Here is a 144,179-nt window from a genome sequence, read left to right as displayed (position 1 = left end):
GCCCCTTAGCTCTAATTTACAGCTAGTATAGAATAACTTTTCTTCATTTTAACATCTAAAATAATGTGCTCCATGCAACCTGCCAAAGACAGCGTTGCACTGATTATGGAGCCAGGTCTGGCTACCCAATCTCAGGAAACACATTTTTTTAAAAGAACAAGAATTCAGAACATTTCTGAACAGGAAAAGTATAAAACAATGTACCACATTCAGATTCTGGTGTAATTTAAAATTGAGGAGAACGTGGAGACAATTATTTCCACAGTAAATAGGCCTCAGTGGTTTGAAAGGAGAGAGCTCTGCAGAGACTAACTGTTTCCCCATGTGAGTGTGGGGTCATGGCTGACCTTGTAAAGTAAAGCCTTGAAACTCATGATCCTATGCTTACATTTCACCTGCACCTACTAGAACCATCCGGTTCGCCACACACAGTTCTGTTCAGTTCGGTTCAATTGCTTTGCCTGCTATTGAAATAAGGTATTCACAACTTTGTGCTTTGTCGAATATAAAGGTTATATTGGCTATTTCTATTTGATGTGATATAGCATTGCAATATGGGCGATTTTAGCACTTTTGAAGGGCTTCAGCCCCTTGTTTTTCATCTTAGCCCCCTTAAAAATATCTCAAGTTTGTGTGTGGTCTCTCCTGGAGGTTCACTGATGGACAACGGCAGTTAAGAATCAAGTAAACACTCCTGTTTACTCAGCAACACTGGTCCCTCTTTTGCTGGTTGGTAGTTAACGTTAGTGCCCAAGAAAGTAGGGCTGAAGCAACTTGGTACACAAGGTAATGTCTAGGTTGTACGCACTTTTAGAGAATGTTGGAATGTCGATTGATTACTTTGTACTTTTTTCTATGAAAGCAGTTGATTATTTCATAAAAACCATGATTAGCTAGCTTGGTCGTAACATTAATCTGAGGGTGAGGGAAAGGAATGCTAACGTCCTTATGTGTGCAGTAAATTTCAATGTAGGGATCCATGTAGTGTACACATTAATTATATTTAAAACATTATTAAACATTATTAACAATTAAGCTTTATCATTTTTAAGCACTGGACAAACAAATTAACTTGTAGGACAGGTTGCTCAAAACATCAATGTACAAAACACAAAAAGGGACGGATTAGATTTGTCATAGCTAGCTAGTTCGATGGCTAACAGTTAGCTGAGAAATTTACCTAGATAGGACCTACTCTTACTGAAATACACTGTTAACATAACTGTAATAGTTAGTGTAAGTTTGTCCAATATTTATTTTAAATAGCCAATGTTTGGATGCATAACTTTAACTTATGTTACTTTAAAAGAAATATATAGATGGATATAAAACGTTTTTTTTGCTAAGCTTTGTCATGGTGGGAGGTAATTCTCACTGGTGCCACTAGTTGGCCGAGGATAATTGTTGCCACCTGTTCCTCGTTTACGCCAGGGGAATTACCTCCCGGGAGAGTATTTAAGACCAGCATGGACTAGTTTCAGTGCTTTTGTGTTCAACCGTTCGTCCTTGGCACAAAGCCGGTAAAGCGCCCGGTAGACTCTAAACCTATACGAGTCAGGTACGGTGCTGGTGGATAATTCTCTCATTGCTAAAGAAAGAGAAATATCTAAAAGGTAAGGAAGGCGTACAGCTGGAAGTGTTGTGTGTGCTGGCGCCTTCCTCAAGGGTTTTGTTTTTTTCTTTTGGACTCGTGTGAGTCGATGGTAGAGGGACGTTGTCCCCGGTGTTGTATTTTGGTTTGCATTTTTGTCCCGAGCTGCGCCTCGAGGTTTTTATTTTCGTGCCTAGCTTTTCTCGCTAGGTTGTATTTTCTTTTGGTTTTCACTCAGTGCCCAGCTATTTGGCACGGTACCAAAGTTATTGGTTCGCCCTGGTTATTTAAGGGTTGTTTTACGTTCGCTAGCCGTTTTTGAGCTACTTTTCTGTTTACGATTTTCGAAATTTGGTTTGTTTAATTTCTATTCCTCCCATTGTTCCGGGAGAAGTCCTGTTCCTAGCTGGGTATCCCTATTTCGGTTCTCCCTGGGATTTAGTGACTAACACGTTCGCGTGTTGGTTAAAAAAGGTTCTACCTTTGGTCGCCCCTGGCTCTCCGCTTAGCTTCCCACGCTACAAGCTTACTGAAAAATCTGACCAGCACCAGTCAGGTGAGATTAGACACTTGCTTGCTTGCTCACTCACTCTTCTTCCAGCACCATTGAAGTACTTCTGGATAAAGTCATATTGAGAGAAATTCAGACAGGAGTGACATCCTTTCAGATATAAATATTTTATCCTCAAATAATACAGAGTTCCTTGTTTGCTTATGATTGTCAGAACAAAAGAGAAGAGGGAAAGTCAGGATGGAGAGGCCAGAGAGGAGGAAAAGGAAGGAGGAGGAAATTAACAGATAGATGATGAAATTAGATCAAATTGGTGTGCGTATAACCTGCGACAATCTTCACCATGTTTCTTGCTCTGCGTTGTGTTTTTTGATGATGATTTTAAGGAAGCAGACTCGGGTTTAACATTAAAAGAATGCAAAATGGATGCATTTTCACAATGGTCTCAGACTTTTGAACCCCACTGTATATGACATAAACTGAATAACTAAATTGTCAAGACGAGATATGCACACATGTCATATTTATCATATTTCTTACAGAAACAGTAGAAAAGCTCTGAAGAAGACAGAAAAGATGAGAAAAATAAGTATACAAACAGGAAACAGGAAATGTTGAGAGAGCACAGACGAGAGAGAGAGAAGGATGGGGAGGAGCCACTGAAAGACAGCACAGGAGAGCCAGGTGATCATCAGGTAGTCAATCCTTCTTGTATTTGCCCACCTCCCAGACAGATCTTTGCCTATAAATGACAAGTTAGACTACCGTAGACTGGTTACAACAAAGGGTGTTGAAACAAGTAAATTAATATTGTCCTTAAAAGCCTGATAAAAAGTAGTAAATTGCTTACAGTAATATGTTACTTTTAAAAATTAAATACAAAAATGTATCTGTAAAATTAAATCTTTTGGAAAAGGAATATTTCGAAATCTCAAATGTGTTATTTTATACTAACACACACAGAAAAATAAACATATATATAATAAATTCTAGGGTGCCTAAGATTCTGCACAGTACTGTATATCTAATATTTATTTTGCCGAATAAATGTTGAAGAGATGCAGGTACCAGCACAATACCACAAGATGTAAAGAGTAGCCTAGAAACAGTGAAGCAATGAGACTCACACACTTGTTGTAATGCTCCAAAATCAAAGTGGTCTTCTGCTGTTGTAGCCTATCTGCCTCAAGGTTTGATGTGCTGTGCATTCTTTTCTGCTCACCACAATTGTAGTGGTTATCTGAGTTACCCTAGCGTTTCTGTCAGCTCAAAACAATCTGGCATGCTCCGTTCATCAACAAGGCTTTTCCATCCACAGAACTGCTGCTCACAAGGATGTTTTTTGTTTTTTGCACCGTTCTGAGTAAAATCTCGAGACTGTTGTGCATGAAAATCCCCATTCTGATGGTTGATGTGAACATTCACTGAAGCCCCTGACCTGTATCTGCATGATTTCATGCATTACACTGCTGCCACAGATTGGCTGATTAGATAATCGCATGAATAATAAGGTGTATAGGGGTTCCTAATAAAGTGCACAGTGAGTGTACATCAAACCTTTTTATTCCATCGTGTTGAATAATCAACACAATCACATATAATCAAGCCATGTCTAAATATTTATGCAATCCTGATTAATAGATGGTTAAAAGCACCACAGTGGCCTTCCAGTAAAAGAGCAAAGATATGTGTCAGGTTTGGATCTGCTGGGTCCATCTTGGCCAGATTGTTCTATCAGGTCTGTAGAACAAGCAATCTCAGTCGCAGTAATCCAGACGGCCAAAGGTTCAACCATTTCAACCATCTGTTTCTCAAATGATCATGCCTCCTTTTTGGAAAGAAATATGCTAAATGATGTGGTATTTTTATTGTAAGTTCCTGTTGCTTGACTGGACATTTTGTAAAACTGATGAGTGATGGAACCATCTCTGGGCAGTATTTAAAGGCTGGTCACTCTAAAGCACAGTTGTTCAGATTGGAAGAAATATTCACTCTGTGATTGTCCCATTGATCCTGATCCAGTTCAGACCCATATATTCCATTCCATTCCATTATAGTAATTTAGCAGATGCTTATCAGGTCTGTGGAATAAGTGAACCCAGTCGCAGTAATCCAGCCGGCCAAAAGGATAAGGCAGTTTGTGGTCGAGTGTCCAAGCAACACAATAAAACACGGAAACACAATGCACTTAGACAAAATACAACACAGTGCAAAACATCCAGAGCGACAAACATAACCAGGGACAAGTGCACTGAAAACCCTAGAGGAAAGCACGGTTCCAAGTGCTAGAGTGATCACATAGATAAAAACTTGAGCCCTTTAATAATATTCAGATAACTGTCTAGTAGCAACACCACAGTTGGCGACTAGAACACTACGAATAGTAAAACAATTAAACACAAGTGTGACTACATATATCATACACGTAGTATATATGGCTAATTATCACAATGAGATCACAAGGTGTCACCTGAAAAGGTGAGTTTTCAGTCTGCGCTTCAAGATGGTCAAAGACTGCTGTTCTAAAGTCCACAGGAAGGTCATTCCACCTCCAACAGAAAAACAGAACAACAGAACAGACAGCAGTCATGGAAGTGCAGATGAGACAAGGGAGAGGTGCCAGGTGTCCAGAAGTAACAGAACGGAGAGGTCTGACAGGCGTATGTGCCTGGTCTCACACTAATTCACAACAGGTGACCGAATGTTCTGACCACTGAGTTCGGGCTCTTTGTTATGAAATCTGCACGTCTGCCCCAAGCAGTTGAAGTTAACAGTACATTAACCAAAACTGAGGCACTCCAACGCCCGCGTACAAAACGTTTTTGAGTCTCTATGCTCAATTAATATTGTTATGTATCGTGCTACAGTTCTTTTGCTGTTTGGCCACGGATTATGTGTAAATACACCTATTGTTTAACATATCTGTTCGTATTCATATCTATTTATATTTCTTACCATTGCTTTTTGCCATTTAGCCAGGGATTACATTACATTACATGTCATTTGGCTGATGCTTTTATCCAAAGCGACTTACAGTTGATTTGACTAAGCAGGAGACAGTCCTCCTCTGGAGCAATGCAGGGTTAAGGGCCTTGCTCAAGGGCCCAACGGCTGTGCAGATCTTACTGTGGCTACACCAGGGCTCAAACCACGGACCTTGCGGGTCCCAGTCACGTACCTTAACCACTACGCACAACCACTATTTCTTATCATCACTTTTTGCCATTTGGCCATGGATTATGTGTAAATACATCTATTATTTACTATATCTGTTCATATTTTATATCTATTATATTTCTCCTTGCATTTGCAGAATGTTGTTGTGAGGTGGCACTTATCCAAGATTCAGTATATGTGAACCGATTTTCAGGGCCTGAAAAATCAGTGCGAGATCATGTTGGGCGTGTAGGGTCTAATGAGCTTTTGGATGTATGCTGGGGCTGATCCCTGCCTGGTTGGCAATCACCAATGTTTTAAATTTGATGTGAGCCATAACAGGCAGCCAGTGGAGGTCAGTGAACAGAGGAGTGACTTGAGAATATCTGAGGATGTTGAACACCAAATGAACTGCAGCATACTGGATTAGTTGTAGGGGACTGACAGAAATTGCCGAAAGGCCAGCCAGCAGTGAGTTGCAATAGTCTAGGCGGGAGAGTACCATTGTTTGGACAAAGAGCTTGAGTAGTGAGGATGTGACAGATTCCCTGGATGGAGTACAAGAAGAACCTGCATGCCCGGCGCACCACCACGATGACAGCCTACTGTCCATCACCACTCCAAGGTTCCTTGCACTGGGGGATGAGGTCTCCTATGGGAATGTAGCCTGGATTGGCACTGTTGCCCAAACTATAAATCTATAAATCACGCCTTCATCTCTTTCTCTCTTCCACTCTCCTCTTACACCCATCCATCTCTCCCACCATCCACTGTCACCTGTCGACGGAACCTACGCCACCTGTCTTCCTCCACCCTCTCATCTACAATCTTCTCCTCCCTACCATCCGAGTCTTTCTCTCGACTGTCCGATGATGCGGCTACAACTCTCATGTCCTCCCTCTCATCTTCCTTTGACTCTCTGTGTCCCCTCACCACCAAACTAGCTTGGGCCTCCCCCCCCAGTCCTTGGCTTTCTGATGCTCTACGAGCTGTCCGAACCGAACTGTAGGCGGCGGAGAGAAAATGGAAAAGGTCCTGTCTCCCCCGTGATATAGCTTCCTTCCATGCCCTCTTATCATCTTTCCATTCCTCTGTCTCTCTAGCTAAATCTTCCTTCTTTCACTCGAAAATTAACGCGGCCGCCTCTAATCCCCGCAAACTGTTTTCAACTTTCTCCTCTCTTCTGGCCCCCCCCCCCCCCCCCACCCCCCTCATCACTCACACCTGATGACTTTGTCTCCTTCTTTGAAAAGAAGGTCGATGCTATTCGCAATTCCTTCTCCCAACCCTCCACCCTTGCTGACCCTCCTACCCTCCCCAACTCCCTAACCTCCTTTTCTCCCCTCTCTGATGCCGACACACTGAAACTCCTTACTTCCCACCGCCCAACCACCTGTCCTCTTCACCCCATCCCCTCTCCCATCCTACAATCTATATCTGATGACATTCTCCCTTTTCTCTCCTCTCTAATCAACACCTCCCTCTCTTCCGGCACCATGCCCTCTTCCCTGAAGAGGGCCAGAGTCACTCCCCTGCTCAAAAAACCTACTCTTGACCCCTCTGCCCTGAACAACTACCGGCCTGTCTCTCTTCTTCCCTTTCTTGCTAAAACTCTGGAACGGGTGGTCTGCTCCCAACTGTCCACTTATCTTCTCCAGAACAATCTCCATGACCCCAACCAGTCTGGCTTCAAGAGTGGCCACTCCACTGAAACCGCCCTGCTTGCGGTCACTGAGGCACTCCACTCTGCTAAAGCAAAATCCCTCTCCTCTGTCCTCATCTTCCTCGACCTGTCGGCCGCCTTCGATACAGTCAACCATGAGATTCTGCTCTCATCGCTGTCTGGGATGGGTGTCACAGGTTCTGCACTCGCTTGGTTTTCCTCCTACCTCTCTGGTCGCTCCTACCAGGTGACTTGGAGGGGCTCAGTCTCCGACCCTCACCCCCTACGAACTGGAGTCCCGCAGGGCTCGGTTCTTGGGCCTCTCCTCTTCTCGCTATATACCATGTCTCTTGGTCCTGTTATCTCTTCCCACGGCTTTTCTTATCATTCCTACGCTGATGACACCCAACTCTTCATTTCCTTCCCCCCCGACACCCAAATCACCACACTGATCTCTGCCTGCTTGGCTGATATCTCTGCGTGGATGACTTCCCATCACCTGAAGCTCAACCTTGCCAAAACTGAGCTTCTCTACATCCCTGCGAAGTCCTCTCCGTCAATCGACCTCTCATTGACTGTTGAGGACTTTGTAGTTTCCTCCTCCTGTACGGCAAAGAATCTAGGGGTGACTCTTGATAACTGCCTCACCCTGGCTCCGCAAGTATCCTCCACTGCCAGAACCTGCAGGTTCTATCTGTATAATATACGCCGTATCCGTCATCTCCTGACTGAGAAAGCCACCCAGCTCCTAGTCCAGGCGCTCGTCATTTCCCGCCTGGATTACTGCAACTCCCTCCTAGCCGGTCTCCCAGCGTGTGCCATCAAGCCCCTCCAGCTGGTCCAGAATGCTGCAGCCCGCCTGATCACCAGTCAGCCCAGGTCGGCTCATGTCACCCTGCTTCTCATTGGCCTCCACTGGCTTCCTATCGCCGCACGCATCCGTTTCAAGGCCCTAGTGTTGGCATTTCAGGCTGCTAAGGGGACTGCCCCACCTTACATACAATCCCTGATCACTCCCTACTCCCCAGCTAGACCACTCCAGTCTGCCAGCTCTGGTCGCCTTACGGTTCCCTCTCTACGTACACCTGGCGGTCGAGCTGCACGTTCACGCCTGTTTTGCGTTCTGGTTCCTCAGTGGTGGAATGACTTGCCTACCACTGTCAGAACAGCAGAATCCCTCCCCCTATTTCGACGCAGACTCAAAACCCACCTTTTCAAACTCTACCTTAGTCCTCCCTCCTGATTTCCCCTGCCCCTCCTTTCTGATATCCCTATAACCCCCCCAAAAAAAAAAAAAAAAAATGCACTTCCGATGACAACTATGTTTACAACAGCATTTCATGTGTATTTTGCTAGTTTCTGGATGTGATGCTTTGATTTATGGTAGAACCTATGCACTTGTAAGTCGCTTTGGATTAAAAGCGTCTGCCAAATGACTAAAATGTAAAATGTAAAATGTAAACATAAAATGCGACCACTGACCCTTTTTCTCAGATGCATTCCTCCTTATCCTTCTCTCTTCCGTATTCACGTTCCTTCCATCTCATGTTCACTCAGGACACTCCAAACCAAATATTCCTTCAGCCATCCGCACAGCTGTCTCCAGTTCCAATGTCAAGTTCGCCTGTACGTCTGGAAAGTACTTTCCCTCCATTAACCTTACAGTCTGTCAGAACCCTTGTTGTCGAAAACACTCACTGTACATGTGCAGTCAGGTGTGGTCAGTGCGTTGTAAAAAAGATCATTTTCTTTTTTTCTTGCAGTCACCCACCTGGCATTTTACTACGTGGCCTCATGGTGTTGGTCATGAGAGTGTTGAGCACGCCTTCCTTTGTAATCACATGCAGCTCTCCGTGCTTTATTTTACAACTAGTTTCACTTCATGGGAGATGTAGGCCAAATAGACATTTATTACCACTCCCCAACCCTGCCCCCCCCCCACACACACACACATACCATTGCCCAGGTAGCTTTTTTACAGTGTCATGGACGTGAAGTGAACAACGATCAAACTGGAACCACCTTTGTTTTTCGATTCAATGTTTATCACCAGTAAATAACAAACCTGTCCCTGCATGGTACGTGGGGGTTGGTGTTTTCTGGACTACAAAGCCTTCCTCTACAGCCAGGTTACTGAAATCATGGTCCTCGAGGCTTTTAAGGATTGATGGCCTTCATAAACACAATATTTTTATCATTTAGCAGTCAGTGAAGTCATGAATCTGAAACTGGTGATTCAGTCAGAAAATAATATTTTGTAAAGTGAGAAAGCTAGTGAAAACATGGTAATGCTCCCACTAATGCAACACGCATGTTTTTTGTCCTGGTATGAGATTGGAGGATTGACTGCTGCAGGGTCTGGTTATAGTATATGCACTTGGCCCGTGGTTCCAGGGTCTGTTTTATGTATCTCCGGGTCACTGACAATGGGATGATATGTGAGATCAGGCCGCAAAGGGTCTAAAGTTCAGCAGGTCTTGAAGTAGCGGATTTGCTGCTCCCGTTTGACTCCTGTTACATTGTGGACCCGTCTTTCTGGAAGTACTGGATTCGAATGTGTGCAGTCCCTAAAGCTGTGACTAAGGGTGATGTGATCATAACATTAGCTTAGTTGACGATTTATCCTTTAACAGAAATGGAAATATATTAAATAAAATCGTATTGTATGTATTGCAACACTTCACAATATACATGGTTAAAAATATGTTTTTAAAAAAACAGAAAATATTGAAATAGTTTCTTTCAGATATTCAAATTTTATTACACTGCAATTAAATACATTTATCATTATATCTTTAAAAAGGGCAGACATTTATGATGTAATGCAATATACTCAATTTCTGTATGTTTTTTTAAAATGGAATTATGAGACAATTTACTTTCTTATAGACATAACACTGTGTGTTCATAATACAGAGACTTAATAGTTTTCAGCCTGTGGTATTTATTTTATATGACTGAGAGGATAAGACTTAAAAGGGTTTGAACAGCTAACCAAAATCTGTACTCCACATACCATTCTTAAGGGGATAAGTGGCAATCTACCGAGCACTTTATTAGGTATTTATTTTTTAGACTTCTACTGCTGTAGCCTATCCACTTAGAGTTATGATGCGTTGTGTGTTCAGAGATGCTCTTCTGCATACCACTGTTTTAATGTGTGGTTATTTGTGTTACTGTCACCTTCCTGTCAGCTTTGACCAGTCTGGCCATTCTCCTCTGACCTCTCTCATTAACAAGGCGTTCTTGTCTGCAGAACCACAGCTCACTGGATTTTTTTTTGCTTTTTGCACCATTCTTTGCAAACTCTAGAGACTAGTGTATGTGAAAATCCCAGGAGATCAACATTTTTCCCCATTCTGATGGTTGATGTGAACATTAACTGTTCCTGACCCATATCTACATGATTGTATGCATTTCACTGCTGCCACACAATTGGTTGATTAGATAATCACATTAATAAGCAGGTGTAATAAAGTAAAAATGTTCTAATAAACTGCTCGGTGAGTGTATGGTTAACAATATTAATATAGACTAATATAGACTGGAACAGAACATGTCCCACACTTCTCAGACATTACAACTTGAAAGTGAAGTGATAGAGCAAAGCTACTCTGGTGGTGTGCTCCTTTTTAAGATGGCTGGTGGAGATACCAGCTGGAACCAGATGGTTGGGCTTTGTAAATGGTAAATGGTCTACATTTATATAGCGCCATAATCCTATAGCTCTGTACAATTGATGCCTCTCTTTCACCCATTCATACACACTCACACACCAACGGCAATAGGCTGCCATGCAAGGCACCAACCAACTCAGGAGTAATTGGGGGTTAGGTGTCTTGCTCAGGGACACTTCGACACACCCAGGGCGGGATCGGACCAGCAACCCTCAGCCTGCCATTTATGTCTTAAATTATTAAGGGCACAGCAACATAGAATACCACAGAATGGTGTTATCTTCTAAAGTTTGTGTACACTTAAGGGTACAGCAATATAGAACACCACAAAATGGTGTTACCCTCTAAACTTTGTGTATCCTTGTGCTGTCCAAAGAAAAATGCATTTGCCAAATAAATTTGTTCATATCGCGTTCCACTCCTCATAGCAACTGAGCAAATGCACCATCTGCTGCTTATACCTGGAACTGGATCCTGACCGTCTTCAGACTCTCAGTTATGTCTACGCTTGTCAAGCCAGATGATTCTAGTTAAACAGTTATGTACCGTGACATAATACATTACAGTATTATATAATGAAATAAATCCATTTCAAAAGCTATTACAGAATTTTGTTAAGGTTGACCTGAAAGAAGTGAGCGCACAACACCAAGGGCTCTTTCCTACTCTTATTTTTATCTCCTCGTTTCTATTCCTTGTGTCATTTCCTAGCTCCTAACCCATCCGAAGATGCAAAATGTAAATGACTGAACTTGGAGGATGTGGAGAGATGGATCCAAAGGTCGATCATTTATACATCACACATTATGAAAAGATACCACAAAGGATGTGCTCATGTTTCCTTGGTCAAGAATGCTTCAGGAGCCTCCTAGCTCCTCGTTCCTAGCTCCTTCAGGGAGCACTGAATGGGTTGGAAAGTCTAGATTGATTCCCAGGTCAGTCCCAACACTAGAATAATGAATCCTCTTTTCCTCCACTCATCTTACCCCATACAGTACTGTGCAGAAGTCTTAGGCACCCTAGACTTTATTATATATATGTTTATTTTGTTGTGTGTGTTAGCATAAAAGACCACATTTGAGATTTCAAAATATTCAATTTTACAGAGACATTTTTGTATTTAATTTTTTAAAGTAACATATTACTGTAAGCAGTTGACTACATTTTACATAAAAACTTGATCAAGGCTGTCTGAGATCAGAAGCAAGGAGCCAACCAAAGTCTGCAGAAGAACTGTGGCAAGTTCTCCAACATGCTTGGAACAACCTCCCAGCTGATTGTCTTATAGAACTGCAGGACAGCGTTGGCTATCTCAGAGAAGTTATACAGTGTTAACGCCAAAGGGTGGTCATAAAAAATATTGATTTGATTCAGTTTTTAACTATTCTGCCAAATTACTAAAATGTAATGTCAAATGTATAATGTCATTGTATTCTTTTTTTTAAAGAATCTTATCTGTACAGAATGTTATGCAGGTGTCTAAGACTTTTGCACAGTACTGTATCCGAAGGCGATGAGTGGAGAAAAGGAGGATACATTTTGTCTAGTATTAGGAAGCACACAAGGAAAGATAAAATGAGTGTTTGGAATGAGCCCCAAGTGGGGGCGCCATATTACTTTTCACTCCTCACCTCCTTTTCTCCGCTCCCCCAGTACCACTCATCACTTACCCGGGCAGATGCATGTGAAGGAAAGGAGAGAACAAGGATAAAATTAGGACAGCTTACCTGTCATCATAATCGACATTGAAAATGGAAAAAACCTTACACATCTTTTTGTTGATGTAGATAATGTCTGTACATAGAGCAGGAGCACTAAGCCACCTCATATAGGCCTAGTCACTATACTGTGGCAACAGTACATTGCTAGTTCATTGCATCTCAGATAGGCTAATTGAGAAACTTTTCCATAGGTTAGGGAAATGGATATGCTGCTTCATATTATATGGAGGTGTTTCCCACTGTTCAGTTTTCATGCTGAAAAACTATTATTTCCCACTGAAACATCTGAGATCGACTTTGTTGGTAATAAATACATCCTTTGGAAATAGTTGGTTGAATTAATCCATGTTGACATACAGAAACAATGGTAGCTGCTATGTTTATGTTTAGGTGGTTTAATGCACAAGCAAAAATAAATAAACTTGCTTCCTGTTTTAACCATTTCCACTTTGCCCTCCCTAGAGGGCAATTTCTACCTATTTTTTCTACTGTCAATGTACATACAGTTCACATGAAGGTTACACTAAAATAAAAACAAAATTACAAAAGGCCTTATGTTTTTTTAGTTTAGCACTGAATATCTCAGTTTCTTGGTAAATTACCAACCCTACTACTTTTCATTTGTGCACAAACTTGATGTCAACTTATGTCCAAAATATGGTAAAGATATCGACAGACATTGAAATTCCCAAAACTGCATATCATTTTGTCCAGACACATGAATGATCAGCAAAGCTTCTTTTTCTATTAAAACAGATTTTTTGATACTAAATATAACCACCTTCACATTATTTTATTCACATATATGAGAGTATGTTTTTCATCCAGCATGCCCAAAGTGTTCAAAAAGCTCTCCAAAAAGGATTACTCAACCTAACGCTTTCTAACAAATCTGCATCACATTTAAAATGGAACTTTATTTCAAAATTAGGTTAAACAGAACCCCATTATAGGTGGCACGGATGGTGCAGTGGGTAGCACTGCCGCCTCACAGCAAGGAGGTCCTGGATTCGAATCCCCATCAGCCGGGGCCTCTCTGTGCGGAGTTTGCGTGGGTTTCCTCCGGGTACTCCGGTTTCCTCCCACAGTTCAGAGACATGCAGGTTAGGCTGATTGGAGAGTCGAAATTGCCCATTGGTATGAGTGTGTGAGTGAATGGTGTGTGTGCCCTGCGATGGACTGGCGACCTGTCCAGGGTGTATTCCTGCCTTTTTCCCAATGAATGCTGGGATAGGCTCCAGCCCCCCTGCGACCCTGTTCATGATAAGCAGGTTAGGATAATGAATGAAGGAATGAATGAATGAGAACCCCATTATCCCTGTTAGCCAGTACAATTACAGGTTTACATCTATAGCAAGTCCAAATCCTGTAATTATGCACTTCTGTATATTAATTCTGCTATGCAAATGCAGCGATATTCTTAAACTGTCCGTCAAATTGAATATGACACATTTTACCTTGTTGGGTAGGGTAGGAAACCCTGAACAAGAAGATCGGCATGGTTGAAATTAGTTCCATATTGAAATGACCTAGCGATGCATTCATGCAACATTAAGTAGTTCAAGACTGCATTCAAAAATGCCCGAACCAAAATAAATCAAATCAACGTTCGTCAGAAAACTGTCGCAGCGTCATAACCAGGTGGGATATTTGGGTCCATAAATGGGTCTGCATCAAATAATTAGCAAAACATACTTATATTTCAACCAAACTGTAAATATGTTGGCTGGATGTGCAATAAAAGTTAGCTAAGAAAAATAAACAATGTGTTTATCCATGCAACATCTGAATTGTATATTTTTTTGACTTAGAGAAATGGTCTGAGGATTGTTAGAATATGCCTTTTAGTCTGTAATAGGGTCAGGGTTGTAAACCACAAGCATGGCATAGGAAAGCCTGCTGTTTTATTGCTTTGGCTTTTTACTTTTTGGTTTGAATTTGGTTTGAATAGCATCTGAGTCCTGCACCTAGGTCTAGCATTGTACTTTTCATCACTGGCCTTTTTGGAATGTTGGCCGTCTTCATGTTTCTTAAGCATTGTGGGAGGAAACAAGGTGGGGTTTGCTATTGCCTTCCATGAATTTCCTTTGTAACTGTTGTATGTGTCTGTAACCTTCATTGCATTAAGGTAGATGAACCACGTCTACAGATCAGATGTGCATATCTTTGGTAACTAAATACATTTCTTGATTTTCACCTGGTTGCAATTTGTGAATTTTGATAAACTGAATTTGGTGATTTATTGATCATCGATATCTTTTGATAAAAATTACCAAATAAAATAAAATAAACAAATGTTGGATAAGTGAGGCGTTTAACTATTGACACACTTGTGTTTGGTATTTAAACAAGGGTATTGCTGGATTCAGGATGCTGTTTAAACACATTTTACTTCATCCTTGCTGTCACGTTTCAGGTCTGTTTTGCCATGTTTTATGTTTATTCATTTTGTCTTAGTCTCGTATTGTCTTTTCATGTATTATGTTAGTCTATGTTTATTTCTTGTTATGATTTATTTTCTGGTCATGTCTAGTTATGTTTCGTTACGATTATATTACCTTGTTATGTTGAGTGGTTATCGTCTTAGTTTCGTTTTGTGTCATGTTTTGATTTATGTTTATTGTTACGTAGACTGGTTACTGTTTAAACATACACTTTTACATGTCTTTCTGCAAACCTTGCATTCCGCCTTTTCTCTCTCTCTCTTTCTGTCATTCACACCCTAATTGTTTCCATTTGTCTATTTACTAAAACTACTAACGCTAGATCAGGATTGGGTAGAACTAATAAACGAATCATGTGTTCATGTTACCTTATGTTTCTCGTGCATGTCATTTACTAATTTACTAATGCTAGGGCAGGATAGGTTTATTACTAACGATTACTAATTACCTTGTTAGAATTGTCATCCATCGCACCTGTTTTCTATTTCCTTGCTGCGCTCGAACTAATTGTCTACACCTGTCTACACCTGCATTTATATCCCAGTCGCGCTACTGTTTGTTGCAAAATTGCCTGCCTCTTGTTTTCAACGCAACTCTTGAGCATTATTACTGATTGATTCACGTTAAGATCCAAGCCTGTTTTACCGACCATTGTTGATTGATTTCTGTTTCGTTGACCATCGTTTGTTTTTTGACCACGTCTTCGCCTACCGTTTTTGTACCTTTGCCTTGCTGATTGTTTCATGGCTTCGACTTCCGCATCGCCCTCGAGTACGACTCTGCCTGCCGTCCGCCTGTACTTCTGCCCCGCTGACGGCTCTTGTGCTACCGGACCTTCCTGCACGTCTACCGACTACGAGTTTGCCTCTTCCCTCGGCACCGTGCTTTTTGTTTGTTTAGTGTTTGTTTGGCTGGATCTACGTGTATGGACTTTGCTTGTTTTGACTACGCTCCTGGGATTCGCCCCGAATAAAGCCCTGACGGGCCTTTATCTAACCATTGTTTCTGAGTCGTGCATTTTGGGTCCAACCCCCACGCACCCGTCTCACTTGCTTCCCTGACAGCATGCACCCCTTGAAATGACAGATACCTATCACAAGTTTTTCCTCCAGATTCTTATTTTGAAACTGGAGAATTGGCAAATGAAACATTGTTTTTGTTCTTTGTTTTCACTTTTCAAGGGATAATTTGATGGCGAATGGTAGTTTCAATGCTCGCAAACTAGATCTAGAGCTTATATCTGAAATATCTGATATTAGCTAAGCTGTTGAGCTATAGGTTGGTAGGTAGGTTACGTGAATGGTTTTGAGAGCCTGGGACACTCCATCACCCTGCATCCCTACAGCAGCAAGAAAACGTAATCCAAAGAAAAGCAAAACATTTTAGCCGCACAACAATAGAAACTTTAACAAGCTGTAACCCTCCTTGAGATATCACAGTATACAACAACAGTATACTGTGTAGGGGACAGACTTAATGCTTTAACAGCACTGAGCTGGCTGGATTCAGACATTAATATTCTCACTTCATTAGCTGGTATAGCATTAAAAAATGTTCAAATAACAGACCTGTTCATGTGGAGTGCATAAAAACAGGCCATGCACATTAACCTTTAAGCATCCAAAGCCATCTATTTTCCAGGCCAGCAACATGCAGCCCTTTCCCTGGCACTCATACGTTTCCGATGCTACGCTTCAACCCCCGGAACTAATCACAATTTCGCTGCCCTGGCTGATGGTTTGCAGATTGTTGGCGATTATTACGGACCTACCTGCATATTGCAAGGCATGCGGAAGCAATCACTTCCTTCTATTGGATTCTAAGTTAAAAACATTTCAAAATAATACATTTGTGAAATATGATGCAGGGGGAAAAGAAAGGAGACTGAATGAAGCAGAGCGTCAACCCCCACCCCCTCCTCCCCCTTCCACCTACCTCACACTGACTGCCGACCTCATCACTCCACTATTGCACTATTCATTGTACACATCTGCACTGTCATTTGAACTTTCTGCCTTTGCACATTTCATACTGTGCATTGCATACAATTTTTGCAATGTATTGCTATTTTTTTCCACTTCTATTATTAATATCATAATATTACTGTTATAATACAAATAGATGGTTATTGCACTGTACAGTAACTACTATTTGCACTACCAGGTCAGATGTGACTCCCATTTCCTTGTCCGAGTACTTTTGCAATGACAATAAAAATTGATTCTGATTCTGCATGGGAGAGACATTAATAATATTCATGATTAAAGGAGAGACATAAATAATAATTAATTATCAATAAATTACAAATAGTGAAAAAAGGAATGAAGTAATGAAGCTGATTGTATCATCTGGAGTAAACATATGAACAAAATAAAACAATAGAATATTCTATTTAAGTGATTTATAAGCCACAGGTTTAACATGGGTTACAACACCATATAATGTAATAAAGGAACACATATAACAAATCATATATGTTAGTATTAAGAAACTGGCCAGTAAGTGGCTAATGGGCAATTTGTTTTTCAAATGGGTGATATTGGTGTTTGAAATGAAATAATACTTTAATTTAACTTGCAATTAAATTCTATGCTGCAGGGGGAAAAAAAACATAATTAGAATTTTGATGCAAACAGGGGTGTTTGAGATGGGTGCGTGGGGGGTTGGACCCTAAATGCACGACTCAGAAACAGGGGTGTAATAAAGTCCCGTCAGGGCTTTATTCAGGGAATATCCACTGAGCGTAGTCAAAAAACAGGCAATGTTCATACACGTAAAATCCAGCCAAAACCAAAGTACAGTGCCGAGGGAGAAGGCAGTCTTGTAATCGGTACACCATGCAAAAAAGTCCAGTAGCCAGGAAAGCTGTCAGCGGGGCAGAAGTACAGGCGGACGGTAGGCAGGCTCAGGGTCGATGACGGCGCAAGAGTCAAGACCGAAGTCTGCTCCGCGGGGCAAAAGCACAAAGACAGCAGGCAAGTCGTGGTACAGGCAGGCAATGGTCAAAAAAACAGAAGTCAATAATCTTTGGTCAATAAACAGGCTTGGATCGTAAGAGGTAGACAATGGCTTCACAAAAACCGCACAAGAGTGCACTGAGGAACAGGGGGCAACAATTTTGCAAAGACATGACATGAAACTGAGCTTTATATGCAGGTGTAGACAGGTGTAGACAATTAGCTTGAGAGCAGCATGAGAATGGAAATCAGGTGTGGTGGATTGACAAGTTAATGAGGTAATTAGTAATCATTAGTAATAAACCTATCCTGCCCTAGAGTTAGTAAATTAGTAAATGACATGCACAAGAAACGTAAGGTAACATGAACACATGGTTAGAATGTTAGTATTACCCAATCCTGATCTAAAGTTAGTAGATTAGTAGGAAGACCAGGGAAACTGAAACAATTAGGGTGTGAGTGACAGAAAGGGAGAGAGAGAAAGCAGACCTGCAGAAAGCAGGTCTGCAGAAAGACATGAGAAAGTGTATTCTAAACAATGAACAGAACCACATAACATGAAACAAACATAAACAAGTTTGCAACTGTGACATGAATAAACTACATAACGTGACATGACAAGACTAACATAATACTTGACATGACAATAACGTAACTAAGACAATAACTAAACATAAAACATGATGTGACAAACATGAAACGTGACAGTGTTACTGACAACATGAAAGGGTTGGGAGACTTCTATCTCAAAGGGAAATGCAGTATGCAGTATGCTCAAACAGTAATACCTGTGATAGAGGATGATAATGGGGACCCTAGTCACAGATACTACTGATATTAACACTAGAAAAGGTCAATTTGACCATTGTTACTTCAATAACTCAGCTGTCATGAGATCCACATGCATTTCTTTGTGACTTTTCCTAAAAGTATGTATTGGACATTCTGTAAAGATATATGTCTCCGAATGTTTTATTAATTTATTATTATTTCTCAGCCACATAATGGCATCACCAACTGTCATTGGCACTCTGGGCCTCATGTTGACAAGCACCAATAACTCCAAAGCCAGTCAAAAGCCTAGAATCAAAACTAGATACTGAAAGCTTTCTTATACCTGCACTAAGGAAGAGATTAAATACACATGACTATTCAGAAGAAGCTGACAAGCCAACTGTCCAATTACTTTTCCCCCAAAATGGGGGACATTGTATAAAAGAAATGCGATTCATACACATACCACCCAATATAGATGTAAATAAAAGGGGACAGTCTGCACTTTAACCTCACATTTATTTTTTTCATTTCAAATGCAATGTGCTGCACTACAGACCCAAAAGAACAGAAAGCATAGCAACAGTCCAAATACATATGCAGTGCACTGTATATTTAGAGCCCTATGTACAGTATATTTAAACGCTACTCTTTGCCAAAAATGTCAGTTAGAACCTTACAATTCTCAGGTCTTGATTTGTTTTTTTCAAATTTTTAAAAGGTCCCATATTGTGGAAAATGACATTTCCCTTGCTATGCGGATTATAAAGGAGTTGTAGGTGCGATAAAAACACTATGAAAGTATAAAAACGCACAGTCCCCAAATAAATCCACACAATCCATATGTAGAAAATATAGATTTAACACTTGCGTTGTCTTAAGGGTTTAACAGAGGAGAAAACCTTACATTTGATGGCAGGTTGCTTCTTCATGCAAAATAGATTTGAAAAATAGAAATGTAATTAAGCTGCTTTATTTTAGGGGCCTGACGAAGGTATGTTGGTGCGGTGCTGTCTGCCTGAAACTAATGTCTTATTTACAAGGCTATTTTCATTACACGGTCAGCCTATGTGAGATGTGTTAAACTACTTAGAACATAGCACCTTTGGTATCAGACCACCAAATTAGGTGAGCAAAAGCATTGGAACAGATTGTATTCAAGTAAATAACACTTAATATTTGGTAGCATATCCCTTTCTTGCAATAACTACATCAAGCCTACATTGGCCAGTCTAAAACCTTCCACTTTTTCTCCCTAATGTTGTGTTGGCAGTGTGTTTTTGGTCATAGTATTGCTGCATGATGAGGTTCCTTCCAATTACTTTACGTGCATTTATCTGTAAGTTGGCAGACATCCATCATGAGTTACATCATCGATAAAGATTTGTGAGCCCACTCCAGAAACAGCCAGCAAGCCCAAGCCATGACACTTCATCCACCGTGCTTCACAGATGAGCTTGTATGTTCTGGATCATGAGCAGAGCCCTTCTTTCTCTACACTTTGGCCTTTCCATCACTTTGGTAGAGGTTAACCTTGGTCTCATCAGTCCAACTTTGTTCCAGAACTTTTGTGGCTCATCTCTGTACTTCTTACTACTGATGAGTAGCATCTTGTGGTATAGCCTCTATATTGCTGCTCTCTAAGTCTTCTTCGAATGGTTGATTGAGATACATTTACCCCTGCCCTGTGGAGATTGTTTCTGATGTCACTGATGTTTTGGGGTTTTTCTTCACAGATCTCACAATGTTTCTGTCATTAACTGCTGTTGTTTACCTCGGTCGACTTGTTCGATGTCTGTTGCTCAGTATGCCAGCATTTTTTGTTTTTTTTAGGACATTCCAAGTTGTTGTACAAGCTATGCCCAATGCTTGTGCAATGGATTTCTCCTCTTTTATAAGCTTCAAAATGGCTTTTTTCTTTTTTTTGCAGTCTTTACAGGCAAAACCAAAGGCTGAAACCAAGCCTTGACATTCAGAACAATTTATTGTTTAACCAATCAATCTAACAGGACAGATCTGGGCAACAAGAAACACCTGTAAGTCACATGTTTCAAATACTTTGCTCCCTAAAAACTGGGTGGTCGGATACAAACGGTGATATGTTCTAATTTGTTTAACAAATCTATATAAAAATACAAGGAAATAAAAGCTGAAATTCGGATCTGTGATCTCATGTAAAAAAATTTACCTGAAACTCTATTGTTTTCAGAGTATGGCAAAAACAAAGGCATTGACCTTGCTTTTCCAATACATTTGGAGGGGAGTCTATCTTAATATTATTAGACTGTAATGTTTCTGTATTTGTTATGTATGTTTTCATGTTTATTCTTGTTTATGATTAATTTCCCATTGTACCTGGTTTATGTTTTCCCATTACAGTTCTCTATTGTCTTCCCCTGTTATGTCTACGTCTGAATGTTTATCAGTCTAGTCACTCCCCTGTCTGCGTGCCCCACTATTCGGGTGGTTACGGTAGTTTTTCGGGGTTCAACATTTTTTCTAAAACTCGCGATTCTTACTTCCTGCTTTTTCTTGATAGTTAAATGTTGTAAAGCATGATTCTTACTAACTACTACTAATCTAGGTTTTGTACAGTACTAATCCGATTAATACACTTACTGTCTGTCTAACTAACTAACTAACAATCACTTTTATTGGGTAGTTTAGAAATATTCACGAAATTAACTCACTAACGCTATCTCTTAGTATTTCTGCACTGTTCTATAACTCCGCCTCCCTATGCTATCCCTGATTACTCGTTTAATTTCAGCGAAGTGTTCGCACCTGTCTCTAACTATCAAATGTCTACTCCCTAATCCGGAGCCGTATGTTTTGCATGTTTTGTTTCGTGCATCCAGTCCGCGTTTTCGTCTCCCTCCCGTTATTATGTTATTACCCTATTGTGTTTCCCCACCTGTTGTCAATTTGTTTAGCCCACCTTTTCCTCTGCCCCGCTTAGATTGTCACCTTCCCTCTTGTATTTAAACCTCAGTCTCAGTATGCTTCGTTGTCAGAACGTTGATCCTGATAAGTGCCGATTGCTTGTAAGCCTTGTTATAGAGATTCTTGAAAGACACCCCTTTGCCTTGACTTCGACTTTGCTTTTGCCCTACTGTACCTTCGCCCTGTGATTTTCTGGATTTTGACCTCTCGCTTGTTTTTTCGACTATTCTTTTGCTTTTCATTTTTGGCTGTGTTTGGATCTCTTGGCTTGTGACTACCGGACATTAAAACTACTCTTTTGGATTATCCTGTGGTCTGCGTCTGGGTTCCCTGGATCGTACATAACATAGACATGTTGCATATATTGGTCCAAAAGTCAGCACTGACATTGACATTTAGGTCTTTTTCCCAGTTATTTATAGGAAGAGAGATATTCTTGTCTGTGGAAGATAGGAGTTTATATGATTTGGAGATGAGTTTCTTGAACTTGCAATTTTATTCATTTTTTTAGTGGTTGAAGGGGATTATTGGAAATATAGATTTTTGCCTTGATTGCATTTTTCAATTGATATTGTTAGATATTGTTTTTCAATTCTGTATTTCTGGACCAGTTCTTGGAAGCTGAGTAATGTGTTATTTTCACATGAAAAGGTGGTGCAGGTGTGTGATGTCTCTTTCTTTCCACTTAGTGCATACTATTGGTGATTTGTTTATTAGAATGTCTGGATTGTGCAATATGGGTGTATGTGAACAAGATGTCATTGTGAAATTTCTGCTTTTATTGACTTTCCACCAAGCTGTTAAAGTTGTAGCGATTACTATGTTTTTGAAACAATTGTGATGTTTTATGGTACTGCTAAGGAAGGGTAGGTCTGTGATAGATAAATCTTTACATTCAGCTTGTTCTATGTCCAGCCATGTGTTATGGTAGTGGTTTGGATGGATCAGATACTGAAATTAGTTTGCTAAATAGTAATAGTAATTAATTGTACGTAGCTCTGGATCTGAGGGTCTGCTAAATACATTGTAATGTAATATTTTCCCAACTTTATTTAGACTTTTAATTCTCTTTAGAATCTTTTCATTCAGTTATGGAGTAACAGGTGAAATCACTGGAGTTTCAATAAGTCTAAATAATAAGTCTAATAAATACACATTAAAGTGCTCACCAAGAACGAAGTTGAAAATCTCTTAGCTTCTATAGAGAAACTGGTGATCAATAGTTGCGACCCCACCATTCAGAAAATATTTGCATCACCCAAACAAGAAAGGATTAGAACCACAAATTCAATCCGGAGTGGTTCCAGAGATCTCCCCTCAGGATGCGGTAGGCTTGATTAACTTGGTAAAATCTTTTGAAACAACCCATTTTTACATTTTAGCTAGATATGTGACATGCACTGCTTTTGTAAATTTCACCACAAAAAGTAAGATTAATTAAGAAAATTATCAGATAAAATGAAATTAAGATTGCAGTGCAAGTGCAATTTTCTGCTAATTTTCTTATGCTGGATTAAGTTTTGCTAATACCGAATGGGCAGCAAAAACTGTAAAGCTGAGAGCTGTGAAACTAGGTTCAATTACTCCACCATTACTTATCGTATCACAACAATGCCTATAGGCCCCATGGTGATGATGCAATGCATACATTTAACTCCTGAACAATTATAGATTTTGTTTCTGCAGATCCCTTGGCTGAGGCCAAACAAAAATATATTCTCGATTTCATTTGCGTCTGTCACAATCTTCTGGCATTTAGATTTTTACAAATTTTTTTCCTCTTCTTCTACAAATTCCATTTAATCTTCACCAGATTTGACATAGAGTATGTTTGGAGTAACCCCAATAAAAGTTATCACTTTTCTTTTTGTTGTTGCAAACAGTTTGTTTATGACATGTCAATTAATTGTTGTCGGTGTGGCCATTTTTTCTAAAACAGCCGTAGCTCAGGAATTAGTTTTTTTTCACCATTCTTTGCAAACTCCAGAGACTAGTCTGCCTGAAAATCAGACATCAACAGATCAACAGTTTTTGAGATACTCAGACCACCCTGTCTGCCATCAACAATCATTCCACCGTCAAAGTCGCTTAGATCACATTTTTTCCCCATTCTGATGGTTGATGTGAACATTAACTGAAGCTCCTGACCCGTATCTACATGATTGTATGCATTGCACTGCTCCCACACAATTGGCTGATTAGATAATCGTAGGTGTAATAAAGTAAAATGTTCTTAAGAAAGTGCTCGGTGAGTGTATGTAGTCTATGATTTTGTGGACACATGCCTCTTGGCCTGGTATTGGGTGGTGCTATAAGAAGCAAATACATTGAAATGCTTATAACATTTGGTATCTTCATACATCGAATGTATGGGAGGGAGACTATTACTCATGCACCCTGCTCCAAGAATGATGGCCCGAAGTTGTAACATGGATATGGTCCATTGGTTAATGGTGTCTCACCCGGTTTAAAACATACGAGCATGATGCTCACGATCAAACAAAATAAAAGACCAAAGGCTATTTTCAGTAGCATTTAACAGTTAGGGTGTACTGAAAGTACAAAATTGCTGCAGAACTAGAGATGGTGAGTAAAAAGAATAACTTGTTCTGAATATCTTAATTATTTCCAAAGGTTTAAGCATATAAAAGCTTATTAAAAACTCATATTACTTTGTTATGCATTATCAATGCGCAATATTCCATATTGTTCTTCTTCAACAGGGGTATCCAGTCTTATCTGAAACATGCTAATATGGCGCAGGTTTTTGTTTTAGCCCTGCACTAAGACACCATTGATTGAAGATAACAATTAGTTAATTATTTTGGCAAAAAAAAATCTCACACCCACATCAGCCCTTTTCATATTAGTTTGAACACCAATGTTCTAGACAAGAAGGTAACGTTCAAACCTTACTGACACCTAGTGGTCATACTTCCATAAATTCAGAAAGTGCTTGTGGTTTCAGTTGCTTTGGTCATAGTTTACTTATTCATTACCTTGATTTTACATACAGTATGAGCAATTACATTTATACTTAGGAAAACAATTGTTAGCAGACATATAGTATTGCCCATAAAGAAATATTTTTTCTTGATTTGCCTCTGTACTCGATGCAAATGTGCTTAAAGTGCAGACTTTCAGCTTTTATTAAACTCTTACAGTAAGTATAGCCCCTTTTCTTAACACAAGCTTGGAAATTACCTACCCAAAATGTTACTATTCTTCAACCATTTTGACTACAGGCATAACCCTGATCTCTTCAGAAAGGTAATCCTTTGGGGTCTGTTTTATAAGAGTCAGAACTTGACATATTGCTAAAACAATTTTTTTAATTGATGACAATATCACCAAAAATTGTATTTTCTCAGCTATATCTCGGAAGTTTTACAAAAAGGACATTTGGAGACTCTTGTATACTAATATATTTATTCAGGTCCATTGATTGAAGTTTTTGTCAAATACCCAACACCCATCAACAAGTCAAACACATTTGACCCTTGCCTTGAAAAGGACTCTGATATTACCTCGATTTGTTTAGTGTGTGGATTTCCAAAATCCAGAGAAGGTAAGGTCTCCACACACTTGTTTTGCCACCAACAAGTTACTGTTGTTGCTAAAGCAATGACATCTTAAAATAGGTTCCACAGACCCGTGAGTTATAACACTTTCAACCTGTATATGCTGTTACCATAGTGACTGAAAATTACACCAAGAAATAGGGACCTTTTTCAAGAACTCTGCAGATACTTCTTAGCAAGCTGTAACCTGGCCATTCTGTTTTTGCATCAAACTATTAGTTTGAATCTTGCAGTGTAGCCTCTGTAGTTCTGCTTGTAAAGTTTTCTGTGAACAGCAGTCATAAACACATACACGCCTGCCTCCAGAAGAGTGATCAGTCAGATAGATGTATTGGGTTTTTTCTTAATTATGGGGTCATGAACTGGTGATGTCTTCAGTAGCCTACAAGGCCTCTTGCAATTACTCACCAGTGCTCTCTTTCTTCTCAATGATGTTCCAAAAAGATGGTTTTGGTAAGCCAAAGGTAAGCCTGTGTCTCTGACTGCTTTTTATTTCTTATGTCTTGATACTTAGGCTAGATACTGAAGGCACTCTTATCCATGCACTAAAGAAGCAACTAAACACACCATGCTAATCAGAAACGGCTGTGAAGTCATTTTTCATAGCTGTTATGGTGCCCAGAAATGGGTTTGTTTTCACCAGTGACCTCTATTGTCACCTGCTTTCTGCCCATGTGTTGACCAATACTCTTGTTCACAACAATCTCACCTTCTTCATCTAAGATGTCCTGCTAACCTTTTCAGCATCCATGGCTCTAGTCACTGAGAATATTCACTGCTAACAGATAACAGCTCTTTCTCCAGAATAATATTTTTAGAGCAACAACAGTTGCAGCAGGGTTTTTTTTTCTTTGCAGAATGGTCAGTTGATGTTTATTCTGCAATGATGTGTATGTGTGTCTGTGTGTGTGTGCGTTCATGCGTGCATATGAGTGTGCAATGCATGCGTGCGCTAAAGGCCACAGCACCTTTTGGGTATACCATGGGGCAAAAACAAACCCTGCAAATTCTAAACTTCTTTCAGAATGAATCAGTTCTCAACAGCAACTGGTGAGGAAAGGAAAGTTGCATTAGGTAAGCTTGACATGACTGCAAACCTGTCAGTATGGATAATGGCTGGATGGAGAAACCAAAGTAGGCAGTGGGACAGGGGAAAGAGGACTGGGAAAACCACTGTAGCAATCTCAAATTGACACTTGGTGACTTGGCTAGTTTGTAGTCAAAAGCCCATGCCTCATAGAAAATCTGTTCATATCAAATATATTATTTTCACATATCATATCTTAACATTTTACAGGATTTTCTTTTTCTGAGTGTGTTTAATTTATTCTTAGCTCTTAGATCATATATGAGGTGATTACACAGGATAACGTATGCAGCTCACTGGAAAATATTATTTAGCGTTCAATCTTCCTGTAGGGATAAAAAAACTTAATTGTTTGCTTGAGATGTTTAGAGTCTAAGTGTCTAAGCCTCAACCACAGACAATTGCCAGAACCCAACAAGATGGCTGCATCTTGGTTTCAAGCCTTGCCTTGAATACCGCAAATTATTCAGACGTAGGCAGTCGGGCAGACTGTTCCACAGGCGTGGTGCAATAGAGCAAAAAGCTTGATCACCCACTGTACGAAGCTGAGTTCTGGGAACTGCCAAAAGGCTACGGCTGTTGGACCTCAGCAGGGTGATTCCAAGCCAGACAGTAGTTCAGAGAGGTAGGCGGGGCTATCACTATGCAATGATTTAAAAACCAGCAACAGTATTTTGAAGTCAATCCTAAAACTGACCAGAAGCCAGTGTATCTTTTTATGGGGAAGTGGTGTTGGTGGGCTAGTAGGAAGCAATCTTCTATCTGCTCAAATAAATCCCATTGCCCCAGTCCATTGATGGAGGTATTGTGCTGTAGGAGATGCTGTCTTCTGGATGAGATGTTAAACTGAGGTCCTGACTCACTGTGGTCATTAAGGATCCCATGACACTCATCGCAAAGAATAGGGTTCCCTGGTATCTTGGCTAAACTAACTCTTCAAATCTGCCTTCTAAACATCCCCTGATATAATTGGTTAAAAAACTGTTTTCTCCCTCTCCATCTTAGCTGATGTGTGGAGAGCATTCTGGAGCAAAATGGTTGCCGTTGCATCACCCAGCTGGGTGGTTGAGGCGAGTTTCCTTCTCATCACTGTAAAGTGCTTTGAGTATGAGAAAAGCGCACTATATCTGCAAACAAGTGATTTAAGAGAACTTGGTGCATTCACAAATATTCTTGTATTTAGAATTTTTTCTTAGGTAGGAGCAACATTTATGAGTGGTTCCCATATCCATGTCCTACGAATCATATAAACACGCATTCCATTAAATTCCTATGGAGAGCCTTGCAGTGCAGAACCTTGGATTAAACTTCCAAAGTAGGTGTTGCAGATCAAATATGAATAAATATTCAGAACTGCATTGTTTATTTCTCACCTCAAATGTTTTCATAAATGTATTTAGTTTTCTGAAGTTAGGTGTGTTTGTAGAGTCCAACAACTCGTACAAAAAACGTACAAGAAATTTATGATAAGAATACAAAATGTTCTTGCTTGAGGCCCAGTGATCAAAAACATATAGCCAAACCAGTGGAGTTTTATCGGGCCAAACAGTGGAATCTTCTTTAGCATTTCTCTTGCTGAAGACCAGACTTAAGGCGAATTGTCCCCTAAACAAGCCCCCTGCGTCCTAGACTACAGGCAGTCATCGATTGCAATGGATTTGAATATATTATATTGAATATGATGACTTAATTCAGTTTGTGCTGATTTGTCCAATTAATTTTGGTCCCCTAAAATTGGGGGGACTATGTACAAAAAAGGCTGTAATTCTTACATGCTCAAATTCATACCTAGCCCTTGTATATATCCCTTGTAGATACATTTTAATACCACCCACAGAGGGCACTATTGCTTATTTTTTTTCATGAGATATAATTAAATGAAATAGGATATTTGAAACAAAAAGCCAGAAAATGTACAGCACATGCAAGTGACAGTTTATGTAATCATAATCGGTGATAACTGTTCTTTAGAGTAGGGGAAACCGGGGAACAACAAAACACTATTAGGTTTTCGCTTAATAAAAAAATATATACACATATTAGAGGAAGTTGAAAGAGCATCCGAAATGTCGGAATACACACTTTTATATATACTTTACTACAAGCCAAAGGTTGATGAATCCAGTATTTCTTACCATTTACATTTTTCATCTGATAATTCCTGGAGAAATGGTCTATATATTGTCTGGACCAATGGTTCCCAAACTTTATTCCAAACATAATTGCAATCTCATACTTTTAACAAGCAGTTAATTTGGCTTAATTAGGTGCTTGATGTTATGTAAGCCACATTATGTCAGATAAAGCTATGCATGCCATGAAGAATAAAATAAAATGTGCTTATTCTGCTATATTGCAAAGAACTGCATAAAATAAGTAAATTGATCACAGCGTTCCAACATGCCCTGACTGTGCTAGTTACACTCCTGCATGGCTCACAATCTCTACTTGCTTGTGAAATGTGCCAAATGTATAGGCTACTGCTTTATAACCCACAAGACAGTGATTTAACTAACACATATTTGGAGTCTGTGGTGTTCACACAACATCAGTTAATCGAAAAAAACAGAGAGAAAGAGAGAAAACATTACTTCCAGGGTCCTAAAACACAGATTTGTTAATAACTCCTGATGAAATTTTCAAATTGCCCTGCTACTCACACACGAGAAGCAGGTTGCTATAATACATAAGTGAAAATAAATCCATCATACTTGTACAAATGCAACTATGCAAAAACCCCATGTTTCAAAATGCTCCGTGTTGGTTTGTGCCCTGGCCAAAGGTAAGGAAATAAATAATTAATGTTGTACCAGAAATCTGTTGACTTCATTTATTTCCTGATGCATTAAGCTTCCTGAAGACAGTTGACACATTTTCTAATTGTTAATTGCAAATATTTAATCAGCCAATCATGTGCAAAAAAGCATGCGGACATGATCAAGAGGTTCAGCTGTTTTTCAGACAAAATGTGATCTAAGTGACTTTGACTGTGAAATGATTGTTGGTGCCAGACAGGATGGTTTGAGTATCTCAGAAACAGCTGAATTCCTGGAATTGTCATGCACAACAGTCTCTAGAGTTCACAGAGAATAGTGTCAAAAACAAAAAACATCCAGTGAGCAGCAGCTCTGTGTGCAGAAACACGATGTTAATGAGAGAGGTCAGAGGAGAATGGGCCAGACTGGTCAAAGCTGACAGGAAGGTGACAGTAATGCAAATAACCACACATTGCAACAGTGGTATGCAGAAGAGCATCTCTGAAGACTTAATAAGTAAAAAAACAAAAAAAGGCTAATAAATACTTAATAAAGTGCTCACTGAGTGTATCTTTGAGATTGTATTGGTATTGGACTAAGATTATATTTAAATTAACTATGAATGTACTAAAATTATGGCCGATACCAAAGTATATTTTGTGCTATGAAATGGCTTGCATTTGTGTTTTTGTAACTTTATTATTTTTCATATTCATGCCTGGTTTTTCATTCATGGTTCATATCACTCGTCTTCCCCTGTGATGTCTGTGTCTTTATGTAGTTCTGAGCCCGAGTCACTACCGTCTGCGTGATCCATTATTCGGGTGTTTTCGGAATTTTCCGGTTTCCCACGATTCCTTCTCCGTCTCACTTTACTTGCTTCCCGCTTTCTCTCCATTCATGTTTGTAGATAGCACTAATCTACTAATCCCGACTAACATAGAATTTGTACAGTACTAATTATATGAACACACTAATATGTTTGTCTAACTAACAAACTAACATTCACTAGTTTTCGGTATTTATAGTATAATCATGTGACTAACATATTAACATTCGCCCTATTTCTGCACTGCTCTGTAGCTCCACATCCCTGTTCTATCTCTGCCTTAATTCCTGTTTTCTAACTATCACTACATTCCTTAAGTCTGTGCAATTGTCTACCCCCTAATCCAGAGCCGTTTGTATTACATGTGTGTCTATCTGAATCCAGTCCCGTGTCTTCGTTCCTCCCTTGTTATTGTATGGTTGCCCTTTCATGTGTCTCACCTAATGTCTATTTGTTAGACCGCCCTCACTCATTACATTACATTACATTAATGGCATTTGGCAGAGCTCTTATCCAGAGCGACGTACAACAAAGTGCATACCCATAACCAGGGATAAGTGTGCTGAAAGACCCTAGAGGGAAGTACAAATTCAACTGCTACCTGCACAACAAAGATAAGGAGCAGGGCCTATTTGATTTTTTTATTTTTTATTTTTTTTACAAACAAACAAACAAACAAACAATGCAAAATTACTCCTTAACTAGCCAAATACTGCTTACCTAGCCAAACTAAAACATCCTGATACAGAAGTAAATCACAGAAAGACAACAATTAAGGTTTACAGGGAGGTAGGGAGGGACAGGGAGAGGTACTGCTTGAAGAGGTGCATCTTCAGTTTGCGCTTGAAGATGGGAAGAGATTCTACAGTTCTGACCTCAACGGGGAGTTCGTTCCACCACCGTGGAGCCATAACAGACAGTAGTCGTGAGCATGAGGTGGAAGTTTGGAGAGGGGGAGGTGCCAAGCGGCCTGTGGAGGCTGAACGAAGAGGTCTGGCAGGGATGTAGGGTCTGATGATTTTTTGGAGGTAAGCTGCTTGGAAGGCTAGCACCAATGTTTTGATGCAAGCCATGACAGGCAGCCAATGGAGGGAAGTGAGCAGGGGGGTGATATGTGAGTATTTGGGAAGGTTGAAGACCAGACGAGCTGCTGCATTCTGGATAAGTTGGAGGCGTCTGATGGCGGACGCTGGGAGGCCAGCCAAGAGGGAATTGCAGTAGTCCAGGAGGGACAAAACCATCACTTGGACCAGGAACTGGGTCGAGTAGGGGGTGAGAAAGGGGCGGATTCTCTGTATGTTGTATAGGAAGAACCTGCATGACCGGGTCATCGCCGCAATGTTCTCGGAGTGGGACAGTCTGCTGTCCATCACCACGTCGAGGTTCCTTGCACTCCCATGCCCTGCCTAGGTTGTCTCATTCCCCTGTGTATTTAAACCTGTCCTTTTTCAGTTTGTCTAGTTCTAGTTTCTCTTTCAGTAATTCTGTTCCCTACCCTGGTTCTAGCTTCCCTGTTCCTGTGCCCTGTTAGTCTTCTGTCCTGCTCTGTCCTTGGATTTCTGTTTTTGTACCTTTGCCTGTCTGTCTCCTCGGTTTTTGAACTCTGCCCGTTTTTCCGACTACGCTCTGCCTGCCCTCCATGTACCTGTCTGTTTGGATTACAACCATTGGCTGTTTTTGGACTATGTTTTGGATCTGCCATTTGTTCAATAAAGCCTGCTGTTATCTTATCCCTGAGTCTGCGCTGGGTTCCTCTGCCCCACAATCCTGACAATTAGTTGCTGTAGAAGACATAATATTAACAGTATTTTCTATAATATAGCAGCCTCTTGGATAAGGGTTCATTAAGAAACATTTATTTAAATTGGATTCACTTGGGTAAATAAAGGACAAATAAAAATAGAAACATTTTCACTTTCTTAAATCCCAGAATATATGTTTTTTTAACTTCAGACATATCAGCTCACATTGCCTTTGAAAATCAAATTTTCTTACATTATGGCAGAACATGTTTTTTTACTTTTCAAAGTCACTGGTATTGTGCTAACAATGCTATTTGATTTCATAACATCATCTTTAGTGTCAAAGTACTGTTCTAATGGGCTGTACTTTTCTAAACTATTTGTTACCTTGGAATCTGACTTCAAATTGAATTGATTTGAAGTGCTTACTCTGGGCTCATTCCAATTGCTTATTTTGACTCTTTTTCTACTCCTAGCTCCACCCATCAGGAGAGGATAGGAGAAGTGTAAAGAAAAATAAATGAAGATGGGGAAATCAAGAAAATGTGAATTAGAATGGAATGTCCTAGCTCCTTCAAAAGTTATCAAACACCCATATCACCCATGTGAAAAATATACTTACCTTAGTTACTCAATCAACCAATTAACCATATTTAATTGATAATTAGAATCAGCTGATTATTCTAAACATAGCCAGGCTTAATTACTCTGTTGAGTCTAAACCTCATTCCTATTGAACCTTACAATCAGAGAGTAGTAACCACATAGGCATACATACAAGCACACAATGCCACAATCACCAGAAATTCCAGAGGGGATGAGAACAAAGTTATATGTATCAGTCTGGAAAGGATTACAAAGTCATTTCTAAGGCTTTGGGATTCCACTGGACAACCAAATGGAGAACACTTGGAACAATGGTGAATCATCTCAGGAGTAGCTGGCTGGCCTAAATGCAAGAACATTTTTGTATTCTTATCATACTTTTTTCTTACTTTTTTCAAACGTAACAGACAACTGTCCAAAATTTAAGATGTGAAACATAATACAGTATATACAATACTGTAGGTGGGCTCCATCAGATAGATGGCCAATGGGATTAACAAGAACAAGGGACGACTGATGCCTAATTGGGTAGACTGCCGTTCCTTTGTTTTTGACAAAAAAATAATATGGTCGACCGTTCATAAACTTGGTCTTTTTTCTCCTAAACCTTCCAATAAAATATGTTTCTGAAAACAGAAATAAGTAATGCAGTTGCTGAATCTTGATTCATATTTGATCTGCAATGGCAAGTTTGAATGTAATCGTAATCAGAAAGAATTGGTGAATGGGCCATGTTTTCTTAAACCACTCGTTTGAAGAGATTTAAGCGATTTAAGAACAAATCTGTTCATATGAGTGGTTTTTGTATGAGGCTCATTGATCCAAAAAACAAAGCCCACATCCAAATGACTGAAAAGAACTCAAATTAAAGTTTTGGAGTCAACTCCGGACTTGAATCCAATAGAGATGCTGTGGCAGGGCCGGTTCCAGACAGCAACAGATTCCCCCCCCCTCTGAGTCATGTTCTGCTCAAGGTTTCTTCCAAGTACCTGTCACTGTCTCCTTGCAACTGATCTCTGTAATGCTGCTTTTTGCCCTTTATAAAAAGCATAATACAATACAAATACAATTTTATACAAATACGATGCAATTTAATAGAATAGTATAATGAATGCTCTGATGCAAACATTTTTCACAGCTGCATTTCGTCTTCATGGATGTACTCATGTTAGGGGCTGTGTTTAATTACATCAGTTTGTATCCAATCAGAGACATCTCCTACAAAAATAAATTAAAGAAAGTATAGGCTTTATAATTATGAAGGTATTAGTTATGAAATTCAACAGACGGAATGTCAGCAAGAACAGATTTTCAACCCTTTCAGATTTTCGGCCAATCAAACTTTCAGTACGTGCCATTTTGCAGTTGTGTTTTCTGTGTATTCACTCCCTTTCTTTACATTTTTATGTTTCTTTTACATTTTGGGTCTTATGTCCCTGTTCTCTTTCCATCTCTTCTGTTCTGCCTGTTCATTGTTTTCACCTGTGTCTCCGCCTTCCACTCCTTATATGTATTTACTTCCTGTTGCTTGTTGTGTACTCACGAGTTTTGAATTTAAGCCTGTCCTTTTTCAGTTCTTCTTGCTATTTTGTCATTTCCTGTACCTGATTCTGTCCTTGTATATTCCTGGTCCCCGGTTCTAGCTGCCACTTCCCCGGTCCTTCACCTTGGTGGTCTCTGCTCTGCTTCTCTCTGCCTATCTATCATTACGCTACTGGATGTACCTGTCTCCCTGGATTTCAACCATTGCCTGTTTCTGGATTACGTTCTTGGTCTGGCCTCTGTTAATAAAGCCTGCCTTTTTTACATTATCCCTGAGTCTGCGATTGGTTCCTCTGTCCAGCACCCTGACTCCTATCCTACAACAAATGCCTGGGCAATTGTGAAATGCAATACAATTTTTTTTTTACTGTACCTGGTTATTACATTGATTGTTTGCGTGTGAGTCTCAAAGAATGGTCAGATTCAATACCAATGGTTGCTACTGAACAAGTAAAAAAAATTCATTTAAATTCAAAAGTAATCATATGCTAAAACTGTAATTGGACAGTTAAATACTTTCAAACTGGTGGCTCTTCCTGATGACCACTGCGATTGTACAAATAATGTTGGCAATCTTTAAGCAAATAAATATTACTTTTAAGGCTCACCAACAGATAGTTTCTCACCTAAATGCAATGCACCCTGCTACAGGCTTTGATAGGAGTGTCACACATTCCACTGTAAAATGTTCATGAGATCACATGTAGACGTACTATATCAGAATAAAATCTAATGGTTCAGAGTTGACTTAACACTCAATATTTTACAGTGAATGTTTTGTGAATCATTATCTTTCTACTCGCAACAGCATCCCACGTGAGGCTGGACATAAAAGTGATGGCTTGTCACTCCACATCTCATATTCATCATGGCTTCCTCTGCAGTGACAGTGACAGAAAGCCATTTGTCTCACCCTTGGTGACAGATTTATACTTTAGCAAGTCTCTGGATATGGGAAAATGAAATCCTTATCAAACCAGAGAGCAACTGCTCATGGGTGATTAGAAGAAGCAAGAGTCACCACAATCACCACAGTCACCAGTGTTAACACACTAATGCTCGCTTTGATGGGGGTACACTCACTGATGCTACACTCACTTTATTAGGTACACCTACATAATCATGGGGTTATCCAATCAACCATCATGTGGCAGCAGTGCAATGCATAAAATCATGTAGATACGGGCCATTAGTGTAAGTTAATGTCCACATCAACCATCAGAATGGGGGAAAATGTGATCAATGATTTTGACCGTGTCATGATTGTTGGTGCCAGCCGGGGTTTGAGTATTTCTGTAACTGCTGATCTCCTGGGATTTTTATGCGCAACAGTCTCTAGAATTTACTTAGAATTAAAAATAAATGAAATACAATAATGTTATCATTAACAACAATAGTTTTATTCTATTCCAACAATATTTACAGTTTTAGTGCTTTTTTAATGCAATTTCTTAATTCTGACTATAGGATTTCTCCTACTGCTTTTTATTTCTTTCGTCCCTTTGTCTTTTTTATTTTATTTTTTTCCCCCAATGTGGCCTAACACCATCCCTCAACCTGTCTGATTTTTTCCCACCTTGAACTATACGATCTATATTCATAATTTCCCTGAGATACCAAGTTCTCTACTCTGCTATAATGTTTTACAATTGATTTAAAAATGCTTAATTTCTAGATCCTGATCTGAGGTAGACTTTAAAATAAATACTTTGCCTAGAAGTATAATAATATTTTTAATCTTGGCATAATCTACATACTGGAGAATGTTCAATACCCCATCTATGTAACATTTCTTTGGTGGCTAAAATTCTATACAATAGTTTTATACAATAGGCTTGTATAAAGGAATCAATCGTAATTTTATATGTAGATTCATATATCATATTCCATGGGAGGGGTGCATCAAAAAGCTGTTCCCATTTGTACTGAATTTCATGATAAAAAGGTATATCAAATGCACCTTTATTTCTTAAATAAAAAACGATACATTTCTTTATTAATATTACTAGTTTTTGTCCATTTTTGCAGACCATTAATTTCCCAGACACCTTAACCAGTTCCCTTTTCCAGTTCAGTGGTCGGGATGAGAGTAATTGATTATAACTTTGCATGGAACCAACCTACACTTTATTCATTTTTTCATATGATGTAATTTATAATTATGGATTCACTGAGAAATTTCGACAAATCAAAATGCATTTGTTTTTAAACCATTTTAAGTGGACACAATTGAGCTGTAAAAATGCCAAAAAGCCACCCTTAAACAAGGGATGTCTGAGGCTTACCCTCCTTGTGGAGGGTGTCAATGAGTGTCTTCTGGACTGTCAATGAAAAAGTATGTTCATTTATGCACTTAATACGTTCATTTATGCACTTACAAGATTAAAACAAAAAAGGCTTGAAATATTTCACTTTATGTGTAATGAATATAGAATATATGAAAGTTTCACTTTTTGAATCAAATTATGGAAAAAAATGATCCACAATATTAAATTTTTTTGAGATGCACCTGCATTAGTATACAAGATGGTATTATTGTGATTATTGTACTTATCTTCTCGACCTGTTGCTGCGTTAGGATAGCTGCAAGGAGAGAGAGTCTGGGACAGAGAGGTAGGAGAGGGTAACAGGTGTGGGGAAGTGCAAACATTTTCTTTTTTTTTTTCTGGATAAAAGGTGTTTTATAGTTTAGGAAGCAAATGCAGTATTTTACACCTCATAATACCCATAATATAATTTAGTTTCCATGTGTCCTTTTGGAGTCTCCAAAAGTCCTTTTTGGAGAACTAGACATAGATTAGAAAAAACAATGCAGAATTCTAATGTTGTCTAATTGTATAACCTTGTCAAGCATTACTGAGTCAGATGCACCAAATATTAAACCAGGGGTGCCAATCATTATGGAACCTTGATTTTTGTGAAATCTATTTTTTTTAATTAAATAAAAGTTTTTTAGTTGGTTCCATTAAAACCTTTATAAAGCACAGTATTTTTCACGTTGGCATTTTTTAGTTTATCTCAATAACCATATTGGTTTTTTTTGTTTCATAGTCAGGGATGCCTATAATTCTGGAGCTCACTGTATGTGATGTATGTATGTACACTCACAGAGCACTTTATTAGGTAGATCTGTACACCAGCTTGTTAATGCAAGTATTTAATCAGCCAATCATGTGACAACAACGAAATGCATAAAAGCATGCAGATGTGTTGGTAATCTAAAATTATTATTTATTTTTTTACTGACACACCAATGCAGAAAACGAAAAAACAAATAAACATCTAAGACCAAATTTATATACAAGAAATTTAGGGTGCCTAAGACTTTTGCACAGTAGCCTACTGTATGTATTTATGAATAATCATTGTTAGCCAACGAGAAAGTGTCACTTGTGAACATCCCAAAGAGACATAAACTACACCGTCCAAAGCCATCTCCTAAATAGCTCTAAATGTAGCCTATAGTCATTTGGGGTTCATTCACTACCCACATGGCTGAAACATTTTTTATATAGGTTAGCATGGCTATTAAGATGCTAACATTACACGGACACTTTCAGGAGCAATACAATATATATTTCATATATACGTAGGCCTAACATTCAATCTTAACACTTCAGCTCCTTTGCATGTCTTCAACGTCAACAAGAAACCTAAATAAAAATGGGACGTTTCAGACAGCTTTGCTGAATAAACGTGCACTAGAACAAGTTAACTTTTAGATGCGACTTCTCCCACAAATAAACAATATACATTTCCCCACGAAATACAACACATTCTCGCAAACTCTCCGATTCCCTAAAAAGAAGACACAAACATTGCAATGGCATATGCATCCTAGTTTGCTGCTTTAAACCCCGCCTATGTCATCAACATTTAAGCGACAGGGAAAGCAGCCAACAAAGTATTCTTAAAGTGTACTTGCGTCACTATAATATAACCGCTAACACCAATCGGAACGAGCAGGAGGAGTGCGTAAAGTTGAGTGCGTTTTTTTCAGCCTCCATTTAAAAGTTTATATGAGAAACGAAGCTCCTGAGCAAGGAACCCCAAGACAAGAATATTCACGTGATAATAATCTATAGCGACCATTGGCTACAGGAGGAGGAGAGGGCGTTCCAACGACAGCGGCGTGGGTTTGCCTATGACACAATTACAACAACTTTGAGCTGGTGGTTGGGGGAAGTTTGTGATATTACCAAATAACACCCCGTTTTAAAAACCTGATTCTACAGCACGCTATGCATCACACGGAATTGGTTGCATATTACTATTTACTGTAAAACAATGTAAAGACCGTCCGGAGGGCTTGTTTTCCTGGAGGATTGAGCAACCATTCTTTCACATTTTTAATCCTGGGGGAAAGTTGCTTTTCCCAAAAATATTTTCGGTTGCTTTTTAAATTTGGTGGAGTTCCCCGTTTGCTCCTCCATTGCGTTTCCATGAAATCGTGCGGAGTGTCGCTCGCCGCTGCTGCCTGCGCCGCTGCTCGAAGTCTCGGCGCTGCTGGTGATGAGGAAAAGAAAATGGCGGCGGGAAAAGCGAGTGAAACCGAAGAGGACTTTCCGAGGCTGACAACGCAGGAGAGGAACAGCTTGGCCGGAATAGACAGGTTAGAAACGCACCATTACGCAAACTTGCAGGATTTCTTACGGGGACGTGCATGCGTTCGTGGTTTGAAATGTCTGTAAATACAGTGCACAACACATCAAGTAACGGAGACGCCTGTGTTGTCTTCTCTGCTTTGCAGCCGACTGTTTGGATTTCAAAGGCTTCATGAAGATGGCGCCAGAACGAAGGCCTTGCTGTTAAAGGTATGTCAAGATTAGGACTAGAGCCTGTTCGTACCCAAACAATCCTGCTTGGTGCATTCATTTTACTCCTGGAACATTAGTAACTCACTAGTTTTTCTTGTAGCGACTACCACAACTAACCTTATAACGATGTCAAAATAGTTGACTATGCCCTGTTCACTTCTTATGCGCAAAACGACCCATCTCATTCCTAGCGCAGCGACAATGTTACATTGTATTGGCCAAGTGATTCTAGCCAGGCTAGCTAACATGCTACGTGGGCATTAGCTAGGCGAGGTGGCTAAATCAAACTACAACCTGTCCAACTGGCCTGATGACGCCCATGAACAGAATTAACTAAGTTAGTAAGCAATGAGTTGGTTGTAGCTATCTTCGTAGCCTACCTAGTTGTGGCACAAATGTTACACTTCTACTGTGAACAGATGGCTAGCTAGCACTAATTTAGCCAATGTTCCTCGGATATGTTCTCTAGGTGTCCAGCTAGCTGCCTATCGTTACCTATTGCTTTCCCATGATTTTGACAGCTCGCTATATAGCATAGCCAATGCCCATAGTTCTGTGAACAGCTTGTCAATTACGTTTGCCATCTGGTTAGCTAGCGGTGCTATCGGTATTTTCTGCTTCCAAATTTAACGTTCGCTTAATGTAACTTAGTCTGTTTCACCATGCTTAACGTAACGTTAGCTAGCTAGCTATGTCCGAAATGTGATTGTAGCAAGTAACGTTCGCTATGTAGCTAGCAACTGTTTTTGGAGCAAGATGTTTGGACGTGGACGGAGGCCATGTTTACCTTTTCATCGTGTTAATGTTTTGCTCATTAGTAAGAAGTTAGGAAATGGAAAGTACTTATCCTGACTCCTTCGTTAATTGTTGCAAATTACAGTAGCTCACTTTGCTACTTACTAACGCTAGCTGTTTTACCTTTAGCTACACAATAACCAGCTTTCAAGTTACGCTGATGTCGTATGCCGGACAAATGTCAATTCGACATTTCAAACCAACATACCGTAGCCCATGTAACTTGGTTAGCTAGCTGTGCACATGCTGTACACGGCATGTATCGTTCATGGTTTAAGTGCTAAACGGGGCGCGTGTTGATAACAAACTTGTAATAAAATAAAAAAACAGTTGGCTTACTCGCTAGCTAGTAATGGCTGCTCGGGTCGGCCCAAGATGGCGGGACAGTCAGGGAGGGGAGAAGTGAGAGACATGCAACTAGATGTTTAGTTGCGCTAATAATTGTTAATTGTGTGGCTGAATATTAAATTGCCCTGAACACAGTCCGTTGTGTATGTATATACTGTCGTGTTTTTCACAGCCTGGCACAGTTGGGTTATTCTGTTGGTTTTGCTTCCTAGCTAACGTTAGCTAGCGAACTGTGTCCCACCCCTACGTTTGTGTTTCACAACCTGTAGCTTTGGGATCTAAACAAAGGAGATTTTAGGACCGCAGCTAGTTAAATGTTTTTATTTTCGTTATTATTGCTAGAAAACTTTACTTTTTGAAAGGTGCATTTCACCCTTGCATGATGCTGGAGATCAATACAAATCGTACCTCTTCCGTGTTACGGATAGATTGCTAACGTAGTAGCTTAGCCTAGTATCACTGAGACGACCTTATGGTTATGCTTCATCTAACTAGCTAGCTAGAATCTAGATTGTAGATATGGGCTGTATATCTTGCTGAGATTGCACACGTTTAAATGGTGACTAATGCATCATTTACAATAGGCATTTAACTCGAGTCTTAAGGAAGACGCGAAGATGCATGGATTTTTAAGATACAAATGGGACAGCTGTCGTTTACCTAACATTGCTTACCTTTGTCACTTTCTTCAGATGTGAATGGTCTTATCCCATCGTTTTAACCTGCTAGGTAATTGTATGGCGTGAATGTCATGGAAACTTAATTCTTGAGCAGTATTTGTTAGAGGTGTTGAAGCATCATGAAATCATTCTCAATTAAGCTGATTTTTGGGGGAGGGGGCTAGTCAGAAACAAAGGAGTTCAGTTTGCATGGGGACATGCAGCCACTAACATAACAAACTTACTTTATAATTGTGTTGTGAAGGCCTCCAAAAATGTCCACTTTAATTGAAGCTTGTCATTTGATGTGCCACTATGCCATTATGAATCTGTTGAGGTTGGAAAAATGACTGATGTTAATTCATAAGGTCATATGTCCAAGTTTGTGAATTGTGTAAATTCACTCCTCAGTCCCAGGAGGATGGCTGAGTTACTACCTCTGTCGCTCATGCACGGACCGGTCAATGAAGCAAGTTTCTGATAAGAGTCTCAGCCATTATTTTGAAACATTCCCCTGAAAAAAGTGCAGTTATTTGATCTCCCCAAAGCTTTCCTAACATTATACTGAGGAATCAAAACATTTTAATTTGCTGAACAATGGAAAGACAATGAAAGTCACTCTACTGAGTGTATCAACACTGTCGTGATATTCAGATTTAATCCCAGGTTTAATTAATTTTTTTACAAGCATACTTTATATTTTCCTCTGTCGTAGCTGCACCTTATTTCTGTGTTCACTGCAGCCGAAAACCAACATTGTTTTCTTTCGCCAAGGGTTGAATTCCACCTGTAAGTTTTATTGTAATTGTTTTCAACACATTCTTTACTGTTGCCACTTTTAGTTTGCTAGCGTTTAGTAATTCCTGCGTTTTTCCTGTTGTGGCGCCGCATAGCTGATCTCATGCTGTCAACACTATATGCTGCAAGACAGGAAGTGATTTGTGGGTAGTATTGAAGAGCCACCATATGATGGAGCCTGGCCTGTTGTGAGAGATTGGCTGCTGAATGCTGTTCTGTAAGCAGAGATGCATGGGGAAAACGTTGAAACGGCCATGTATTTATTCTTCAAACCAAAGGGCTCACTGAGAACCCCTCTCTTATTGGCTTGTGCTGTTCAGCTTGCCACAATGCTCTTTCAGCTTTAGTACTGGGAATTCTGCCAGTGCAGAGTGGCCACTACAGCCTCACCAGTGATATGCCAACCGAAATCTCTGCATGCGTAAGTCTGTTTGTTTGTTAGAAGACAACTGAAATGTTTTGTAGGTTGACCATTTGTGCTGGCCTCAAATCGTTAATGTATGTATTTTAAAATGCATGCAGGAATTTTGTTTGTATCTGTGGCGTATTATATTCATTATGGAAGCCATTTGCAAAAATACTTTTTGCGTTCTTGTACAAACTATACCTTTTTTGTAAGGGTCAGTTCACTGAGGTATTTCTCCTGCAAATGGTATTATAAAAAAATAAAATGTATATGTGTGTGTTTTTAAATCTTGGTTGAGGCTTCTAATGAGTTTGGCCAATGTCTTATTTGAGGTAGAGAAATGGAACCATGATCTAAGAAAGATTAAATTGAATCTGGAAACACTCCAGTTCCTGGTTTTACTCTTTCTTATGCAAAAATAGATCCCTATTTAAATTGTTATATAGCTGAGAAAAAGTTGCCATTGCAAATTTGTTTTTGTGCAACTGGAGAATAATCAGTAAGAATCATTTTCCAGGCTAAACCAAACATAACAAAATGTCTGTAGCAACTGACCAATCATTTTGAGAAGTGAGCAAGCTGTGGTTGCATTTAAGCTGGCCAATTGGACAGTACATCAATCAATAGACCCTTGAGCCTAACATTATGCTAAAATGTAGTTTGGTTTACCAACCTATCATGTTATACAAAGCTCACAGGACTTTTGTTTCTAAATGTTGATGCAGTCATCACACAAACTGGGTAGATATGTCCTCCGTATTGGCTTGGTTGTCAAAAACAAAAGGTCACTAGGTCACTGCTTGCATGGCTGGGCTTTGTTGAATGCAGTAAACTTTCATGGCAGGCTGCAGTATGCTTCAGATTGTGCAGATTGATACAAGAATTGTGGGAGGATGCAAATGTTGGTTTTGAGATTCTGGTGTTGATGAGTAGATTAAGAACTTCAGCTTATCAAATGAAGAAATGAGAGATAAAGTTTTGACAGACAAGCTTTCTGCGCATTTGCAGGCTACCCCATGTGGTCATGAGTTGTCCATCCTGGAACTTAATAATTGCCTCTGGTCGGGGTGGATGGTTGTGTGTTTATATTTACACAATCCTGCAAGTAAGCGGCAACTTTGTCATTTGGCAAACTCCATCTGATTATAGGAGTCGAAAATGCATCGGAAGGCTAGGAATGCGTTTAAGTTAAGTCATGATGGTATGCCTTCTTTTTCGGTGGTATTTTGTGCACACAGATACAAATCTCACCTAGGAGCAGCCTCTTACTTACAGGTATATGCCACACTATTGGTACATTTCTGGTCACTGATGGGCTGCTACCAAGGCAGTGCACGCTGGCTGCAACTGCTGTTTATTAGCAGGTAATTCTGGAGTGAAAAACAGTAGATATAAGTGCTGTAGAAATGAGCTTGGGACTATCATTGTGTAACCAATTTCACTTTGACAATGGTGACTGCTATGCTATTTAGCTGTTCCTGTCCCCCCAAAAGGTTGCTGAAAAGGGTAAAAGAAAGGCTTTGTCCATTACGTGACAGCTTGTCAAGCAGAAGGAAAATGCACGCACAGGAATATGCATGCTTTTGGGAAGAAAATAAAAGGTGGGAAAGTTGCACCTGGATCGTGTGTGGTTTGGACTGCTCTTTGTGTTCATGTGGGTTTCCTTGTGCCGAACAAAACTCTGAATTAATGTGCATCCAGGAATAAATTACATTTTCATCTGATGTTCTGCTTTTTGCCGGGTCTCCCCAGTGCTTTATATGAGAGGTGGTAGGCCTTCCCCTAAATTTCCCAGTGCCTCCTTTTAAAGTTAAGGAAAAAACACAGAAATGGGCACTTGCTGCAGTCTGCTATAACCGATTAAAAACGGGCTTCCGATTATGGGTAAATACTAAGTATCAAACGTAAGACGGCAGCGCACCTGGTACATTGATGAAGAGACAGACATTTGAACCAATTTTCTCTGAAATAAGTCTTGAGCTGATGTGATAGGATAATATTAATATTGAATTAATAAAATCCTGTTAGGTGGTATGTGTTGAACGCAGTTTAGAGTATGCTGCAAAATGCACAGATATTGGATGGGTAACACTATCATGCTTGCAAAAAATAAAAAAGGTATCTCATTAGCACCCGCCCCCCCTTGATTCACTTGGACACGCAAAACTACATGCCAGTGTTTTTAATACAACACTTGATAAACTTGCATTAGGCCTATACAGTGGGAGCAATAATTATTTGATCCCTTGCTGATTTTGTAGGTTTGCCCACTTACAAAGAATGGAACTGTGTAGAATTTTAATCATAGGTACATTTTAACATTGAGAGACAGAATATCTCAAAATAATCCACAATAACAACATCATATACATTTTATAAATTTAATATAATATTTTCACATGAAATAAGTATTTGATCCATAGAACAATAGGACTTAATACTTGGTGGAGAAACCTTTGTTGGCAAGCACATAGGTCAGACATTTGTTGTAGTTTTTCACCAGGTTTGCACAGATCTTGGGAGGGATTTTGGTCCAATCCTCTTTGCAGATCCTCTCCAAATCCTTAAGGTTCCGAGGCTGTCGCTTGGCAACTTGAAGCTTCAGCTCCCCCCACAGATTTTCGATGGGATTTAGGCCTGGAGACTGGCTAGGCCACTCCAGGACCTTAATATGCTTCTTGTTGAGCCACTCCTTTGTTGCCTTGGCCGTATGTTTTGGGTCATTGTCATGTTGGAAGACCCATCCACAACCCATTTTCAGTGCTCTCACTGAGGGAAGGAGGTTGTCGCCCAAAATTTCCTGGTTCATGGCCCCATTCATCCTCCCCTCGATACGGTGAAGTCGTCCTGTCCCCTTAACACCCCCAAAGCATAAGGTTTCCACCTCCATGCCTCACAATGGGGATGGTGTTCTTGGGGTTGTACTCAGCATTTCTCTTCCTCCAAACACGGCGAGCCGAGTTGATGCTGAATAGCTCTATTTTGGTCTCATCTGACCACATCACCTTCTCCCAAGCCTCCTCTGGATCATCCAGGTGTTCTTTGGCAAACTTCAGACAGGCCTGTACATGTGCCTTCTTCAGCAGAGGAACCTTGCGCGCGCAGCAGGATTTTAAATCCTTCACTGATGGTTCTCTTCGTGACTGTGGTCCCAACTGCCTTCAGGTCATTAACAAGCTCCTCCTGTGTAGTACTGGGCTGATCCCTGACCTTTCTCATGATCATTGATATCCCACAAGGCGTGGAGCCCCAGACCGAGGGAGATTGGCGGTGACTTTGTTTCTTCCATTTTCTAATAATTGCTCCAACAGTTTACTTCTCACCAAGCTGCTTGCTTATTTTCTTGTAGCCCATCCTAGCCTTGTGCAGGTCTACAATTTTGTCCCTGATGTCCTTAGACCGCTCCTTTGTCTTGGCCATGGTGGAAACGTTGGAATCTGATTGATTGTGTGGACAGGTGTCTTTTATACAGCTACATAATGATGTAACAAGTTCACACGGGTGTTTTGCGTAATGAGTTGAGATTAGGAGTGCTTCTTAATGGAAAACTAACTGGAGCCTGAATTATTGCTGATTGGTAGGGGGTTAAATACTTATTTCATGCAAAAATACGATAATAAATTTATAAAATTTATATGATGTTGTTATTGTGGATTTTTTTGTGATATTCTGTCTCTCGATGTTAAAATGTACCTATGATTAAAATTCTACACAGTTCCATTCTTTGTAAGTGGGCAAACCTACAAAATCAGCAAGGGATCAAATAATTATTGCTCCCACTGTATATCAGTCTGTGATGCCCCTTGTAAATAAATCCTATTATTGATATTACTGATATTTTGGTGGTGCACCTCATGTGAGTCTGTAGGGGGGAAACACTGCAAATGCAGAGGTGAATGGTATTACAGTTGAGAGGCGATAGTTAGACTGCTTCCCAAAACAAATGCAGCCATTTACTATACTGCACAACCCCTACTTCCACAATGTGTTCTTTGGGTCCTTTCTAGTGTTCGCAAAGAACATTTCAATTATGTCCATATTGTCCATTGAATTAATACATTGCATTAACAGCCATTGTATATTAGTTGATGAAAGTAACCTTTATAAATCACACATGGCTTTACCCTGTTCATTGCTGAAAAGTAATGATTATTGTCCTTCCATTTCTTCCATGCATGTATCTGACTGTTTTTGAGTCCTGTTCTTTTCCATCAATAACTCCCATGCATTGATTATATGGTATCTTTGTTAATGTACTTTTTTCTCTTTTCAAAATTGTACTTTTTATGAAGCCTGTAAACTTATACACTCGTCATTGACTTAACTTTGAAAAAACACTTTAGATACTTTAGAATTCCAAACTGGAATTTTAACAAGTAATTGCTTGCTGTACCATTTTCCAGGCTCTGCTCCCACAACATGCAGTATATGTTGGAGCGTTCAATTTTTGTGATGTCTACATAATTCGGGAACCGGTGAGCTCCCTGTCTGTTAAATTGGCCCTTTAAATCGAGGCACTAAATTGGGCGTTACTAATTAACATCGTCTTTTCGGTCTCAATTTTCTGCTGCTAACCTGCCAGTAATCGGAGTGGGCTTGAGTGCTTTTGTTAGACCTGCATGTCCCCCACCTGCTTTCTACTGTTTGCTGCTTTGGTTGAAAATGGCATCTGTTCTGTGAGCAGGAGTACACTGTACTTTAGACAAAGCTATTTGGGTCCTGCCAGAGTAGGTTGGGATTAAAGGGAAAGTTCGCCCTCTGGGCACTGTTGCGCTTGAGCCGAATGAACAATGAAAATAAGAATTACCTAAAAATATTCAAACGGTCGATGCCCACCATCCTAGGCGGTAGATGGCTTGCAACAGGGTATGTGTTTCATTACCGGGTGTGCGCCAGTCCTGCCAACTTCGTAATCTTGAAATGGCAACTCTGTTTCTCTCCCTGGGCTAAAGTGTTAAGTTAGTTCATTAAATCGAGTTGAGCTGGAGCACCATTTTTCTAAAATCAACTAGCCTACTAGCTAACGTCACGTGTAAATAATGAGCATCTCGACGGCTTTCTAGTTTACGTCTCTGCGAGCCATATGCATTTGGAGAGTTTTGCTTGGTGACTCTTGGGATCCATAAAAAGGTCACATGAACGGGTTCTTTTCATAGTTAATGGTAAAAGTCTAATGTTAAAAGTACAGTTTGCATTTTTCAGACTCATTTCCGCTGAGTTTCTCATCGCAAATTATGTAATACATTTGGGACATGTTGGGCTCAAAGCACTCCTACATCGAGTTTGCGTAGCTCACTCATCTGCCGTTAGCTTAGTTAGCTAAAAGACATTGATTTAACGGAGGCAAAAAAAACACCACCTGCCAGCTATTTAAAAGACACAATCAATAAACCAAACTCAAATAAACATGTCATGTTTATTTGCTTGCATAAATAGATATCATATAATGAAAACATGCTAATATAGGCAGAAAACTGTAGTTAGTTTGTTTTGGACCACTTGCTTAAACCAACAGAAAAGATACGTTGCTACTCTTGCTGATTGCACTTATAGCAGTACGACTGCTCAGGGTTGCCTATGACAGGTGTGCCACCGGTTTTCGTTTACCCTTTCCATCGTCTCACTGTCAGCTGATACAGCTTCAGCAAGTTGCGCTCGCTCACTTTTTGCCTATGCCCTCTTTATATCTATAAGTTCCTCATCCATATAAAAGTGTAACCCTCAGCATCAGTTGAAAAATGTATCTCATCACTGACGCTCAATTCTTTAACCACCATTCACAGCCAGGGAGTAACAGTAGAGGGGTCCGGTCGAGAGGCTAAACTGGCCCATGCTTAAATCAGCTTATGCAGACCTGTTTTTACTATTTTTACAATTTTGCCAATTTATTTAACACAAAGCTCATTCTGACTTTTGGTAGCTTTACTGTTTGGTAAAATATTTTTTTGTGGCTACTTAGGAAAGTTTAATTAATTAAACTCTTGCGTTTGCCTCAAAATAAGCAGTAGTGTTAACTTGCAATTAGTGATTAATGTAAATCATTTGGTGAAGCGTATGAAAGCAGTATCCTTTCTGGTATCGGTATGAACCCTGGAACCTCCAAGATACTAGCACCGTTTACTAACCATAGTCTGCCCTGCCACTAGTCTTGCCCACATTGAGTGGTTGCTTAGGCTCTATTGCATCATTTCTGGTCTCTGTAGCGCCGTGTCAGCACACCTCTTCTGGCTTTACACAAGGTCACACTTGGCTGTCCTGTTGCTCTTATCACACGTTTACTTGCTATAGTAGTGAGTGAGCCAAAGGCAGAATGGATGTGCATAAACCTGTACTGTATAAACCTGTACCTGTACATAAATTTTGACTTTTTGTGACTCTGTGCTTGACTCTGTGCTTCAGGACGAAAATCTACGGGGATAATGTTTGCTCCGGAAGTGTCGGGCACTCTTCCACTACTTTAATCAATGTCTTTTGACCAAACTTGGCTATGCTAAATGTGTTCATTCAAGCTGAGAAGACCACAGTGTTGCATTAGGTTAAAAGAAAGATCTATTTAGTCAGAAACTTATGCATTCAACATTTTTAATTCAGTTCCCAAGCATTAAAAACTTCCAATGTGTAAAAATTATATAAAAGGTAAAACTGAACCACTGATCTACAAACCTGACGGTAAAAATATATGGAACCTATTGATCAACCTGAACATAATTAGAATAAATAAAGGTGCAAATTGTTAAAGAGATAGCTGATATGAAGGGCCAGATTTTCAGGAGGTTAATTGCATGCTCAATTGGTTTAAAGTCTGGTGGTTGACTTAGCCAGTCTAAAACCTTCTACTTTTTCTCCCTAATGAAGTCCTTGTGTTGGCAGTGTGTTTTGGATCATTGTTTTGCTGTTCCTTCCAATTAATTGGACGCATTTTCCTGTGAGTTGGCAGACAGAATGCTTTTGCAGACTTCTGAATTAATTCTGCTGCTACCATCATGAGTTACATCATCAGTAAAGATTAGTGAGCCCACTCCAGAAGCTGCCATGCAAGCCCAAGCCATGACGCTTCCTCTGCCATGCTTCACAGATGTGCTTGTATGTTTTGGATCATGAGCAGATCCCTTCTTTGTCCACACTTTGGCCTTTCCAAAACTGTTAGGTTAATCTTGGTCTCATCGGTGCATGAAACCTTGTTCCAGAGCTCATCTCTGTAATTTGCAATTTGTAATCTCGCCTTCCGATTCTTACTTCTGACGAGTGGTTTGCATCTTGTGGTAGAGCCTCTATAAGTCTTCTTCCAACGGTTGATTGAGATACCTTCACTCCTGCCCTGTGGAGATTGTGATGTCATTGACTGATATTCAAGCTTCAAAATGCCTTGCTTTTCTCCCAAAGACACCTCTCTGGTCTTCATGTTGGTTTCTATTTTCTAACACTGCAGTATTCACAGGCAAAACCCAAGGCTAAAACCAAGAGTAGACATTCAGAACTATTTATTGTTTAGCCAATCAATCTAATGGGACATGTCTGGGCAACAAGAAACACCTGTCAGTCACATGTTCCAACACTTTTGAAAATTGGGTGGTCTCATACAAAAGGTAATATGTTTCAAGTTATTTAACAAATCTAGATAAAAATACTTGGAGTTGAATGTTGCATTTGCTGTTGCAACTAATTGACATGCAGCACTCATAAAAGCAGGCACACATAAATATGTAGCCTAATATTCAAAAAGCTTAATCTGGTTTAAATGTATGGAATGCATGTTTATTGTGTTTTTCATGTTTTGGCAATATGCATATATAGCTATATCATGCCAATAAAGCTAATATGATAGTGACAGAGAAATACAGTAGATGGGGACTGGGGAGGCAGGATGCCAGGGTCTGTGTCCTAGATAGCTTAAATGCTCTCTCTCTCACACACACACACACACACACACACACACACACACACACACACACACACACACACACACACACACTCAAAACTATTAAAAAGGAATATCTTCATACGCAGTGTGACACCACTGGATTGGGAGTGAGATGTGGTGCTTTTCACCAGCATTTCATTAAGCTATAGAGCGAGAGAGACAAACACTTCTCACTAGCTTGCTCGCTCTCTACGTGCTCCGGTCTCAGCCTTGTGCCATGGAGAACAGCACATGTTTAGCACCGGGCTGATTTGTTAGCACAACCCAGGTATGTGTGCGAGTAGATTTGGCTGGAACTGCTCTGGCTACATTTGCTGGATCGAGCGCCAAGGCATTACTTGTTGATTTGGAAATGTCACAAAATTGGCAGTTATCAAGTGTTCGGTCAACTAAAGTGACACAAATGGTCATCAGAAAGATCATGTCTGTGAACCGAATCTGTCAAATGTTAACGTCAGCCATCTTAGTGACAAATTCTGAAAGTATTCAGCGTGTTGGCAAGCTAGTAGTAACTTTGAGCTTGCCTAAATCAACCACACGCCTTCCTTCATGTCGTTGAAGTGACTTGAGACGCACAAGTAGCGCCGAGTGCCTACATGTCGTCTGCGGAGTGACAAACTGCAAAACAATGTACACTCCCCCCCCCATTCTCGTAAAGGTCATTGAGGAATGAATTTACCCTCTTCTTGAGTTTTCATTGTACATAAAAGAAGCCTCCTTAGCTCCTTAGTAGTAAATCTACTTTTGAACATTGTTTTCTGTCACTTTATTCAAACTAGCTGACCCAGGACTGTCACAAACGCGAGAGGAAGCAATGTGGTATTGTCTCATGGGGGAAGTGTGTGGAAACACCCAGCCTGAACCCCCAGATAGCCAAGCACTTGAGGAAAGAAAAAAAGGTTTGAGTCGGTTGAGACTGGTACCTGTTGCATGTCGTATATAGCCCTTGCCCTTTTTTGTCTGTCTTGGGTCACCTTCAGTTGGCATGACTTTTTGCTTGGATATTTTAGTGGATATTTATTTCTTGCAGACGGAGAAATGCAGCTTCATATTTGTTGGATTTTTGGAATGTCTAGCAGAGCAGTAATTGCATTTGTAGGCATCCTTTCCGTCAACAGGTACTTTCGTGCTTTTGCTCCCAAATGTCTGAAAGTCTTTGTGGTATTTAAAAAAAACAAAAAAAAACCCAAAAAAACTTTTTTTTGCCTACATAATAACTCTCTTAACTCCCTTAATCTGCCAACATTCACAACGTTATCTGCAGATATGTTAAGAAAAAAACATAATTCTTAAAACAAAGCAACAACAAATGCAACAGAATAAGGCATGTAAACAGGCACCCAAAAAAGGACTGCATGCTACCATCTATTTTGGCCACGTCAGGCTGTGCACACTTAATGGTAGGTTCGGGTCAAAAGACGAAAATGTATTTCTAAACTTTGGGGTGAAATTGAGAGTAGACTTATAATAGCTGCAACACACCACCCCCTCTGCGTGACAGACGTGATGCTCGACTGAAAGAAACAAACCCCAGGAGCCAGGTTTCAGAGAGATGGTACATTCAGACTCTGATCTGTGATCATTTTGTTAACAATTTGCATTAGGACCGAGATCTCAAACATTTCTAGTGACTTTTTTATGTTTATTTTTTAAAGAGCGATTCACTGCAGCGGGTGGCCACAGCATAACATGCTTTAGTAACTGCAGAGTTATCCAAGTTAATACCGCAGTGGGTTTTGCATTTGACTGTAATGCGTGGTGCAGACAGTCCCAATATGACAACTAGTTTTATTATTGGGAAATTATTATTGGGACCCTGACCACTTCCCTCCCTCATATTCAGGCAGGTTGGTCTCTTGACATTTTTGACCTCCCCTGAAAGCAGAACTGGGCCCAAGAGGAAACCCGTAGGCCCCTTGCACACATACGTGCACATGTTCTCCCTTCCTCGTTTCTGCAACGCAAAAGTGTCACCAAATCGACGTCTGCAATGTGAGCACAGTGGCAAGTTTGTGGATTCCTAAATGGCTTTATCAATGACTTGGATGAAAATGTGTTTCTATTGTATATTAGCCTGCTGCTGCAAAGGTCTGCATGAGGAAAATAAATCGCATGACAGACCTCCCAAAAAGTAAAAAAAATCACATCCATCTTCCCCTGTATCTTTCTGTCCCATCTGTGGGCATCACGGTTTGACCCTCCAGTTGCAGCGTGATGCTGTCTGTTTCCATCCGTGGAGGGGGCAGGGCACTGAGTATTTGGAGTAGAGGGGGCGGGTGGAGCATGGTTTTGAGGGGGTGGGGGGGTGGTGGGCGTCACGTGATCTCTGTTGAGCTCTCAGCGCAGGCTTGGGCAGTGGAATGTGGCAGTGCTGTTTGGTTCCTACTTGTCCCTCCTTTCAGTCATATAAATTATCACAGTGCGGAAAGTTCCGGTGCTGCACCAGATGCATCATTCTGTCATCGTTCTGGCTGGCTGCTCCTTTCAGTGTTGTGTGTTTTTCCAGCAGTTGAAGGACAAGTTTGTATTTGGCCTAAACAATGCAGTATAGATCCAGTACTAAGCCAGTGTCTATAGATGTGACTTCTTTTAGACTTAATGTTTGCCTGGTTTAAGAAGGGACAGTGTTGTGCTGTTGGGATATTAAGCTGTAACGGGTCAATATCGCTAAAAAAAGCTTCATACTGGAACTTGAGAGCCAGCCTGGTTCCAGCTCCAGTAGTGGAATAGCGCAGTGTGTAAAATCGCAATAATGTTCTCTCTCTCGCTGTTTTGGGATACCTAAGTTCAAGTTTATGCTTTGCCGCTATGAGATTGCCAGCCACATTCAGAATGAGCATAATACAGATTCGCTATGGTATCACTGTATCCACACACTGGAACAGTGGCTTAACAGGATGAGCCTTCCAGCAGGGCCTACAATATGTTTAAACAAATGCAAAAAGGAACAAAGGTACAAAGCATCAATGGAAGGTTTTTCGGTGGCTCTTTTCTGGAGCTAATAACCGCAGTGGAATTGCTTAATCTTCCCCAATGGGGATCAAGTTCAAATAGGTGTCAGGTGTGTCATCGCATCGCAAAACATACGTTTCTAATTGTCTATTGGTTAATCTAATTGCATGTTATCTAGCTATGGCTCCATTTTTATTTTTTTTCAAGGAATAAGTATTCCGGTCTTCTTGGTCAAGTGTTAAAAGGCTGTATTATATGATGTTATCATACAAGTCATTGTGCTGCAGTTTTCAGAAATTAATTCTGATGCATGCAGTTTCCCAACAACCTATAAATTGTATTGGTATTAAAAGGTCTGTGATTGGCAGGTTACATGGCATGTTCATTATTATGTTTTAGACCGCATGAAGTTGTCCTGCCAGTCCCTAGATGGTAGTTGTGCTTGCGCGTATGCATAAGTCAGTGTGCTTATAGCTCCTTATTTATATTGAGTACTTTTTCATCTAAAGAACGTTGTTTTGACCACTATTGACCAGAGCTGCAGACCAAAGGTACAATTGGTAATTTCGGACTTCTAACAGTCAAGAGAGGAATGGCTGCAACAAACAGGCTCAAACCACAACACTGTTTATCCCACCCCTTCTCTGTGAACGCTCTGTGTGGCAATTAGAAACAATTTTCAACTAATGAGGATGAATTATTGTATTGCTTTACAATGTTTTGGTACAGATTGCCGGCCCGTGAACTGCATATTTTGAAACCTGAATTTAAGGACTATAAACACAGGCAGAGGGCGAGTCAACATGTCAGTGAGCCTTTTTCAATGATAGGACGGGATTTAAAATGGTCTTGTAACAATGTTTTAACACACATCTTACCTATTGTACCTTTACGTTTCCAAGTAAGATGCAATAGTCCCCTCTTTTTTAAGTTTTGTAGTATATGGTTGATAAACATAAATTAATCATAGCAATTTCTATACCCTATATTTTGAAAAGATTTCTCCAGTTCTGTGCTTGGTTTCTGTGAATTTGGACAGAATTTCTGGATTCAGTAATTGACATGGAATCCATATGCCTGCTGAAGCTCTCAGCTGGTGAACATCCCAACACCAGGCTATTCCAAGTCACGCTATAGCAACACGTTGAAGCGACTGACTGCTGCAACCATTGCAAAGCTCTCCAAAAAACAAACGAAAAACTAAAACTTTCAGTCCCATCGTGTCAACGACACCAAGCTGACTCATTTCACTGGAACTCTGTTATTATTTGTTAGATCGCTGTAGTGCTTCCAAATTTAAGGCCCCCCCCCTTCTCCTCTGTGTTGACACAGCTGCAACTCCATCAAAGAGTATAGAATGGTGATGACTTTCGCTCAGAATAACTTTGTTGAAACAAGCAAGTAAAGCTGTGGCCTGTTATCTTACAAAACATTTTCTCCTCAACACTACGACCAGCAGAACATAAGTTTCTGCTACGTTGTTCATATGCAGGCATGAATCATGTGACACTTGTGTTTACTTTTGCTTTTAAGTCGGCTTATACATGGCGTCTTCGGTCGCTGTTATTTGCTTCAAGGGCCTTACGTCAGTCTCTTGCAGTGTTGTTCGCTACCCTAGCTCATCCGTGGCGAGTGCTAAATGCATACAAGTGACGGATGACTGGCTTTATGGTACGTGCAAATGAGACGAACATCAGTGAATCGGCTGTAGAAAATGGGGGGTGGGGGCACTACCCCCCACAGCATCTAGCAAGAGTTTCACTTTGGTGTTCGTGTTCTTTATTCTGATCATTCCGACTGGAGTGAATTCTCAGTGCTTTTGCGCACATGCTTGATGTAACCTGATGGGCTGGGCTTTGATTATGACCCCTCTGTGGCCCTCTGTTAACTTGGTTCACCCTTGTGTGCACTGCTGGAGATGGGCCCTGGGCTTTATCGTTGTATCCTTCAGCAACATGCTTTACCTGAATTGCTTCAATTAATATTTTAACTAAGCTCTAAAATGAACTAACTGAGCTGACGCTGGTATGTGAAAAATATTCTCTCCTACGCGATCATAAATTTACTCATCTTTAGTCCTGTGTTGAATTAAGAATTAAGAGGTTGAATTAAAGCACTGTGAGCTTTCAGTGCTTGAGTTCATGTTTTCTCTGTGCTTCCCTCAGTCAGGAATCTAATTCTGCTTGACTCACACTGGAAGTAATGATGTGTGTATACTGTTTATGACTGGCTTAAAAACTTTTATTTAAATGCCGGTTTTTAAAACGAATAACCGAGTGAGCCATTTCACCCTGAGCGTTTTGTCAAGTGTGCGAGCCTCACTGTTCACTCAATGTTCAGAGTAAGTGTTGAAACTATTGGGTTGCTATGCATGTGTCTCTTTTTTGGACATTTCAGTAGTTATTAAAATAAACTAAATGCGTTGTGCTGCTTTTGATTCATCACAAACATTTAAGCTCTGAAAATGTTTGCATCTTTAACTTCTTGCAAATGTTTTGTTGAACACAACATTTGAATACATGTTGTGTTCAAGGGTAATGTTGCAGAGGTACAACTTATTTGGGCGCAACACAGCATTTTCTTAACTGCTCCCTGCTTATTATACATCTGTGGACCTGCTGTTTGCCCACCATGTTGAAGTTCTTGCAGAAAATTGCCTGGAACTGGTTTCTGAAGTTTGTCTCTGTCCCCTCTTCCACTTTCTCCTTCAGGCTGTTCGCTGCTACGATTCTCTCATCTTGAAAGCTGAAGGAAAAGTTGAACCAGAGTTATTTTGCCAGCTAGGTCACTTCAACCTCCTCCTGGAGGATTACCCAAAAGGTAAGTTTTATGGCTTTTTCAGTACCACTTGAAGCATCTTAATTGGGGGCAGGGAGAGAAAAAGAAGCCGATTCTGTCAGAAGATTCAGCCATTTCCTTCTTTTGATCATTTTTTTTACCAGTCTTCAATATTGTGAAATCAATTAATTTTGTCAGGATTGTCTTTACTTTACGGGAACTAGTGATGTGTGAAACTTTTAAAATTCATCCTAATATCTTTGGGTTTGTTTAATTTTTTTGTTTGTTGTTGAAATACTTTCTTTTGTCCTTTTTTGTCAGTTATTCAACTGCATGGATTCTGGCACAACGTTTATTGCCATTGTCTAATGGTGCATGACTCCTTGCTTTCAGATAGAATTTTCTGAAACACTTTGGCATGTTCTGCTGTTCATACAGGGATCTAGATACCTTTTTGTTGAAATGAGTGGTTTTTAATTATAAGCATGTATATCCCATGAGGAAAGTGCAGAACACTAAGGGGCGTGGGGGGTGAGAGGGTGAAATTGCCTGAACTGTATGTGGCATGTGGTTCTAGGCATATGTCATAACTAACTAACTAACAATAAAATTTGACATCACTCAACAACCTCACATATCTACTGACTTAGGGGAATGTTCTCACAAGACATCTAGCAAATAAAACAACACGAGTATTTGATACTATATTCCAGGTAGGAGGATGAAATTTAACTGAAAAGTAGGCTATCACTTGTCTTTTTAAATTCAAAAAGGTTTAGAAAAATTATCATAAATATTCACAAAATATTTGTGGGTACACTATCATGACACCCAGGACGAATTGCGAAATGGCTTCTGTTAAATTGCAAGACGGGTTTTGCTGTTGTGGAAATTAAATAAAAAGGAATGCAAAATGTAAATACTTATGGCTGTTTTAAGTTCCAAAGAAGCGCCTTTGGCTATGATAATGATGTGAGAGGTTGAGTTGGGGCGGCACGGATGGCGCAGTGGGTAGCACTGCTGCCTCACAGCAAGGAGGTCCTGGGTTCGAATCCCCGTCGGCCGGGGCCTCTCTGTGTGGAGTTTGCATGTTCTCCCCGTGTCTGTGTGGGTTTCCTCCGGGTACTCCGGTTTCCTCCCACAGTCCAAAGACATGCAGGTTAGGCTGATTGGAGAGTCTAAATGGCCCGTAGGTATGAGTGTGTGAGTGAATGGTGTGTGTGCCCTGCGATAGACTGGCGACCTGTCCAGGGTGTATTCCTGCCTTTCGCCCAATGTATGCTGGGATAGGCTCCAGCCTGCGACCCTGTTCAGGATAAGCGGGTTCAGATAATGGATGGATGGATGGAGGTTGAGTTGGGCACAAGAGTGGGCATCTGTACCTTTCCCTGTATGTGTGCCTCTGTCAGAGTGGGTAAAATGCAGGCTTATTTTTTTGCCTTTTCCACTGGTTTTCATGGGAAAATGTTGCAGGAGGTATTGATTATTTGGTACTGATATTTACCAAAAGAAACTATATTTTTAGCGATACATCCCGACTGTTTATCATTGCAAGTATTATACCAGTTATATTCCAAATTAACTTTGCATTGCAATCTATGAAATTAAGCATTTATCACTCTATGACAAATTTATGAACTTTTTTAACGAATATTGTTTCATTTGAAAAGTGGTGCTAAAGAGGTCCTTTTTCTTTTTTTACTGGAAATGTGTCAAATTTCTTGGTCTATGTGATATTAGGTGAATAAAGTAGTGGCTGAATATTTTATCACTATGAATGGCTCAAATCCAGGAAAGCTATATTAACCCTTTGATGTGTAAGGGCATATGGGTGTTAGTGGTTACTGAAGCATAGGTTCACACCAGTGTGATTAGAACACAAGATTAGAATGTCTATTTATGAACAACGCAACAATTAAACCTTGCTCTTTCCAAGACTAAACACAGTTATTTTCCACATACCACTGCACCAAATAACCCTTTACAACGCTGGCATTTATGTCTTCAATGTAGAACATCCACATGCTCAGGGAGGATATCACGAAACAGAATTACTCTGTTAGGTGCATATGTTCACTGAGTAAGAACCCGGAACCTCTATTTTTACTTCAGTGCATGTACCAGTTTTGGAAGGGTTCCATGCTTGTGATTCACCCCCTGATGTAGGAACAGTTGAGTCGGAATAAATGTAGTTTCACTGGGCTATCCAGTTAGCTAGCTAATGTTAAAGCTATTAAAGCTGTAACAATGAGCAAACTGCGGCCTGACACAAAGCAGAATATCTGTAATAACTCTTATAAAGACTGCAATTTACAATGTATCACGTCACCAGCACATTCACCATTGGTCAAAATACCGGAATAACCCAACAACAATACGGTTTTGCAACGCTGCCATCTTGTTCTTCCGCATTCAACCAAAGATCCAGTGTGATCGAGATGTTGCAGTTCCTCCCAACCTAACCCAGGCATGCAAACAAAATGTATTTTTTACGCATTTTTACTTGCACAAGTAAGATTTATTTATATTTATACTCTGTCCATTACAGAACATGAACATGCACAAAATAAATAAATACTAAATTGTTAACTGCATAATTGTTAGACAGAAAACTGAGATGCATCATGCAGACTTGCGTTTTGACCAATTGGTAGCATGATTTGTTGGGAGCTGCTAGTCAGAAGTGAACTTGAAGTGAATATCTTTTGCAGGACATGTGTAGAAATGACAGAAATCTTTGCAAAAATGTTGCATTATTTTCCAAATTATACATTTTGACAACATAAGTGCGAAGATATGAGATTCAAACCCCAGAGTAATGAACGGACTTGTCAGCTGTACAGTGTATGGACCTACAAGTGTAAGTAAATCGCTTTGGATTAAAAGGGTCAGCTAAATGACAAAAAAAATGTAAAAGTAGCACAACAATTGCACATCACACTTCGTATTACACACTAAATAGATTCTCTTCATTATTATCACTGATGCAAAAGGTGAGCAATAAAAGGAGTAGCACTTTCTAATTGATTAAATACAGCTCTCCCAGAACTGCCCATTGGTCCTCCTAAAATAAAGTTTGCAGGTGTGGCATAATTCAATTTCTTGCGTGCAGTAAAACATGCTGATAGATGAGTCTATTAATAGCGCTAGAGGCAAATTACGTTAAGCTGGGTAGTAGGAGAATGCCTCTGTTTCCAGATTGCTGCTTCCTTTTAGACTTCCTCACTATGTCATGAAAGAAAGATCCTGTCCTTCCCGGGGTATTTTTTAGTTCTTCGTCAATCTAATTTTCTCTGCAATCCACAACTATGGATGACATTAACTTTAAGATTTTGAGGCTGCTAAAGTAAGCTGCTAGCAGTTATCATCTACAGGTTATTCTGCTGTCATTAATATTGTCATTCAAAATGGGGAAATATTTCCCCATTTGCATTTAGAAAAGGGTAGTATACACCATTATATTTTTTAATGAACACTAAATGCAAAGAAAATTCAAAGAGGGTCATTAAATGCCACATATGTGAGGACAACCATTATTGGTTGCTCACTCTGTGACCATCAGAACTAATTGAGGCAAACTGCATGACCTCACAGAAACCCCTTGGGGAGGTTTACACTGACATCAATGAAAGTCATTGTCCTTGGCGGAGGCAGCCGCCTGGCACAGGGCCAAGTAGAATGCAACGCTCAGAGATTTGGCGGTAAGGCGTACAATATCTCAACTTTGACAGCAGCACTTGCAACTATTGCCAGGACTAGCCAAACTGAAGCGATTTAAACGTAGGCATGTCAGGTTTCTTTATAAGTATTTAATCTACTGGTATGAAAAAAAACATGCTAAAGTTCTTAAGACCCACGACTGATATTAGGCCAATAAACGCCTGCGAGCATTTACTTGTGTTTGTTAGTGCAGGCAGCTTGAAAGTTCATGGTTTGGGTCATTGTGGGGGCACAACTTCTTTTTCAACTTGGTACAACTGTCTGAGCTTTGGCAGTGCTGTATTTTGTGTAGTGCAGGCCATGGTATGTGGTAAATGCATAACATGTCCTCTGTGAGAACTTGTGCCATGCACAGTGGCAAACATTAGATTTTTTCGCCTGTAATTATTAGCCTCCTTCTGTGTTAGCTTTAAGGTACTTGCGGCCATATTTATAAATAAATACTTATAAAGTGCTGTGGCAGGATTTTTGAAAGGTAACATATGAAAATTGGCTTATTCCCGAACTCCACAAACTGGATATTAATGCAACATCATCACAGTTGCTCGCTACAAAGAATTAATGTTGCAGATTTCAGAATTTTCCTTAATATACCATGGCAAGTTATATATTTTGAGAGGTTAAATGTTCAGTTGTTCTACCTCCAAAAAGTTCTCGCCTATATGTTGAAAGTCTGCACCCCTAACATTGAGGTGCATTGTAGATTGGTGGTCTTCTTACTAGTAAATCAATACTGAAAGTCATTGGTAGCAAATAAAAATAAGTACTACTAACTGGAATGAAGAACAGCATTTAATAGTATTTAGATGCAGTGTTTGGAAATCTCCCCTTGCATTTTTCTCTCTTACATCGGACACCGCAATAGAGACCACCTAAGTGGTGCTAAGCAATTGCTATGTTTTCCTGCTGAAGCTTGGAATTGAGAACTGCCACATTTCATAGTACAACCATTTACTCTTCCTCGATTTCATTGATTCCCATTTGTCTTTGGGCATGGATTGCCACATGGTCCATTCAGTATTCCGCTGCTTTACCAAACACAGCACACTATTGGTGCGTTGTAGTTTCAATTTAAAAAATGTAGATATCATTTGCAGTAGATTTGTTGCCTGTCCAGAATCTGACTGAGATAGTTGTTCTGATGCCAGTATCGGAAATGCCTCTGATACAGCTCGAAATGCTGGATTGGATATTGGCGAGTCCATGCACCAGTCCGATACCACGTTATTTATCATGTGTCAGCTCATTTACGCTACTCCAACAAATGCCAACATGCGCGGTGCAAGGAGAGTGCAATGTTAGTCAGAGCTAGCAAAATGTCTGCAATTTGGCAATATTTTACACCGGAAAATCCCACCAGTAAAACGGCGATCTGCACCATATGCAAGGCTTTAGTTTTCAGGGGTGGCAAAGCTGCCAATTTCAACACCAGCAATCTTATAAAGCATTTGAAGGCGCATTATGCAAAATGGCACAATGAGTTCACCAAGGCAAAGGGAAACTGAGTTGTAAATGTTTACAAAAACTAGCGGACTGATAACCAATCTTTTTTTCCTGAAGCTGAAATGGTAATCTCAGTTTAAACCATCGTTCACCATCGTATTACTGCGGTTGATATTCTAAACAATCGACAAGCTTAAGTTCTAGGAAGCTTTCTTGCCATTTCAGGGGGTTCAAAATGTAACCACTACAGGGAATTGAATACAGTATTATAGTTATCAAAGAATTTCTGTCGCTGTTGCTTGATGTATGGCTTATTGTAATGTTATGTTCATTGACAAATTCAAACTATCGGCAAACTGAACGCAGCTTTCCACTCTGCTGTATCTACATGAAAAGAAACAAAGCAATACATCATTGGGCAAATATTGCATATAATATTACAAATTGGACAATGCTGCAAGCAATATTACAATACACTGTAATACCCTTCCATTCTAAACTAGCCATCAACATGCTACAGTAGTAGCCTACAAGCAAGCAATCTGCAGCCATTTTAGAGTTAAGAATACAAACACTGCTGGGAATTGAATGCTACATTAGTTATCAAAGAATTCCTGTGTGGTTTAAATCTGTAGCTGTTAGTTCAATTATGGCTGCCTGTATGGAGTTTCTTCATCTGTGTTCATTCGTTGAGAGGCAAATTCAAACTAACTGCTTACATATAAATAAAGCAATACATTATCATTAGGCTATTTATCAATCAGCTATTGAAAGTGAGAATTCCCTGCTTTCAGCGAAAATAGTTAATCTCACCACCACAATAGTCCTGTGCCACATAAAATGCATTGGCAAAGTTTACCGTTACGTAAATATATATACAATTTTACAGAGACCTGGATTGGCATAAAAGTAATTACCACAGACCAGTCGACCGGGGTTATCATATTATATCAGGAAAATATTATATGACCACAATTTTGAGTGCACAATTCTTTCAACAAAGTTCTTAACAGCAGCATATTTACAGATTTCAAGACACATGATCAACCAGCCTGGACGTAAAGTACAGGAATTTAACTACGGATTTCTGCAACTGTGAGGTTACACTGCAATTAGGCTCCCACAGGTATCGGATCGGTACTCTGTATCAGCCGATACGCAAGTTCAGGTATCAGAATCGGTATCGGGAAGGAAATATCTCTAGTTTGAGAATCCTATTTTGAATGCATTGACATTAGTGTTGCTTTTTAAAAGTGCAGCCAGGCTGGTATTTTACATTCATATTTTAGTAATTTGGCAGACTCTTTTAATCCAAAACGATTTACAAGTGCATAGGTTCTTCCACAAGTTAACGCATCACATCCATAACTAGTAAAATACACATGAAATGCTGGACTCAGAGGTTGTTCGAAGCCATTCCCATGTCCCATTTCCTGGTTTTTAAGGTAGAAATCTCTGAAGGTCTGCTTCCATATAGTACTAGTTATTCAGATCCACCAAATTGAAATTGTGTTTGCTACAATGGATGTATGTCTCTGTGCTTGAACTTCTGTGAAGTTCCTAAAACAATCTTGAAACATTTGTCCTAAATTACTATTTGTTTCTTTCTCACAGCATTATCAGCATACCAGAGGTACTACAGTTTACAGTCTGACTACTGGAAGGTGAGTGTCTATTTGAATATCTGTCTGTGTTGTTAAAAAAATGGATTCACGCTGTTGAAGGTCCCATATTGTACACCTTTGCTCAAGGGCCCAACAGCTGTCTGGATCTTATTGTGGCTACACCTGGGATCGAACCACAGACCTTGCGGGTTCCAGTCATCTCTGGAAATGTAAAACGTAATTTGTTTTGCTGTGGGTGTGAATGCGAAACTAATGTTTTTTTTCCCCTCCCACTTTCAGAATGCTGCCTTTTTGTACGGCCTTGGGATGGTTTACTTCCATTACAATGCATTTCAGTGGTGAGTACCGTTTCTTTTTTGGCTGTAACTGGATATTTTCCATGAGTCTGTTTGTTTGCGGAACCCTCCTAAGCCCTTCTTGAATAGTTTGGCTTTATACTGTTTAAGTTTCAGATGGGGCATTTCCGTGGATATTGTGATTGTGCTCTATAGTGGTTCCAGGTTTCTTTTGACAGTTTGCTTCTGTGCCAAGAATGTTGCCAGCCGGGAAAAAATACTTGCTAGGTTCCAACTGTAGGGGCATTTCAGGCTTTAACAGGCAGAGCAGTCGTTTGTAAACCGATTGCTCCTAATCCATAGTTGTTCAGGGTTTACTTTTCACGCAACCACCACCAGGTGGTAAATGTGAGCATGCTACTCCACAGCTGTTGTGACTTGCCGGTGTGATGGACTTAATTTCCCTAGGCCTATCATTTCTACCCTTCTCTTGAAATATCTTGTTTTCAGTGAAATTATCAATCTATACATGGTAGCTATTCAGTAGCTAACCTACAATGTGACAAGTGTTAACCATGTGCTGTGTTCACAGAGTTGCAAAAATGTTTAATAAAATAAAATAACTATTGCAGTCCATTCAGAGTTGTAAGTCGGAATTTTTCAAGTTGAAAGTTCCGCCTTCCGACCTCCAAGTGTTCACGGTGATCTACACAAAAAGTAAACAATGTGGCAGATGCATAACCACTTGAACTGTCTGCATTCTGCACTGATGCTGCAACAGAAATATACCAGTATTATTAGTCTACTTGTTAACTGTGCTCATGTCTAGCGCTGAAGAATATAGGTCTTGCAAAATCTGTAGCTAATCTGCAAAAGTCAGTAACTGTGGTCGGCTATATTTCCAAATGTTTTTGCATTTTTTGGTATTTTTTACGTTCCCAAATAACTTTTGTGCCGCGAAGACCTACAGAGATAATTGGCCCTAACCAGCTAACTAACAACATTGGTGACATGTTTTGACATCCATTTACATGCATGACATGTTTACTATACGATGTGTCCCTGTATCATTTGTTCATTTGTTTAATTTGTTACGCTGGAAAAAAAACTATTTCCTTGATCTTTCCTTTTCTGCATTTTTTTCTGTTGAATAGGTTAATCAGGTAACCAGAAAACAATGTTACTTTTTGTCTGGCTTTACTGTGGGTACTGTATTTCTCTTCCTATGGGTAAATGTATAGTTCTGTGTTTGTCAATTTCAGAAATTTTGGAGGCTCAGTTTGATACCACATTGCATCGTTATAAAATTGGCAAATATGCAGAGGAATCATTCTGATTTTCAGAGAAATAATAATAAAAATCATAATAGATTAACTGATTGTGCTGTAGTTGTTAAACTGCATAGGTAAACTAAATTTGAATCAATATTGTATTGTAGAGCTTAACATCTGAGTAGGTAGTACCAGGTATGGCTTGGTTTGCTTTAGTAGTCAGTGAAAACTGTCATTAAATACTAAACCACATTTTGTTCATTTCTCCGCTTTTTTAACTATCCTAGATGTGTAGTGTTTCACTCAGTAGAAAATCTAGATTTTTTACAAAGTACCATCTTCACATTATATTTTGACACATGAAGCTTTAAAATTCTCATCATAGTGCTGGTTTATGTTGCATATATCCCAAAAAGTCGATTGTGGCTATTTTGAAATCTGATAAATGCAGGCTAATTGCAGGAAAATACTAATTTTTTGTGGCTTAACTATATTTTTACAATTATTGTTTTTGCCCTTCCTCAAGTGGGTGATATGGTAGTATTGTTGAAGTACCTGTACATACAAATTCTATTTAACTTTTCAGGGCTTAAAGTTCTCGAGCAGATTTCAGGCGTTTGGAAGTTTTTTCCAAAATATTATATTCTTGCCAAATGAATAAGATAATGCATAACTTTACATCGCTACTTTCCCCCTGAAATTATAGTCTATACAGGAGGAATTTAATCCTGCGTAATATACCAATATGATAACATCTCTTTTGTAACATCTTAAACATCTTAAAACATAAATGTCATAACGCGGTCCCATGTGTCTTTGTTTTTGTACTGGATGCGTCCTATCCAATCACATTCATTCTTCAATTACCTATGGTGTGCGAGTAAGGCAGCTTATCCATCAAATGAGTCGGGATCTACTATCAGTCCGTCAGTCATTGTGTCTGTCTTCGTGCTGTGCACTAAACATGGAAGCAAAGTTCATTCAAACTCAGGAAGACACAAGCCTAATTGAGAGCGGAATTAAAAATCTATGGAGATGGGCTTTGGTTGAAGAAAATGGTTGGGGACCTGCAACCACTTAACACTTTGTGTAAGAAAGTTATTTCTGCATGGTGAGTGACAGGAAACTCACCGTAGTAGCAATGTTTATCTGACAAGTTAAAATAAGGAATGCTTTCCTTAAAAGCTGATGGCTGGATGGATTGAATTCTTAATGTCCTAATTGGCTCTCATGATGATGATCTTGGTAAAGTTATAACACAGCATCTACCATATTCAGTGTTTCCCGCAGTGGTTTATAGTCAAGGCGGGCTGCCATAACAAAAAACGGCCCCTCTTTAACTAACATTGGATAAAAAAATGAAAATTGATTAAAAAGAAAAAGAACCTACTACATGTATGTTATTGAAGTAATGACTGAAAATCATTTTAGCTAATGACATTACATTTCCAGTGGTGTATTGGACTTATTTTTTATGATCTTCTCGACCTGTTGCTGTCTGAGGAGAGCGCAAGGAGAGGGTAGGTTGGGAGGGGGGAGGGTGACAGGCAGGGGGAATGTGCAAATGCTTTTCTCTGGATAAAAAGTGTTGTATAGTCTAATAAGCAAACTACAGTATTTTTCACCTTCTCAGAGGATAAAATTGTGAAGCCTTTCATGAAGATTTGTGAACAATCTGCATTGCCTGAATATTGGTTAAGTAGTTACGCCTTATAGGCTGTCAAGTAGCTAGTGAAGATGACTAGTACCCTTTCCTGGTATTTACTACTGTAGGTCCCCTTTTTCCCCCGTCTAGGCCAGTGCAGCCCTCCCCTACTGATGCCCACTCTGGACAGAGAAGGTAGGCATAAAATGTTGGTTTTATTAGGGGATGTCCAGGCTAGGCTAAGCTAGGCTTGTTAATATTGACCAAAATGTATTAACAAATTGTTCATCCATGGCTCAACCTGGACACCAAACAGTAATACAACATTGGCTTTATGAAGCCATGTCTAAGGCTTGGCTTATATAGGATATTTTGCGTTAATACATAGCCAAACATTGAAATAATATGGATAGAATTAATGTACACTCCACAGACATGCTGGTTCCAGTTAGGCTAGCGATGTGATGTAATGTTCAGTGTTAATTGTTCCGTTAAGGTCAGTTGTTTGCAGAAACTCTGACCTGGTTCTGTACTCGGCCTGTCGGTTATCCAGCCACCCACCCACCTGGCAGGAACTCCTCACCCTGGCTCAGCCCTACTGTGTAAACAATGCTGGAGATTTCCTAGGCAGAGGTGTGCAGGGAGGATACTGCAGAGACTGAAGGGACTCACTGCCAGATATAGCACCTATATTGTAGGGTGATTTAGGATGGCATTGTGTGGACAGTGCATTTCAATACATGGTGTTTCCTATACTTCTCTATGCCAATTTCACATATGAAAGTGAAGCACATGGCTGTGTGTACTGTATGTATCTCATGTTTGTATTCACATAGTGTGTGTGTGTGTAAATACACAGTGAGAAAATAGGCATCATCGCTTGTTCTGCTACAATTTTGTTTTGATCGGGCAGATTAGTGATCTGTCATTCGTCATGTCCCTTTGTCATGTGATGTGACCTTTGGTTCCTTTTGGTCACATGACTACGTGATGCTGAATTGCATCTGTTTTGCATTATTCCAGAAACCATTACAACCTTCTTTTTCCATATTGCATCTGGAGCAGCATCTGGATGGCAAATCTTTGCTGTCTTCACAAGCAATATTTTTTTTTTAGCTAATGTTGCCTGTCTGTTGTGATTTATAACTTCATAACATTTACTGTGCCAGTGAGTGTTTTGACAAATAGAGTAATGGATTTAATTATCTAAGTGGTTTGTTTTTAATATGAAAGGATGTATGTAAAGTTGTGTTCAATGCTGTTGGAAGTGAGTTTCTCGAAATGTGTCAGAGCTCAATGTTAAGGATTCATGATTTTTTCACTGGCCTGATCAGGCCCCTCTGGCCCCACTTAAATAATTAACAAGAGAGAATATCAAATATTTGGATTTTCAAAAGCCAAGAGTACAGTCAAGGAGAGACCATACAAGGAAGGGACTGTACATCAGAATTGATCATAATTTCAAACTTCGCGAAAAAACTTTGTAGAGTAAATCTGCTTCCTATCAACTCTTTCTGCCTCCTCTCCTTCTCTCATCTCTGCTTCCTCATCCCTCCTCTATTGTATGCTCCCTTCCTTTTTCTACTCATTCTCTGTCCCTTCTGCTGCTCCTCTCTCTCATTGCCTCTCCTTTCTCATTTCCTTGCCCCCTTCCATTTTATTTCTCCTCTCCTTTCTATAGCTAAATGTATTTTTACTGTATTTTCTTGGTCTGTAGACTGTTGTATCAACTCCCTATTGTACTGACTGCAAACTGAAATTAGCTGTAGCTAACTGGTGTAATGTCACTTTAAAAGTTATGTTAAACATTGCACATGGTTCCTGTGAAATGAATGTTTGTCTGTTTAAAACGTCAACATACCAAGCAAAGCATGATTAACTGTCTCGCCATTTTCCACCCGTGGAAACAAATTTTTAATGAGCTGGAAAACTGGTCAAATATGTAATTGCTTGGGATTCAAATACATTGCTTTGCGTCTTGCATGGTGCAATTGAGCCAACCAAGAAAACAAGTTCAGGAAAGCATGGAAAGGTATTTTAATCTGAAACCATTACATGTTTACACAGTGAGATCACACAGGTGTTGGTGTCGCCATTTATCCAGCCCTGATGCTGACCTGGTTACCCACACATGTGCCATGTACCTTTGATACATTACTGCCATTTAGCAGATCCTCGTATTGAGAGCAATGCTAAGACCCAGATTCTCTCTGTGGAATCAAAGTTGGGGAAATGTAGGAGCTCACCCAAATCAACAAAAACTTTACTATAGAAATGTGAAAGTTTATTGATGGTCATCGTGGCCAGTGGGAACTAAATCACAGAATTAATCACACACTGGTCATATGGCCTGGTTTAAATGACCTCTGTCTTGACGCAGATGTCCATCATCTGCAAAGTCCTATCTCTTTCTTACAGGATGACGTATGGGCCATGTTCATCAACAGCACATGCTTAAATATGCATACAGCACAAACCTCTGAACCATTCAGCAATGTGCACAACCTGTTGCATTTATAAATGTATACCATGTAAAAAAATCAAAAAGCTGTGCATTGATATGTACTGAAGGAAATATTGTTAAGTAGCTTGCTCGAGGGTTCAACAGCTGTCCTAACTGTGTCCTAAGTGGGAATTTAACCGAAATCCTGAAGGTTAGAAGTCCAGTGTCTTGCTACACTGGAGCCCCTGATGTTTGAACGGTCAGTAGATTTCCTGTCAACCTGCTTATCCCAGTCGCCTGTACGTGCGGCTAAAAATATATTCCCAACAAAGATGTCCTCTTCAGGGGGTTTGAGATGTTGTCCATCTCGTTTCTGCATTTCAGCGAAGCGCAAAGTACATGAGTCAACATGTAATTTGATTTGGTCACCGGTGGTCAAAGTAAAAGTCCAGTGCTACTTAGCAAATCCACTTGATTAGAACAAAACATTGGCGAGGACTTTTATTTTCTGAACCTGGATTTTCCACCTTTTATTTCGTTCTGAACCCACATCCCCTTTCTTCACAGCGCCAGTGACGTCTTCTCTCTCTCCTTCTCTCCCTGCAGGGCGATAAAAGCGTTTCAGGAAGTGCTTTACATCGACCCCAACTTCTCCCGGGCCAAGGAAATCCACCTGCGGCTCGGTGTGATGTTCAAGGTTAACACAGACTACGAGTCAAGCCTAAAGGTACTTCCCGCAGCACTGGGACCTGGTGAGAGGGACCTGTCTGCTAAAGCGCAAACTTCACTTGGCACGATGTGACACCGCACCTGTGAATATGCCTGTTAATTGAGAGGAGCAAAAAGGGACGAAGCAGAATTGTTTGAATTGAACTGCACTCAGAAATGTGTCTGCACCTCTTGTAGTTGTTTTTTATGTTCGGCATTACAGCTACTTTGTATTTCCACAAACGAGTAAGGAGATTGTCGTTTGTCAACGTTATATGACATGGATAGGGTAACTAGCTGAGTATATATTAGGCTTGATGTTTGTCGTAATGTTTTGGCATTATTTTATATAACTTATAAATTTATATTTTATATTTTTATAACTACTATTTATGAACTAATTTTATTTTCATAATTTGAGAAATTACTGCCACACCTGTCAATGCATGTCTGGTGTATTAACTAGCAGGCAAGTTACTGGTCATATTCGTTATTAATGTCAAAATGAATTTAGGAGTTTCAGGATGGAGGATGGAGTTGCCTGCTTTCGGTGTGCTTCCCTTGTATTGTGAAAGGATCAGATCTCACTTGGTAGGAGTGAATGAACAGCTTCCGGATTCTCGTAGAAGTGGGCAGTGTAAGCACCCATGGGTGTATCTTAACAGATTGGCCCCGTCAGGATCGTTTTGCGAGCGCTCTGCTCAGTGGTGCGTACATTTTGTATTCACGTTTTGTTGTCATCCCCGTCAAATACGCCTGTGGCTTTTGTTATTTATTTTCTGTACTGTCTGTTTTGTCTGTGGGACATGAAAGGACAATAGGTCAATGAAATCAAAGATGTGGCATTCTTGGCCAGCTGGTGCATTTTTCCAGCGTGGATGTTGGCCGTTCCTCTTGAAACGCACACCTGTGAATGCTCGCATTGTTCTCCGGGATAGTTCCATTCCTCGGTTTTACTGGCTCGGACGAGCCCCAGGGCTGTGGTTTTCAGACATTGTGTAATGAATGGCACCAAAAGTCAGAGCACTCGATCCTGTTTGTCAACCTTTTTACCCCCTGTACCATCGAAGGACCTCAAACGCCCTCCTCCCAGAATTAATGCACCGTTGCAATATCGTATGTGGTTATCGAAGCATCTTTGCTTTCCCTGCTTCCCTTTCAAATTGTCCTCCCTGTTCATATTCTGCAATGGCCATCATATCGAACAAGCTTATCTTGGGTATCTCTCTCTCTCTCCTCTCTCTCTCTCTCTCTCTCTCTCTCTCTCTCTCTCCTCTCTCTCTCTCTCTCTCTCTCTCCTCTCTCTCTCTCTCTCTCTCTCCTCTCTCTCTCTCTCTCTCTCTCTCTCTCTCTCTCTCTCATCTCTCTCTCTCTCTCTCCTCTCTCTCTCTCTCTCTCTCTCTCTCTCTCTCTCTCTCTCTGAGGTGGCTGTACTTTCCTCTTACCACCTCTCTGGTTTATTTGTCTCATCTATGTTTAGAACAGCATTGCATGTATATTTTGCTAGTTTATATTTTGCTAGTTCTGGATGTGATGCTTTGACTTATGATACAACCTATGCATTGTAAGTCGCTTTGGATTAAAAGCGTCTGCCAAATGACAAAAATGTAAATGTAATGTCATTTGTTCCAGAACTCTTGGGGCTCTTTTAGGTGCTTTTTAACACACTAATCTTGCATTTCTGTTCTTCAGGCTTATCAATGGTTTGCATCTTGTAGTGCAACTGTAGTCCTGCTGGTGTAGACTTTGGCACATCTTAATTTGCCACTGCTCTCTCATGTTGTCACACCCCAACAACAATCTCCAAATGCAATTGCAAAAAAGTAAACTTGAAGTGCTTGAATGAAAAAATGAATGGTGCTCACTCTATACACTGTGATTTTCACTTTGAAATAAAATCGTTACAACCTAACTAATTGGGGTGTAGATTGGGGGGATTGGGGTGTAAATGTTACGTATCCCGGGTTCTTTTCTATTGATGAGATTCTTTTGTTGCTTGGTGAGTGGTTTCCAGTCTGATATGCTTGATTCAATGCTTACGGTGTGTTTATTGGTGATGCTGTCCAGCCTCACTTACTATTTTAAGTAGCATTTCGTCTTAGCATTTTCTATCGATTAAGATTCTTCCGTTGCTTAGTGAACGGTTTCCAGTGTTGTGTAGAGATCCGAGAGTGGAACCTGAAGGGCGCATCGATGAGCCCACCCAGCTGAACGCCCTCCAAACCCCCTCCCCGGCCCCTAACAAACCCGGCCCTGGCGCGTTGCCATAGCCGCGATTACGCACGAGTCGCCCTGTCCCAGTTAGCTGAACAAAAGAGACCGTTCTGAGGATCCACCTCCGATCATGTCAGGCTGCCCCTGCTCCCTCAGTTGCAGGAAAACCCGGAGTCCTTCAACTCCAGCCTCCATGTAATCTTCATTTTTAAACGAAATTTTCCCATTTAAAAAAACTTGTTTGGTGGCCTCTAATTTTTGGAACGGACCCCCTCCTCTCCACCCACACACATCCTAGCCTGTGGTGGAGGAGGAGTTGTTGATGGCAGACTTTCAGGTTCGTATCTAAGATCCTTAGTGGCTGTGCAGCCTGTAATGTGCAGCTTTTTTCTTTCAAAGCAGAACACTGTTAGATTCATGAATAAATGATCAGGTCTTTCTTTGTGCCCATTTCCAACTGAGAAGAATGCATGGAAGAATCCGGAACGTGACCTCAGAGAGCGAGACTCCTGACACCCCCTCCCCCCCTCCCCCTCTTTTTAAAATCATGACATTAAGGCGCATGCAAACACCTCCTTATGAAACGTGCCGTTTTTGTGTTATTTTAGTGTTATTGGGCGACCGGCTTCCGAGCAAAGCTGAGTCAGCCTATCGCCGGGCAGACGCTGGCGCCTCGGGAGAGGAGTCTGGCAGGGAGGCGCGCCGCGTACCCCCCGGAGGTATTGTGTGTCATCTGGCAGCTGCCGCCGTCTCCCGAATAGCGCTCGGCGCAGTCGCACTGCGATCCCCGATAAAGGCTGGCGGAAGAACGCTCCGTTCCGCGGGGGGTGGGGGTTGTCACCTCTTTAGCGCCGAGACGCTCCGTGTGTCTGCTAGCGCGGCGCAGCGGCGGTCCGGCCGGGCTAATTGGCGTCGCCTGAGAGTTCGCCACGCGGAAGCTCAGCGCGGATTAGCCCCGCACGCGCCTCTGATTCGGTTCGGATGGGAACGGCGCACGGGCGCGGAAGAGCGGCGTTCCCGTCAGGGGACCGATTGGCGTAACAACGGCATGTGGGTTCCTTTAATTTATTTATTTACTTTATTTTAACGCCGCACAGGCTATTTCTCATCCGGCGCTCGGTCGAGGCTGCAGTGTCCCTTATTGCATTATTATTGCTTTTGTCTCTCCCATTTCGGTTTCATTTGCTCTTAATTCTGTGGAGCAGATTGTCATATTGTGGTGTTGCTGTAGGACGACGTGCTTTGAATCAGCTAAGCCGTGTCTGGATCTGAGGCATGCTTTTACATTTGAGATGTGTTTTTTTTTTTTTTTTTTTGTTACGTTTAATGCTTTAAATGTACACATTTCCCTTTCCATTCTGTCATGTCATCATACTGTTGAACTTTTTTCATTTTGGATTTGGATTAGCATCTGAACAGGTGACTGGCCTTTGATTGTAGCCAGCTGACGGAGAGTAATTGAAGGCTAATTTGCTTTTGGCGGGGCGACGGAGAGGGGGGGGGGGTCCCCGTTCGCTCGCCGCTACGACTGCTTTTATCCGGCGGATTTGGCGGCTGGTTACTATGACAGTGTTTCTGAAGGGCAGAGCGATGCGAGGGGAAGCGGCATTAGCGGGAGCGAAGGGCTTGTTCCGTGATGACACGCTGAGAGCAAGGTCACAGTACACTCTGTTCCCGGCCGGCCAGCCTCGCGTTTTAACCGGCTCGGACATGCACCCGTGTGTCTATTGATGAAGCACACCGTTGCTGGCTGGCTGCTGCTCCATGCCGGTCCTCGGCTTAAGATGCTATCGGATGTAGTCTTATGCATGCATTTACTGTTAATGAGTGTTGGTGAGGTAAGCAGTATTTGGATAGTTAAGTTTGGTCACTTTTGCTTTGTTGTTTGTTTATTTGTTGATTAAAAAAAATAATAAATAGGCCCTGGTCCTTATCTTTGTTGTACGGGTAGCAATTGAAATTGTACTTCCCTCTAGGGTCTGGTTTCAATTGCCACAGCCAATGGTGTGGGGGTTCACAGAGAAGGGGGAGGGATAAAACGGTGTTGCGGTTGAAGGTGTTTGTTGCTGCGATTCCTCTATTGTATCTTTTAAGGTTATTGCATGGAAGTGGACATCAGGTGCCAGTTGAGCTTTCAGTGGGGCAGTTTGAGATCCTGACCTTCTGCTCCTACTTATTCACTGTAATGACTGTAAAGCGCGGCTCAACAATCCTGGTCCTGTAGAGCTGCCAGTTTGTTTTCAACTTAAAATCAGCAGCTACTGCAGAACTAAGAAATTGGGTAGTTGAGTTAACTGGGTAATCGGGTGCTTTAACTGAGGCACTGAGTGAGTAGCGCCAATACCAGAACACCCTGCGGCTCTCTAGGGCATGGCTTATACCAGACCTACTACAAAGCATTGGTTGCTTGCTTTGGCACTGCTTAGTGAAAATGAACTTTGAACAAAAATGATAATTCGCTACCGTGCAAAATCCCAGAATTTTGGTGATTTATTTATGCATTACTAAGTGTCTCACATCATATAAGAGAGTATGCCTAATTTAGCGGTTAGACTGGCTAGTTTGGTAGCTTGGACTCTCTAAGGCTGCTTGTCTCCAAAATTAGATCAGATTAAAGTCGTTCATTCTTTGAAGGTGGACTAACTGTTGTCTTGATGCTGTTTAGCCAGAAGTCTAAATTGCAGAATTCAGCTGGAGAGGTGCTATAACTTAATCTGACGCTTTTACACAGAAAATGCACTTGACCAACCCCAGCCATCAAAAAGCCATCACTATTCAGGCGGCCAGCGTTTTATGCTCAGAATGTGAGTAATGGAGACGACATGAAGAGAATTGGACGGGCTCTGATTGCATCCCCTTCCTGGAGTGGCCGAATGCTGAACTGATACAGTGGCCAGCTGAGCCGGCTGTACTGTAAGCCACACTAGGTGCCCAGCTGCATAAATAAAATGACACTATATAGGAATGCGGCAAGCCAATAATGTAGTTTGACACGGCTACCGATGGATTACTGTAAAAATAGAAGTCGGATAAAGCCTTTGCTAATTTACTGTGGTAATTTTTCTTTAAGCTCGTCATATCTGCGTAAAGCACGATAAGGACATTTTGCTCTAATTCTGTTCACAAGCTTATACCCATGATGTTCAGTGTTACAGGGGCTTTAGCTTGGCCTTTTGACTCTGGGAAAAACTGTGGTAACGAAGCAGCATTCAAAGGTGATTCTGTTTCAGGGCATTTTGGCCAGAGATGCTAGGGGAAACGGTGTCATATCTCAATGACTAAAAGCGTTCTGCATGTAAATGGCCTGAAACCAAAGCAATTTGTCCTCATCTGGTTTTGCTCAAAAGAAATGCCTGAACGGATGAAAGCAAAACGAAAGGATTGGAGTACTGCATGTGATCAGCTCCTGGGTGGAATCTGTTGTGTGGAAAATCTTCTCTTAGCTGTGTAAAAAAGCGTTCAAAAGCATCCACTTCTTCATTTGTTGTAGTCTAGAAAAAAAATAAGATGTATATCTGTCAATTATTTTGGCCAATGGCTATTCGCTTTCATCTTAGCTAAAGTAATTGGTTTGTGCATTAGTATTCTGCGCTTTGGTAGTTTGAAGAGCATTACAGGCACACTGGCATAGGTATAGTTAGGTTGATTGTGCAGTGGTGTTTACTTTTGTTTATAATGCCAAAGGTTGGTTTGCTTCTCTATCTAGCTTTACACTTATCTATTTATACCAAGACGTCGGATGCTCAATAAGTCGGACAACAAATGGGGGAGGTCTCACTGGCACTTTTCTGGAGTGATCTGTCCCACCTCTCTAAAGAGTGCCTCCTCATTTGCAACCATTTGCATTCTCTGCTTCAGCGAATGCAATTTGTTGTTTATAGCGTGTGTTACGGTTTCGCATGGAGTCCCTTTTTAATCTCTTTCTCTGTAACTGGGTGCTTTATGTGGTCCACATAGCAGCACAAAAAGCAGAGTTGTTTATCCTCATTTTATCCACCTGGATGCACAGGTTCTAACATCGTGTTAACAGTTAATTCAGATTTTGAAAATGGTACCAAAAATGCTTGAAGTGGAAAACAATAAGTGCCGGTATTGAGAAAATCTAGATGTACCAGTACTACTTGAAAGACTGGTTTTGTTCCATCTGCCAACATTTACAGAAATATACTGTAAAGAAAGTTGTTTAGCAGGAGATAATGTAGTCTACAGTTTCACATGCAGTTGGTAGATGGTAAAGTGGATTCAGTCAGAATTCAAAATTCAGTCCTGGAAGACGTCAGCTCTTGTCAGCCTAACTTCAATTTGGTGGGAAATGTTTGCAAATGCAGAAATTTTATGGTCAGCATACAAATTAGCTTCTCCGTGTTCCTTCTGATAATTTAGAAGGTAAAATTCGATTTGAAACCTACCGTATTTTCCGGACGATAAGGCGCACCGGACTATAAGGCGCACCGTCAATGAATGGCCTATTTTAGAATTTTTTCCATATATAAGATGCACCGGACGATAAGGCGCACACATTATAAGGCGCTAAGTCAACAAAACAGTCAGATACCGTAACTCAGTCAGTCAAACTTTATTAATACAATACAAACCAGCAGTGCAAAAACTCAACGTTGTTCAAACGTTAATGTGCATACTATTCACTTGTTCTCCCAAACGTGGAGGTAAACTTTTCCCTAAATCAGTAAACTCGTAAAAGAAAGGCATTCACAACAACTCACACGTAAGTGGCCAGCTTTTCTTGGTAATCTTTTGGCAGTTGCTGCGAGACGGTAGTTGGTGTGCGGATGGAGAGATTACGTCTTCTCATAAAACGAAAGCACCAAGAAGGACCGCCTCGAAAGTCATTGATGTTCATGTCCTGTGCTAGCGCTGCTGCCTTCATTCGAACAGTGACTGTAGAGACGCTTCTACTTGCTGCTCTCTGTTCAACAACCCACTGTTCGAGTTGGTCCTCCAACTGTGGCCATCTCGCTTTGTGCCCTCGCAAACTCTTTTTAGTCTTCTTTACTTGGCGCAGGTCTTCTTCTTGCTTCCTCCATTTCCGTACCATTGATTCATTAATGTTGAATTCTCTCGCTGCTGCTCTATTCCCATGTTCTACTGCGTGACTGATAGCCTTGAGTTTGAACTCTGCGTCGTAAGCGTGTCTCTTCAAAGGTGCCATTTTGGGGTCTTTATTTACAAGTGGTGTTTGACTGGGGGTAGGTAAGCACAGTACCTACCGGTATTTGGCGACCCCCCCCTGACTACTGTAATGCTGCAAACGGTGCGCATTTGTAGTTTACCAGCCGTACTGAAACATTTTGACAGAGCGCCGTGTACAACCACTATGGATCAACCAATTAACAATTTGATCCATATATAAGGCGCACCGGACTATAAGGCGCACTGTCGGTTTTTGAGAAAATTAAAGGTTTTTAAGTGCGCCTTATAGTCCGGAAAATGCGGTATATATAATAGCAGTTGTCCTATAATATTGTAACTAATAGCATGTATTCTACAGTGAATGGTTTCCTGCTATTGTTCCCATGAAAAGGTTGCCATCTTGGAAACTGTGCACACATACATTATTATTATTTTTACAATTGGCTACCAAATTGGGAGAAAAAGGGAAAAAATCCTAAATAAATTAAATAAATTGAAACCGTAATAAACAGTATTGCAGGCACACAGGCATAGGTGTAGGTATAGTAGGCTGTGGCTGTCCTTTCTTCATTCTAATATCAGAGCAGAGTGGCACCGCCCCTTCGTCTGCTGGGATTCTTCTGATTCGCTGCTGCCTTGGGCTTTAAACCCGCAAGCACGTCCATGCATTTTCATGCAGTCTTTTGTAAAGATCCGCATGGTACAGCCAGAGTCTGTTGTTTCCAGTTTAAGGGCACAGTGACTTTGGAATTTAGTTGGCTGGGTGCTTGTCATGGAAGTCGTGGGTGTCAGATTCTGTGATCGTTTCAATTTTTTCGACAGTTGTGTGACGATTTTTTTAATGTTTTTCGTGATACCGTCTACCTTAACAGACTACAGTGTTGTTTGTTTAGGTATATACATTTTAACAATATTGCCAAATGCTCTGAATGCAGCAATGTACTGTGTACATGTTCTGGAATGCACTGGGATCATGTTGCAATCAGATGTTTGACGGTCTCTATCAAAGTTGTTGATGCCCAGTGCTCACAGTGATTTTAACTGTCAACCTTTTCTTTCCCTTGCTCCTAGCATTTTCAGCTGGCTTTAATTGACTCAACCCCCTGCACTTTGTCAAAAGCTGAAAGTAAGTAGCATTGAAGAAATCATTTCTGTGCTGCCACTGTTCTTTTTCCAGGTTTCTCTGGATTAGTGCTTCAGCTAAACACATTTTTGTGCAAAGAAGATATGATGTTGCAACTGAATTTTAGCCAGCGCAAGGTGCAACCCTATTATTGGATGAGGCATTATGAAAATGAAAGGCTCCTGGTTGCTTTTTGATGGATATGGAATGGCAGCATGTCTGATCTTCACTCATATTTATAGAGCTGCCATTTCATATTGCCTAAGATTTTTGGTTACCAAGGAAACACTGGTTCCCATTTCTGTATGCAATCTCTTTGCCACGCTGTCGACATCACTGTAGGATTAATAATATTAATTTAAAATTTTGTTCCATTTAATCCATTAAATCAAAGAAATGCATAGACTTATAACACCAATTGTTATAGACATTAGTCAAGATTTAAATTGGATTTAATGTAGTCCAGCAGAGATTATTTTTGTATGATCCTTGGTTTACTTACCATCTGCCCAGCATGATGCTTGTTTGTATTTGTAATTTTTCTCCTTTGGAATATTAATTATTTCCTTTTTTTCTTCTTCTTTTTTGTTTCCCCCCACAGTTCAATTTCACATCGCTCATTTGTATGAAATTCAGGTAAATCGCTTCCCTTATATTGGACTGTTTCAAGGCATGCCATTCATATGTGTAACGGCAGCCTGCTAGCATATTATAGCTGCATTTATAAGTGTGTTTGGTCTCTGAGTGTTGGAGATGAGTGTATGTTTGGAGTATGGAAAATAAATGAGTGTCTGTGTTCTCAATGACCAGGCTAGACCATGACATGTCACTTCCTTCCGTTCCTCTTTGAAAAGTTGAGCTCTCTCACTCTGGTAACCCCCCTCTTTCTCTCTCTTTCTCTCCTCCCCCCTGTCTGCAGAAGAAGTACCGTGCTGCGAAAGACGCGTATGAGGCACTTCTACAGGCTGAAAATCTTCCTGCACAGGTGAAGGCGACTACCCTGCAACAGTTGGGTAAGCTGCTCCCTCTGCCACCGCCTGACTCGCTCCGTGAGCTCAGAGACACCAGAAATATCAGAGCACTCTGAGAACTGATACCTTTATGTTTCAGGAGGACTTTTCAAAGGTATTTACCTTTGCTGCTGGTTTTCTCTTGTTTAGCAAAACGAGGTTACAGAGGAGCTTTTGCCTTATCTGTATGGCGTTTACCTTGAGGGTTGTCATTATTGGTGTTTATTTTTGAAATTCACGTTATATTTGTTTATCTTTGTTATCATGGTTCAGATCCTCTGAATGTCTCTGAACACCACAGCGGTTTCACAATCGCCTGTAGCTGTTTTAGGACGGAAAAAGAAAATGCACACTTCGAGTTTGCATAGAGCCAGGTACGCACGCGCACACAAATCAGCAAGTGTTGCATCATGCACGTGGCACTGCACTCGGATCGTATTCCCAGTTTTTCTACTCTCCTTGGTTTTCCTAATCAACCCAGCCCTCCTAAGTTTACACTGGTTTGTATGATGCAATCATTCAATATCATTGTGTCAGTTGTGGGGGAACGCTGCCAAACGTGGACATGTACACTCGCCCACACACACGCACACCGCTCCAAGCCGCCGCCTCTAATACCCTCGCTATCACCATTTCTCCCAGCCTCTAAAATTAGGCAACAGCAGCAGCTTTCAAAACCGGTTTTCCATTTTGTTCCCAACTGCCGTTGTCATGGCGAGCTGCTCCCGGGCGGCATGCCACAGGGGGCGGGGAGCCTCGGCGGTAATGCACGCGGGAACGGCGACCGAGCGGCTCCACACACTGAGGGGAGGCGTCCCGGTTCCCTAACAATGGCCGCCGCATGTGATTTGGGAGAGGGGGGGGTGTCTTTAGAAACAGCAATACAAGAGCCCCTCCTCCACCTCCCACACCATCACCCCCCCTGTCCCTGTCTGGCCAGCATCTGATCGGGTGCAGCCGATGAACCGTTTTCTCCTGTGGCGGGTCCCAGGTCATACTCCTGCAGAGGTTCCGGTCCTTTCTGTGACTCCCCACCGCCCGCTGTCCATGCCGGTTCAGTTTGGGGCCGCTTTTGGTCTTAGGAAGCTGTCGGCTGGTTCGCTAATCGGGAGGATCATAACGCTCACTGATTGGAGCCTTTTCTTGTTCCTCCTGCCTTTTCCTCGTCAGGCTGGATGCATCACACGGTGGATCAGTTGGGAGATAAAGCCAACAAGGACAGCTATGCTATACAGTGTCTGCAGAAGTCACTAGAAGCAGACCCCAACTCTGGACAGTCCTGGTACTTTCTTGGCAGGTAAATGAAACTGGAAAATATTGTAGTATTTTTTAAATTTATTCTGGAATTTAGAATTTTCTGGATCATAGATTTGCTTTAATTATGTGTACATTTTCACCTTTGCGTTAGAGAGAAGTGTTTAAATAATGTTTTTGCTTGATTTGTCCATTTTTATGAGATCCCTCATCTAAGGGTTTTTTTCAGAACTGCCTTTTTATATATCGTTGAATTGTATGCCTGTGTAACAGATTTTCTTTTTCTTGTACGGGAATGGCACTAGTAACCCAATAACACGGCAAATGCTGAAATTATGACTCTTCCAATAGCCTCTGTATGTGGACAGTATTGAATTTTCCTCTGCATTGCCTGCCCAGGTCATTTAAGGCCAGTCTGGGAAAGAGGGAGGGAGGGGAACTCATTAAAAACGGCTTTCTCCCGTTGCACTAAACCTCACACAGGTTTCTTCAGCCCTAACTAATTTATGTGTTCTGCTCGGGCATGTTTGGAGTGTAACATTCGCAACACTCTTACAACGCACTGAGCTGAGGGTTACTGTACTTTTGTTCTGGCGTCACCATACAAATGCGTATGTGGCTTAGCAACAGCCGAGGGGAATCCTTTAGAGTTCTGTTTGCAGAAGAGGGAAGGCCAAGCATTTGCAGTTGTAAATGATCCCGCGTAGAAGTCTGAAAAGGTGAACTTGAATTTTACACTACTCTGCGCTCTTAACAATGTGTGATTGGGGACCTCAGAGTCGTGAGCAATTCCACCTATCATTGGCAAGGTAGGCCTAAACTGGAAGCTTGACAGATTAGTCGGATGACCATCTAAGAAAGTAAGGGTTTGGAGAACTAAGAAGCGTTTAATGTAGTTTCTAAAAATGGTAGCTAGCAATATCATAAACTCTCGCAGTATTAGCTTGCCAACCAGTACAGCCAAGATATTCCTGTTAGTCTGGGCAAAAGGCACTTTTATTTTATTTAAAATATTATTTTGGTGTGATGTTGGTTTCATATATTCCAGCTCCACTGTGAAAATACTCCTTGATACCTTGCAGTCAAGAACTCCTCTCAGGAGAAACAACTGAAGGTCACCCAACTAAAATTCTCAGCTAATCAGATTTGTTTTGTAAACAGTGTTTATACAGGACTACTGATTTTTGTCTGCCCCCGTTTATTTCATTTCAATATAGTGCAGTATATTCCATAGCCAGTATGGATTAGTCCTGGTAAGGTCAGTTAACATACATATATGTGCTTGAGTTACGATTGATTATACATTGTCGAGGGCCGGGGGAAATCATTTCTGTTTGAGGCTGGGATATACATTTTTTTATGATTTTTGGGCAATTTTTTTCCTTTGGCACATCTGTGTTTGTACAAGACATTTGGAATGCCTGTATAGTGCATATTAATGCTTTTGAATTGTTTCAAGAAACTGGTTTCTTTGTGCCCTGGTTTGCACAAAAATCCATCAACCTGGTCACTTTAGTATCGTTAGGCATGTTAGTTAGGCTAATTTAGAGTCCACAGCGATAATAAATCTACTGGTACTGGAAGTGTATAATTATATTTATTAATTTAACACATTTCTATAGATTTCAAACATTGACTCAATGTATATCTTAGTGTTTTTACAACGCTGTGTTTTGGAAGTCATTTTTAAAGGATTCGTTTTGGTCCGGTGACAAACATCAGTTCTGTGTTTCTTCCCCACAGGTGCTACTCGAGTATTGGGAAAGTCCAGGATGCCTTCATTTCCTACAGGCAGTCCATCGACAAATCAGAAGCCAGCGCGGACACATGGTGTTCAATAGGGTAAGTAACCAGATATATTCCCCACTGCTGAAGACCTAACGTTACTAATCCAAGAGCACATTCATTGGAGCGAGACGTTGTGGCTGTTGTCGTCATTGTTGTTGTCTGGGTTATGGTTTGACCCTGCTTCTACTCTCGTTGTTGATCTTACTGTGGTTGCGGTTTCATTAGTCATTGTGGCCGAAGTTGTTGGTTTAGCTGCGGTTGTTGATGTTTTGTACAGTGTTATTATCATTCTAGTGCAAATGTTGAATAGGGCAACGTAAGGGCAGTACAAGTTTGTTGGGCTAGTAACAAAGCAACCTATTTTTCGGTCCTGAGTTCACTGAGGGCAGCTGTTCAGGAGCTCTCTGGCCCAGGGAGCAGCCTACTTCACTCCGTTCCCCCCCAGGGCACCTCGCTCCCAGCAGGGCTGGTAAACTGATCTATTGCCTGTTGTTTCTCCTTTTAGCCCCTTGTTGTACTTTGCCGTTCAGTCCAGGACCATTGCAATTGTATTTGTATTTATATTGTATTTGCACTTGTATTCATCTTTGTGCTGTTAGTTACTGTCTTAATGACAAGTCTCAAGTCTCTGACTTGGCCTGTTTACCTGTTCTGTAGTTTGTACTTATTTTGGATAAAAGCGTTGCAAAATAAAATGTAATGTAGTTGGGGCCCACCTTGTAATAGTCTTTCAGCGAGGCAGAACGAGGGCCAAATTAGCACTCGCAAGACAAAGGGTGGGTTCAGCAAGATGGTCCCAGAGAGAGCGTACTAGCGCACCTGGGAAATCACTGTTGTTGTTTTTTTGGTTTTGTTTTTTTCAGCGACCAGACACTGTTTTGTCCTGGGATATGGGTGTGGTCCCATTGTCTTATTTCTTTATTGTATGCATTTGTTTTTAACTTGATCTATTGACAATTTTGTATTTGGCATTCGCAAAATAGTGATGGATGGTGTGAATTTAAGGGTGGCTAAAAAGCTATCAGCGATGCAGCGATTTCTTTTTAAGGGTGAATAGACAGATCTGTTTTTTCTTCTTTATGTTATTTAGAAGGGGGGGGTGAAATCGAACCGGTTGAGTCAGCTGCCATGTTCATTGGGTCACACGGTCTCCGCAGTAATTTTCAACCAATCATCATGTGTTATAAAAATATTGGTTAAAACAAGTCTGTGATAGATGGTTCCACCTATTGTGGAATTCACAAAGCCTCACTAAATCAACGGCCTGTACAGGAGGATTCCTGTTTTTTCTAAATTGTTTCATCACAGAACTGCCTAGTCAAATGGAACCAATATATTTTTAAGTTAAGGTTGTCATATTGGTCTGTACTTGAAGTAATTAGTTGGCTCTTTGCAGCACTGCTATCAAATTACCTTTAGCTGGCTAGTATCTTTACTGTTAGGAGATTAATTGCAGAGTTGTATTTGACGTGAAGTACAGACCGGCACCCAGCTTTTTTCTGGGCAGTGTGCTGTTTGTGGCAGTAGCCAGATTTCCTGCGGATCAAATGAACAGTAATATTCTCAGTAAGACGAGCAGTAATGTTTGCTTTTGCCTTGGTGCATGAATTTCACTTATGTTGTGTCTGGCATGTCTCCCTGCTTTCTCATTGGTTTCAAAGAATAGGCACCTTTGTTGCTATTTTTTGCTGGTTGTTGCACTGCAAAATGGTTCTTTCTCATTGGTTATGCCACAGAATGCATCTTTATGCTGGTTGTTGTTGCAAAATGGCTGTTTGAATTTGTTTGTGTTGGCCAGTGGTTCATTGTTTTTGCCGAGTGCTTACTTGGCAATAGTCGTGTTGTTAATATACATTTTTTAAATCGTTTGGTTTCAGCATTCTTTTTTATTTTTATTTTTTATTTTTTATTTTTTTGGTTGTGCTAAAGGGTGGTTATGTTCATTTGTTGTGGACATTCCAATCAGTTCAGCTAATTTTTGGACTTTTGGCCATGCTCTCTGATGCTTGTGATGCTTTATAAGGTGTTAAGGGGGAGTAGCTGTCTGCATGCAAGACCTCATTTGATTTGAATGAGGATTTCTGCAACAATGCTAATGGTATTTGACCAAACTCAATGCAGTTAAGAGGACATTGTGTTTTTGAGACCTACCAACCAACATATTCCTTCATCCTCTTTTATTCACCTCTCCTTCTCCATTCTTTACCCCCTCTTTCTTCTCACCTCATTCTCCCCCCCTCTCCTTCCCTCACTCTCCTCCTCTTGCCTACTCCCCCCTTTCCCTCTCCCTTGCTCTCCTCTCCCCCCTCTTTCCCTGTCATACTCTCCCTTCTCTCTCCCTGTCACTCTCCCCCTCCCCCCCTCCCTCTCTTCTCCCCCTCCCCCTCTCCTTCTCCCCCTCCCTCTCCCTCTCCCCCTCCCCCTCTCCCTCTCTCCCCCTCTCCCCCTCTCCCTCTCTCTCCCCCTCTCCCCCTCTCCCTCTCTCTCCCCCTCTCCCCCTCTCCCTCTCTCTCCCCCTCTCCCCCTCTCCCCCTCTCCCTCTCTCCCCCTCTCCCTCTCTCTCTCTCTCTCCCTCTCTCTCTCTCTCTCTCTCTCCCTCCCTCTCCCTCCCTCTCCCTCCCTCTCTCCCCCTCTTCCCTCTCCCTCTCCCCCTCTTCCTCTCTCCTCCTCTCTCCCTCTCCCTCTCCCTCTCCCTCCTCCCCTCTTCCCCTCTCCCTCTCCCTCCTCCCCTCTTCCCCTCTTCCCCTCTCTCCCTCTCTCCCTCTCTCCCTCTCTTCCCCTCTTCCCCTCTTCCCTCTCTCTCTCTCCCTCTCTCCCTCTCCCCTCTCTCTCCCTCTCTCCCTCTCTCTCCCTCTCTTCCTCTTCCCTCTCCCTCTCCCTCTCCCTCTCCCTCCCATATCAGCGTGCTGTATCAGCAGCAGAACCAGCCTATGGACGCCCTGCAGGCGTACATCTGCGCGGTTCAGCTAGACCACGGTCACGCGGCGGCCTGGATGGACCTGGGCACCCTGTACGAGTCCTGCAACCAGCCTCAGGACGCCATCAAATGCTACATCAATGCCACCCGGAGCAAGTCCTGCACCAACAGCTCCGCTCTCGCTACCCGCATCAAATGCCTACAGGTACAAACGCTCTTTCTACACCTTCTTATTTTGTGTCTCTCGGCAGTCAGAGTGTGGGTGTTTGTCTGCTGTCTCAAGTTGTTTCATCCTTCCCTGTGGTCTTATGTGCCATTTTTTCATTATCCTGTTTTATTCGTGTAGTAGACTCCATACTGTGTGTGTGTGTGTGTGTGTGTGTGTGTGTGTGTGTGTGTGTGTGTGTGTGTGTGTGTGTGTGTGTGTGTGTGTGTGTGTGTGTGTGTGTGTGTGTCTGCGTGTGCGCGTGTGCTCATGTACACAGTTATTTGGGAGCAGTGTTTATGATCACTGTTGCTGTTTGTTAAACCAGTGAGGAGGTTGCCACTGTCCACACTTCCATGTGTTCAGTTTCATATTCATTTCCGATGTCTTTTGTTCTTAATTAATTTCCGCAGTAACAGTTTTAATGTTAATCTGCATGAGTGAGAACATTTTCACCAAAGGTAAACATAATTTCATGACAAGCACCAATTTTTTTTTTCTCCCACTGATATATATAGGTATGAATATATCTTGTTATATATACACACTGAGCACTTTATTCGGAACACCTGTATGCCTAGTTATTCATGCGATTATCTAATCAGCCAACCATGAGGCAGCAGTGCAATGCATGGAATCATCCAGATATGGGTCAGGGGCTTCAGGTAATGTTCACATCAACCATCCCAATGGGGGGATAATCTCAGTGATTTTGACCATGGCGTGATTGTTGGTGCCAAACAGGCTGGTTTGACTGTTTCTGTAATTGCTGATCTCCTGGGATTTTCATGCACAACAATCTCTAGAGTTTACTCAGAATGGTGCGAAAAACAAAAAACAAAAAACATCCAGTGAGCGGCAGTTCTGCAGACAGAAACACATTGTTGATGAGAAAAGTCAACGGAGTATGGCCAGACTGGATCGAGCTGACAGAAATGCTATGGTAACTCCGATAACCACTCTGTACAATTGTGGTGAGCTGAAAAGCATCTCAGAATGCACAGCACGTCAAACCGCAAGGCGGATGGGCTACATCCGCAGAAGACCACATCGGGTGCCAGTCCTGTCAGCCAAGAACAGAAAGCTGAGGCTGCATTGGGCACAGGCTCACCAAAACTGGACAGTTGGAAGAATGGAAAAATGTCGGCTGGTCTGATGAATCTCGGAGGCATACAGATGGTAAGGCCAGAATTTGGTGCCAACAGCATGAATCCATGGACCCAACCTGCCTTGTGTCAACAGTCCAGGCTGGTGGTGTAATGCTGTGGGAAATGTTTTCTTGGCAGACTTTGGGCCCTTTAATACCAATCAATCATAGATTGAATGCCTCCAAATCTTCTAATGGCTACTTCCAGCATGATAATGCACCATGTCACAGAGCAAAAGTTGTCTCAAACTGATTTCATGAACATGACAATGACTTCAGTGTTCTTCAGTGGCCTTCCCATGCACCGGATTTGAAGCCTGAACACCTTTAAATTTGCAGAAATTGTGTGATGCAGTCATGTCAACATGCAACAGAATCTCAACGGAATGTTTTCAACATCTTGTGGAATCCATGCCATGAAGAATTGAGGCGATTTTGAGAGCCCTCCCCAGTATTATCACAGTGTTTCTAATAAAGTGCTCAGTGACTGTGTGTATATATGTGTAGTTAAATTTGTTCATTTTATTTAAAATGTTTCTTTGCTTGACTTGACTAAGAATAAAGTACCATATATATCTACATATAGCAGTAGTTGCAGCAGTTACGGCAGTTATGACCTTCCAGTAGATCAGTATTAAATGTGTTTTTACGTAATTTCTCCTAGGCTCAGTTGTGTAACCTTCAACAAAGTAGTCTACCGAGTAAAAGTAAAATGGTTCCTAGTGTTGAGGAGGCATGGAGCCTACCAATCCCAGCAGAACTTACCTCCAGGCAGGGCGCCCAGATCGCAGCACTGCAGGTGAGAAGAGGGAGCCTGTCCCGTAGAGAACCCCAACCCCCCCAACCCCCCCAACACGGCCAACCTCACTAAACACTTACACCAGTGAAGCCTCCTTTCCCAGCATCCTCCTCCGTTTGTGCGAGGAGAAACAAAGAAATTATGCATATGCAAATGTTAACGCTCGCATCTGAATAACTGACGGGGCCCTGTTCCTGCTACACCCCTCCAGCATTTCTGTACGGGTTTTGCAAAGTCCGGTTAACTTGTCAACCGCCAAACGGGTGGATGTGTAATTTTGTTTCTCCTTTTTAACAACTGGAGAAAGTACATAAGCAGAGTCTATCAAGTGAAATCCAGTAAACGCTCACTGATTGTGATGGTTAGTGAATGTGGCCTGTTTCTCTTACTCTTGACTATGTTCAACCATATTTACAATCAGTTTTTATCTCGCCTTCTGAATCAGGCTGTCCATGTTCGAGAGATTGCTTAAACAACTGATTCATAGGATGATCTGTGTTTTTTCCAAGTTTAAGTGATTTATTAGGTTTTGCTTTTTGTTGTATACTAGATATATATGGTTCTGTGTTCCTGGTTTATTGCTGTACTGCATCTTTCGTGAGGTGCAATGATGCGTTTTAGATGTACACGATTTATGCTCAGTGCATTCCATTCTACACTGTACTGTTTTTTTTGGGCCTTTAGCTTTTTTTTCCTAGAAAAAACATTACTTGACATGTACGACAAGGTCTGAATGACAACCACTGTCATAGTCATGATAACCTAATTCACCTTATGAACAATGTCATGACATTGTCAGAATGTGTAACATGGTCATTTTTAATCATTAATGTTTAGCATGTTTGTAAAATATGACCAAATTCATAACATGGTCATTATATAGGAAACATAAGTTGTTATATCCTGCCATTGAGGGTTATGATGGGTGTTATGTAGCACATAGTGTTAACTTTTATATATTTTACTTGCAACCTTTGACGCTCATCAGTTAACCCAAATAATACAATTCTCACTCATCCATTTTCTAAACATGCAGGAAACTGCCACCCATTTCTTTAAAAAAAATCATGGTTGACTGAATGTAGGCGGTTGAGTTAAGCTGTGTGAGTTCCCTTGAATGTGAACAATGCATGTTTATTTGTATAGAGCTTTCACGCAAGCGGTCTTCGTCTTTGGTGTGAAATGCGTTAAGAGCAGCGCGATGTTTACCTCTCGTACTATTGACAGAGCCGTACTGAGAAAAACACCAGCCTGCTCCAAGAGCTCCTCAGTTCACGGATGATAAACGACTCAAATTCTTGGCTCAGCAAACATCTCTTAATTCATTTATCTTTTTTTTATTCTTGGCTGACTATTTGACATTAAAAAAAGCACCTCAGGGAAAAATACTTTTAATGGCAAGCGCTGGTTGGTTCTCATTCTTACCAAAAGGAAAATAAATATTGCACAACATCTGTTCTTGGCTCTCGGGTGCATTTGCATTTTAATTACGGTGCGCGACTCTTCATAAATGCCAGTCCTGAAAATTAATTGTGTGCGAGTGGATTTGACTACACCACCTGTGAGTCATTGCACTCCACCCCTTGTTAATGTTGTGAGTGTTTAACCTCTTGTGCTCATGATTGTTAACTCATCTACTTCATGTGGGTGCATGACGCTAAATTACAAAGTTTGTTTCATTTTTTTATTTGAAAATAATATTCAGGAAGTGATGCTGCAGATGGAATATATCTGGCATATAATGTTTTAAAAGTACTGCATCATTTTAACAGTGGCATCCATTTGCATGTGTTTAATGGTGATGGGGGTGGTTATCTAACCGCATAGTTGAGTACGAAATTTTATTGCAGCATTTAGTAGTCGGTGCCTCTGAAGGGATTATAAACGTGTTATTTTTGGCCATGCGGCAACATTTGGTAGCTTTGTATTTCTGACTGACTTGTTGTATGACCACGTTCTCCACTCGTATCTGGCTTAATGAATCATTCTTACCATTCAGTGGTCCACAGAGGATTGGGGCTCTGGGTCAGCTAGTTCTGTTTTACACAGTACAGAAGTTTTGCTTCAAATGAGAAGTTGCTTGTTTTGCAGCAGGGGTCGGGGTCAGTTAACAAAAAATTAGCTCAATTCAGGAAATCGCTTTGGAATTCAATTCACGAATTGGAAAAAAATGGCTGTAATATTTTATTTTTAACAGAACGGAAGGTTACTTTGAGGGGCAGCCAGTAGCCCAGTTGCTAAGGTTCATGACTGGGACCTGGCAGGTTGGTTGATCGATCTCAGATCCCAGTGTAGCCGCAGTAAGATCAGTGCAACTGCTGGGCCCTTGAGGAAGGCCTTTAATCCCATATTGCTCCTGGTGGGATTGTCCCCCGCTTAGTCTACTAAACTGTAAGTCGCTTCGGATAAAAGCATCGGCTAAATAACAGAACTAGTATTACTGATTTCATGACATGAATTTCAGTGCGTTTCCGCACGCCGGTGGCATAGGGGGGAAACGTCACGGCATGTCCTCTCTGCTCTCCTTTCCCATGGCAGGCCTGCAAGCCCAGTCAGAGTACTGAAGGTGGGGGTCTGAGCCAGCCGCCCACAACGCCCCACACGCTGCCTCCGCACGCGGGCCCCTTGGGCCAGGGCGACGACCAGTCCAGCCCCGCCAAGAGGAAGCGCACGTCCAGCCCGGCCAAGGTCAGTTCAAGGTTCAGGTCCGATGTTGTCTTTTGAACATTGGCCAAAAGGGTGAAAGAACGGTACATTTTGTGGGCTCTGGAAAAGAAATATAATGTTTCACTGTAATCCCCTGATTATTTCAGTGAAAATACAGTCGGGTCATTCTGTGAAAAATCAGCCGGAGGTGTGGGAGTTGACCACTCCAATTTGGTCCAACCTTCAGTAAAGAACATTCAAATCATTAGCCTCATTGGATTTGTCATTCTAGAGATATTGGCTCTTAAAACAGGGGTTTGATTTTGGAGCATCCTATCTTTGGCATTTAAGCAGGGAAAAACCTGAAAACGTGTATTCGGACACAGGTTTATGTCTAGGTTCACATTGTGAACTCCGGTGTTCATAATACTGCTCAGAACAAAAGCTATGGTCATTCATAAATGCTCTGGTTCATTTTTCAAGGAATGACGCAGATCAGTTGCAAAGTGCTTTTGTAAAAGACATAAAAAAAATTACGAGTGGCTTCCTATTTCTCATTTGTAGCTGAACTTGAACTAAACCATTCATAATTCTGCTGTTGAAAGTAAATTTTTTATTGATTTAAAAAAAGTTGTTTTTGCATTTCATTGACCTAATTTTCTCCCCCCCAAAAAAACAGAATTCTACAGATTCCTGGGTACACAATACTCCTGTACAACAGCAGGTTCCAAACTGGTACTTAACGCCGCAGAAGCTACAGGTACGTGAAATGCATTTCTTGCTTGCGTTTGTCTTAAACAGCTGTGAGACACTTCTTTCTGAATGCTTCAACATCTCACTCTCCCCCTCCACAGCTCCTGGATCAGTTACGGACTAACAAGGCAAGCCTGAAGCCGCTGCAGGTGCAGATGCTGGAGCAGCTGGAGAATCAGTTTGCTCTCATGCAGCAGCAGGTGAGGATGGGCCATTTGCCTGCTGGATGTTGTAGTTCTTTTTGATTGTAGTTTATTTATTTATTTATTTTTATTCAGTTCCTCATTATTTGTTATTAATCCTCTCAGTCCCTAGAGTGCCATATGGCACCTTATACCTTTTCAACCAATCAAAATGACTGCTATGCAGTTCTTTTGAGCCCCTATTAAAACCCCTACTTAATTCCTCAACCAAAGCCAAGAACCCCTTGGGATTCTGGTGGAGCCACTTCATGTCAGGCTTGGGACGGAAAGGGATAAAATAACGTGCCGTTTAAAAAGACTTAAACATTTCCTCTCCTCGCTCCCCCAGATGAGACAAAATGCGGCGGGACTGGTGCGCCCCAGCATTCCCAACGGCCCCACGCTCAGCTCCTCACTGCCTAACAACCCCCCGCCTCCCGCCCAGCAGCCTCACCCACACCCCCCACAGCCGGTCCGCCTCCCCTGCGCCAACGGACCCTTCCCGCTCGGCCCGGCCCCCTGCAGCGCAGCCGGGAAGCCGGGCGGCGCAGACACTATTTCTGTAGGCAATAATCACACGACAGGAATGGGAAGCAACGGAAACGTGCCTTACCTGCAGCGAAACGCACTACCTCACAACTGCACAACCCCGACCAGCAGCGGCAGCGCAGGCGAGCTGTGGAAAACCCAACACGTTAACTCCTCTCAGGTGCGCCGCCACCCGTTAGCGGTTAGCCGCCGCTCGTATGGCTGTCTGTTTACTTTAGACTTTGGTGTCCACGCTTGGTGGAAATGTGTTTTTCGGCTTCATGTTACAATGTAAACATATTATGTTTATAGGCATTTGGCAGGCACTCCTTTCAAGAGCAATGTTAAAGACATGAATAACACTGCCACTCATTTGAATCTTTCATGTTCGAATATTCAGGCATTCAAATGACTTTCAAGTTGCATACAACTGCCTCATAGGTCCAGTATTCATTACTGCAAGTTACGCATTAGAGAATGTGTGGTTGACTCAAATTTAGTACTTTGTGATGGATTATTAAGCATAAAATTACAAAAGGCGGCCTTATTAAAGGTCACAACTGTGGAACGTTTTTAATAAGATCTAGATGTTACTGATAATGGTGTTATCTGCCCTTGCCGTGTAGAACAGGGATTCCTAATCAGAGGTGCTGCTGTATAAGCTTGAAAACCATAGAGTATGAAGCGCTCACCTTTAATTTTCATTAATTTCATCGATAAAAGCTGTTTGCTGTTTAATACACTAGCGCTTAACGGTTCAGTTTAATGAAGATGATCTTTGTAGCTTCAGCGTATGAAAGGAAGAAGGAGGACGTCTATTGACTTATGCTCAGGATAATGTCAATGCAGGCACCCCTTCTGTCTATAGGGCAGGCATGCTTTCTATGATAAACCTTGAATCTAGATCCAAAGTGCGTGTTCTTATAAAGTCCCTGTGAGTTCGATGGGTTTCTTTATTTCAGAGAGAAAGGAGCTCAACCAGGCATTAATGTTCCACTTTGTTGAACATTAAATGAACAAAGTGGAAACTACATGTTCGATAAGGGGGTAGTCGAGTGGCTCTGTACAGTTTCTTAATTGTGGTGAATGTTTGAGTTTTTCCAGTTCATTTTCTACATGTTTAATATTTTTTTCTTTTCACCCACAGGGGCTTCACAAAGGTCCAGGTTCGCATTCGGCAGGTCCCAATGGCGAATGGCCTTTCTCTTCCACTGGCACTCCCGCCCCGCCTTTCCAGGCAGCTGGAACCAGTATTCGAAATCAGGTCGGACATTCCACCGCGCCTAGCGATTCGTTACTGCAGAGGGCCGCTCTCAATCACCTGTCCTCTCCTCCTCCTCCTCCTACTCCTCCTCCTCCTCACACTGCTACCTCAGGTGGACAGCAAGGCATTACCTTAACCAAAGAGAGCAGGCCTTCAGGAAACGGCCCTCCGCCGGGGCCTGAGGGCAGCAGGCATTCCGGGGCGAGGCCTAACAGCACCGCCGCTGTAGAGGGACTCCCTAATCACGTCCCCAGGGCGACGTCGGGCCCTCTCGCCGACCCCAGGTCACCAGGTGTACTTAGTTCAGACAATCCTCAGCCCTCCGCCTCGTCGGGCGGGGGGAAAGCCGCGGTCGCCGGGGCGCCCGCCAAGGTCAACAACATCCACCCGGCCCTGCACGGCCCGAAGACCCGCGACAGCTCTGCGGCCTCCTCGCCCGCATCGGCCATGTCCACGGCCACCCCGTCCCCCAAGTCCACCGAGCAGGCCGGGGCCCCCAGCCCCGGGTCGGGCCCCACGGTGAACGGCCAGGGGCCCGAGGCCTCGCGGAGCCCCCCCAAGGTGGAGGAGCCCGCCTCCCACGCCCACAAGCCGGGGCAGCTAGCGCTGGCGCCCTGGTCATCGGTGTCCATCTACCCCAGCTCCACGGACGTGCTGAAAGCCTGCAGGTGAGACGCCCGGCTCCCTGTGTGGGAGGGTGCTCCGGCTGGAAGAGCCTTCATTCTTCCTCTCCGTTCTTCCCTCTGTTGTGTTCTGTGTTCTGTGTTCAGTGTGGTGGTCAGCATCGGTATTAGAAGATTCTAGCGCTTTTAGCTGGATGGAGTTTCCCAGTTTCACTTCTGCCAACGGGCCTCTTCAGCCTCGGGGCCCCAAGCACGAATGTTCAGAAATGTTTCTAAATGGCTTTTGAATGGGGCACCACATGAGATGTTCATTTCTCTGCGTTTTTAATTTCATTTTCCTATAGTAGCTTTTTTTGTGATGAAAACATTGTTACGTGACCATTGTAAATCTCTTCCTATCATTGAAAAAGGCTCACTGACGTGTTGACTCACCCTCTGCCTTTGTTTATAGTCCTTAAATTCGGGTTTCAAAATATACAGTTGCCGGCTTGACACTGCACCAAAATATTGTATAACTGTAAAATAATTCATGGTCATTGGTTGAAAATTGGGTCTAACTGCCAGAGCCAATGGCGTTTCAAAAGTCAGCGCATTTCAGAGAAGGGGGAGGGATAAACAGTGGTGTGGTATGAAGGTGATCGTTGCTGCTTATTCCTCTCTTGACCGTTAAAAGTCTGAAATGACCTATTTTAACTTTAACTGTAAAATGAAAAGTTCGTTTTAGTTTGCTTTCACGGGCTGACAACCAACTGTGGCGGTATGTTGCTTCTCTTTTGCTGTCATTGGCCCAGATGGTGCGTTTTATTTATTTTTGTTTGTTTCTTCACCCTCTCTTCCCTCCCCTGCTTTCGGACACAGTGATAATTTGCTTTGTTTTGGAAAGGCAAAGAGAAACGTGGGATGTGGGAAGTTTGGTGCTGTGCATCGTTTCATGGTGTCTGAGATTGTGCTAGGGACCAGAAAAGGATGAAAGAGTTTGTGACTTTTCTGGTATTTTACGTCCAGAGTTTTCAAACATTTCTCACCCAGAGACCCAGGCTCAAAGTTCTCCAGTGGGCCCTAATTTGTATTCTGTAATTGCCTAACCTGTATACTGTATAGTCATAGTATATCAGTCTGGCCAGGGACCCCCTGCAGTATCTTCAAGGAACCTTTTCTTAAAAGCTAAACTTTATATTTTAAGTGGGAATATATTGCATGTATTTCTTGCTACTATAAACACACCACTCTGGGATGAGTGAGATTAATTTTCCCGAGGGCAGCAGTATTTAAAAATAAGAAATCCACCACATTTAGTTCTTTATGTAAGTTTTTGTTCATGTCTCTAAAATGTTTGTATGTAAGCTTATGAAGGTTATTTATTTTTATTTTTTTTGTCCTTGGTAATACTGGTCTTCAGTTTAATGTCATAATGGCGTTCCCATCACTGTTTTACCAATATCTCCGACAAAGATCTTACAATAAATTGTGGCCATGAAAACATGGGATTCATAAACTCCCTTTAGAGTTAAAGTTAAAAAGATGGGAACACAGTCTTGGCGAGCTGAATTGTTTGTTCGTCTGAGGGCAAATGCTCTCATGTATAGATGGTTTATTTTCTAATCGCAACAATAATGACAAGTAACGAGGAGTTTAGGGTTGGGAACCGAGAACCGGATCCAAAATTCCATGAACAGGGTATCCGATAACCAAATTAAGTTTTGGTTCTGTTTATCGGTTTCTAAACGTGCATTTTCACTCAAACCACTTTTCCACTTCCATTTCCATAGGGTGTACTGCAGTCAAAAATGTGCTTTCATTCACCAACAATCCTCTTCCCTCCACCTCCCTCTTCTCATGTTTTAATTGAGTCTTAGTCCTGCAGTTTTTTGTGGTGGTTGGGGGGGGGGGGGGGCATTGTTTGTTCAGTGCACTTGTAATCTGACCTATGTTCTCTGAAATAATTTGCCTTAGCCCAATTATGCTGAGGTTCATCGGTGTTATTAGCTTTCACCATTTATTTTTCCTTAGTTTCTTTAAATCCTGAGTGACACTAGCACCCAAGCCAAGTCCCAAAGGAATTCACTGTAATCACAGTTCCTGTACCAGTGACTTTTCTCAAGGATGATGGGCAGTGTGTTTGTGTAAAAGACAAAATAAATGATGTGTGGTGCTGTGAAGTACAGTAAATTTGTTGAGAAAAAATGACACCTTTTTGACAAGAATATCAATGCCATTGGCCTTAAATCGCTGCTACTGGCTGCGCTAATTATTAGATGGTGCATTCAAAAGGTGCTTAAAGCCACTGGAGCCACATGGATACATGGACTGTGCCTCTGCTGTGCAGCTGGAATGATGGTGAAGTTGTGTGTGTGCAGGCCTGCCAGCTGTGGTGGGTGGAGGGATTTTGCTGGTTGGGAATCATTTGAAACATTTCTTCAGTTATTTTGTTCAGGACTGCCATGTGTTGCCTGGATATTGTAGTTTTCAGCCAGCTGTAGTTTTCTTTGATGGACCCAAGTATCCAATATTTCCATTGGTACGAATGTATCATATATGATTAAGAACTTGTGCATGTGGTTGCTTCCATTCTGGCTTGAGGGGTTTGAATTATGGGATACATCCATTTTCAATCTTGCTCAAGGGCCCAACGGCTGTGCGGATCTTATCGTGGCTACACCGGGATTAGAACCACCAACCTTGTGTGTCCCAATCGTTTACCTTAACCACTACGCTACAGGCCGCCTGACATGAACCTCCCTTCCATTAATTTGAAGCCAGCAATATGTCTGAATTTAGTTGTAGACTTAACACTCAGTTCATAGACTTTCAACGTGGTAGCTGGTAATGGATGTTTGCCTTGTTATTAGAATTGTTTCAGAAGAATCTGTTGCCCGACACTGACATTTGTATGCCTGGTTTGAATTCACCTGAACCCTGCATTGATTTCTGGGATCATGTATGCGTGGTCACAAAGCTTTCCGTCCACCCCAAGAATTCTCTGTAGGCAATGTGGTGAGGCGGTGCAGTGTGACCCCAGACCTGGTACAGGTGGGACGGAGGCAGTGGGTGTCCGTGCCCGTGCAGATTGCAGACATTAGGGGGTTGGGGAGTGTCTGTGTAATGCATTACTCCCAATTTCCCAATTTTTTATTTGTATACCAAAGAGGCACCTGAATAAAACTTCCTGCCCGCCCTCTCTTCAGTAACTGCTTGTGTTGCCTACACAAGTGGCCAAGCATCCCTGCAACAGTGGTCATAACTATTAACTTGGCAATCCAGTGTCTGAAGAGATACAGACAGTTGACAAATTAAAGGAGAAACCAACAGTGTCTTCATAATGTGTGGGGCCACCAGGAGCTGCCTGAACAGAGTCATTGTGCCTTGGCATAGATTCTACACACTCTACTGGAGGGGTGGAACAACATTCTTGAGTGTTTGTCCCTCGGTTGGTGTTTTTCTTGATGGTAGTTAGAGCACTGTTTAACACGTCGGCCCAAAATCTCCCATGGGTGTACAATTTGGTTGAGATATGGTGACTGCAAAGGCTGTAGCATCATGCATGATTTTCATAATGCCCTGTGGGTGGGGGCATTGTATAGAAATATGTCTGTCATTATCAGATAAAGGGGCGGCACAGATGGTGCAGTGGGTAGCACTGCCGCCTCACAGCAAGGAGGTCCTGGGTTTGAATCCCCGTCGGCCAGGGCCTCTCTGTGCGGAGTTTGCATGTTCTCCCCGTGTCTGCGTGGGTTTCCTCCGGGTACCCCGGTTTCCTCCCACAGTCCGAAGACATGCACGTTAGGCTGATTGGAGAGTCTAAATTGCCTGTAGGTATGAGTGTGTGAGTGAATGGTGTGTGTGCCCTGCGATAGACTGGCGACCTGTCCAGGGTGTATTCCTGCCTTTCGCCCAATGTATGCTGGGATAGGCTCCAGCCCCCTTGCGACCCTGATCAGGATACGCAGGTTCAGATAATGGATGGATGGATGGATTATCAGATAACGGTGACCACTCAGAATAACTTTGCGTTGATTTGCAGACCCTTCTCGGTCCCCTTCACTGTAGGGGTCAAGCATTCAGGCCTGTACCGTTCTCTTGGTGTACACCAACGCATGCACTTGCACTCTTCTTGAATATGGTGAAGGATGGCCCTTCTGACCACATCTCTGTCCAGTGCCTACGGTTGGTGCACCAGTAAGCTCTCAAATGCGCATTTGTCTGTAATGAGGGTTTTATGTACTGTAACTCTACTATAACATCCCTGTCTATGTAGTAGATGGACTGTTCTTGCTCAGTTTGATCGTGTCCTGCATTGGCATTCTTGTCACTTTAGGAAGAGTTGTTTGTTCTTCTGCTTTTCCAAATGCTTGAGCCGTTGTACGATGCCATTTACTGATGTCTTTCCCGTAGATCTAAATGCAGATGTCACTCATCACTTTTCCTGTTGAAACACTAGCCAGTTGAGCGGTCTTTGACTGAAGCTCCTGCTGTCCGTGCCCCAATAATGATGTCTCTTTCATAGTCATTTAGATCTTTGCCTCTTGCCATTTAGATCCTAATTGAGGTCAACTGGGCCTGCTTGCCATTTTTAGACATGCTACAGCGCTTGATAGGATGTTAATTGCTTGGGTATATATAATGTAGTTCACCTATATGGAAGTAGATGCATTCGCTATGTTTCTCCACTATTTTATTAAGGTTTTTCATCCGTGACTATTTTCAATGTTGCCGATAAAAACATTGAAGTTTTAAAAACAGGCTTAAATCGCCTGTTGTGGAACTTTCCTGCTTTGATCTAGAAACCCTTATACTGTATGGGCAAGGTTTTGACTTCAAACTCTGCAGTAGCCCACACTCTCACCGTCACATCTATGTAATAACGTTATCCTTACCATTAATAAATTATTATAAATTAAATTAAGAAAAAAGAAATAGTTTAATTTAACTAATGCTTTTATCCGAAGTGACTTCCTGTTGATTAGAGTATGCAAGGGACAATCCCCCCTGGAGCAATGTGGGGTTATCCTGGCTACACCGAGACTTCAACCGCCAACCTTCCGGGTACCAGTCATGTACCTTAGCCTCTGTGGTGTATAAATGCCATTGGCCCAGTAAAATACCACATGTTCCATAGGTAGTGTGAAAGCCACAAATGTTAGCATGGCAATGTTCTGTGTGTGCAAGTGTGAAAGCAGCTTGATGAGATGTCAGTATTTATTAAGACTATGTTCGAGGAAGACCCCTTCAGATACTCGATGTGAATCCATAACGACAGTTGGACAAAATATAAATGTGAATCAAAAGTCAATAGAAACGATGAATACAAGGTACCTGCAGCACCAGCTGATCATATGCTCAACACTGCCCTCTGCCATTGCCTGAGCCAGGTTGTCTCTCAGCTGGGAGTGATGAACAGTCTCAATTCATTTTGTCAATTTCCTGCTACTGTCGTACAAATTAGTCAGGCAAAGAAAACCCCACTGCGAAGTAATTATTTCGCTTCTATTTTCATTACACAAGAACTGTTATTATTCATTGCTTTATAAAATGGCTTTTCCTTCTTTTGTTTCAGAAATCTGGGCAAGAACGGTATGTCGTCTAACAGTAGCATCTTTTTGGACAAGTGTCCCCCTCCACGGCTCCCTGCTCCCCCCTTCCCTGCACTGCCAAAGGACAAGTTGAACCCCCCCACCCCCAGCATATATGTGAGTATACAGCTGCCCGGCCGTTAGAACAGCTACGTTCTCATGACACCGTGCTGGAGCCTGCCAGAGAGAGTGGGTAACCATACGCAAGTAAGCTGTGGGTTCACTTCAGTGGTGGGTGAGCGTTGCTCTGCTGAATTTGCTATTCTCACCGTTACGTTATGTTAAGTAGCCGTGGAGTTAAAATAATTTCTAGTGGGATAAAACGTAACGAGAGTCGCATTGGATTCGCGACTGTCTTTTATTTATTTTTGTGACCGTTTTTCAATTTATTGTACTTTTTATTTTTAAATCTGCAGCTGGAGAACAAGAGAGACGCTTTCTTTCCACCTCTGCACCAGTTCTGCACAAACCCATCCAACCCTGTGACAGTGATCCGGGGACTGGCAGGAGCGCTCAAACTGGGTGAGCCTCTCTGCCTTACACTATCTACAAGTGCCTGGGGGAAATGCTGAACACTGTTATACTGTTACACTGTTACTACTATACGTGCTGCCTCGTGTGTGAAGGCAAGACTCAGGATCCTTGTTCGCTGTATTGCGCTTCCAGTTAGACCTGTAAGAGGCCATGTGTGTCTGTGTGTCTGTGTCTGTGTGCATATGGGTGCTTGTGCAGTTTTTGTATGTGGGTGCGAGTTTGTGCGTGCAAATCGGTATGAGGATAAGATTGACATAAGTGACAACAGCACCACCTGCAAGCAGACAAAGACATTACATATAACATCATTCAGCATCCTGTTTGTACAGGTACCCAGCAGGTCTCAACTCACTTGGGCTGTTCTGTTCCAAGTTTATGTTCCAAGGAATGAACCAACATTTAAGCACTAATATAAAAATAAAAAAATTCTGCCTAATGCTGATATTTAGAGAAAATTATTATTTCTTGTCTACTGCATAAATGACATTTGCAAGTCATTTAAAGGCCCTGAACCTATAACCTTTTGCAGTATTTCTGTAAAAGATAAAAGTTCTAACTGTTTCTCCTTGAGTTGCTGTCAAAAGCCTTTATATTGAAGGCATAGGTTTTCAGCCAGGATATAGCATCTCTGTAGGCATTCTCTATAAATGCTCTATGGATGAGAATGTCTACTCCCTTTATGCAGTCGCCCATCCAACATGTTCCATAAATCTCACCCCTGCTTAATCGAATCAAGTCGCTTTGGATAAAAGCATCAGCTAATTAACTAAATTAATTATTATTAAATATTCTGGCACTTGACTTAATGTAGTTAGTGCAAGAGCGAGATTGTGGGTGACATCTTTTTGTATTAAATGGGTTACCGGATGTAGTATTTGATAAATGTAATTTTAAATATACATACCTTGCCATGTTGCCACTTCTGCAGATTTGGGGCTGACCGTGGTGGGAGCCAACATGGTGGCTTATGCAAACGTTAGCGTGAGATTGAGGGTGACATGCTTTTGTAGTAAATCGGTTACAGAATATACTAGTTGATAAATTTAACCTTAAATGTCCATTACCCATGTGACCTCCTCCGCAGACTTGGGGCTGTTCTCCACCAAGACCCTGGTGGAAGCCAACCCGGACCACCTGGTGGAGGTGCGCACCCAGATGTCGCAGCCCACGGACGAGAACTGGGACGCGACAGGCACCAGGAAGATGTGGCGCTGCGAGAGCAGCCGCTCACACACCACCATCGCCAAATACGCGCAGTACCAGGCCTCCTCCTTCCAGGAGTCCCTACGGGTCAGTCAGGCCCCTTCTGGGAGTCCGGTCTGGGGTACACTCCCGCCGTCTGGTCTCGGGAGTCCCAGTGAAATCTGATATGCTTCAGGACAGTCGTTTTTTTAGCAAAGGCGTGTTTTTTGGAGTTGTGTTCGTGTTAGTTTTGAGGAATTTGGAAAGGGTGATGGGGTCAGTGACTAGACAAGCCTGGACTTTTACAGAGATTTGCAGTTTGCTTTGGAAGACAATTGCGTAAAATTTTACACAATGTACAATTATATTGTCTACACAGCAGGAAATGTGAATATGAAAAGTTTAAAGAAATAGTTTTATAATAAAAATTGCGTTAGAATTTTATTTCAAATGTTTAAGATCTCTGGGGTCAAATTAGGTCTAAGACCAGAATTATACTTCCAGCACATTATGTTTATTGATATCAGATGTATATATTCAAAAGTTGTAGTACAGGGACAAGGGGATGACCCACCATCACTACAACCCTTTCAGTTTTCTGTCTTGGCTCAAGCCTATGCTACTCCCAAAGGATTTGCCTCTATTGAATGGCTTGTGCTGTCTGAGCTGCCATCGGAAAGCTGTGACAATCTGCCCTGTCCCTGCTATTAATATTCACGCTGCGTTAAAGATGTGTGTTCACAGCTGTTTGTCACCTAGAAACTGAGCACACTTAAGATTAGTTTGTTACTTTTTTTTGTGTCGGAAGATTGAAATCTTTATATATAGGTTTTTTGATATTTTGTCAGAGTAGTGGTGCCTCTACCTTTAAAGGCCGAATTAAAAACATCAATTTCAATACATTAGTAAAATAACTTTGCCAGTGTACCCTCGCTCATGGAAATAAAAGTGGCACTGAACCTCTCTTTCAATGTGGCTTTCTTTTGTTTCTTTGTTTATTCAAGGAGGAGAATGAAAAGAAGGGGCAGAAAGAGCACTCGGACAACGAATCCACATCCCCGGAGAGGTAAGACTAGTGGACTAGTCCCATTAGAACATTTTTATTTATTTATTTGATTTTACGTTTTTTTTTTTTACCCCTACTTCCAACTCACTACATTACCCACTATGCCCTGCTTTCTTCCTATAGCGTGGCCCGAAGGAGGAGAGGTCCATTTAAACACATCAAGTTTGGAACGAACATAGATCTATCGGACGAGAGGAAGTAAGTAACTCCGTGCTCTGGCTGTTGGTTACAGAGTGAAATTAATAGGTTGAGATGCACTCCCATTGAACATAACCATTTTTATTTCAGTGTATTTAATTTTGTTTAATTTCTTGAATTACTTGAATTAAAATGGAATTGGCTCTCACTGCCCTTGGCTTAATTTGATGTCTGGTCCATATTGTGGTTGGGCAAATGGGGTGTTTTAATGAGCTCACTAAAATTTTATTTTTAGTTATCAAGTAACTTTTTTCTAGAGAAACAACTTATTTTACACCCATTCAAACTCTGCATGTGGGGAAACTCACCCTGTGTTCACTGTGCAGCTCAGTGTGGTGTGTAGAAGCAGGATAACCTGCCTGTGTTCGCTGTGCAGCTCAGTGTGGTGTGTAGAAGAGGGAAACTCACACTGTGTTGACTGCAGCTCAGTGTGGTGTGTAGAAGAGGGAAACTCACCCTGTGTTCACTGTGCAGCTCAGTGTGGTGTGTAGAAGAGGGAAACTCACCCTGTGTTCACTGTGCAGCTCAGTGTGGTGTGTAGAAGAGGGAAACTCACCCTGTTTTCACTGTGCAGCTCAGTGTGGTGTGTAGAAGAGGGAAACTCACCCTGTGTTCACTGTGCAGCTCAGTGTGGTGTGTAGAAGCAGGTTACCCTGCCTGTTCTCACGTGTGGCGTCTCTCTCAGGTGGAAGCTACAGCTCCATGAGCTCAGTAAGCTCCCAGCCTTCGGGCGGGTGGTGTCTGCTGGGAACCTGCTCAGTCACGTGGGTCACACCATCCTGGGGATGAACACCGTGCAGCTCTACATGAAGGTGCCCGGCAGCAGAACACCAGGTGTGTACAGCTGATGTGCCTGTGTGCAGGCTGAACCGTGCACCTGCAGATACACACACACACACACACACACACACACACACACACACACACACACACACACACACACACACACACACACACACTACTGGATGGCCTGCACACATGAATTCACACTGACACTTCTACCTCCACACACACAGAAACGCATGTACCTTCACACACACACACACACACACACACACACACACACACACACACACACACACACACACGTTCCTGCGCAGTATGCAGACACAATGTATCCACTTGCACACACATACATGCACCTGCAGATACAACGCATGTTACATGCACAACCACACGCAAACATACCTGTATAATTGCTTATCCAAAAATGCATTCACAAGCACACACACACGGATACTTCACATTTGCAATAAGCTATTCAATCAATGCAATCAGCAAGATGTTGCCTTCAAATACAACATACATTGTTTTGGATATACTGAAAGCTTTCAAAAGCTTTCCCACCCCTATTTCTCTTCAAATTTCTCAGCCTTATTTAATTATGAAGGCTAATCTTTTTCTCTAATTCTTTTGTTAGGCCACCAAGAAAACAACAACTTCTGCTCGGTTAACATCAACATTGGACCAGGGGACTGTGAATGGTTTGCCGTGCCAGAGCCATTCTGGGGCGTCATGAACGATTTCTGTGAAAAGTATAACTACTCATACACTCTTAATACTTTTAAATGTTTCACATTCATCTAACAGTGTCCATAAGCATTCTCGTTGTGTTTGGAGTCTTTAGTTGCATATTAATTTAAAGGCAGTAGTAACGGGACTGCTCTTGAACATTAACGTGTGGTTAAATTTCTTTAGGAATAACATTAATTTCCTGATGGGTTCATGGTGGCCCGACCTGGAGGACCTGTACGAGGCAAACGTGCCGGTTTACCGGTTCATCCAGCGGCCGGGGGACCTGGTGTGGATCAACACGGGCACGGTGCACTGGGTGCAGGCCATAGGCTGGTGCAACAACATCGCCTGGAACGTGGGCCCGCTGACAGGTGAGCGTGAGGGCAGGGAGCCCCCTACTGGCCATATCCTTCTGCACACCTGGTCGTTTTGGTAGGTAGCAGGACCCACCAGACCTGGGTCAAATACCGTAATGGTTTTGGATTCAAAACTGTAGCATACTCTGTGCTCGATCGATATCGCCTGGTGCAATTGAGCCAACCAGGAGGACCGGAAGTCAGGGTTTGCACTTTTTGGGAGTATTTCATAGGTTCCGGGACGCAAAACTGTTAAGATTTTTGACCCGCGGACGGTGTTGTATCGTGGTTGGATAACTTGCCTTGTAGTAATCCAGGGGCTGCTGGTTCGATTTCAAAGTGGGGTACTTCTGCTGTACGCTTGAGCAAGGTACTTAACCTTGCTTCGATGAAATATTCGGGTTTAGAAATAGATTTCATTTATTTTTTTTGGTATGGTATAAAAGTCACTCTGGATAATAGTGTCCGCTAAGTGGTGAAATCTGATTAAATGTAATGTAAATAGCAGTAAAACTTTGTAGCCTAAACCAAAGCGATGGCAATCGGCACGACACGGCGATCTATTTAACTGTAAAGTTTAGATAACCAACAATGTCTTATCACCTTTGTAAAGCATAAACACAACAGAACAGGAACAATGTTTTTATAAATGTGTGTGTAGCCTATACTCGCACAGCAGTTCAGCGCATGTAGCTTCAGCGAGAGCAAAATACTTTTTACACAAGCAATTTGTGAACTCATTCCAACCTCTGGCAAGCATCTGCATATATACACAGCCACTAATTAATGAGCTTCAGGTACATTGATAATGGAGGTGTAAGTAGAGGAGGGGGCAAACTGCACCAGCACCAATGAGTGTGTCAGTGAAGAGGAGGATTTAGAAAAGTACCACCCAATGTAACAAAAAAATAGCCAGAATTATGACAAGCCACCCAGCAGAATAACATAAACATAACGTAAAAAATTATGCGCATGTCATTAAAGTATCAGTTGTGGTATCTGAAACTGACAAATTCATTTGCTGATGCCGAGTAAGAGTTCTAACGATACTTCACATAGTATCGGTGCACCTCTAATTATAATCACAAAATTGCTACAACATGACAAATTAACATAATTAGATGCCAGAAAATGTAAGCCACTTACAAACAGAAACTATACAAAAGAAAAAGAAATGGTTATGAACTGCCCCCAATCATATGTGTTCCCGTTTTCCCCTGCCATTTAAATTGACCCTGCAATCTGACTGGTGGTGTTGTCCCTTCCATCAGCACATCAGTACAAACTGGCGGTGGAGCGGTACGAGTGGAACAAACTGCAGAACGTCAAGTCGATCGTCCCTATGATCCACCTCTCCTGGAACATGGCCAGGAACATCAAGGTTTCCGACAACAAGCTCTTTGAGATGATCAAGTAAGTTCTGCTTCAGTTTATAGCTCTTGCTCCCTTTTAAATCTTTATTAAGTATCTGTTATCCTGAGGCAGTGTTTAGCCCGGGGCAATATACTGACAAGCAGTGTTTTTATGTTTCATATTGTTCTTGTTGGTAAGTTGTTGATTGTATTGTGTTGGATTCAGATGGATTGTGGTTGGCTTTTGGAATAGGCAAGTGTAGGAGCTCTCGTTGGTATTTTTCTGGTTATTAACCTGCCTCCCTCTCCCTCTTCCTTTCTCCTGTCTCTCCTGTCTCTCCTTTCTCTCTCCCCCACCTCTCCTCCCCTCCTGTGTCCTCCCTCCTTTTCTCTAGGTTCTGCTTGTTGAGGACCCTGAAGCAGTTCCAGATGGTGAAGGAGGCTCTCCTGGCTGTGGGCAAAGAGGTGGTCTGGCACGGGAGGGCCAAAGACGAGCCTGCTCACTACTGCAGCATCTGCGAGGTGAGTCTCTCCCCCCCCGCCTATCCACCAGGCACTACGGAAACCATGCATGTCCTTAAAGATGCACTTATCCCTCAGCGGCGCGCATCCTCATTTGACGCTAGTGAGCACCGTCTCTTGGCACTCTTAGCACGACCAGGAAACAAGCTTCAAAAAATAACTCCGTTTTTGCCGCTTGGTTTCGCTCGTGTATGCATCATATTGCAGAAGCCAGGGCTGCTCTAACTTCCCGTTTCAGCTTATCTTTAACAGCTTAACTCTCCCCCGCCCGGCCCTCTCTCAGGTGGAGGTGTTCAACCTGCTGTTCGTCACGAGCGAGAGCAACTCACGGAAGACCTACGTGGTGCACTGCCAGGGCTGCGCCCGCAAGGCCAGTACGGACCTGGGGAGCTTCGTGGTGCTGGAGCAGTACAAACTGGAGGACCTGATGCAAGTCTACGACCAGTTCACCTTAGTAAGTTACCCCGTCTCGGTCTGGAGCCTGAACCTCCACAGTCCTGTTGAATCTGCAGCCTTCCTGTGTAGGCTTCCAGTCCGCATCCTGTGTAGGCCTTGATATCAAAGTGTCTGGAGCCAATCAATGACTTGAGATAAAATCCTGAATAGTATGCCTTTTTGCCCTTTCTGTGGTGTTTGTTTTGTCATACTTGTTTACCATTTTTATACTTGTATACTATTTTTATGTAAAAAGTACATATACTATATAAAGTATATACTATATGCCTTTAATACTTTATATTCCATTTTTATGTCTCCGTTTTTCAAAAGCTGTCGCCATCAATGAAAAGCATTTCCAAGGACGACTGGTTGTTGAACCAGCCCTGTGTCCTTGCTGTTTCACTTGGCTGTACTTGTGTTCCTTCACCTCCACCACTGCAGCGGCTAGCTGCTAACGCTCTGCTGCCCACTGACCCCTCCCTACACAGAGACGAGCGTCACACTGAGAAATGTCCCCAACGCGTCTAAAAGACTGAATACAGGCTGAGCAGCATGCCTGATGCGCAAAGGCAGAGGTTGCCAGTGCATCATAGATATGACTCGGCACGGTTATTCCTGGACTGCAGTTTTACCTCCCCGTCTCATAGCCTGGGTTGAGAGACCAGTGCAGTTTGGCCGTCACCTTGAATCAGGACTGCTGGATGTCTGGGTCAGATTCTCAGGTCCAGTTCAGACTAGTGCCCAACCCATGTATCGGATGGCCAATATATCGGGCCGATATTTGCATTTCCGGACAATATCTGTGCGGATATCTGTCCATCATTTTTTATTTGCATACATTGTCATTATGAATGAATCACATCAGGTCAATCAACATAGCTTTTTATCCTCCGTTGATCAAACCCTGACTCCGCCACACTCCTCTGTCCCACCTCCGACCCCCTCTCTTGCCAAAATGTCCAACGACGGCTCAATTCAAAAACAAAACTGACCTTCTTTCATAGCCCATGGTAGCTTGCTGGCCTGGAGTTTGGGGTTGTCGTTTTTTGTCTCCGGGGAACAATGAGAGTTCGAAGCATGGTCTCACTGCCCACGTCACTTCTGTGTTTGTTCATCTTGTTGATTTCAAGCGTCTTTCTTTGCAGGGTGTGCAGAGCCTGTACCACAAGGGGACGATTAACAGAATACCCAGCTACTCTCGACAGTGCAGTGAGGTAAATAAAATAAATCAATGCTGCTCTTTATGGTAGACTGCTAACTAGCTGGCAGTCATCTCAATTTGTGAACTGTTCTCGTTAGCATGCTAATGGCGCTAGTTGGCAAGTGATTCAAGCGGTCCACTGGCGGCAAAGTTAGCGGGCTAATGGCAGAAACAGCCAGCTTTTCTCTGAAATTTTTGCTCACCGATTTCCCGAAGCCCCGCTGGCAAATTAACATTTATGAGGACCAGAGGAGCTCCCTGGCAGATCTAAATGTAGAGGAGCTGTGCTATTTGTTTTACAATGTGTTGACGATTGACTGACCGTTTTGATGGTGATTAATTGACTAATGTAAACACTGATGGGTCACAATGTAAAATTGGTTGAAATAATGTTAATAACTAAATATTCTTCAACAAAGCAGCCTTCTGAGTGCATTTGCAGTCATATTGGTTGAACAATCCAGCTCAAAAATTCACTGTGCTGGCTGCTGTATTATTGGTACTCGTGAAGTTTCCCCATCTCTGTATTGGTCTCAAAAATCCAATATCAGTCAGACTCTAGCTCAGACCACTGCAAATGGAAAGCCATGCTGCCAGAGTCCTGTTTGCTTCATTGTGATAGGGGCCAGCTGGTGCCAGATTTAACATGGTGTCCCAAGTTATTTTGTGAGGTAGCTGTCTCCCATAATGGTTCATGTTATAGAACTGGAGTGTCTTTTAACTAGTGTGTTCATTGGGCTTTTGTGAAACACAATTTTTATGCCAATGCAGAGTCCTATATTTTTTCCTCTTTATTGGGGGAATCTCACTTTTTGCAGCCTCTTACGGCATAACCATGCGGATTTAGTGTGTTCATGGTAGTACTGTAGCATGCCGAAAATAAAATATATTTATAATGTTCCTACTAATGCACACACAACAGGAAATGTCTGGACTATTGTAGAGTAGTTTGTATAGGATGTGTTATCAGTATTAGTATTGTATTTTCTTCCATACCTCTGCATTTTTTTTATGAAATGCCCTTGGAGACAAAGGATACATTTGTGCTAGTCTGTCATTGCAGCTGATAAAGTCTGGTAGCTGAAGAGTGTGTGCCTGTGCTAATTCCCCTTTCCTGTCTCCACAGGTTCCTCCATTGCCCTCATCCTCATCTTGACATTAACATTTATTGTTCTGTGGGCAGTATACACGGACTAAATGAACCATTTCTGATATTCAGGAAGGGACCAGGTGCTGTACCACTGGTTTCTGTAGCTATCCCACAAGGCTGCTGGCTGAAAGCTCTGTCTATGCAACCTGCCAAGTGTGCAGTGTCAACCCCTACTGGACAGGAGCGGGTACTGCTCCTTCTCCAGGACTATTTCAAAGCTGGTTCAGCTCTACTTCTATTGAGAGAAAAATACCATAAAATGTTTTGTATATATTCTGTCAACTGGCAACACCACACAAAGACTACTGATTTTCTCTTTTTGTATTCTGTTTATGGGCTGAGAAATTACCTTTTTCCCCCCCTCTCACTGAAAATGTCCCCCTCAAATGAGTACTAGCTTAGCTGGTGGTCTTTTGTATCATAGATAGAACTTTGAAGTCTCTTTGGGCAACAAAATCTACAAAAAAAAAGAAAACAAAAAAAAACATTTGTAATGTGAAGACTTAGGTGATCTTTTTTTTTTCTTTTTCTTTTTTTTTTTAACGGCTTTTATGTTAGTCTTATTTTCATTATATATTTTTTTGTTAAAGTGGGAAAAAATCAGAAAGAATAACAGCCAAGGCTCAAAGACAAACGAGTTGCACATAGACTAAGGATAATTTAATTTGTTGTGATTTATTTTGTTTTGTTTCTAATCTTGATGTAAATTTACACTATTTATAAATACATATTTATTGCTTGAAAATATTTGTGGATGGAATGCTGTTATTTTTTCCAGAGTACCTGCCATGAAATTTTAAGGAGTTGTAATTTTATTACTCCTATTATGTTTTCTATATATAAATAAAACTGCTTAGTAAGCATTGTACAGATACATTAAAATTGTTTTATTGTTTGAAGGATGTTTTATGAGTTATTAAACCAAAATTGTTACAATATTATCCAAATGATTACTTTCAATGTATTTGCACTGCACTGAACACTCTTTACACACTGTTTAACAATTCTGCTTTCACAACTAGTGCTTGTACTATGTAAATTATAAAAGACTGACAAAATATGAACTGACACAGTCCACTTGGCCATTTTCCTCCATACTAGGTGACCGGTCACGTCTCCACAGGTTAGCTATGTTGTGTATTTGCACCTATTTGATATCCGCTTGATTAATTTGACTGGTCATAAAAAGGTCTGATCAGTTTCTCAGTAATTCAAGACTACCCAAAGTAGCTGTTGTTATCTTAGTGTTGTCACTATGAGAATTACATCATTCAACTTACTCGTGAGTTAACAAAACAGATCTATTAAATACCTGAGAAGTTAAATGTTAATTGTCTTGGGGTTCAAATGTTAGTGACTAGACTTTTTCATACACCATATAGGTACCAGTAATCTTGCACCCTAACTTTTGAGGTGCTGACAAGTGTGGTGCAGTTTGACGCCAGAAAATAAAGATCTTGCACACTCTTCTTCTTGTGCTTTTATTATGTCAGAACCATGCCAGCATCTTTGTCAAGGCACTATTGTACAAGCGGTAATATGAACAGCCAGGAAATAATCGAATTTCCTTCATCTTAATGTAGCAAATGTACATACATTGGACTGACGACCACGTTTAAGTGAGGCATTTGCCTATGTCCATTTGCCCATTTGCCAGTGAGACATTGTCCCAATTATTATTTGCTCAATTATTCACGGTTTCATCTTGGCCAATTACCTTGTTGCATTTGAAGTGTACTAGTGACACACGGTGGATGTCACTAGAAAAAAGTGCCATGTTGAGACATTTGCTTTGTAATGGCACAGATGCAAGCAAACCTATTCATTGCAATTTGAATGCAATACATCCATGCCTTATTCCTTTTCAACACTTGTGTTGAAAAGAGTTTACTTAAAATGGTTGGCAGCCATCTTCAGGCAATTTTCTCTTGGGCATGTTGAGGGGACAGGAATTGCTCCACTAGGTTGTGAGTATGTAATGGTCCACAGCATAAGTCCCGTAGACAATAACCCTCTCCGCCACCATAATTGCAGTGTTCTGCAGCTGGGCGTTCAGTTCAGTCCCGCTTCAAAGCCTCTCCATCTTTCATTTCCCTCCCCATGCCCCCCATGGGTGTCCAATCACACTGACTGAATCCAAATGTGACCACTCCAGACTAGTGAGCTCAGTCCTTGCAGACTTCGATCTTGCGTATTGTGACTGGGGTGCTGGCTGCTTAGCATTCTTACAAGTCTGCAAGGTTATAAAACGCACTAATGCGACGAGACTTCAGACCTCACTCATTGCCATTGTTGCAGCCACTGAAGAAAAAAAAAGAATCTGTCTCCCAAGTATGTATACATTGGGGTGCTAAATTTGGGCACCCATAGTTTAAATGTTAGTTATAATTAATCTGTGATCGAAAGCAGAACTGAACTCTAAATGGTACAGTGTTAAACATGAGATCTTTCTGCAAATCTTTCTAAAGCAGAATGCTTTTTATTTATGTTCTTTATTTTCACTTCTTACTGTTTTACTGTATAAATTATGAAAAAAAAAAAAGGAAGAGCACCCTGTCCAAAAGTTTGTTACTTTTTAAAAAGATGATTACTAAGGCCCAGACCCAGGTGATTTACTCGTTAGAGCTTCAATGAGTCAGGTGAGTACAATTCCATGGCTGAACTTTTTATTCTGAAGTAACTCCATGGCTTCTAAAGTATCAAACTGCAGTGGCTGTTCTGTCTGGTGTTAACAACCATGGGTTCCTCTAAACCGTAGTCCAAGGATTTCAGAATGAAGATGGTTCATTTCCACCAAGAAGAAGGCTACAAGAAACAATCGATGTTTCAAACTACTGTCAGAGACATTATTCAAAATATATTTATTTCAAATAGAATGGCCCGAGACCTGGTGAGAAATGCTCAGAAGAACCCACACATCAGTGCAAAAAAGAATAGCAAATACAGGTCTAACTGTTCAGATTACAACAATGCCTACATGGCAGAGTTGCCAGAAAGAATGGCCTCAACACAAAATTAAGCATCTGAAGTATGCAAAAGAAAACATTGAGAAGCCTGAAGCCTTTTGGAACGATGTGCTTTGGACTGACATAACCAAACTTGGTTGAAGCCTTTGTAGAGAAGAACACATTGCCAACTGTTACGCATGGAGGTGGATCCATTATGCTGTGGGGTTGTGTGGCAGCTGGGGGCACAGGAAATGTTGTGCGAGTGGAAGGAAGAATGGATTCCAGCAAATATCAAGAAATTCTAGAGGCTAATGTTCAAAGGTCAGTCGAGATATTGAAGTTGAAGAGGTTGGGAATTCCAGCAAGACAATGATTCAAAGCATACCTCAAAATTAACCATGAAGTACCTCCAGGAAAGACAAATGAAGGTTTTGGAATGGCCACTACAATCCGCAGACTTGAATATTATTGAAAATCAGTGGCGAGATCTCAAACATGCCTTACATGCAAGGAGGCTGAAGAATATTTCTGAGCTAGAGGTGTTCTGCCAGGAAGAATGGGGAAACATCCCAAAAGCTGTCCTGAAAGACTCTTATCTGGCCACCTTTAAAGGTCAGGTTTGCTTCTGTTCACTTAGATATTAATTGTAAAAGGTTTTTTGGGATTCCCAAAAATGTGCACCCTACTGTAAGGCTATATGAATTGTATTAATTACATTGGAAAGCCGCCTTTGGTTGACTTTCTGTCATAGTTTCATTATTATTTTCATGTGGCATTTCAAGTGTACTTTTTTCCTCCCCATTTGTCATCTTGAGCGCAGTCCAAGTAGGTCCCCATGTTCCGGCCAAATATATTCCTCCGTTGTTCCCAGACTTCCCTGTCTGTTCCCAGGCGTCCTTGTTCAGAACTCGTCTCCGTACCTGCACTCGGGGTAGCGGTATCCAAACTCCTGGCTGCAGGGCCGCAACGTTTTCAGCTGGCCCATGAGTCCGCGGGCTGCATCTGCCGCTCTCCCGTCCGTCTGCCCCCTGTCCGCGCAGACCCCCAGCAGCCGGACAGCGTCTCCGTGGAGACGCCCCGCCTGCACGTCCTGTGGCGTCAGTAGTTTTGGGAGGAGGTCGCGGCAGAGCAGGGAGAAGCTCTGGGAGGGGCGCACCGAGCCGCAGGGTGGGGGCCGGTCGCAGGAGGTGCTCAGGCAGGAGAAGACGTCCCTGCGCTCCTCCCGTTCCGGCTCAGGTGGGACACCTGCACGCAATGCAGATTGGCTTCCATCACTGCAATATACAGGCTGTTGAGTATTTGGACAGTGGTACTATTCCTGTTCTTTTGGCTCTGTTCTCCAGCTCATTGGATTTGAAATGTGATATTAATCCCCCCCACACACACACACACACACCCCGAGAAAGGGGACTGAAAGTAATTGGACAGTTGGCAAAGTTCTGATAGGCCAAGGAAGACCTCTACAGTCAATTAATGAAATATTCTTGCCATAATGAAGGAAAACTGCCAAACACAACCGCCACAGGTGCTGGCCCACTTGCTGAGTGTTATTGCTGATATCATGAATTCTGAAGTGTACAGAAGCATCTTATCTGTTCAAGTTTAATCAAAGTTTTATCAATGCCTACAAACGTATTGGATAGTGTGCTTCATCCCACAGCAACAATAATGATCCTAAACATACACCAGCACCTCTTCTAAATGATTTTCCAAACAGTTTGTTTTGGTAAGCCTATTGTTTGTTCTATGCCTCTGACTGTTATTTATCAGGCAGATAATGGCTTCTTTGACTTTTGGCACAACTCTGGTCCTCATGCTGACAAATTCCAGTAACAGACTCCGCAATCAGAAGAATCACGACAGAATACTGAAAGTTTTCTTATATCTGCACTAAAAATTCGATTGTATCTGACTAATGAGAAACAACTGAGAAACCAATTTACTGTATGTAATTACTTTTGGCCTAAACTGGGGGAACTATGTATAACAATGGATGTCATTCCTACATGGATCACCCAATGTGGGTGTAAATAACCTGTACTTCAACCTTTTATTCTTTGTATCATTTCAAATCCAATCAGCTGGACTACCAAGCCAAAAGGACAGAAATTATACCACTGTCCAAAAACTTGTAGGTCCAAATACACTGTAGGTCGCTGCAGAGACAGAATACATTGGGATGCCTATTATTTAGAATGATAAAATAATGTACCCATCTGATTGCTTACACACTGCTCAGTTAAATTCTTGTAAGTTATTAAATATATTTTATTTTGCGATAAATATTTACAGTTCAAACCATTTCATTGAAGTATGGTACATGTGAGATCCTTTAATCTTTCCAACAAAGCACAACTTATTCCACAATGAGGTGTGCTTTGCTAGGGTAGGAGCATGAACAGAGTTAGGTAGTCCTGCAGTTGGGGCCTGAAGCAAGTATGGGCCCTTCCCATTTCTTGTACACTATTTTAATTATTGGTATGCTGCAACACTTAGAACCAGCCTAGCCTGACCACTTCAATTTGTGATAAAGGAATTTTTGGCTGCTTCCAGCAACAATATCATTTGTCAAGCATAGAACTGCAAACTTGCCTGGTTCTGTACATGTTGAAATTTGGCCTTGTGGTAAAAATTCACTATCCCCCTCTGCATTTTTCACGTGGTAATGGCTACAAGAAAATTCACATTTACATTTACATTTACATTTTAGTCATTTGGCAGACGCTTTTAATCCAAAGCGACTTACAAGTGCATAGGTTCTACCACAAGTCAAAGCATCACAACCAGAACTAGGAAAATACACCTGGACTGCTGTTCTAAACATATAGTCGTCATCATAAGTGCATAAGTTTTTTTTTTTTTTTTTTTTTTTTTTTTTTTTGGGGGGGGGGGGGGGGGGGGTTTAGACAGGGATAGGGGTATCAGAAGGGGGGGGCGGGGTAAGTCAGGAGGGAGGACTAAGGTAGAGTTTGAAGAGGTGTGTTTTGAGTCTGCGTCGAAATAGGGGGAGGGATTCTGCTGTCCTGACAGTGGTAGGCAAGTCATTCCACCACTGAGGGACCAGAACGAAAAACAGGCGTGAACGTGCAGCTCGACCGCCAGGTGCCCGTAGAGAGGGAACCGTAAGGCGACCAGAGCTGGCAGACCGGAGTGGTCTAGCTGGGGAGTAGGGAGTGATCAGGGATTGTATGTAATGTGGGGCAGTCCCCTTAGCAGCCTGAAATGCCAACACTAGGGCCTTGAATCGGATGCGTGCGGCAATAGGAAGCCAGTGGAGGCCAATGAGAAGCGGGGTGACATGAGCCGACCTGGGCTGACTGGTGATCAAGCGGGCTGCAGCATTCTGGACCAGCTGGAGGGGCTTGATGGCGCACGCTGGGAGACCGGCTAGGAGGGAGTTGCAGTAATCCAGGCGGGAAATGACGAGCGCCTGGACTAGGAGCTGGGTGGCTTTCTCCGTCAGGAGATGACGGATGTGGCGTATGTTATACAGAAAGAACCTGCAGGTTCTGGCAGTGGAGGATACTTGTGGAGCCAGGGAGAGGCAGTTATCAAGAGTCACCCCAAGATTCTTTGCCGTACGGGAGGAGGAAACTACAAAGTCCTCCACAGTCAGTGAGAGGTCAATTGACGGAGAGGACTTGGCAGGGATGTAGAGAAGCTCAGTTTTGGCAAGGTTGAGCTTCAGGTGATGGGAAGTCATCCACGCAGAGATATCAGCCAAGCAGGCAGAGATCTGTGTGGTGATTTGGGTGTCGGGGGGGAAGGAAATGAAGAGTTGGGTGTCATCAGCGTAGGAGTGATAAGAGAAGCCATGGGAAGAGATAACAGAACCAAGAGACATGGTGTATAGCGAGAAGAGGAGAGGCCCAAGAACCGAGCCCTGCGGGACTCCAGTTCGTAGGGGTTGAGGGTCGGAGACTGCGCCCCTCCAAGTCACCTGGTAGGAGCGACCAGAGAGGTAGGAGGAAAACCAAGCGAGTGCAGAACCTGTGACACCCATCCCAGACAGCGATGAGAGCAGAATCTCATGGTTGACTGTATCGAAGGCGGCTGACAGGTCAAGGAAGATGAGGACAGAGGAGAGGGATTTTGCTTTAGCAGAGTGGAGTGCCTCAGTGACCGCGAGCAGGGCGGTTTCAGTGGAGTGGCCACTCTTGAAGCCAGACTGGTTGGGGTCATGGAGATTGTTGTGGAGAAGATAAGTGGACAGTTGGGACAAACGATTGAAACGATTGAATATACCACTGAGCACTGTCAGAGCAATTATAAAGTTAAAAAGATATGGAACTGTTGAAAATGTCATGGGTAGAGGACGCAACTGCATCTTGCCCCCCAGGATACTGAGGAGAATGGTGAGAGAAGCAACAAAATCCTCAAGGATCACAGTGAAAGAATTGCAGGCCTTGGTGGCATCTTGGGGTCACCAGGTTTCAAAAAGCACCATCAGACACCACCTCCATAACCACAGCCTCATTGGAAGGGTTGCCAGAAGAAAGCTGTTATGTTTTTGGTTGTTTCCACTGAAACATTAATAAAGTACAGTATTTCGCACATGTTGGTGTATTACCTGTCTCTATAATTATATTATTCTTTTTTTTTTAAGCCTTGTTTGTGCATTGCTGGTGAGGGGTGCCAATAATTCTTGAGCCTACTGTATTTGCTTCTGTACTCCACAATTTGAATTTTCACGGCGTTAAAGTGTACATTGTCATAATTTAATAAAGGCCATTTTTATACATTTTGGTTTAACCATGTAGGAATTACAGCAGTGTTTATATATAGACCCCCCCCCCCCCCCCATTTCAGGGCACCATAATATTTAGGACACAGCAATGTTATGTAAATGAAAGTAGTCATGTTTAGTATTTTGTTGCATATCCTTTGTGGGTAATGAGTGCTTGAAGTCTGCGTTTCAAGGACATCACCAGTTGTGTGGTGGGTTAGGGTTAGGGTTATGGAGTTGCAGGGTGTCTTCTCTGGTGATGCTGTGCCAGGCCTATATTGCAGCCACCTTTACCTTTTCCTTGTTTCGGGGGCTAGTCCCCTTAAGTTTTCTCTTTAGCATATGAAAGGCATGCCCAATTGGGTTCAGATCAGGTGATTGACTCGGCCATTCAAGAATTTATCATTTTTTTAGCTTTGAAAAACTCCTTTGTTGCTTTACCAGTATGTTTGAGATCATTGTCTTCCCTTGAACTTGAGCAGATAGGATGTGTCTACACACTGCTGGGGGGCCACTACTACCATCAGCAGTTATATCATCAATGAAGATAAGTGTGCCAGTACCTTACATGCACAGGCCATAACCCCCCCACCACCATGTTTCACAGATGGTATGATTTGGGTCTTGGGCAGTTCCTTCTCTTCTTCGTAAGTTGCTCTTGCTATCACTCGGATATGTTCATCTTCGGCTCATCTGGCTGCTCTTTTAAGTACTTCTTGGCAAACTCTAACCTTCCTAAACCTGGCCATCCTGTTTTTTGCGGCTAACCAGTGGTTTGCATCTTGCAGTGTAGCCTCTGTATTTCTGTTCATCTAGTCTTCTGCAGACAGTGGTCATTGACAAATTCACACCTGACTCCTGAAGAGTTTCTGATCTGTCGGACAGGTGTTTGGGGATTTTTCTTTATTATGGAGAGAATTATTCTGTCATCAGCTGTGGAGATCTTCCTTGGTTTCATAATGGCTTCTTTGACTTTCATTGGCACAACTTTGGTCCTCATGTTGATAAACAGCAATAATAGTTTCCAAAGGTGATCAAAAGACTAGGTGCTGAGAGACCATTATACCTGCATTAAGGAGGTAATTAAACACACCTGAGCAATTACAAACATATGTGAAGCCATGTGTCCCAAACGTCATGGTGCCCTGAAATGGAGGGACTATGTGTAAACTACTGTAATTTCTACATGGTGAAAACAAAATGCGTCTGCACTTGAACCACATATTAATTGTGACATTCCAAATCTAAAATTATAGCAAATCAGAGGCAAATCAAGACATAATACATTGACACAGCATTATGGAGGGTACTGTATACTACTACTGTATACTGGGTACTACTACCAAACAAAAATCCAGAACTCCACTTCTAACCCTCGTCAACTGTTCTCCATTTTCTCCTCTCTCCTCAGCACACCTCCCCCACCATCTCAGTCCTCGCTCACTGCTGATGACTTTGCGGTATTTTTTGACGAGAAGGTTGCAGATATCCGCAGCACCTTCGCGACCACCACCACTTCTATGCCTTCCTCCATTTCTGTGTCTGCCCCCTGTTTCTCCTCTTTCTGTCCCCTTACAGATGCTGATGTGTCTCACCTCCTGCTCTCCCACTGCCCTACTACTTGTGCCCTGGACCCCATCCCCTGAAACCTCTTTCAGGCAATCACGCCTAACATCCTCCCATTTGTCACCTCCCTTGTTAACTCCTCTCTGTCCTCTGGCTGCTTTCCCGCATCATTCAAGAGGGCCTACATCACCCCGCTCCTAAAGAAACCCACTCTTGACCCCTCCTGCATTCAAAACTACCATCCGGTATCTCTCCTTCCTTTTCTATCCAAATCCATTGAACGAGCCGCCTCCAACCAACTCTCTTCCTTCCTCTCTCAGAATAACCTGCTGGACCCCCACCAGTCCGGCTTCAGACCTGGCCACTCGACGGAGACTGCACTCCTCTCTGTCAACGAGTCCCTTCAGGCTGCACGAGCAACCTCTCTCTCCTCTGTCCTGGTCCTTCTTGACCTCTCTGCGGCGTTCGACACGGTCAACCACTCCATCCTCTTAGCCTCCCTGGCATCTACAGGGATCTGTGGCACAGCCTTAGAGTGGATCCAATCTTATCTCTCTGGCCGGTCCTCCCAGGTGTCCTGGGCTGGAGGAGTGTCAACCCCTCGCCCCCTTGTTACAGGAGTCCCCTAGGGCTCAGTCCTCGGACCCCTCCTCTTCTCCATCTACACGAGATCCCTTGGCCCCGTTATCTCTGCTCATGGCATCTCCTTTCATTGTTATGCCGATGACACCCAACTCTTTCTCTCCTTCCCCCCATCAGACACACAGGTCTCTACCCGTATCTCCGCCTGCCTGAGAGACATCCAGAGCTGGATGGGCAACCACCATCTAAAGCTCAACCCAGATAAGACGGAGGTGATCTTCATCCCTGCTTTAACCTCTCCCTTCTCTGATTTCTCCATCTCACTAGGGGATACCACAGTGACCTCATCCCCTAGTGCAAGAAACCTTGGAGTGGCTCCTTGTTCAAGCAATGGTCCTGTCCCGCCTGGACTATTGCAATTCTCTGCTGGCTGGCCTTCCAGCATCTGCCATCAGACCCCTACAACTCATCCAGAATGCTGCAGCCCGTCTGGTATTCAATGTTCCCAGACATTCACATGTCACCCCCCTGCTCAGCAACCTCCACTGGCTGCCTGTTATGGCTCGCATCAAATTTAAAACTTTGGTGCTCGCATACCAGGCAGTTAAAGGATCAGCCCCTGTGTATATTCAATCCCTTATCAAGACCTATACACCAACAAGACCCCTCCGTTCTGCCACTTCGTGCCATCTGGCGCCTCCCCCTCGCCACACCTGCACTTCACGCTCACGACTGCTGTCTGTCCTGGTCCCACGGTGGTGGAATGACCTCCCGGTGAATGTCAGAACGGCAGAGTCTCTGACCTCCTTCAAGCGCAGACTGAAGCCCCATCTCTTCAGGCTACACCTTTCCCTCCCCAACTCACAATCACTGTGATTAGCCTTAGACCGTAATGGCACTTATGTATAGATATCGTTACTTGTATGGGTATTGTTGTTTTTATTGGCTGTTGTTGTATTCTAGCTGCCAACAGTGGTATGCTAGTTTGAATGTTGATTGTACTCAAGGGTTCTGAATTTCTGTATGTTTACACTAGGACTCGGAACTGTACTGTCCTCTCAGTTCTACTTTTGCACTTGTTCTTGTGATTGATTTGCACTTTGTTGCACGTCGCTCTGGATAAGAGCGTCTGCTAAATGCCACGTAATGTAATGTACTGTACTTCCAGAATTTGCCCAGAGCACATTAGTGCAACATGGAAAACTATGTTTTCTTAATTTACTGAACAGCAACTAGTGTGTGACAACCTTTTGCTCAAAACAATCCTTCAATCTAATTTTCATTGTAAATTCAATCCAACAATTTAACAAATGTCAAATTATGTTGGTCCTCTGCATCATGGTTCGTGATCCATGTTAGGAATAATAAACTCCATAGACTGTATTCTGTGTGCTTTAGTGATTGTAATGTATTTTTTTATGCTTGTTGTTTAGCAGTGCAGAAGTGGAGCTGGCATTCATAAGACATGAAATGCCAAGCGTGCAGCTGTGCCTGCGTTGGCACACGCTTGACTTAATCAACCCCCCTCCCCCCTAAATTCTATGAGTTCTGCTCTATTATTATCTTCATGAACAGCTGTTTGCTTGAATAACAGCATCGCATAATGTTCTCTGCAGCAAAATGCCGCTAAAACAAGGAACAAAAACAACACTGCGTCTCCGCTGAGCTGATGGGGGTCGGCTGATGGTTGTTGGAACTCAACCAAATTGTGAAACAGAATATACAACTTGGAGTAGAATCTTCTTCCACTTCAAAAATAAAAATATTGGGAGGATGCCAAGAAGTGTCCCTTTTGGCCTTGTTTACATTAATATCTGATGCTCTTGACGAATTGAATTTATATACAGTCAATGAGCACTTTATTAGGAACATTTGTACTTTATTAAACCTAATTATTAATGCGATTATCTAATCAGCCAATTGTTTGGCAGCAGTGCAATGCATACAATCATGTAGATACGGTTAAGAGAGCTTCAGTTAAAGTTCACATCAATCATCAGAATGGGGGAAAATTTTGATCTAAGTCACTTTCACTTTGATGATTGTTGGTGGCAGACCCCCTTTCTCACCCCCTACTCGACCCAGCTCCTGGTCCAAGCGATGGTTTTGTCCCGCCTAGACTACTGCAATTCCCTCTTGCATCCGCCATCAGACGCCTCCAACTTCTCCAGAATGCAGCAGCTCGTCTGGTCTTCAACCTTCCCAAATACTCACGTCACCCCCCTGCTCACTTCCCTCCACTGGCTGCCTGTCATGGCTCGCATCAAATTCAAAACATTGGTGCTAGCCTTCCAAGCAGTTAAGGGGTCTTCCCCAGCTTACCTCCAAAAAATCATCAGACCCTACATCCCTGCCAGACCTCTTCGTTCAGCCTCCACAGGCCGCTTGGCACCTCCCCCTCTCCGAACTTCCACCTCACGCTCACGACTACTGTCTGTTATGGCTCCACGGTGGTGGAACGAACTCCCCGTTGAGGTCAGAACTGTAGCATCTCTTCCCATCTTCAAACGCAGACTGAAGAGGTACCTCTTCAAGCAGCACCTCTCCCTGTCCCTCCCTACCTCTCTGTGAACCTTACTTGTTGTCTTTCTGTGATTTACTTTCTGTGTATCAGGATGTTTTAGTTTGGCTAGGTAAGCAGTGTTTGGCTAGTTAAGGGGTTTGTTCATACATTTGTGTGTTGTGGTTTGAAGAAGAAAAATATTCATCAAATAGGCCCTGGTCCTTATCTTTGTTGTGCAGGTAGCAGTTGAGATTGTACTTCCCTCTAGGGTCTTTCAGCGCACTTATCCCTGGTTATGGGTATGCACTTTGTTGTACGTCGCTCTGGATAAGAGCGTCTGCCAAATGCCATTAATGTAATTAATGTAATGTAATGCAAAGAATGGTGCAAAAAACAAAACAAATCCAGTGAGTAACAGTTGCCTTGTTAATGAGAAACGTCAGAGGAGAATGGCCAGACTGGTCAAAGCTGACAGGGAGGTGACAGTAATGCACACATTACAAAAGTGGTATGCTGAGGAGCATATCTGAACACACAACACATCATAACTCTTAAGTGGATAGGCTACAGCAGTAGAAGTCTAAAAATTAAGTCAAATATACTCGGTGAGTGTATCTCGAGTATATGGTGCTGTCTGTTTGCATTTGATTTTCTAATGTGTTAGATATCAGTTTCTAGGCATTCGACTTGGGATGACATTTCTCAGTGTTCCTTCCATATTGACAACCATCTCCACAGCAGGGTGTCTTATAACTCCAGCATGCTTATTATGGGATATCTGTTGGTAGAATGTTGGTAATGGATGATGACATGTGCTGGAGTGTTTACATTCAGATCTAATACTGGTAGAAACCTGCCAGTATTATGCCAGAATTCTCATCATAACAGCTTGCCTGGAGACATACTAGATCATTCATACGAGAAGCAATTCCAGTGCTACTCACCTTGGCGCAACAGATTTAAACAATTTGAATGTGCAGTATGCTCCATAATATGTGGGACATTCATATATCCTTGCTTTGGCTCTGTACTCCACAATTTTAGATTTGTAATCAGTGTGTTTAAAGTGCAGATTCTCAGCTATACTGTATTTAAAAAAATACATTTTAGTTTTGCCAGTTAGAAATGACAACACATTTTATACATAGTCCCCCAATTTCAGGGGACTATTATTTTTGGGATAAAGGGTTTTGCAGGTGTTTCTGATGACTGAGGTGTATTCAGTTGGTTCCTTAGTGCAGGTATGAGAGATCTTTCAGTATCTACTATTTTGATGCAAATTGCATCATTCGGCTTCAAAGGGTTAATCAGGAACTCTTGCAAAGCCATTTATCCCAAACATTATCATCCCCTGAAATGGGGGGAGTATGTAAAAAGAAAAAAACTGCTGTCATTTCTACAATGTTTAAAAATACCAGCTGAGAATCTGCACTTGACATACATGTGCATTGTTTGATACAAATCCAAAATTGTGGAGTACTGAGCCAAAAAAAAAAAAAAATTTCATACTGCACTTACGAATTTGTGACACTTAAATGGTCAATTTAATAAGATGTATTGAAAAATCTGCCTTTGCCACGTTTGATTTATGATATTTTTTCCTTGCCAACAAACTGGGTGTTTAATTAAAAGTTCTGTTAATTCCCCTACAGGCAAGCATACAAAAATGAAGGCCTATTTTAGGTGCACTATACCACATCTTCACAATTCCCATACAGCAGGTGTGAGAGCTAATCTCACACTCACACAGCCAGTTCCAAATCTCACATATTTCAGCAAAAGGGACCATGCTGGTTTTTGGACAGCTTAGGCAATGAATTTAATATATTTAATACAAACAATTTGGCTAAATAATTGTTATAGAGAGAATATAATATATTTGTAAGCATAACCTGAAGGGGAATTATGTATATATTTAAATAGGTATTAAATGCAATTAATATATTTTTACACAGAAGAGAAGGTAAGTTGATATAAAAGCTAGGAAAAATTAGTCTATTTTCAAAGAAAGATTAAGCAACATTAATATATTACTAAAATAAACAATATTTTTGTTTGTCTACCCTGCTGAAAAAACAGCTCAAGCTACAGTGGGCTCAATAATTATTGGCACCCTTGATAAATATGCATAAAAATTGCTTTAAACTAAAACAATAATACAGTTATTGACATAAGTTTTATTTTTCCAACATGTGTAAAGCAGTGTGTGAATCAACTAAAGCTTCTGCAAAAAACAGGTTCCACAATTATTGGCACCCCTGGTTTAATACTTTAATATGTGCAAACACCCCAGGCAAAGATGACAGCCTAACAGTCTTTTCCTATAATTTGTGATAAGGTAAGAGAACACATTTTTAATGATTTTTGACCATTCCTCCATGTATTTTCAGAATCATTAATATCCTTTGGATAACCGCCCTCTTTGGATAACATGTCGATGTTGTGTATGGCCAAAATGTTCAATTTTGGTTTCATCTGACCAAAGCACCTCCGGTCATAATTCCAATGAGGTTTGGCAAAATCAAGATTCTTGGTATTGTTTATTGTGCTCAATAAGGGCTGTCTTCCTGCCACCATTTCAAAGAGTTTGTTGGTATGGAGGTGCCATTTGAGTGATTTTTTTTTAGACTTGGTGACCGCAAGACACAACCAATCTCTGCAATTCTTAAACTGCGATCCTTGGGTTACTTATGGCTGGCCTCTCCTTACCGTCCGTGTGGATAGTATGTGCTTGCGTCCTCTTCCTGGCAAGTTTCCAACTGTTCTATATATTTTACACCTTTTTATTATTGCCCTTACATTGCTAAGTGGTATATTTAACTATCTATGTATGTTTCTGTACACATTAACCAACTTGGGGCGGTCAATTATCATATTCTGAATTGAGAGTTCTTTGGCTTTTCCCATGCTGATGGTTGACAAAGGGATTGGACATGAATCCCTCTGAAATTTTTCAGGAATGGGACAATACTTTGAGCTACTCCAAAGATCACATAAGCACTTTTTTGGCTAATCAAGAGGTATTGTTTACGACCCAAGAGAGTTGAGGTTCAGCATGCAAAAATTGCTACATGCAGCCACTCTTGCAGAATATTGCCGCAATAACCATGTCCCCAGGGTACTTCGTATACAGAAAGCTCCTGCCCTCAAATGACAATGCTAATTTCAACAAGTGGTGCTCCATTTTGAACAAATGTTCACTAGATCATATGATCTTAATTGTTGACACCACTAACAAAGAAATTGCAGCAACTAAAACTGAATTGGATGCAGCCCTTTCTGTGGTCAAAGATAAACCCACACCTGATGAATATCAATCCAAACTAAATGCTACTATGGATTTGGTTAAGAAGCTCAAAGAAGAAATCAAGGCCAATAAATATAGAAAATTCCAACGAGATCTGAAAGACTATGAAAATAACGCGGTGTACCACTGGCTAAACCCGAAGAACACTCAACCTCAGACAACAAAGAGACAAGTAAGGTTCCAAAACTTTAGACGACAAGGATACAAGTGAAGACAACCTATCAGCATGCACTGGACCTTCCACCTCCTCCTCTTCTGGACCAGTACCTACGGGGCCCTCTTTTTAAGGGACGCGCCGCCCCAGAGGAAGATACCACATACCTGGCCAGTCCCAAGCCCCACAGTCACGCCCGCACACACGCAGCTATGTGCACAACCAGGAGTGAAGGAGGTCCTAGTGGTAAACCTTTCAAGTAAGCCCCTAACCACAGCTCAGACATCTCTTCTATCTAAAGGGCTCTCCTTTGTCCCGACAGCTAGCTACACCTCATTCAGGACACAAATTGATTTAAATATATTTGTAAGATCTCTAAGATTGAAACTTTTTTTGTGGCTGCAACAGTGGTGCAATTGAAATGCTCACATTCAACCCACCCTCCACATTTGTACCTCCAGGTCCTATAATCTCTCTCATGAGGAAAGACAAGCCCTCACCCAACTAAGCAATGACAAAACATTGATCACAAAAAGTGCAGACAAAGGTGGAGCAGTCTGTATGCAGGACTATGATTCGTTTTTTTTTAAAGTAAAAAAAACAGAAGAAAAAAACATACCCTCTAGCAGATCGATGATGCCAATAGTGCTGGCATCCACAATGAAGAGCTTCCCATCCTCGAAAGTGGCAAACATGTCCTCGGTGACACGGGTGTAGTAGAGGAGAAACTGGAGGCTGTTGGAGCTCAGCCCCTGGGTGATGTGAAGCAGCTGGAAGGCGATGTCTGCTCGGGTCTTGAACGTGGAGCTGTACGCATTCCTGATGGGTCTGGTGCTGGCACACACCATCATCCTTCCGCACGAGCCATAGTACCTGGGAAAAGGCCAGCCCTCTGTCCCTGGGAACATCTGTGGTCAATGGTCAGAGGTAAGAGGTTAATCAACAGGAAGTTAGATTGGCACGTATAATTATATTAATATTAAAAAATAAATGTTAAAAAATATGTTTGCTGAAAAACCTTAAAAGACAGGAAATGAAATTGATCAGCCCTAAGGTTAACATCAGCCTGCTCTCCATCAAGGTATCAGCATAGTTCTCTGACAACAAGCTCCAGCCATGTACAATATCTACTGTACATCAAACAACATGTGCTCACCACTGGACAGATTATTTGAGATTCAAACCTCTGCATTCACAGTCATTCAATGATGACTGACTCAATGATAGTGTCACCCACAAATCACTGTAGGAATCAATGTTATAATATTGTATGTAATATATACAATTTATTTAGTATCCCGAGCTGAAAATCGAGATAGCAGAAAAATTATTTAAACTCTATTTGTGCACATTTAAATCAAGATTATTCAAAATTGTTGATACACTTTTTTTTTCCGCACTCATATTGCGAGAATTTTCATGGCAAATATGTATCTATCAATACGCAAATTTAGTCATTTAAATAATTGAGCTCAGGTTAGATGGTCGTTATTGCAACGCAGTAGATTTTTTTGTGTATACTGTAAATACAACGTGTCCCTATAAATTTAATTACATTGTGCTGACTTTGTTGTGACAAGGTGTCTTGAATTAATGAATCTCTCTAATATGGCTTGAAGAAAGTAGCTATGTATTTACCTGTGTGGAATTATTTTAAAATGTCTTGACCCAGGCCTGAACTTGACCCGGACCTGAACTTGCATAGAGCTATTAATCAAAAGTGCTTGCAACTGCACAAACGCTGCATGCAGGAAGTTTCAACCAAATAGCGTTAATCACAACCTTTAAAATAGAGAACAGTTAGGGGAAACAGGAACTTCTAGATCGCGCTTAACAGTCAAAAATAACTGTCTTGAAGTCACAAGAAAATACTGTGGCTTCTTGGAGTTAAAGATAAGGATGCTTTCTGATTGGAGGAGAAGCAGATTTTGTTAGTCCATCACAGACGCCGACCAATCAGCATAGGCTCATGAGGGAATAAAGAGTGGTTTGAAGTTGGAAGAAGGGTGTGCGCGCTCCTGGATGTCAGCTGAGCAAATTGGTTGAGAGTCTGCTCAGTTGTTATCTGTATTCCTTGCTTACTAAGTTGTCTCATTAAATCGTTTATCATTGAATTTGGTCTCAAGTGTCCTGTCTTCATCCCTACCTAAACGAACACGCGGAAGAGGAAAATAAATTCCCCAACACCTGCCAATTGATTATTCCCATCATTGGCAAACTTGTTAATCAAGGAAAATGACTGAAAATAGGTCAAGACCAATAATTAGTTTAAGGGGATATTTTCTACCTCCTCGATTTTGAGCTCAGGAGCCACCACTGCAAAATAATGACTTACTGCTACGTTAATGTTATGCAAATAATTTGGTATAAATGAGAAAGTCCTGTTCTACGCAAACTGAACATAAACTACCGTGTTGTAGCATGTTGTAAAAGATCTGTACTAATACCTTGATGGAGAGCAAGCTGATGTTAGCATTAGAGCTCATCAATTTACTTTACTGTCTTTTGAGGCTTTCAGCAAATGCAAAACTGAGAGTCTGTCCTATCCAAAGCAATAGTGGGTGCTGATTGGCTGACCTGAAGTAACATAAACACTGGGAGCTGATTGGTCTACACAAAGCACCAGTGGGTGCTGATTGATCTACCTGAAGCAACACTGAATGCTGATGGGCCTACCTGAAGCAACAGTGGATGCTGATTGACGGCCAGTGTGTAGAGCAGCCGCAGTTTGTCCCGCTCAGCAAAGTGCTTCATCTGCACGCTCCCAGCATCGATAACCTCTGCGTAACGGCGCACCAGCCGGTCCAGCAGCCGCTGGGAGGGGCAGCGCATCATGGCTGTGGCCAGACCCTGCAGATACACGCTGCATGACTGCACTGCCTCTCACCTACTGGTAAACCATTCCTACAGGATCCAAACACTAAATCAGCTGTTCACATTGACATTTAGTCATTTATGGTTATTGGAGCATTTAACAGGACCTGATAATATTGGGAATAATTTGTTATTTAGGGGGACAGGTGACGGGGGGTTCCCCCGAAATGTGAAGGCTCCCCTCCGAGCGCAAGAAGCACACGACCGCGTAGTTTCGGGCTCCTCGCTCGCTCTGTTCACCCCTCCGCGACGCCTCCGCCCACAGCAAGGAAGCGCTTTTATAGCCTATAGATTTTTATAGAGTTCTTCTTGTAACACTGTTACCCTGGGCTTACATTTGCGTGGATTCGAGGTAGGGGTCTGCTGTTAGGCGTACTGTGACACATGTTTTGTGAAATCTGCCATACAAATAATACAAAGTCATAATTCATAGAGAAGTTACTGAGTAGAGTACCTGTTTTCACAGATGATGGGCTTGACAGGTTTACTTGACAGGTTTGTTTTTATATCACTGTTGTACAGCATTGTATTGTCTTTTTTAAAGCTGGTGTTCTCCTGTGTTTGTATTTATGACTGCTGTTCTCAGGGTCAAGTGCTCTTGAAAAATTGACGTCAATTTCAGCATATTTTTGGCTACAGTCTTTACTAAATATTTACTAAATCAGTTCAGGGCAAGTACCTTTCTCAGTGTGCCCTATTTGGAATCGAGCCTGTAAACACTGATTACAGGCTCATATTTTCTTTAAACATGATATTACACTCCCTTTTGCATTACACAAATGGTGCACAAGGATGAGGAAATTCACATGCAGTACATCAACTGCTCTGAGCAAGTTTAGCCTCTCACAAAGGTCAGCAGTGGTGGCCTCTGATGGAGGTAGCCATTCATAGTCCCGTGAAAAATTAGTCTGAACAAGCCTCACAGCCGTGTTCAACATCTCACAAACAACTCAAGGCTGAATTCAAAAGATCAGTAAAGATCAGATTTCTCCCATCATGCAATGGGTGCACTTCACAAAACCAAGGCCACAGAAGAACCGGTTTATCCCATCTTTTTTACTGCCGCTAGTACTTTGTGTTTGTCTATCTGCCTGTACTGCATGCAATTAAGACAGCATTGTATGCATTGGTTTGCAGTTTTTTTTTACATTGCAATACAATTACATAGAGCATTATAGGCTCTAGTATTGGCTATTAATTTGCAAACTTATGGGGCTGTGGTGTTTGGACTATTTTAGCTAATCAATTACATTAATGATGCACTAAACTACTGAAACCTCAAAACCCAGCAGATAATGTGGCCCTCCAGGACTGGAGCTTGAGAGTCCTATATTAAACACTTCTTTAATTAATTGTTTCCCTAGGTAAAATGACCTAATCTTCTCCTGATTATCTTTGTGCTCATAATTATTTCTCAATGCTTACAAACTATCATTGCAGAAACAAAATTAGTACTTCTGGGGTTCCCAGCCCTGATCCTGCTGTCTTTTGTACTACACAAAATATTTGTTCGACGTTCCACATTTTTTGTTTTGTGCGGTGGAAAACAACTGTATTCTAAAGACGCAACATCATTTGTTAGTTTGTCTTTAAATGCTGAAAGTGTGGACACCTGCTCACTGACACTAAACCATTTTCTGCAAAAGGCCTGTTCTGGAATGTTCTTGTGTATTGTAAGGGTAATGGCCATGGCAACCTGGACCATGTGTGGCAGCAGCAAGTGAGATTGAGCCCAGTCCTGGAAACGGGGTGTGGCCTTCAGTACGGCCTCGATACTGCAAGAGTGACCTCGCCCAGCCGAGCGGCAGATGGAGCGGTCCGATTCCTCGTGGAGAGGCTGGGAGATGAGGCGAGACAGGACCACGGGGCGCCAGTTCTCAGAGTCGTCCGTGTAGTTGGCCAGGTACCACCTCCTGTAGACAGGGGGCAGCACCAGCTGTGGGGAAAGCCACCTCTCAAACCTGCGAGGCGGAGAGGGTGTGGAATATGCTTTAACCAATGATGGTAGAGGATATGACAAGGTACATGTGTTATAATCAGTCAACAGAGAATAGTGCCTGTGAGTCCCTAGTCTCTCAGAACTTACTAGACATAATTTGATCAGGCTGTCGTGTGGATATGGCCAGGGATGGCAGTTGTTAAACAGTTAAATTTAGGATTTTTATGATATAATTACAATAGACCAAAAAACAAAACAAAAAAATCACTTGATCCAGTGCAGAAGTTTGCTCCCATTATAACATCATGTCATAATCTATTTCCAGTTTCTTTTAAAAAGTGATTCTAAGCAGTGATTCCATATGCTGCTTGATCTTTGTTAGCTTGCTAATGGATAGCTAGCCTTGGATAGCAATAGCATGTGCTACACAATAGCTAGCTAAAGAACACAGCTCTATTTTACGTAGACATAACAAACTAATTCAAGACAGGAATAAGACATGCTAACTAAAAGAAATACATGTATTAATATAGGATTAAATATAAAATAGGATTAAATATTGAATACTACACTAACAACTATTAAAGTGCCTACCTTATGATTGTATATTAACAAGCTATTAACAAGCTAACAAGACACTTTAATTTAACATTAGGTGTCATGGTTTAGGTGATGGGTGAGAACATCTCTTTATCCATGCACTAGCTGGTATTAGGCTGGGAAAATCCAAGAGTTCCCCATTTAAATCCCCACATTTAAAATGGAACTTTATTTCAAAATTAGGTTAACTAGAGCTCTGTTAGCCCCGTTAGCTAGGGCAATTACAGGTTTACATTTACAGCAAGTCCAAATCCTGTAATTAATAATATATGTCTGTATATTAATATGTCTGTATTGAATAATTTGCAAAACAAACTTGTATTTCTACCAAGCCGGAAAAATGTTGGCTGGATGTGGACTAAAAGTGAGCTAAGAAAAAACAACTTCTGAATTGTATATTTTTGTTCTGACATTGGAACCTGTTTTTTTGACCCAGAGAAACAGTATTAGGGATTACCTGATATTAGAAAATGCCTTTTATTGTCTGAGTCTGTGACTAGGTCAGGGTTGTAAACCATAAGTGTGGCATGGGGGAGCCTGCTGTTTTATTGCCCTGCATTGCAAATAAGAAGCTGATAAGAATCTAAGTGGCTTGCAGTGTTATTACGTCACAGACGTAGTAATAGTCACATGGGCAAAACATTACTGGCACTTTCAGGTATTGCAATATATTGCAGTATAATCACTTTCCATATAGGCAACAACCTCAGATAAGTTTCACTTGCTTTGCACTCCAGTGACCTGGTTTCAGTGTCCGTTTTCAGTTCACTTGAGCTAAGGCTGAAAACTGCTGTTGTTTTCATACTCTACTGGGAGTGGCTTCCGTTTGGGGCAGCTAATATAGTAATGTTCATTGTAAACAAGAGTATCAAATCTTTTGGTTATTGCTTGCACCTCTAATTGATAGTAAGGTGAGAATGATCATTTACAGTAAGATGGCAGACAAAAAAACAAAAAAAAACATAATTGGGTCAACTTACATGACCTATGATAAGTATCTCTCTTGTAGTTCTACTTACTGACTACTGGACGCAACAGGATACCATAATTATTACAATCATAATTATCACGTCAAACAACACAAAACAAACTTTGAATATACAACATACAGATTGAACAATGAATTATGATATTGGTATATTCTCATTTGTGAATATTGAACAGGATTGTTCTACAAAGCTGTAGTTTCCATGCTCAACTTGCCTGATCTCCTCTTTGAAGAACTTTTTGCAGATCGAGGTTCCCACACAAGCGTTGCATTTATCCAAACCCAGGAAGCTTCTCCCAAAGGTATAGGCCTTGTGGGGGGTCGCAGGGGAAGGTGGAGACCCCACCATCCCCAATACCCAAAACAGGACCCAAATCCTGGCTGGTGCCCCACATAACTCTACCGTCCTCCCCCTGGGATACCCCAGTGTCATGGTAGCAGGGCTCTTCCTCGGGATGAGGAGCGGAGAGAAGGGGGACGGGTGATGGGGGGGTTCCCCCCGAAATGTGAAGGCTCCCCTCCGAACGCAAGAAGCACACGACCGCTTAGTTTCGAGCTCCTCGCTCGCTCTGTTCACCCCTCCGCGACGCCTCCGCCCACAGCAAGGAAGCGCATGGAGGATGCAGATAACCCCCGTTGCCACGGTTACGCTTCCTCGCCCCCCCAACAGATGTCGCCGCACACCTCCCCTAACGCCCTGCCAGCCCAGGTCTCCTGAAATGGCCCAGATAACAGCCCCCACAAAGGTGGGATATCCTGACCTCCCGCTGCTCGCCTATTTTTACAGTACATGATGTCAGCAAGCGCAGCCATGCCAGGCAGAACTGAAAGGCTAATGTAAGTAAGTAAAATGTTATTTATTTAGCACTTTTCAAAACATAGATTACTTGTGCTTCACATAATGACAAACATACAGTACTGTGCAGAAGTCTTAGGCACCCAAACTTTGTTAATTTTTTTGTGTGTGTTAGTATAAAAGAACACATTTGATATTTATAAATATTCATTTTCCAAAAGATTTAATTTTACAGAGACTTTTTTGTATTTAATTAAAAAAAGTAACATATTACTGGAAGCAATTGACTACTTTTTACAAAAAAACTTGATCAAGGCTCTCTGAGAAGGACTGTGGCAAGTTCTCCACCATGCTTGGAATAACCTCCCTGCTGATTGTCTTATAGAACTGCAGGACAGCGTTGGCTGTCTCAGAGAAGTGATGCAGTTTTAATGCCGAAGGGTGATCACAAAAAATATAGATTTGATTTTGCCAAATTACTAAAATGTAATGTAAAATCTATAGTACGTTTATTTAGGACCTTTCATTGATTTATTTTTGAAAGAATCTTATCTGTATCTTATTAATGTTATACAGGTTCCTAAGTCTTTTGCACAGTACTGTACAAAAACATACATATTACAAAAAGCAAGTATAAAAGTGCTTCACATAATGGAAAATATACACATACATGAAGGGTGAATGCCCACAGCTCACACCACAGCAGTCTACTGTATGTCAGGAGACATGAAATTTACAATTCTACTGTATTCCTGGATGCCTCGTCCTGTTTGCAAATTGTTGTTCAACATTTAACATTACCCCCAACCCCCTAGCCAGCTGGTCACATCAGCTAACAAACTAACATTGTTAGACACAATCATATTAAAATAGCAAGCTAGATACCTAGTGCTAAGGTCTTATTTAAGCGCACTAGCCATCTGAGCCAGGGAACCATGGTGAAAACCTTGTGAATTATGACTCTGTTGGCATTCCATACACAATGACCACAGAAGGACACAACAGCCACCTTGTGGTAGCTGGCTTACTTGCTTTCGTAGCTTGCCACATTTGTAGATTGATCGCTACTTGTGTGTGGATTATGCAGGAACTGCGGAAGGAAAGTCTCAAAATAAAAAAAAATAAGAAAGGAAACCTACAAACTAGCATCACTGAATGCACGCGTATCATTTGCTCCGCAAATGCAGATTTTACATTTGAGACTGGGTTATTGTAAAAAATACACACAGAAGTTTTATACATATTTTTGCCCTTCATATACAAATGTATGCATTTGTACAAATCAGAAGACACAACTTGAAATATTTGTGTGTGGATATATAAAATACATTTGTGAATTGTCTCATATTTGTGGATCATTTGTGAATAATATTAACACTAATCCCTCTACATATTCCTGTGTCTCTTTTTACACAAGCATGTGAACCATCTCTTCTGTGACAAAACCAAAGAATCCTATCCTACTTTACACAGTTTCAACACTTTGGATGAGAGAGACGTGACACCATAAATGGCCAGGAGGTGTCGCCCTTTATCAAAAATGCATACGATGCCACTGATTTTCAGATTGAATTGATTCAGGCTGTGATTCAAGACAGCTTACTTGCCTACTATTGCATATGTAAAGTGAATACCCTGGTTGAGAAAGGGTATGCAAAAAGATTCCCGGAATATAGTGTACTTAAAATTCCTGGATGATGTATGTATTTCTGGCACCTTGCCTATCCAGTTCCTATACCCGACCTATGTCCCGAATGCACTCAGCTAAATATGTAATCTGGGATTTTAAATATACTACTGTACATTGAGAGAAAATTTTGCCTACTTACTGTACCAACTTTCTCATCCAGTGTAAGCATAGGCTGTATTCAGGAGCACATCATTTACTAATGAGTAGGCAGTAGGCTATGTTTACTAGACTGTAGCCTACATATTTTGAGGACAAATTCGCATCCTGTTAGCATCCTGATAGGCATCCTGGTCTTAAAATCTCAGCCACATGTTTAAGATTATGTCCAACTAAGTTAGTCATACAAGTGATTTACCCATCTCCATTTTCCCCCAACTGATGTTGTACCTTTACGCAGTCTGTTTTCCGTGACTCATCGCTACTTCCTATCTTCAAAAGGAGGCACATTTAAAGGAGAGGAAGGAAATGCACTGGAGGTGTAGGCTTTAAAGTAAAAACAGCAGTTGACCCAGTGAGTTAGGTTTGTGGTTGAAACAATTATTTCTGTGATTTTATGTTTAACACAAAGTGTCTGTTTGGTCTGATCCACATGCACACATGTTTACACACACACACACACACACACACACACACACACACACATACACACATGCACACACAGACACATGCAGGAGACAATCCTCCCCAATGGCTGTGCAGATGTTATTGTGGCTACACCAGGGATTGAACCACCAACCTTTTGGGTCCCAGTCATGTACCTTAACCACTACGCTACAGGCCACCAACATTATATTTATTATACATTTTATATTGTATATATTTACATATATTAACCCAATGAGTATTTATAAATGGTAAATGTCTGCATTTATATAGCGCCTTTATCCAAAGCACTGTACAATTGATGCTTCTCATTCACCCATTCACACACAGCAACGCTGCCATGCAAGGCACCAACCAGCTCGTCAGGAGCAATTGAGCGTCTTGCTCAGGGACACTTCAACACACTGCGGATGGGATCGAATCGGCAACCAGACTCTGGCAACTCTGCCAGACGACCGCTCTTACCTCCTGAGCCAATTTGTGCTTTCTGGTTCAACCCCATAATGTGTGCCAACCAACCCCGTGTTGGGGCTGGTTGGCACAAGTGTGCAATATGACTTTAATCATTCGTTACCTAATTTTAACATACATGTATTTATAATGGAGACCTTAACTTTTAATTTTCTACTGGTTAGAATATTCTACCACAAATATTCTGCCACAAATTCAATAATTTAAATACAGCAAAGAGTGAAAAGTGTCCCAACCATCCCCGATCTCCCCTACTACTAACCTGCTATTGCAGGTGATTATGTGGCTACTAATGAATAATATTAGTGTTAAAACTAAGGCACAGGCACAGGCACATCCATGCATTCACTTTGCACCACCTCTGGTTGCCATTTAAAATAGACCCATAATAAATAATTAGCAAAACGTTTAAATTGAATCCTTTCCTTGACCGACCTGAAGTCGCAGCGCAGCAATTGTTGCTGAGTCAATCATGCTACCGTTGTCCTTCACCACAAGCCTCAGACTGTTTTGATTCTATATACCTATTATACATTTGTGTTTATGAGTCACACTGCATTAATCACAGCTGCTGCTCCGGGAGCTCATGGAAGTCTAAGTATCTTGCCTTGAGTGATTTAACCAAACTCCGCTTTCTGAAATATATGTCTAGAAACAATGTGTTCAATTTCCTCACAAAGATCAACTGAGATGCGCACTCAATTTCCCCACATTCTTTTTTTTATATATATACGGGTGCTTTTGAATCACATCGGAGACGATAGGATCTAACCTAAGTTTAGGGTTAGCCGCTTGCACGCACCTACGGTCACTCACTGTGGGATAGACCTAGTGATAATGGAGTAGAACTAAATGGAGCAGAAATCCCCCAGAATTTTTATCAGGTGAATGGACACGCTTGCAAGAGTGAGTCACGGGAAGTGTTTGGTTATGTTTCTTTTTATGGTCCGTTGCACACACGCTCGCTCAGCTAAAGAGATTTAAACAAGGTAAGAAATGAGGCCCATGCGCTGCTCTTGCCTGCACACGGGGCTCCCGTGTCTCTGTCAGGAATATTACGACTCATGCAAAAATCACTCATACGAACAGATGTGTTATTAAATCGCTTGTATGAGTGTGAGAGAACTTGGCACATTCACCAATTTTGTCATATTTTGAATTTCTTCTTATGTAAGATGAGAACAAAATATAAGAGTGGTCACAACCTGTTGTACGAAACATGTAGCCTACAATAACTAATTGATTGTATATGTCATTAACATTTTTTCAGTTTTAATGTGTGGGGGTGATGGTGTGATTTCAGTGCGTCATATAAGAGTAATCCCAACACTAGTGCCCTTTAAGTCTCAGGTAATAGAATGTATACCTTTTATCTTCTTTCATTAATAAAAGAAAAAAGTCAGAAAGTAACAAATACAGCTTCTTGTGACAACCAACCCCGTCCTGGATAATTTTAGGCTGTGTGTGAGCATAATTTTTAATAAACATTATGATCCACAGTTCCAAGGAAACCGTGTTACAGTAGGTGTATTCTAAAAAGCTGTATTCTAACTTGTTTGGGCAATATTTGCATTATTTTGCTGTCAGTTCATGAATAACAATATTAAATGCCATACTTTAATCAGTGTACACCCTGTCATGTGTTTATCTATGTAGCCTATAAGAATACAATAAAACATTCCCATGAGCCTCTACAGTGCCTTCGGAAAGTATTCTGCCAGTACTTCCTAGATAGGCCTTTGGCAGCAATTATATTTCTCAAATGTGTCTGTATGTGCTTTGGACATTTAGTTATAGGAATCTTTGTCCTTTGCAAATTTGTTTCAGCTCTGCCAAGTTGGACAGACAGCATGAGTGAATCGCAATTTTCTGGTCATTCCACAAATTTTAAATGAGATTTAAGTCTGGGCTTTGGCTGAGCCAGTCAGGAATCCTTCTTTTTAAGCCATTCCTTTGTCGTTTTTTCATTTGCATTGTCCTGTTGGAAAATGAATCCTAAATCAGATATTTTGCAGACTGAAACTGTTCCTCCTCAAGGATTTGTCTGGCTCCATCCTTGCCGTTGATGGCAATAATCTTCCCAGTCCTTCCTTCTGAAAACAACCTCATATCATGATGCTGCCACTATCACAACTGATGGTCACAAGGGTAAATTAAGCAATTGCACTTACTTAATGCTCTTCTTGTTCATTGACAAGAACCTTTTATAAACTGTGTGTTAATTTCTGCTTGTTGGCCTGTGTGTGACTTCACCGTGTGACTTATTGGCTATGTTCATGTTATCCGGTTTTGCAAGTTTGGGCTTAAGACTTGCCCGGGTAACAAGTCTGGCTAAATTGTGAACTCACTTTGTGAGACAAACTACTGCTGTAATATCAGTATAAAGTATGTCATCGGATTACACACTCCGGCCTAACCATCACTGACCGTCTTCTGATGGAGGCTGAAGACATTACATTACATTACAATGCAGGGTTAAGGGCCTTGCTCAAGGGCCCAACGGCTGTGCGGATCTTATTGTGGCTACACTGGGATTTGAACAACCAACCTTGCCTGTCCCAGTCATTTACCTTAACCACTACGCTACAGACCACCCCCAACCTCTTCAGACCTTCCTTCAGTCGCTTTTCCATCCTCTCGGCTTCGTGTTTGCTATTTAGTTCTTTTTGATATTGCTATGAAAGTATTATAAACTATTGCAGGTATTTATGATTGTGTCATGGATCGAAGTTTTCATTGATAATGGTTATTAGAAATAATGCCAATTCACTGTGTATGGTCACTGAGTGTTGTTAGCCAGGTCTATCGCTCATATGACTTGTTTACATTGTAAGTAGCTCCGGATGAAAGCGTCTGCAAAACTAATGTAATATACAAGGCCCTTACAAAGGTCTGAGGAACTATCTGAGGAGGAGGGTCAGTAGCAAGCATGCAATGCCTTTACAGCTGTGTCCACAGCTACACACTTTCACTTTTGTGCTTAACAGATCTTCAGACCTCTGATTGATTCTACTGCAATTCTTATGTTTAATCCCATCAGAAAACATCACCTTAGCTGAACTGTAACAATCGATATCCAATAAGAGTTTTTTTTACTGCACCGAAAGACAGATGATTGCCCATTGCATTACCAAAGTAAACCTCATGGGGGCAGTAGCTCCACCTACATATTATTAAGGCAAATTGAACGCGTCCTCTCTCTTGAACTGCATTATTTATGTTCCTGATGTCAGTGAAAGACTCAAAGTGTGTTTTTCAGTCCAATTTACTATTTAACATCAGCAGTATAGTTGTTTTTAACCGTGTGAAGATGTGAATACCTCTCGTGACAACATCTTGGCATCAACTCTATTTTTCTGTATCGATTTTGATTTATTAGGTCTAGCTTTCAGCAGTATGTTTTGGAAACGGGTAATTGTCAGATGAAAGCACACCTTGCTTATTTAAGTCACTCAGTAGCTTGTTTAAGCTTACATTCTTGCTGCATGAATACACATGTGAACCATGTGAAATAAAGTAGGTGAAAGGTCACTGTGTTTAAATGCATTTAAATGTGTGGTTGTTACAATCCGGACCTGTTCTTTTTGTGTAAATTCTTTCGAAAATGAATTATTCTCTATTGGTAAAACCACCGGACTGATTGATTGCTGATTGAAGTGATGTGAGAATGCCCTGCAATATGTACCCTACATATTGTGTCACCCTACATATTTGAAAAATATGCACTTTGCGCCAGTATAAGTAAGTGAAAATATCTTGAACTGTGGAAATAATGGATAACAAACAAGTTACTTGTTTATATTCAACAGTTGCTATTTTCCACATTGAATATTTATGACAGGGAAACACTGAAAGACATATCTCTTGAAAACTGTACAGAATACTGTTTTAATTTTGTTTTAAAGCTCCTTTGGTTTCTTGCCAGTTTTGCTTGACCCTTTCTCAGCTAAATTAACATAACAAATTATTAAAACTTGTTTTGCATGAATAACCATGAAAGGCTGGATGATTATATTTTTTATGAGTAGAAACCAGACATCAGCCTTGCAGATAATTACATTTCTGTCTGTTACCTGGAGAACATCAGTGATATTAAATTAACCAAATGCCTTTTATTTTTTTACAATTATTACATCCAGTGTCATTTTAATTTGAGAAAACCTGGTGGAAGACAAACTGAAGGTGAGTATTCAGGTACACATTGATTTGGTTTTAGCCCTACTGAATGCAGTTTAATATCCAGCAAATGAAGCTCTTGTTTCTATTGCTTCCCCTTACCCATAGTTAGGACTCATTTTAATTTGATTACAACCATATAATTGGTAACTATAATTATTTGTATTTGTTTTATAATGAATCATTTTTTACTTATGGATTGTTTATTATTATTATTATTATTATTATTATTATTATTACTGATATTATGAATTGTGTTGCATCCTCTGTATCCCATGGTAGGTCAATTGATTTTTTGTGCTGTTTTGGAGGTGACACAGAGTGGAATATGAGTCATGCAGTAGGAATTCTAGAAGCCGCATCCAAAATGCAACCACAACTTCTCACCGACTCTGGCTGCTCACTTGTAATTGACTGGCATTTTGGTGCCCATCTTTTGAGCCCCTCTTCATCCAGAGAGCAGGAAGGGAGGATTTCCCTCTTGAAGCATTACCTATAGAAGACCAGTGGTAACCATACTGAAAATGAATATACAAAATATTGTAAATATGTGAACACAGCACGATATATATTTTTTAATTGTAATATTTTAAGGCTGCAATAGTGTTTTAAATTAATTTATACTGTATGATCTTGCATTAACAATATTGAACACAATATTATATCACAATGTCTTTGTAATTTACTTAATAACATACACTTAAAAATACCAACCAACCATGAATAAACCAAGAAACTAACCAACCTACCTACCATCCAACCAAGCAACCAACCCATTTGATGGTCATTTGTGACTGGGTGATCTCAGATGTGGGAAACTTCCCTTCGTGAGTAAAATACAAGATTCACCTGACAAGCAATTTATCCATTAAGGTGACATTACATCAATACCATGTCACTAAAAAGTATGTACTTAACATATTATGATGCATATGCATATGATGACATACACAAGGAGTAGTAGCACAGATGTGTTTGAGAGAACTATTCAACAGAAAATAACATAATATATTGTGATCAGCAAGACTTATGCAAATGGTAATTGGGCCAATTGTAGAGAACCGTACTTTATCATTTCCATAAAGTGTGCTTCACATTTGCAATTTGTAGAATGCAATGAGAAATTATGTTCTGCTGTGAACAAGTGATGTTATGGTTTTCACATATTGTTTTCAGAACGTTAATTGTCATTTAACAATTGGACCAAAGCTATTGAGATAAACTGTAACTAGTTAATTTTGGCAAGTTTTGGCTGAATTGATTCTTTAATGTAAGCAAGTTCTCAAGCAAGGATTTTATTTTCAATGTATATTTACATTGACTTATCCAGTATTCATTGAACGTCCTGGTTAAAAAAAGGAAATGAACCTAAAAAAATTTTTGTTTTAATTTAAATGTTTGCATTTGCTGAAAGCCTCAAAAGACCGGAAATGACAGCAACAGCCTGCTCTCCATAAAGGTATCAGCACAGATCTGACAACATGCTACAGCCCTGTAGTTTATATTCAATTTGTGCAGACTTGTGCAAACGTTCTCATTTATACCAAATTATTGCCTGTGAAGACTAAATTTGTGTTAGAAATGATAAACCAACATGAAGACCAGAGAGCTATCTTTGGGAGAAAAGTAAGCCATTTTGAAGTTTAGAAAAGAGGGGAAATCGATCATTGCACATGTATCGGGGATAGCTTGTACAACAACTTGGAATGTCCCAAAAAAGAAAGAAACCACTGACTTACTGAGGAACAGAATCGACCAAGGAAAAGAACAGCCGAGCTGTGAAGAAAATCCCCAAAACATCACAAACAATCTCCACAGGGCAGGAGTGAAGGTATCTCAATCAACCGTTTGAAGAAGACTTAGAGAGCAGCAATATAGAGGCTATACCACTAGATGTGAGAAGAAGAATCATAAGGCGTCATTACAATTTGCAAAGAAGTACAGCCACAAAAGTTTTATGGGATGAGACCAAAGTGATGGCGAAAGAAGGGATCTGCTCATGATCCAAAACATACAAGCTCGTCTGTGAAGCACGGTGGAGGAAGTGTCATGGCTTGGGCTTGCATGGCTGCTTTATTGATGATCTGACTCATGATACATACACTCACTGAGCACTTTATTATTAGACATGTTTTTGTTTACTTATTGGTCTTCTGCTGCTGTAGCCTATCCACTTAGAGGTTTGACGTGATGTGTGTTCAGAGATGCCCTTCTACATACCACTGTTGTAATGTGTGGTTATTTGCATTACTGTCGCCTTGCTGTCCAGCTTTGAACAGTGTGGCTCCTCTGACCTCTCTCATTAACAACGTATTTTGTCCTGCAGAACTGCTGCTCACTGGATGTTTTTTGTTTTTCACACTATTTTCTGCGAACTCTATAGACTGTTATGTGTGAAAATCACAAGAAATAATTTAAATCACAGGATTTTTATTAGTTAAGCCTAACCCTTAAAAAATTAAAAGAAACAATATGAACCATTGTATTTGTACTGTTTGTCTCTGGATGGTTGAGTCGTTGCACCTTCATGGTCGAGTCTGTAATAATGCGATTCTGTCGGATGTGGTAGATGTCCAACATTAACTGTTTTCCTTCTTACACACAATCTGGAGCAAGCGGAGATGTGAACAGGAATTGTGAATTAGCTGTGAATCATCACTTGCCTGATCGGGAACTGCTGAGCAGTTTTACCCATCCCACACCTAGTCTTACCTGCCTTGTTTCAACCTGCCAGAGTTGATTGAACAGTGACAATTTTGCTGTGTATGAGAAAGTCGTTTTCTGAAGGGATCAGTTACCACCCCCTCACACCCCCTACAACTGGGGAAACTGGGTCACCTGACTCTTAGCGCGGTGGCGGAGAGCGGGCAGACACGGGAACCACTCACGGGATTGACATCCTAGGAATGAAGGGTGGACCACAGCTCAGATAATGGGTTTTGTGTGAGGTCTGAGCTACAGTACGGAGTGGGGTGAATCATCATGGCAGCTTTCCCTAAGGGCGGGGCCGCAGTTGCTTGCCAGCATCTCCGCACGCCCGGCTGAACCATGGCCGCTCCCAAAGACCACTCCTTGTCCCATCCGATCCCATTCCAGAACATTGACAGATGAACTTTAATGTCACCATTCGACTTCCAGTGGACAGACAGACATGAACTTTGAGTTTGTTTCCACTTTTAGTTACTATGCTCTGTGGTGCTGGAACTTGCTCCAGAAACAAGCTCGGTGTCAGTATGTCATCCCTCTGTTTAATTCTAAGGGTTTGTTATGGACCGTAAAAGCTGAACTATGTTCTTGCTTTGACAGAAAAGAGCTTGTTGACCTGTAAGCTCATTAAGGCTCTTGCTTTATGTATATTGTTTTATTTGTATTGCATTATGCTATGTTATAATTCATGCTGTGGAATTTGCCACAATTTATGCCACATTTTCTTGGCTGGGTCTCCATTAAAAAAGGCAGGATAAATAAAGTATAAATACAATTTTAATAAAACAAATTAGATTCAATGTCCTAAAATTGTCCCAGAATGCATGTAGCTCTGTGGAGATGTGCTGCAATGGAACTGCAAACTTCTACTTAACACTGTTAGAGTCATTTGTGTGGCTTATTACTGTGGTTTCTTTCATTCAATTGCATCATTGATTAAATTTACAAGACATTACATACAGCTTCTGTGACTCAATGATCAAGTAGGTGTGTGTTTGTGTTTGCATGTGTGTGTGTGTGTGTGTGTGTGTTCAGACAAAATATGCATAAATGGTGAATAATGTGAATAACCCAAAACCCCCCTATGACCAATCCAAATATATACAGAAGGTCATTCATCCTGAAAACAGACATAACATTTTAATATTAATTTGTTCAACACTCAAATGACAATCACTCCAATAGCTCTATCTGTCTTCTGCAAATGTTCTACTTCTAACTATGAAACTTTTGTTTTGGTGGAACACTGATTAGCATTACATTTGTTGAAAACAAGTTACTTGCTTTCTTTTCTGTGGAAATAATTTGAATGCAGTATGTGGACTTAAAATTGAAAGTTATATTTCTATACTATAGAAAGAAGAAAAAAGAGAGAGATGCGTGTGTATGCGTGTGTGTGTGCAATGCATGTATATTTATGTATGTGTGTGTGTGTGTGTGTGTGTGTGTATACTGTACACAATACTGTGAATGCTTGTGCTATTACAGTCCATGACAGAGAAGTGAATGCGTGATTGACTTTACTCCATTTACACTGACAGAACAATGCTGTGACTGCAAGTCCACAAGATGATCACCAGTGCATCCAAGCACACCTCTTTCATTCGCAATCCCACCATTTGTGAGCCAGTGAACAGGGTCAAGGCTGATTTATTATTTGGAGACAAAGTGTCTGCCATGTCCGTGGACAATAAACTCAAAATAAATTCAACAGTTTTGGTGTTCAACTTCTGAGCATTGGTGACGGTTGTCTTCTACCTGTTGATTTTTGTAAGGTCACAGATGCCTGTCAGAATTGTTGCACAGCCGTGATCGTTTACCTGAAATGAAAACAAAAGGTTGCCATGGCAAGGCTACTAGTCTACTACTAGGCTTTATGTTTTATGAATGAAGACATTTTGTTTACACAACTAGTTAGCAAAATGGATGGGTTTGAGGAGAAGCTGGTTGCTATAGTAACAAAGTACTCTGAACTGTGAATGCAAAACATCATCGGACATGGTTCAGTCTGTAGACACGTTGTCGTCAAAGCATAAATGTGCATTTAGCAAAGTGTGTACAGTATTCACACCAGACCTGGGTCAATTACGTAATTGTTTTGGATTCAAATACTTTCCTGTACACGATTGATCTTTCTTGATACAACTGAGCCAACCAAGGGAACCAGAAGGCAAGGTTTTTTCAGTTTTTGAGAGTATTTTATATGTTCCAATACACCAGACTTGCGCAGTAAAAAAAATATATATATATAACAAAATATATATATATATATATAAAACAGTTATGTCATTGACCCAGGTCTGGTTCACACACAGCCTTGGTGAAGGTTACACACCCTATTATCTCAGTCCAATGATACTGTTCTCTTTCAACTGAAGCTCAAAGTCTCCAAGTTCATGGTCAGTGTTGAATTTTTCTGTAAGCTGAATGATGATAGAGATTATAGAAAATGATCCTGTGTTGTTTTTGTTCCCGTGGTTGCTCTGATTAGATTGAGTAAAATCTTGCAGGCACATGCAAGATGAAGCAGACACTGAAATACAGAGCTGAAAAATCAAAAGGGGCCAGGTGAGATGGTCAGAACAAGGTGGGAAGCTTGTTTCTTTTTTTCTGTTTCTGTGTTCTTCTCCAGTTCATCTCTTTACTTCACTACAGCAAGATTTTCTTCTATATACGGTATAAAATAATTAAATTCATTGTTTTAAATATCAGACGAGTTAATATATAAATTGTTGTTTTATATAGAGCTGCAACAATTAGTCTGACATTTAAAATAATTCATTTAATCAACATTTTGTTGCCAACTATTATAATAATAATAATAATAATAATAATAATAATAATAATAATAATTATTATTATTATTATTATTATTATTAATGTTTTATTATTATTATTATTGTTGTTGTTGTAGTTGTTGTTGTTAATAATATTATTAATATTATTTTTAATATTATTGTCATTATTATTTCAGCTATGTCATGAGACAACTGCAGCTCATGCAAATGTAGTAGCCAGGAACAAAAATGTGATTACTTTTCCTAAATCCTTGCATTGGTTTCCAGTTTCAGAACTTTCAGATCTTTTTTTTGTTTGTTCTTTTGTTTGTTTTTTAAGGCAAACATTAGATGGCACCTGAATATAAAGAATATGAACTCTTTACCAACCCAATACACCATTAAGGTAATTCACTGCTGGACTGCTCAATGTGTGTTTTTATCCTTTAAGGTGTAAAATTGCAAATACAGTGCTGTCCGTAAGCATTTCAATTTATGTTCTTATTCAATGCTTCTTTTCAAATCCCATGCCCTGGACTACTGAGACAAAGTACCAACTGTCCAAATACTTCCAGAATGCTCTGCATGAAACATATTTAAAGAACATATTTAAAACTACTACTGGCAATTGAAAGCAATGGAATCCTAGAACACTGGCATAGAATTTTGAAATAACATTCCCAATAAATGTGACAGATTTTTGTACCACAAATCTCTGGAATATTCCACAGAATAATAGTGAGTACTCATCAGTCCTTATTTAAAACCTGCTATATAAAAAAGGCCTTTTATTATAGCGAGCACAGTAGCTGGGCTAGTAAGGTAGCTAGTAGTTGGTAGCTAGTGGTAGCTATTTGGTAGCTAGTAGTTGGGATGTTAGTGTCAGGGCTGATCAATTTAATTTCCTGTCTTTTGAGGATTTCAGCAAATGCAAGCATTTCACCTAAAACATATTTTTTGTGATGAATTGAGCTTTGGTTTCCTTTTTAAAAGTTATTTTGCTATATTGTCTTATGTTTTACTTTTTTTGTATGAGGGGGTACTTGCATTCCAGTATGATGTATGGTATCCTGTTTTATTGATGTAGTTGTATCTAGATAATTGCCTTATTTCTATATTCTATATCCTGGCTTGTGAATAGTATCACTGACTCCCCTGATTAACTTCACAAAATAGCTATCAGAGAACAGTATCATATCACATTCTAAACAAGGATATATGCAATTCATCACAACATTACCACAATAACATTATACACTCCCTGGGCACTTTATGAGGAACATTCTTACTTTATTACACCTACTTATTGTGTGGCAGCAGTGCTATGCATACAATCATGTAGATACGGGTCAGGAGCTTCAGTTAATGTTCACGTCAAATATCAGAATGGGGAAAAAATGTGATCTAAATAATTTGACCATGGAATGATTGTTGGTGGCAGACAGGGTGGCTTGAGTAAAAAATCTGACAAATGCAGACACAAACGCCTCGTTAATGAGAGATGTCAGAGGAGAAGGGCCAGACTGGTCAAAGCTGACAGGAAGGTGACAGTAACTATACATTACAATAGTGGTATGCAGAAGGTCATACCCAAGGCAATTTAGACTCTCCAATCAGCCTAACCTGCATGTCTTTGGGAGGGAGGAAACCGGAGTACCCAGAGGAAACCCACGCGAACACAGGGAGAACATGCAAACTCCACACAGAGAGGCCCCGGCCGAACGGGATTTGAACCCAGGACCTCCTTGCTGTGAGGCGGCAGGGCTACCCACTGCACCATCCGTGCCGCCTGGATGACATTAATGATTACTAAATATTCTGTAATTGTAAAAATATAAAATTTTTTATGAAAATTAAATGTATTTTATATGTTTAATGATATTTTAAAAAATAGTGTTTTT

The 144,179-nt window shown here is 41.3% G+C and overlaps 2 protein-coding genes and 1 long non-coding RNA gene across 6 annotated transcripts; 1 reads left to right on the top strand and 2 right to left on the bottom strand.

Moving 5' to 3' along the window:
- The first annotated feature begins 37,712 nt into the window (after positions 1 to 37,712).
- Positions 37,713 to 107,813, top strand: LOC133123885 (lysine-specific demethylase 6A-like). Of its 4 annotated transcripts, XM_061234581.1 has the most exons (32): positions 37,713 to 38,192; positions 38,331 to 38,394; positions 54,988 to 55,096; positions 61,832 to 61,881; positions 62,122 to 62,180; positions 65,184 to 65,228; positions 68,083 to 68,203; positions 76,621 to 76,675; positions 77,274 to 77,308; positions 77,592 to 77,685; positions 78,853 to 78,979; positions 80,680 to 80,778; positions 83,627 to 83,846; positions 85,658 to 85,792; positions 88,331 to 88,480; positions 89,118 to 89,198; positions 89,293 to 89,391; positions 89,723 to 90,082; positions 91,049 to 91,833; positions 97,343 to 97,475; positions 97,775 to 97,880; positions 98,977 to 99,182; positions 100,079 to 100,140; positions 100,264 to 100,338; positions 101,024 to 101,172; positions 101,759 to 101,873; positions 102,037 to 102,224; positions 103,481 to 103,622; positions 103,957 to 104,083; positions 104,367 to 104,537; positions 105,667 to 105,735; positions 106,849 to 107,813. In XM_061234581.1, exons 1-32 carry the CDS (start codon positions 38,023 to 38,025, stop codon positions 106,876 to 106,878), a joined length of 4,431 nt encoding a protein of 1,476 aa, XP_061090565.1. In that variant the 5' UTR covers positions 37,713 to 38,022; the 3' UTR covers positions 106,879 to 107,813. The 4 variants fall into 4 exon arrangements, with proteins under 4 accessions (XP_061090565.1, XP_061090566.1, XP_061090567.1 ...); XM_061234582.1 differs by lacking the exon at positions 65,184 to 65,228; XM_061234583.1 differs by lacking the exon at positions 85,658 to 85,792.
- Positions 87,964 to 91,567, bottom strand: LOC133123887 (uncharacterized). Its single transcript, XR_009708264.1, has 2 exons — positions 89,987 to 91,567; positions 87,964 to 88,558 (listed from the first exon to the last, which is right to left on the bottom strand). It is a non-coding gene; the product is annotated as an uncharacterized LOC133123887 (long non-coding RNA).
- A 521-nt stretch (positions 107,814 to 108,334) lies between the features above and the next one.
- dipk2b (divergent protein kinase domain 2B) lies at positions 108,335 to 129,628 on the bottom strand. The gene is made up of 5 exons (XM_061234585.1): positions 129,275 to 129,628; positions 127,229 to 127,493; positions 125,335 to 125,508; positions 123,278 to 123,566; positions 108,335 to 111,065 (listed from the first exon to the last, which is right to left on the bottom strand). The coding sequence occupies exons 1-5, from the start codon at positions 129,490 to 129,492 to the stop codon at positions 110,722 to 110,724; spliced, it is 1,290 nt and encodes a 429-aa protein (XP_061090569.1). The 5' UTR covers positions 129,493 to 129,628; the 3' UTR covers positions 108,335 to 110,721.
- Positions 129,629 to 144,179: the final 14,551 nt, after the last annotated feature.

Source organism: Conger conger, chromosome 3, assembly GCF_963514075.1.
Source record: "Conger conger chromosome 3, fConCon1.1, whole genome shotgun sequence".
In the NCBI taxonomy this organism is placed as follows: domain Eukaryota; kingdom Metazoa; phylum Chordata; class Actinopteri; order Anguilliformes; family Congridae; genus Conger; species Conger conger.
Note: the sequence above shows the minus strand (reverse complement) of the source record. Positions and strands in the feature narration are given on the sequence as shown.

Excerpts from the sequence above, each read along its gene's own strand:
- dipk2b (XM_061234585.1), bottom strand. The coding sequence starts at position 129,492 with ATGACACTGGGGTATCCCAGGGGGAGGACGGTAGAGTTATGTGGGGCA. Across the intron at positions 127,494-129,274 it reads TTCTTCAAAGAGGAGATCAG|GTTTGAGAGGTGGCTTTCCC; the intron begins GCAAGTTGAGCA and ends TCCGCCTCGCAG. Across the intron at positions 111,066-123,277 it reads CATCATCGATCTGCTAGAGG|GTGTCCCACCTGAGCCGGAA; the intron begins GTATGTTTTTTT and ends CATTGCGTGCAG.
- LOC133123885 (XM_061234581.1), top strand. The coding sequence starts at position 38,023 with ATGAAATCGTGCGGAGTGTCGCTCGCCGCTGCTGCCTGCGCCGCTGCT. Across the intron at positions 78,980-80,679 it reads TCCTGGTACTTTCTTGGCAG|GTGCTACTCGAGTATTGGGA; the intron begins GTAAATGAAACT and ends TCTTCCCCACAG. Across the intron at positions 80,779-83,626 it reads GACACATGGTGTTCAATAGG|CGTGCTGTATCAGCAGCAGA; the intron begins GTAAGTAACCAG and ends CTCCCATATCAG.